Below are 114,624 nucleotides of genomic sequence, written 5' to 3' on the forward strand. Positions count from 1 at the left end.
TGCCCTTAAGTTCTAATAGTATAACAATTGATTTTCCATCTAATGTGAAGCCTTGGGGCAGAGCATTTTGGCATCGCCATAAGGCAGATAGAGAAAGTTTTAGGAAGAGGGCTTACAAGATGTCAGTCATTTAGGCTGACCCGTTTCTTGGACCTTGCTCACCTGAGCCTTCTGATTGCAGAGCTTCTTGTCAAATCTCCAGGGACTTGACCAGATTTCCCTGAAGATCCCCAAAGCCTTAAAAATTCCTTGTCCAAGTCTTGGGGGTAAGGATGTGGAGGCTGGTTGAAAATGATGGGGTGATATGGGGTGGTGTGGGGGGAGATACCTGGCCTGTTTCTGAGCATTCAGCAGAGATGCATGTAATTGGCTAATCAGAGTCCAAATTGAGTCAAAAGGTAGCTTGCCCATCAAGTGTCAACTCCAGTGCATTGTGTTCTTTTCGGAGCAGTTACTCATTTCACAACCTAACTATTGCAATACTGATGAGGAAGGCCCATGGCTGAATGCAGATGGTCTCAGGTTCAATCTTTAGCAACTCCAGGTGAGATTGGGGGCATCCACTGACTGAAACTGTGGAGAACTGATGCTAGTCGGGGCAGACAATAGCGACCCAGATGGGGCAACGGTTTTATTTGGTATAAGGCACCTTCCTATGTACTCTTGCCCCAGGGGCATGGTGCAGTTTTAGGGACTGTACATTTCTTTGGAATGAGATGTCAAAACTTTAGACATTGTGGTCCAATTTGCAGAAATTGTGGTATTCATTGGAAGGGCCTGCTGAAATGCATTATTAGACCAGAGACCCACAGCCAAGAGTTGGATGTTTTGTTCAAATCAATAAGTGAAATTCAAATTATTTTCCCTCTCTCTCCCCAGTACGTGTCCCTATTTATGAAAGGCAGTCTCTACCTGTGGGTCTGGGTACAGGGGAGCCACATGCAGTGGGGTGGAGGCAGGGGGTAGGAAGGGGTGTGTGGAGGTGTGGTCTACCCTGGGTGTCATCCCTGAGGGGGTAACAAAATGGCACAACGCAGGGGACAGCACTTGCTGTGGGGCCTGGCCTGCAGCGCACCTGAGCCATGTGCCTCTCCTGGGAGTGACGCGGTGGCTCAGGGCCCCGCTCTTCCCGAAATGACAGCGTGGGGCTTGCATCCACCAGGCAGACTCCGAGTGCTGGATCAGTTAGCTATGCCCCTGGGTGAAGGCATGATAAAGATGCCATAGCCACAGGGCAACTAGACAGGATTTCAACAGGTCACAGCTTTGTTGATTAAAGATGTTAGCAGGCTTCAGCATAGGCATTGGGTGTGTATCCTGAATCGACCAGCCCCTCTGGAATCCAGCAACAACTGAGGCCTGGGCTTGTATAACCAGAGAGTGGATCTTGTTTCCTTCTGGTCTTCTTCCAAAACTCTGCCCTCTGGCTCACCTGCAATGAGCCACAACCACGGACAAGCACCAGCAGCCAGCATGGCTGGTAGAGGAGTCTGTGCTGAAGTCAAGAAGCCACCCTGACTCGCTGCTGCCGTGTCGGACCGCAACACCACTCCCTTAGGCAACTTGGGCTAAGCTGTAATTTCTGCTCCTGTTTTTCATTAAGCGAGAGAGCTGTAGCTGTTTGCCAGTCCAGCCTGTTCCGCCTCCAGAGCCTTCATCTGCATCGCAGACCCTCCAAATGTCCCTGTTTTCCAGGGTGGTTCCTGATTTAGAGAAGCCGTCCTGATTTCTGATTTGATCCTTTTCCTTAGGATGTTCCTATTTTCATTGGAGAGATGCTGGAGGTTATGGAGTTATCCAACCCCTGAGCCAACTGAAGGCAATCCTGTATAGGGAAGAGGGGTTTTCTGTTTTTTGTTTTTTTTTAAAGTTTGATGTTTTATTATGTTTTTATATATGTTGGAAGCTGCCCAGAGTGTCTGGGGCAACCCAGTCAGATGCGTGGGGTATAAACAGGAAAATTATCATTGTGGAATGGGACGTCCCTATTTTCATCACAGAAATGTTGGAGAGTATGGCATTGGCCTCTGCCCACTGAGGAGATGACGGGTGCCCAGTCCAATTCTCAGCCAGCATGGCCACCCCCTCCATTGCCTGGGGCATGGAAATGCCAGTCGTCATGAACTCAACCCCAACCCCCATGTGGGTTTTCATTTTCTTGCTCAATCCAAATCTGCCTCCCTGCTAAAGCCCCATTTGCCCCACTCATTTATAACAGGAATGCAGGGGGCATGTCATCTGTTGGATCAGTGCCTCCACTCACATAGCCATGTCCTGCACCTGCTGCACCAGTGCTCCTTGCTTTGTCTGTGCATCCTATGGATATGAGTGATATTACTGGCTAGCAGGGGGTTGGACTAGATGACCCTTGGTGTCTCTTCCAACTCTACAGTTCTACGATTCTGTAAAGCTTTTAGTAGAAAATGAGATCTGGATCCGAGTCCTTTGTCCATCAAGAGCCAGGAAAATTTAAATGAACTAATAGGGATTTCTGCAGTCTAATAGGATTTCCAATACCGGGGTTAACCCTAGGTCATTGCGCTTAATATAGCATTTCCATTTTAATGAGAAACTACTTATTTCAGCACAGAGCCTCTGCAATTGTTTCTTCTTTTTTCTTTTTAAATGTTTGATACCATTTTAGGGAATAGCTAAAGGATATGAGGCAAGTTTAAGAGGAATTCATCCAGGATGTGGTAATGATTTCAGAAAGCTGCTGTTATATTGTTGTTGTTGTTTAGTCATTTGGTCGTGTCTGACTCTTCATGACCCCATGGACCAGAGCACACCAGGCACTCCTGTCTTCCACTGCCTCCCGCAGTTTGGTCAAACTCATGCTGGTAGCTTCGAGAACACTGTCCAACCATCTCTCCCTCTGTCGTCCCCTTCTCCTTGTGCCCTCCATCTTTCCCAACATCAGGGTCTTTTCCAGGGAGTCTTCTCTTCTCATGAGGTGGCCAAAGTATTGGAGCCTCAGCTTCACAATCTGTCTGTGCTGTTATATTAAGAAAATGCAATTTATCATGAAGAGATTAAAGACCAGCAGCCAGGGATCTGGGCGGATCCTTTAAATTTATATAAACCTTTAAATTCATACAAACCTCAGCTCTACCAGAATCCTGGTAAGGTGGGGTGGGGGTGGGGCAGAAGAATAGATGCCAGTGATTTTTGCTTCCCCCCCACCTCTGCCCAGTCAGGTGATTCCAGAAAGGGATGGAGCTCAGAGTCTGAGAATGGGGAGCAGGTCCAACTCATCTCAGCCACATTTCTAGTTGTGTTGAGTGAGGATCCCTCACGTTGCTGCCCCTGAAGGCCAAAGCTGTGGTTAAGCATAACATCAAGCTGGTACCCTCAAGATGTTGCAGAATTACAAGCCCTTTACAAGCTTGCAGTTGGAAGCAGTAAGAAAAAAGCTCGACAACTTTTGTGTCCGGAATTTCATTTTTTTGAACTCTAAACTCTTCTCACCCTTGGCCATTGGCCATGCTTTGCTAGGGCTGCTGGCTGTAGGGGTTGAGCTCTCTGAAATTTTATAATTCGATGGCTTTCAAGATCACCTTGTCCAAAATCGGCTTGCAAAATCATTCAGTTTGCCAAACACCTTACGACCAATCCCCAACTGTTTTATTGTGAAATTATTTCAATGGACCTTGACCTTTATTCGTCCCATTGAAAGTGATTGAAAGTGCAACTTAAGTTCGACTAATGTTAATCATTCTTTCTTGGCTGCCAGCTCCATAGGTGGTATTTCTCTGTGCCCAGAGTCTTGCGTTGTCATTGTTCTCAGAAAAACAAAGTACTCACCTTACACTTCCCCCAGTATTCACACCTTCCTGCAGTCTTTCTCCTCCTCTAAAGACTGATTGCTCCACTCAACTTGAAAGGACCACACATTCCTGGTGTCTTTTGATAGCTAAAATGTTCTGGGATGTTCTTTTTTGTTATTGTTACTGTTATTTTTTAATAAAAAAGAATTGGGATGTGTGTGTTGTGTTGTTCACATTGTTAAATTATCTTTTATACTTTTGTCCTACCTATTGTCTTCCTTAGTTATTTTGTTTGGCCTTCCCATTTCTTTATATTACTTTCATGTCTCATTTTATTCACCAGCCATATCATCACTGACCCCACCTCACTCTACCAGCCCCTGCCTGCCGTCCCCAAAATTTTATCCTGAGGCCACAGACTAGCTCACATCATTGTTACGGCTTGGTCTCTCCCACAAACGCAAGACAACTCTGGCTGTTAATTATTTCAGATTTATTGCTAAAACAACAAACTAAGATGGAGTTACAGATAGGTAGCCGTGTTGCTCTGCCATAGTCAAAACAAAAAAAATTCCTTCCAGTAGCACCTTAAAGACCAACTAAGTTAGTTCTTGGTATGAGCTTTCGTGTGCATGCACACTTCTTCAGATACACTGAAACAGACATAAATCGCACATCAGGAATCACAAAACAGAGAAACCAGTAGGAGAACACTTCAATCTCCCAGGACATTCTATACAAGATCTCAAAGTAGCTGTTTTACTACAAAGGAATTTCAGAAATAGACTGGAAAGAGAAGCTGCTGAATTGCAACTTATCACCAAACTTAAAACCATGGAGAAACCTGGCCTGAACAAAGACATTGGATTCTTATCTCATTATACATGACAAAGCCACTTTTCACCTTCTCACCCCTTGCTTTTTCCTGTAATACCTATTCAGTCGTTAAGAGTCGTCAACAGGCTCATCACAGCTATCTGCCCATCACCCATTCCCACCACCCTTCTGAGTAATACCCCTCCCCACCTTCTCATTATATAGAAGGGTCTGGAAACTTCTGTTTCAGTGTATCTGATGAAGTGTGCATGCACACGAAAGCTCATACCAAGAACTAACTTAGTTGGTCTTTAAGGTGCTACTGGAAGGATTTTTTTTTGTTTAAACTAAGATGGAGCTCCTCTACTCATCTATCCTCCCCAGAAGATGGAGTTGTCCGGACTGAGCTCCTTCCCCAGCATGGAAGCCCCCACCTTCTCTTCCGGTATCTTTTGCACGTCTCTGCCACTTTTGAAATCCTACGAGATTTGGCAGAGCGTATTTCCTGCATTCCAACGTCTTGCCCACTATCGTAGTTCTAACACATCTGTTGGTCAGAGCTCAGATTACAGCTGCTCTCCCCCTCCTCTCTGCTTTCTGCTGTTAAATGTCCTCTCCCTGTGCCTGCGTCTTCTCCTCCTGTCAGCATCTGAGCTTCTCTGATACTGTCCCATTGTTCCTAACCAGCATGGCCAGTAGGCAGAGATGTTTGCAATTGTAACTGAGCAGTTCAGAGTGTTAAACTGGCTGGTCTAGGCCAATATTCCATTTTTAACAAAGGACCACTCCGTAGCTAGTTGCAAAACATCTGCAAATCATTTGGAGGAGGAAATCGCTCAGATCAATGCTGATTTTGATGCCACAGTTGAATCAGGCTGGGTGGAGCTTCCTGAAGCAATATTGAACTACACCTTGGCATCAGTTTCAGGATACCCTCCAACACTTTGAAGCCAAAATCTGGGATGCCACCTTCCTGTTTTTTTATTGTGAGAGCTCAACAAACATTTTGGTGGCCGCAATTTTCTGCCACAGACACCCCCTTTTTTTGGGCACGGTGCCCAAAAGCGTATGTTTGGGTGTGCCATGCAAGATTGCGGCTCCAAAAAACCCTGCATTTTTTGGGGGGGGAGAGACTTGAGCTATGAAATTACACGAGGTCACAGCACCCAAAATGATCACCATCCTCTTGTAATAAAAAGTGGGGTGTCCCCATTTTTCTAGGACACTTGGAGGGTATGGATTAAATTGCTGCATCCCAGGAATGGACACTTGTAGTGGCCAGGCCATCAACAGGCCCTCTTAATCGCTTTCTGTCATGGCTGGTAAAATATAGTGGGAAAGGATTGACAGGATGGGCCCAGAGAGTGGTCAATGACCATTGTCTTGAAAGAGGAGACATGGCTCCTCTTATAAAGGCCTTTCCCGAAGCCAGAGATTTAGCAAACTAACATCCTGTCTCTTATATTCCCTTCCTTGGCAAAGTGATTGAGAGGGTGCTGGCTATCGAGGTGCAAGGTCTTGGAGGAAGCAGATAGTCTGGAACCACTCCAGTCTGGTTTGGAAGTGAAACAACCTTGACTATCCTGATTAATGACCTTTATCAAGATTAATGATCCAGTGAGGTGTAGTGGTTAAGAGTGGTAGTCTTGTAATCTGGTGAACCGGGTTCGCGTCTCCATTCCTCCACATGCAGCTGCTGGGTGACCTTGGGCCAATCACACTTCTCTGAAGTCTCTCAGCCCCACTCACCTCACAGAGTGTTTGTTGTGGGGGAGGAAGGGAAAGGAGAATGTTAGCCGCTTTGAGACTCCTTCAGGTAGTGATAAAGCAGGATATCAAATCCAAACTACTACTACTACTACTACTACTCTTCTTCTTCTTCTTCTTCTTCTTCTTCTTATCACTGCTGCTGGGTAAGCCCACCAGTGCCCACCCATGGAGGATGGGAACCCACTAGAGTGTAGTTGGGACAGATTGTTGCTTTGTAGCCAGGCCAGTACATGTTACACACCCGACAACCCATATGTCAGCAAGTGTGGGGCAGGTGGGCATGGTTTGTGAGAAATGGACTCATGGGCCAAACTGGGACTCCTGCTAGGCCAAATTTGGTGCATGGGCCAGAGGTTACCCATCCCTGGAGTAGACAATACTGATTTAGATGGACCAAATTGTCTGATTCACTATAATGCAGCTTTGCTGCGGGACACACACAGTAAAAGAAATATATTTAATTTACTCAGAAGAGGATGGATTGACATAGGAACTCATCTTGGACTATCAATCTAACTGGAACTTAATCTTGGCACCTGGCTCCGGAATTTACACTGCTGTTAAGACACTATGTAAGTTTACATTGCAACTATTTACATTACATTAAGCAGGAACTTATTCTGTGTTAGCTGATTGTGTTAGACAATAAAACATTTGTCTGTCTACACATGTATTTATTTATTTTAATAAGAGAAAATAAACATTTAGCAAATCCATCATTTGCTGTATACCCTAGGGACTTTCCTTTTGTTGTCTGATATCGTTGTATGTCTTCCTCCCATTTCTGATGCTGATTTACACTTCCCTCATTTCATATTTCCCAAGTGAAGATCAGCATCAGGAAGAAGGGAGGAGTGAGGATCAGCATCTGGGTTGGGGGCACGTGATGAGCCTCAACAGTATGTATATAAGCACCCTTAACAAACTACAATAGGGGTGGTGTGCCAAAATGTCTGAGGACCTCTAATACCAGGTGGCAGCCCAGCCAACCCAGGAGGATGACAATGTGTCTCCTAAAGCCAGTTGTCTTGCTCCTGTTTGCTGCTTCTGTGGAATAAATCAAAGAAGGACGCTTTGAAATCTGGCTGTGTCACACATAATATGAACCTTAATTTATATAATCCTCACAAATCTATGATGCAAATGTGCCTCTGAATACCAGAAGAACTAGTAGAAGAAAGCTACTGCCCTCATGATCATCTACTTAGCAATTGTAAGAACAGAATGCAGACTAGATTACTTTGGTCTGGTCCAACAGAGCTGTTCTTAGATGAGAATGAGCACCAAATCCATACCTTTAGTACTCTGATGCTGAGCTCAATTTGGAGTCTAGAAGGAAATTCAGCATTCTTTGCCCCCAGATAGTCTTGAGTGACAACACCCACCATCCTCAGTTAGCTTAACTCAGTGTTTTTCAACCTTTTTTGGGCAAAGGCACACTTGTTTCATGAAAAAAATCACGAGGCACACCACCATTAGAAAATGTTAAAAAATTTAACTCTGTGCCTATATTGACTATATATAAAGTAATTCTCTTGAATAGGAATCAAATAAACACAAATAAAGTATTTTATAATTACTTTATTATGAAATAGTAAGTAAACAGATATATGAAAATTATAAAATACTTTATTTTTAAATCTTTCGAATTTTTCAATTTTTCCCACAGCACACCAGGCAACATCTCGCGGCACACTAGTGTGCTGCAGAACAGTGGTTGAAAAACACTGGCTTAACTAATGGTCAGGGATGATGCAAACTGTGATCCAACAACATCTGGGGACCCATCAGCTGGATATCACTCTAGACCATATTGTTTCCTTTACTTCTTGCTTGAATATAACAATTGTTAGAGCTTCCCGCACCCCACAGTTATTTTTGCATATCCACAGAGCTAAAATCATGCTGAACAAAGTAATGTCAATCCTGAGAAGTTCCTACACCCAAAGGATTTATTGATTCTTAGGGGAAAGTGTCATCATTTTTTTGGTGTGTAATCAGAGTCATATTGATAGAGGTTTGAGCATTACGAAAATGTTTTGCAGGTGGGATGTTATACACAGAAGAATGTTGCTCAAGAACTTGCATGGAAATAGTTGCCACTGATGACTGAGCAGAAAAGGGAGGGTTCCATTTTGGCTCAGACAGCTTTTAAACATCCCTGTAAAATAAGATAGTGAAGAATGTAATGTGAGCTTGTTTATGACTCTGTGACAATCTTCACAACACTTCCCGCCCCACTGTAGATTTTTTTTTAACACTAGCAGAAAGTGCCCGGCATTGCTCAGGAATCCTAAGAAACCAAAAAAAATACGGAGATATAGAAATGGATAGTGTAATTTGTTCATTTTGAGGGCTGTGCCTGCCCTCCTTCCCCAACTCAACCCTGAACGACTCATGGAATGCCCAACCATGAACAATTTGAGGGATGGGGCTAACACAATTTATAGTTTTTTGAACCCTATATGATTGGGAAAGGGGCAGAGGAAGGAAGTGCTGTGTCGTTGTCCCTCAACCACACTGCAGAAAACAGACAGTCTCAGTCCTGCTGTGCATTGCCTTGCAAGCATGTTCTCTACACAGAGCATGACGGTAAAGCAGATTCTTGCAGCCAGCAGTGTTGCACCATTGGTGGGCTGCTCCTGCACTGCCATAGCATGGACTCGACTGCCATGACATGCCTGCTAACCATACCCTCTTTCCCCTTCCTCCTCCTGCGTCATTGCCCCCGACGTATCTCAGCTCATTGGAGTACAGGTCCCAGCCACCCTTGCCACTTACAACAATGTCCCACTCCAAGCTGATCTCACTTGTTGCAACCACTGCCACCTGCATTTATGGAGAGAAGTTGCCTGAGCCAGCCCCACCTCACTCACTATCACCTCCCAAATTGACTCCTCCATCAGCCATCAGCATCACTGTGGAAACCATAACTGCTGGCAGTGAGAAACCATCCAACCACTAGTGCTGGCACAACACAGGGGCAGTAGCCAGTATCTCTCTCCGCCCCTCTACCCCACTGGTAACAGGGCTAGCTCTCTTCTTTCTACCTTGGGACCTCTGCAGCGCTGGCAACCCCTCTTTCAATACTGCTGGGGGTAAGCTTCCCCAGTGTAGTGCCTGCGGGTAACATGTTTGTGAAGCAGTCCTGGGCAGCCAGCAGGATTTCATCCTCTGCTCACCAGCCAGTAAGTGGAGAATTCAGTCCTGTATAATTTGACTGTGTGGTTGAGTTCTCCTGCTAGGAACAGGCATGTGCAGCCCAAGTGCAATGAAGGGCTGTTTGAAAGCCCTTTTGCAAACAGCCCTATCTTGCTCTTTGCAGAGGCTGCCTGGCTGTCCTTTTTCCTTCCCAGCGCCCCAACCTAATTTGGTCAAGGCCATGTTCTGATCTGGAAAATTGTTTGCTGGTTCCCTGATTTCCTCCTCCAACACGAAGAGTATGCTGTAATGTGCCTGTTTTACCCCATGTCACCTTTAGGCAAGACCTTTCCCAGAATTGCTCACCTGCCAGAGAAGTCCTCAGCTTTCCAGGCATTAATGACCTCAGCCATATTTCCTGCTATCTTCCCGTTGGGCAACATCAGATCATCAGCACCATTTCCATTGAAGTTCCCGCAGGAGGCACAGACTTTTCCTTCCAGGCTTTTACTGATTTGCACTTTCATTTCCCCACTGGGTTCAAGGAGAACTTTTACTACAGAGGCTAATTTAATCACAATCACATCCTGAGAGAGGCTTATAGAGACATCTTCAGAAAACGTCACTGGGAGTGTCCTTTGACGCCCATTTACCTGAAATGCAGAAAAGAGGGTGAAAGGTGCTGAGCTAGAATAGGTGTCCCCCCCCCATTTCCTCAGGGGTTACCTTCTAAGGCCCAATGCACATAAGTGAAATCACACAAAATGGGGAGCAACCTTAAACTGCTCAGGACTGCAATACTTCAAGGACTGCCTCTCTCCATATGATCATCCTCTAAGCCCCTTCTTCATGTGCCTCCTCTACAAGAGGTCCAGGGGGTGGCAACATGAGAATGGGCCTTTTCTGCAGTGGCTCCCCATTTGTGGAATGCTCTCTCCAGCGAGGATCGCCTGGTGCCTTCCTTACACACCTTTAGAAACCAGGAGAAAACATTCCTCTTAAACCAAGCATTTGGGCTGATTGACATCCGATGCCCTTTTAAATGTGTTGTGGAATGGGGGGGGGGGCATTTATTGGTTTGCTTCTGTTCTTATTTCTATCGTGTATTTTGTCTTTTTTATATTGCAATTTTATGTCATGAAGCACCCTGAAATCTACAGGCGTAGGACGGTGTATAGAGATTTAATAAATAAATAAAATAAAAATAAATAAACACCCTTTCAATGCCCTCTCTGCCGTTCTCTCTCCAATCCATACCAAAATAGCTGTATCCAAAAGTATGCACAACTAGTGTTGAAGCTCTGGGGCTGGCAGGAGGCTGGAGGACACGCAGGAAAGTACGCTACCTCACATGTCAGCTGTTAGGCAGGGAGGCTGAACAGCCTAAACAAAGCCCTGTTATGTCTTCGGTCTCTTTGGGGCTTACGTAGCCCTTAGTGAAGTCCTCTTTGGGCTCCAGGGATGGTCTCCCCACAAGTCACAAGGACTCTCCAACTCTCTCCATTTCTGGGTTTGAACTGAGTCACAAAAGTCAGGCTTCTAAACACATAGGACTCTCTCATCCATCCAGGCAACCAGAAGGTATTTTCACACCTCAAGGGGTATGGCCTGGGAAGGGGGAGGTCCAGAGGAGAGTCAGACAGAAAGACTCAGAGGGCCACATTGGCTCTTGGGCTCAGGTTCTCTACTTTTAGATCAGGGGAGCCAACATGGTAATCGCTGAATGTAACTGAGCAACAATTCCCAACAGCACTGACTATTGGCCAGGACAGCAAGTCGCTTTTTAAAAATGAGGAAACCCTTTTGCCCTGTGGGTGAGAGCTTGCATTGGGCCAGCATACAAATGCCGAAAATAAACAAACAGATAAACAAGGGGTTGTGTCCAACTCATGTCTACACAGAGCAGGCGCCTTGAAATTAACGGACATAGTTTAATCATTATGCAAATATGCCATTGGATGAAATCTGAGAACCTGCCCGAGGATCTTACCCGTGTCTCCTTGTTCGTTTTTACAGTGATAAAATACATCCCTTTGAAAAACGCATGTATTGTTGTCACAGCTGGCAAATTTGAACCGCCGTGTTCCTGGACAACTGCTACGATCCGGAACCAAAAGGGGTCGTTGTCGTTGCAGAGGGATGTAACCTCATAGGCTCCTAGGTTGGGAATTTCCCCTGAGGCTCCATCAAAGGAGGTCAGCTGTGCTCCAGGGGTGAGGACGCACTCGCCGTTTTCCCTTATGCAGCCACGCAGACCATTGTGGAGGGCACAAATCTCTCCTTCCTGACAACTGTTTTCTGCACAAACCAGTCGGCCGGATGGGCTACAGGTGCATTTTTTCAAGCAGTCTTCTAAGACAATATTCTCTCCAGCCTGGTTGATTTACAACCCACAAAGGAAGGGAGGGAGGGAGGGAGGGAGGGAGAGAGAGAGGAGAGAGAGAGAGAGAGAGAGAGAGAGAGAGAGAGAGAGAGAGAGAGAGAGAGAGAGAGAGACAGACAGACAGACAGACAGACAGACAGACAGAAGTAGAAAAAGTTAAAATTTAAATGCAAACTTTAATTATTTTTAATAAGATAAAAAAGAAATCATATAGAAACAGACATTCAACATATACAACTGTGTACTTAGAAATACCTCTGTACAACTATATTCTAGTACACCAGTGCTACATAGTTGATAAATCAATAGTAAAATAGGTCACATTTTATACTTTAATATATTCATTCATACTATATTAGTATGACATTTATTCCAAGTCTCTTTATATATATATATATATATTGCACCACCGGCTTCCACCTGTGTCATTTTTCTTCATAATTTCCATATTTCTTTAACACTATTGTCAGTTTGATAAATGCCGCCTTTCCCCATAATCTCCTAGCTAATTCCTTCTTATTCAGTTTATAGCTATCCTTCCAAGCTTTTGAAAATGTTTCTTAATTGTCAGCGAGGTTTATAGCTTCCATGAACATACCCTGCTATATCTAAAGCACAGATAGCCAACATGGTGCCCTCAAGATGTTGTTGGACCCTCCCCCCAAACTCCCATCAGCACCAGCCAGCATGGTCAATAGTCAGAAATGATGGGAATTGTAGTCCAACAATATCTGGAGAGCATCATGTTGCTATTCCTAGACTAAAGGAATAAAAGGAAGGAGGGGGAGACTATGCCAGTACATGTATCAACATATGGGGTTTTGTTTTGTTTTGCTAAACTATTAGTTCACAAAAATATAAAATGAGAGCAGGATCCTGCATGTAATTCTATGATAGTATAGAAGCAATGGCCTTTCTGTCATCCATGAATTTTGTGTGGGGAAAACAGTAAAATGTGCATGAAGGACATATTTAAATATTTTGTGCCAATACAAATAAACAAAATTGGGGACTAATGTAGTAAGGGCATGGAATAGAATTATGAATTATGAATCACTGCATGTGAAACAGATGAGCCAAAAATAGACTAATATAACCAACCCTGTTACCAACACAAACATCAGCAGCAGTATACCACTTCCAACTTTTCTGGCTTTCAGAGTCCAAAATAGAGGGTTTTTTTTAAAAAAAACTAACTCCACCTCTACAAATGTTGTTTGCAGGTCTGGACTCAGTCTAAAACCATCCTATTGCTAATTCACTTGTTCCCAAAAGGAAACTCTGTTCATCAGTGCACAAGTGACTTTCATGAGTCGTCATCCAGTAGAGGATGGCAATATGAGAAGGGTATTTTTTTGTGATGGCTCTCTCCTTGTGGAATCTTTTTTTCTCTTGATGATGCATTGCTTCTTCTGGGGTCTAGTCATGAAAAACATGAGGCCTTGCAGGCTGACTTACAAGAGGCACAAGCGAATGCACAAACATTGCTGTTTTCACAGCTGTTGCAGTTACCTTGATGTAGCGTCCGTCATGCACACAGCCACAGTTCCCCATTGCCACACATCTGTCACCGTCAAACAGGTAGCCGCCGTCACACTGGCAGCCTTCGAAGCAATTTTGGGTGCACCGAGGCAGAGTGGATAAGCTGGTGCAGGTGGAATCGCAGGTCCTTGTACACAACTTGTAATGGCTATTGGGTGGGCAAATGAGAGCTGAAAATGAGAGTGAAGATTAGTGATTGAAGGAGTCAAATGCAGTCCAGGCAGGGATGGTGTATTGGCTAACTATTTTTAATTATAGGAGGGGTTAGGAAAGCATTTCATCCATATTCATTTGGATGCACAGTACGGGGGAAAATTATAATTAAAGTTAATTAAAGTCCTACTCCATGTTTTTAACTGGCATAAACTATTATTATTAATCATGATTCTATAGATTAGGTCCTGGAAGGAAAAAAAGAAGATTAGAAGATGTAACTGCAGGTTCCTGCTGTGCAAACTTACGGCAGAAGTTGTTTTTTCTCCAGGCTCCAATTGTAACTCCTGCAGCCTGACATGCCGCTACGTAGGCCTGGATGCTCCTACAGAGAGTTTCTCCGGCACCATTGGCTGCACACATGTCATACAGACAGTGGTTGAAGTATTCAGCAGGGTCCACCAAGGAGTGACAGTTCCTGAAGGGACCGGATTTGGCTTGGATCATTCCGCAGGAACTCTCGGGTCGGTACGGCGTTGTCTTGGCTGCATCGCAGATGGGGCATTTATCTCCACAGCCATCGGAGCATCTGATACCATCAATGGGAACCTTCCAAGAGGCCCCAAACTCTTCCACATTCTGGGTGCTTTTCCCAGTAGGCAGAATAAAGTCATCAGTCCTGTCCTTATTGAAATTGCCACATAGGCCAGTGACAAGTCCGTGGTAGTTACTGGGGACAGACACTAGGACATAAGAGGAGGTATCGAAAAGGACTTGGAGACCAAAGTCAGACTGGACAATGATATTGTTGCCTTCCTGGTTGGCCCAGAGTTTCCCATCGTTTGTCTTCATGGGCAGTGTATAGAGCTCTCCATCCACCTGCATTAACCACAGAGAAGGTGACAGTTTTAAATAATAATTATTATTAATGTTTCTTTAATGGTGTCTTGGACTCCATTTCAGGTGGAAATTCCTCCCAAAGCAGGTTACAAATGAAAGCTGCCTCTAAATTCCTCCTGTTTTGTGGGAGGAATTCATGCACACACCAGAAATGCAGGTTTATGCAATCAAACAGGATTAAAGCACCCTGTCTCCCCAAGGTGACAAATCTACTTAAAAACAACCAAAATTCTAACTTCTCCAAAACTGCATTGCAGTTGTCCAACCCCAAAAGTGGACAAAAATGCATATATTTGGAGATGTACCCACATGTAGGTGAAAATGACAAATAGAAATGCATTATATTAGAGAAAATTGCTTTCAAAAATGTGTCCATCATTTATTTGTTTCTTTCTTTGTTTGTTTATAGCTTTCATAAACTGCATAATGTTTTAGCAAATCTTTAAGGGGTAAAAAAGGGGGAGGATTGTTAAGAGAAATTTGTACTTAAAAGCAGGAGGGTTAAGGGAGAAAAAAACAATTGCGAATTGCCACAGAAATCTCAAAACCTGAATTCAGTACTGGAAAAAATGTGAAATTGAGAGAAACGAAAACTGTCAGTGATGGGGCACAAGGGACAGTGGGAGATGAAATTCTCCCAAGGACTCCTGCAGTTGTAGGAATCGTGGGTGAACTATGGTGGCATTTCTACTTCAGAGAGACATACCTTGAGCTTCCAGTTTGTTGCCTTCTCAATGACAGCAGTGTATCCATGAAAAGAGACTACAATCATCTTAGTCAGTGACCTTTCATTTTCCACTGACACGGCAAAGTTTGCCAGCTGAGCATCCTCTCCTTGGACTTTAGCTAAAGTATAAGTGCAGGTTCCTTGGAAGTCGTAGGCCCGTCCATCAAAAGTTAGGTAGTGGGAGCCTGTGGCCAAACTGCAAGTACCAGACCCTACAGGATGACAGCCTTGGACACCGTCCTTCACCCTACATTCCTCATGGGGCCCACAAGAGATTTCCTGGCATTTGACAACTCCATTGTCTGTACATTGGCATCGTTCCTGGCAGGAGGAACCGGGGTAGAACTCCTCTCCCTTCTTGTAGTAGTTGCCCCCGTGCTCACAGCCACAATTCCCAACAGGGACACACTGGTCCCCACTGAAGACGAACCCTGGATTGCAATAGCATCCTTCTTTGCAGGTCATTTCACACCCATCAGGAGCCGAGAGACCACGGCAAGTGGCAGGGCAGCCATTTCCACAGAGCTCATAGTGAGAGTTGAGTGGGCAGGCAGGGCCTGGAACAAAGGACAAAAACAGAACGTGGTGAATTTCAAGCTAGTATAGAAGTTTTTTCAGAAGACGTCTGGTTCTTTGGTCACCTGGAGTAGAATAGGTCTGGTGTGCTCTGTTATAAAGTATGTCTATGGAGTGACACCTGCTGGTTAGAGAAGATGTTAGCAAAGGTTGCCATAGGATTAAATTGCATATCGATATACCATAAGCCACCATAAGCCCGCAACATATGGCATGCACATCCTTGGAGCAGAACATTGTAAGGGAAGATGATTAGCTCACTGGTAAACAGGACCTTTTTCATACAAAAGGTCCCAGGTTTAATCCCTGGCATCTCCAAGTATGACTGGGATAATGTCCATAACTGAGAGTCTGGAGAGCCAATGTCAGTGTCAATGTCAACAGTAGATGATCTGAACAGGTGTCAAGTTACTGCTTATGTTCCTCTGCTAAAACAGCTTCAAGAGGCAATACTTACTGCAGAAAGACTCTGTTCTCCATTCTTCAAGCTCAATGTCCAGATCCTGACAGGCTGCCCCATAAAAGCCGATGGCATTGCACAGAATGTTGTGCAGGCCATGATACTGGCAGACATCAAAGATGCAATCATTGAAGTAGGGCGTTGGGTCGATGATCTCGTGGCAGTGCCTGAAAGGCCCATCCCTCTTGATGAGGATCCCACAGTATTGGTTGCTCTTATAAGCTTGTTTCTGTGCCTCTCCACATGGTGGGCAATCGGTGGTGCAACCCTGTGAACAACCTGGGACCTCTGCCACCTTCCAGCTCTCTGCAAAATGGAATATGCTAGGTGCTTGTCTCCCATCCTTCATGGCCAAGTCATCACTGGGGTTCATGTTGTTGTTGCCACAGAGGCCACAAACAGCATTGGCATATGTACTGGGTACAATGACTTTGACATAGCTGTTCCAGTCAAAGGTTACTGTCAGGTCGAAATCAGTCTTGATGAAGACCTCACTCCCACTGATATAAGCCTTTATCTTGTCTTTGTGGTAGAAAGGCAGGTTCACGTAGACTTCATTAACCTGGAATGTGATGCAGTAGGAATTGTTACCATTGCTCTTACCAAGTGGTTGTGTCCAGTATTAGTTTGAGAGAAACAGACTCATTGAAATTAATGAACAAGAAGCATATAACATAAAGACTATAAGGTTTCTCCTGATTCACATGTTCTGGAAAAATAGAGCATAGTACCATCAACAAACAGATGGCACCTTGCCCCCAAACTCCTAATGATCACACTCAGTGGCTTTAGATAGCACTGGAGATAAAATAGTGCCCTGCAGCATCCCATAACATAGTCACTGGAGAGCCAAAAAGCACTGTCCCAATTCAGTCCTGGAGGTAGAATTGGCACCACTGTAACACAGAACCCCCAATTCCCATTCCTTGGAGGCCATGAACTTCAGAGTTGGCCCAACAGCAGCCTCCACATGGATATTGAAATCACCTAGGATTATTCTCCTGGGGTCCTCCAACAATATCACAGAAATGACCCTGGCCAGCCTGATCGGTGGTGTTGCTGGGCAACAGGGTTGTTGGTAGCCAGTACTATCCCCAATATGGGAAGACCAACTCATTCCCTACAGACCCTCTCAGATGCTAAGATTGGCAAAGAGGGCTCCTCTTGGTAGTTTGTGGGTGGATGGGATCTGGGAGCAGGAATTCTCCATGGTAGCCCTTAAGCTGTGAAATTCCCTCCCTGCTGAGCTTCATTTGACATATTCATAAGTTCGATTTTGTCATGTGCTGAAAACACATCTCTTAACCATATATCTACGAAAGCATATATATATGCTTTCGTAGATTTTCACGGGTACAGGAATGCAGGTTTTGGTGTCCTCGGGTGTCTTCCCGTGTAAAAGTTGGGGTGTCTAGGCGACGTTTCGACGAGGTCTCACTCGTCATCTTCAGGCTGGTGCTTTCGGCTTCTTGTTACTGGAACAGAGCAGGATCTCAGTGTTTGAGTTCCTATAAATACTGTTGAGGGGGTGTGGTGTATAGCCTCCAATGTTCTGGGCAGAGAGGAAGTTCCCAGGCTAGTGTGCCTTTTCTTCTTTTGTTCCTTAATTACTTGAGGGATATCTTGAGTGATTTCTTGAGTGATATCCTGAGTACCACTTAGGTGGGTCATTAGGTGTGGATTAGTTGCTAAAGTCTTTGTGTCTTGACCTCTTGAACTTTGTGAAGAGTTTTTCTGAGAAGATGGCTGTACTGCACTTAGTTGTGCTCTGGCTTGGCTTCGTGTATAGGGGCGAGCTGTGGTTTTGTGGCCTGTGTCAGCCAGATCTGTGTAGGGATTGCAGGGGGGTGCAGCATCCGGAGGTGCCACCATGGTTTGGCTACTGGATGGTGTCTGTAATTTATCTGTGGAGAGGGTCTGGGTTTGGGTCTGGTGTGGTTGATTGGTGATGGCGTTCTGTGTGCCTCTGGATCTGGTGTCAGTTTTTGTGGGGAGGGCTAATTTCCAGATGTCTGGCAAGCGGGATGTGTCGTCACGCTTGTTCATGTTGTGAGGGTGTTTCTCTATCTCGATGGCTTCCATGATTATTCTCTTGTGGTGATGTTCCATGTTAAAGAGCAATTTGGAATCTGCAAAATTAATTTCGTGTCCTATTTCTTTCATGTGTTGGAAAAGAGAGGAAGTTTTTTCTTCTTTTTTGACGGCATTCTTGTGTTCTGCGATACGTGCATTTATTCGTCTGTTTGTTTGTCCAATGTACGTGGCTGGGCAGACTTTGCAGGGTATTTCATAGACCCCTTGGTTTTCCAACTGGATTTTATCCTTGGGGTTTCTGAGGATATTGGCTATTTTTTGGTTGGTGCAAAAGGCTGTTTTGATATTGTGTTTATGGAGGATTTTGCTAATTTTATCTGTAGTGCCCTTGATATAAGGAAGGAGGGCCATGCCATTGTTTTCTTCTGTGTCTTGGTTTTTGGGGGGTGTTTCTTTTTGGATTAGCTTCGTAACCAAACCATGGTGGCACCTCCGGATGCTGCACCCCCCTGCAATCCCTACACAGATCTGGCTGACACAGGCCACAAAACCACAGCTCGCCCCTATACACGAAGCCAAGCCAGAGCACAACTAAGTGCAGTACAGCCATCTTCTCAGAAAAACTCTTCACAAAGTTCAAGAGGTCAAGACACAAAGACTTTAGCAACTAATCCACACCTAATGACCCACCTAAGTGGTACTCAGGATATCACTCAAGAAATCACTCAAGATATCCCTCAAGTAATTAAGGAACAAAAGAAGAAAAGGCACACTAGCCTGGGAACTTCCTCTCTGCCCAGAACATTGGAGGCTATACACCACACCCCCTCAACAGTATTTATAGGAACTCAAACACTGAGATCCTGCTCTGTTCCAGTAACAAGAAGCCGAAAGCACCAGCCTGAAGATGACGAGTGAGACCTCGTCGAAACGTCGCCTAGACACCCCAACTTTTACACGGGAAGACACCCGAGGACACCAAAACCTGCATTCCTGTACCCGTGAAAATCTACGAAAGCATATATATATATATATATATATACTGCAATGGATGTATATTTTAAAGATTCATTTTTTTCACCTGACTCTAAATTGTTTTAACTCTTTTTAATATTGTAGTTTTATGTTGTTGTAACCCAACTTATGAAAAAAGGGCCAGTGAAAAATCTAATCATCGTCCTAGGCTCCCATAATAGTTTCTGGATCAGATAAACTCATTGTTGTAGGCAGCTGGGGGCCCTGCCCTCACTGCTCACAAACCATACTTGTCCCATACTTAGGAACTGGATCTGACAACTTTTGTGGCCATCAACAGCAAATATCTAATGCCGAATTTTGCAGCACATCGAGCTTACTTCATGTATACTTTGCATGTCAACAGACCCTGTAGTTCAAGGTACAATGTCCAATGGGGTACGGTGCCATTTGCCACAGATAAACCATCCCCTATGTCTAATGCAGGAATGGCTTCAATGCTTACTTAGAAAACTAGCAAGGTACCATGCCCAAGAGCCACCCTCTGAAACAGCCCTGTAATGACACAAAGGAGAAAAGCAACCATACATTCACCAATTGTCTATACCTGGATCCTGCGTGGATACTCCTGGCTAAGTGTGATTATGACATTGTAGACCTCCAATGTCACCACCTTGGTGTAGGACACATTTTCGTTGCCTCGGTTGTTGTTCTCCACATTGACAGTGAAAGGCCTGAGAGTCGGGTCCTTAGAGCACAGCCCGGCCAGCTGGTAGACACAGGTGCCCATGAAGTCATATTTCTTCCCATCAAAGGTGGTATAATGAGGGTCCCCGGCTGCTGAGCAAGTAGCAGTGCTTATGGGATGACAACCTCGGACCCCATTGACCACAATGCACTGCTCACTGGCTTTGCAGCCAGCTGGTTTGCACACCACAATGCCTAGGGTGGGATCACATGTGCAGCGGGAACCGCAGGTCTCATCAGCCCAGAATTCTTCTCCAGGTTTGTAGTAGAGCCCATTGTAGGTGCAGCCACAGCTCCCGACAGGCACACACTTGTCAATGCTGAGGACGTAGCCATCATTGCACTGGCAGGTTTCCACACATGGCTGTTTGCAGGCAGAGGGAGCATTGCGGTCAGCGCAGCTGGCAGGGCAGGCATTGCCACAGAACTCATAGTGGCTATTCTGAGGGCACGGCAAGGCTGTAAGGAGGAGAAGAACAGCGGGAGTCTAACAACTGATAGAATGTGCTAAAGCTTAAGTTGGCAAGAGCTGATGCTGCTAATATTGTACATGTCATATACAGTGTGTGTGTGTGTGTGTGTGTGTGTTTTAAAGAATGAATTCTTGGGTCACAAGATCAAAGTTTGGAGCAAGTATTCTTTGGTGAGAGAACCCCAGCAGAGATTTAAAATCACAAAACATGCAGCAACGACAAATGTGAAAATATAGGCTATAAACACTTTTAAATGTGCTCCTCCAAGTGAGTTCCAACCCCCCCGAAGTTTATTTCCCTCTTCCACCAGCATAGCAAAAAGACCCCACATTTGAGAAGTTTTAAAAAGAGTTTTCTTGCAAAGCTCAGAGTCATGAGAAAGTTGCACCGGCAGTAAAACTTGGCTTAGTTTCAAAGTGGGGAAGAGCACTCACCACAGCCAGAGGCTGTCCTCCAATCATATATGGTGGCACCCTCTTTCCTACAGGTTTTAGCATAGGCCTCCAAGGCCTGGCAAAGGATGTTCTTGGCTCCTCCATTGAGACACACGTCATAAATGCAGCTGTCAAAGAAGTCATCTGGATTCACTATGGAATGGCATTCTCTGAAGGGCCCCCCCGAGGTTTTGCTGATCAGCCCACAGTACTCTTCCTTTCCATACAGCGCCCTCTTGCCCTCATCACATGTTGGGCAATTCCCTCGGCAGTAATCCCAGCAAAAGGGGTCCCGGTCCTTGACTTTCCAGCTGCTGGCCCAGCTTATGATGGAGGCAGCCTTGGTGCCATTGAGAAAGACCATGTCGTCTGCAGGGTTTTGATTGAAGTTTCCACACAGGCCGCATGTGGCCCCATAGTAGCTGCTCGGGAGAGTGATCACCAGGTGCCATTGCCAGTCGTACGTCACTTGGAGGCCAAAATCTGTTTGCAGGACAGCATTGGTGCCGCTCTGGTACAGCTTGATCTTGCCATCTTCAAGAGTCAGTGGCAGGCTGGTAATAGCGTCATTTAACTAGAGACAGAATGTCAACACACACATAGGAATTATTGTTTTATTTTTCCTTTGTTTCCATGCAGCCATGTGTCTAAGAAACAGGAATAGACAAGCTGATCCTAGCCTTAGACTCTTAGACTGAAATTCTAACCCCACTTATGAAGGAGTAAGCTTCAATGAATTCTTTAGACAAAGACTGGGGAATCAGCAGGCATCTTAGCCACGGCCACAAACCCAGTGACAGGGAATCTATGGGCCATCCAGGTGTTGTTCGACTACAATCCCCATTAGTGCTAGCCAGCATGGTCAATGGTCAAGGATGACAGAAGTTGTAAACCATTCCCAGCCCCTTCCCTAAGCTATTACTGCAGGTGATTCTCAAGGAATTTACACTTTCACCACCTACCTCTGTCCATGGTACTGTTTCACATGAGCAAGCATCACTTTAGATAGGTTAAGTTTTTTAGTGGACCTTGGGAATATTACTTGGCAGCGCAAACAAGTCTGTTGGGCTTAGGTGGCCCAAGTGATCACTTATGTTTGGGCACTGCAGTCACATAGGAGGGTCAAAGTCAACTATAAGGTGTAACCAAGCCAAATCCAGTTGCACTAGCAGCTGCTCATACTCTGGTTTCAAACCATGAGCCCAAGAAAGGGACTCAGATTGTGTTTATCTGTACACCATTCGGTTGCCAACTTGCAGTATTTACGGAATCTTTTTAAAATGCAAACATCACAAAACAAGCTCCTCATTGAATCCTTATTGGGTAGATCTAGAGCACACATTTGCCATGCCGAAGCATCAAGATCAGGTAGATCCTGCTACGGTTTCTTGTGACCAGCTTTGAAAATCAATATTATGCCAAATAGGATTACAGCTTCATCACATCACATTCCCCCATTCCCTATATTCTGCCAGCCACAAAGGAGAAAGAGATCGGATGTCTGGATAATGAGGGTCTTTTAATCATGCGAAGTGGCATGAAGGTCAATAACTTCCATCATTCAGAGTAGTATAGAGATTCAATAATCTCTTGAGAGTGACCTGCAAGCACTAGTATTTCTTCTCCCTCCTGATACAGCTATTCCTTTCATGCTAGTTTAGACTAATATCAGGCTCTCAAAGTGGCTATATATTGGAATGAATTCCAGTACATTCACGAAGGTTATCCCATCCCCTGGCAATCTAACATACCCGGATTCTTCCAGTTTCCTGTTTGTGGATGGAGATCTTGTAGCCATAGACATAGATGTTGGTCAGACGCACGTAGGACACAGCCTGGTTGCCCCTGTTGTCATTCTTCTCATCAATAGTGAAAGGCACCAGCGTAGCATCGTTCCCACAGTACTTGGCAATAGTGTAAGAACAAGTGCCCTGGAAATCAAACTTCTTTTTGTCAAAGGTGTGATAGTGTGGGTCCCCCCAGGCCCAGCAGGTTCCTGTGAACTGTGGTTTGCATTTGGCTTGGCCATTCTCCATCTTGCATGTCTCCTTTTCTCGGCACTTCAGGGCTTTGCATGGATCTAAAATGAAAGGCATGAAACGTGAGCAGGAGCTAGAAGTCATTCCGTAAAAATCTAAAGGTGCAGAGGTGGAGGGAAGTTTTATCCATTAGCAAAAGGGCATAGGTGGGCAACATGGTGCCCTCTAGAAGTTGTTGGAGTCCAATTCTCATCAGCCTCAGCCTGCGTGGTCAAAAGTGATAGGAGCAAGAAGATCTGGACGGTAACATGTTGGATGTCTATGTGACGGGGGAAGCAACACACAACCCTGCCTCATATTTATTAGGCTGGAATGTGCCCTTGATCTCTGATATTGCTTCTTGCTTGTTGGAATGAAAGACAGAGAAGTGCAGGTAAGTTTGTGGAAAATCTGCCTGCTGTACAAAGGAAAAATGTACAATTGCAGCTCTGTCTACTTCTGCCTCTGGCACCACCCAGCATGTGGCTCCAGAAGTCTGCCCAGCAGAGAATGCTGCCCTAGAGCTTTAAAAATTGTACCTTGCCCATTATTTATAGACTCACATACTACATTCCTCATATAAGGTGCTATAATTTCCCAGCATATCTGTGCCAAGACCAGGGGTTAGGCACAATGAGAATCGTAACCCAGCAACATCTGAAGGGCCACAGGGTCCCCACCCTTCGCTTGATTGACTCTCTCCTTACCCTTATTAATGCAACTCATGATTCCATCTTGGACCTTGCAGTTCTCATCGGCAGCGCAGTTGTGGGCCTCACAAATTACTCCCTGGCCTGGGATGCAATGGCAGCTCTCCTGGCACACGTTCAGCAGAACCTTCTCATTGGGCTGTTGGGAGATTTGGGAAACAATAAAATAGAGCAGCAACAGTAATCCCTTCAGTGCCTTTCTGAGGTATAGCTTGAATGGGAAGGGACTGAGCATTGGAGGAGGAGCGAGATTCCTTTTAACAGAAAGGGCTGTTAAGCAAAAATGGTGAAATGGGTGCATGAATGAATCACCACCAACTGCACATAACGATGTGTCCCCCCCCCCCCATCTCAGCTCCCAATGCCACAACTCCTCAAGCCTTTCAGTTGAGATAATTTGCCTATTCCACAGCAAGCAGCCAGGTCAAATAATTTGCATGCATGTACAGATGACTCTCAGGGGACGCGGGTGGCGCTGTGGGTAAAAGCCTCAGTGCCTAGGGCTTGCCGATTGAAAGGTCGGCGGTTTGAATCCCCGTGGCGGGGTGCGCTCCCATTGCTCAGTCCCAGCGCCTGCCAACCTAGCAGTTCGAAAGCACCCCCGGGTGCAAGTAGATAAATAGGGACCGCTTACTGGCGGGAAGGTAAACAGCGTTCCGTGTGCTGCGCTGGCAGATGCAGCTTTGTCATGCTGGCCACATGACCCGGAAGTGTCTCCGGACAGCGCTGGCCCCCGGCCTCTTAAGTGAGATGGGCGCACAACCCTAGAGTCTGTCAAGACTGGCCCGTACGGGCAGGGGTACCTTTACCTTTACTATACAGATGACTCTCAGCTTATGTTGGGTTTATGTTCCTTGAGGTTGCATGTAAAGGCAAAATCACAAGTCAAGATGACCCCTGGAATTGCCCCCACTGTCCAAGATCTCACAGGTTCTTGGATGGCCAGTGATATCTTGTGGGAGCCTCCCAGAGGCCTTGTATGTCTTTCTTAGAGCTGGTAAACAAAGCAGAAGGATTAAAAGCTCTTTCTTCGAAGAGTTTTCCTGCCTTACTGGGTTCTGAGATGGTCACATGAGCGTTCTCAAGGCTCCTGCAAGATCTCACGATAGCCTCCAATGCCCAGTAAGCCAGGTTATCCCACCCCTTTCTAATTATTTTTTGGTGATCTGTGCAAAGGAGTAAGTAAAATCACATTAAGTCAACTGCATAAGCAAGCTGTTAGTAGTTCTGTCCTATTGTTACACTTAAGTTGCACGATTCCGTCACCTGATGTACCAACTTCTACCAATGACAGTTCATTTTGTTTATTCCATATTTCAAAAAACAGCCATTAAAACATTTCAAGACCTGAGAAATTCTGGAGATGATCACAACAGCTTGTGGTTTGGGGTTCAAAGAATGTGCAACTGGGAAAGCATGCTCTGAAAAAAGGGTTCAGAAGATCAGCTACCTTGTAGTAGCGTCCATTCTTTAAGCACCCACAGTCTTTTGCGGCGACACAGCCAAGGCCATCGAAGAAGAAGCCATCATTACACTGGCAGCCCTCAGCACAGGTCTCCGGACAGGCTGCAGGGTCAGTGATCTTGGTACAGGAGGTGGAGCATAGGTTGCTGCAAATCTCATAGTGACTGTTGGCTGGGCAGCGCAGAGCTAAATGAGGAAAGAAAGAAAAAACATCCATGTTAGGTGAAAGGCTCCCTGGTATTATCTGGGATGGCTGGGAAGCTGGCAAGTGAAATGCAGAGAGAGTGGCCATTAAAGGGCAGAAAATGTCTTTGACAGCTGTTGTTTTTGCAAAAGACGAAAACAGAAAGCTGACGCTAGGATGAATTTATGTTCCTTAACCCCACTGTTTTGATCATTTCTTCACTTATCTCATATATTTTTGCTCCAGCCATTGAAAACTTGCCCATTCAAGACAATGGAGGTTTTTTAAATATATAAAATGCTTAGGTTTCCATAGGGAGAAGAAGCAAGGAGAATAGTAAAATGCTTCTGAGATCTTGTAAAAGCAATTTGAGCAGTGGGACAAACCCAATCTCTGAGGAATGTGAGATTCCAGGGTTTACCTAGGGTTTGATTTTCTTGGAATGAGGGTCAGCAGTGACTGTGATGTGTTTATGATATATGGCTTATTTGCACATACAGTTGTACCTTGGTTCTCAAACAGAATGTTTTCCCAGAGACCATCTGACCTCCGGAACTTTTCAAAAACCAATACATGGCTCCCAGTTGACTGCAGGAATGTCCTGCAGCCAATCGGAAGCTGCAAAAGCCACGCCAGATGTTCGGCTTCCAAAAATTGTTAGAAAACCGGAACACTCACTTCCAGTTTTTGATCATTCAGGAGCCAAAACGTATGAGTTCCAAGGCATTCAGCAACCAAGATATGACTGTATGTACAACCCTAGCCTATGATGGGGCTCACAGCATTAACACCCCCAAAATTCTTGCTTATCCCACAGCCACAGTCCTGGATTCAAGCAGAAATCCAGTGTGCCTCTCTTTCTCCAGCTTCTGCCTGCAGCTTGCTCTCTCTCTCTCTCTTACACCTCTGGCCCTTGTCCTTCTCACCAACAGCCAGGGGAGAGGCAGGGGCCACCTATGTGCCTTCTGGCACAAAGCAACTTCCTTTGTTTGTTTGCTGTGTATTCTGAGAAGTGTCTTGCTAGGTACCAATTGGTCTACAAGGCTGCTGACTCTCTCTGGCTCCTTCGGCTGCATTTCATCACTCAGACACAGACTGAGCTCTCAGAGTAATGGTCCTTGCATACCTGCTTGATTTCCTGCTTTCCAGCATACCCTGGTTCAAGGATGGTGAACCTAGGGACCAGGCCCAAATATGGCCCTGTCTATGGCCCCAGAAGGTTGCCAAGAAGGAATCACAACCCTTGTGCTGAACAAGGCCCCCACCCTACCAACTTATACTGCTGGTCCTGGCAGGAACTCATTGAAAACAATTGTCTATATACCTCTGTGATTTGAGCTTGTCAGTAGGTTGCGGAACACATAGTCAAGAGGGTGGTGAGTTCAGTCTCTGCACAGCTTGAGGCAGTTAGAGCCTTACAAATAAACACACACCACTAGATGCGTGCCAAAGTGATGGGGGTCATTTCAGTTTCTGCTCCCATTTCTCTTCTCCCCCTGAATGTTCAGTCCCCAGTACTTACGACAGAAGGAAGGGCTCCTCCAGGGCTTGACAGAGATCCCGGCCTCTTGGCAGACAGAAACGTAGCTCTGGATGCTGTTGCACAAGACCTGGCTGTCCCCGTTGCCCAGGCACACATCGTAGATGCAGTTGCTGAAGTACACACTGGGGTCCACCTTTGCATGGCAAGCACTGAAGGGGCCATCAGGCGCAGTGAGGATCCCACAGTAGTTGTGCTGTTTGAAAACGTCCTTCTTCCTTTCCTCGCAGACTGGGCAGCTGTTCCCAGAGCATCCATCTGAGCAAGATCTATCTGCCCCAGAGACCCGAACCTTCCAGGAAGCACCAAATTTAGCTATGTCAGAGGTTATTATGCCATTGGGTAGCAGGAACTCATCGTCCTTCTTCCCATTGTAGTTCCCACAGAGGCCTTGCATCTGGCCCTGGTAAGTGCTTGGGACTGTGACCGTCACGTGGTAAACCAGGTCATAGCTCACAATGAGACCAAAGTCAGTTTCTATCAGGACTTTTGTGCCATGTTGATAGGCTCTGATCCGCCCAGCAGAAAAGGATATAGGGACGGTGTAGATCAAGCCATTCACCTGGAAGAAGAAAACAGAACATTCACTGGTTGAGTAGGATTGGCCTAAGGGTTGTTTCTTATGTTCCAAACTCATACTCGAAGGATTGGCAGCTGGGGGGCAAAAAAAACAACCCCTATATTAGGAGACATTTGCAATAAAATGTTAACAAGTTTTCATCAGAATTCTTGGGAGAAATGCCAGCTGATACAGAAATGTGGAGAACTGGACTTAGGACAGGAAATATGAGAGAAAGAAGCTGATGGACTTGTTCATCCTTAATTAAATAAATGAGCCAAGACAATGTCTTAATGTGGAAAAAAGATGAATGGCTAAAGATCTAATGATTTGCCTCTCTTTTCTGCATGGACTCACCTTCACTTGACCTTGCTTGCTCTGCAGTAATGTGAGTGTAATGCCATAGACAGTGACCGAGACCATCTTGGTAACAGCAACCTTCCTATTTCCCCAGGGCTCGTTTTCCACATTGACAGTAAAGGCTCTCAAGACCCGGTTGTTTGTGCTGACCTTAGCCAAGGTATAAGTGCAGGTGCCTTGGAAATCAAAGGCCAGTCCATCGAATGAGAGATAGTGAGGGTCACCTGAAGCAGAGCAGGTGGCGCGGCTGGTGGGGTAGCAGTTCTGAATACCCTTCTCTACCTTGCACTGCTCCCCTTTCTTGCAGCTGGCGGGCTGGCATTTTATTTGCTTGCTCTGTGCGTCACAGATGCAGCGTCTCGTGCACGTCTTGTCTCCCCAGAACTGCTCACCGGGCGAGAAGGACTTCCCCTCAAACACGCACCCACAGGCAGCCTTGGAGATGCATTTCCCAGCATCCAACACAAAGCCCTCATTACACTGGCAAGTCTCTACGCAGGGCATTGAGGAACAGTCTTGGGGCTCAGCTTGCTTGTTGCAGGTTGCAGGGCAAGGAGATCCGCAGGCATCATAATGGCTGTTCTCGGGGCAGGGTTTGGCTGTCAAAAGAGACAAGATGATTGTCAACAAGGCACAATTAGAAGACACAGGGAATCTGAGAGTTTGTTAGGATATGTCCGTTCCTCCTTAAAAAGGGAGCAGGCTGTTGTGTGTCACAAGCCTGCGTACTTCCTGCTAACAGGGAGTTTCCATTTTGTATATAGCTTTTGTTTTTTGTCTGTTGCCTCCACACGAAGGCAGGCAGGCATGTTTTCCAGTCCTTTGACTGATACCGTTTCCTCGGGAGACCGGGAGACGTCGTGGAGGCATGATGGCCTCTGATTCCCTGGCAGCATCCCAACAAAGTTAAGCTATATTTTGCTAATGTGGGACAAGGGAAAGTGTACTGAACCATGTTTTTATTTTGATTATGTATTTTGTGGTTTTTATATTTTGATTTTATCCTGAAACCTACGGGTATAGGGTGGTATATAAATTTAATTAACAACAATAGCAATGACCAAGATGCCCTTAGCCTAGCCTGCCTCTCAAAGTATTGTGTGAATCAAATGGATGCACCACCCTAAGCTGCCAGGAAGATGTATTCAGTACAGATGTAACATTAAACTAAGGTTTGCAGAGCAGGCCCTCTTGGTAGTTCTGCTACCCTTGGAAGTTTGGGGTTGTGGTGGCCTGGAGTGGCCATTCTCTGTGGCAGCTGCCAAACTCTGGCATTCCCTTCCCATAGAGGAACTTCTGGCATTTTCATTGTACAGTGGTACCTCGGGTTACAGACTTTTCAGGTTACAGACGCTTCAGGTTACAGACTCTGCTAACCCAGAAATAGTACCTCGGGTTAAGAACTTTGCTTCAGGATGAGAACAGAAATCATGTGGCAGTGGGAGGCTTCATTAGCTAAAGTGGTGCTTCACGTTAAGAATAGTTTCAGGTTAAGAACGGATCTCCAGAACGAATTAAGTTCTTAACCCGAGGTACCACTGCATAGCTTTCATCATATGCTGGAGACTCCTATTTTTACCCTGGCCTTTGGCATATGTGTATGTATGTGTGTGTATATATATATATATATATATATATATATATATATATATATATGCAGGTTTTGGTGTCCTCGGGTGTCTTCCCGTGTAAAAGTTGGGGTGTCTAGGCGACGTTTCGACGAGGTCTCACTCGTCATCTTCAGGCTGGTGCTTTCGGCTTCTTGTTACTGGAACAGAGCAGGATCTCAGTGTTTGAGTTCCTATAAATACTGAGATCCTGCTCTGTTCCAGTAACAAGAAGCCGAAAGCACCAGCCTGAAGATGACGAGTGAGACCTCGTCGAAACGTCGCCTAGACACCCCAACTTTTACACGGGAAGACACCCGAGGACACCAAAACCTGCATTCCTGTACCCGTGAAAATCTACGAAAGCAAATATATATATATATATATATATGAATGAATGAAACCCAGTCTATTCTGGGTCTGGAAACCAAGCCTTATGAGGAACGGTCGAAGGAGCTAGGTATGTTTAGCCTGGAAAAGAGGAGACTGAAAGAAGGTATCATGGACATCTTCATATATCTCAAGAGTTGTCACATGGAAGATAGAGCAAGCTTGTTTTCTTCTGCTCCAGAAGATAGGACTCGAACCAAGGGCTTCAAATTACAAGAAGGCAGATTCTGACACTCACAGCAACCGATGGGGGTTCTCCAGTCCAAGACAGCAACTTGCTTTTCCCGACAAGCTACTGCATAGTTATTCAGTGCCTCACAAAGAAGCTCCTTCAGGCCATCATTCATGCAGAGGTCATAGACACAGTTTTCCAGAAAAGGGTTGGGGTCAATCACAGCATGACACTTGCTGAATGGGCCATCTTCTCCTTTGCTGAGCCAGCCGCAGAATGGCTCGCCTTCATACTTCTTGACCATCTCTGGGGAGCAGCTTTTGCATTCCCCATGGCAGTCATCCCAGCAGAACCTGTCACCATCGTCCACCTTCCAGCTCTTTCCAAACTCAATGGGGTTGGGAGCCAAGGCCCCATTGGGGGTGCTGAAGTCATCAGTGGGGTCTCCATTGTAGTTGCCACAAAGACCACAAACATTTTCAGAAAAGCTGCTGGAGAGCTTTACCACCAGGTAGGTATTCCAGTCATAGGAGATCTTCAGGGAAAAATCTGTCTCAATGAAGACAGAGCTCCCACTCTGGTAGAGACAGAGTTTCCCTTCATTCAGGGAGATGGGCAGGCGGAAACGCTGGTCATTCACCTGAAGAGAGAAATCAGATTCAACCAACAGTGGAACAACACAGTGGATTGCATTCAATGTCAGTCAGACTCAGAATAGACCCGTTGAAATTAATGCACATACGTTGGGTCTACTCAGACTAAAACTTCGATACAACCAACTTTTTTTGTTATTTATTCTACTCAGCAAGGTGGACATAAAATGATGATGATTGTAAAAAGACCAACACACACATGCAATAATAAAGGTAGATTGATTCAACAGGAATGTGCAGAATTTGCAGAGTCCATACTTCAATGGTGGACCATATGTTTTGCAGCACATGAAGTGCATCTCAGTAGCAGAGCACAAGCTTTGCAAAAGGTTCCAGGTTTAATCTCTGGCAGCTCCAGTAAGGGCTGTGAAAGCTTCCTGCCTGAAATCCTTGAGACCCACAGCCAGTCTGTAAAGACAATATTGAGCTGGAATGGACCAATAGTCTAAGCATAAAGCAGCTTTCTATGTTCTTATCTTCCTGAAAAGTTTTGATAAATCTCACCAAAACTTCTCTTGCTTTCGTTTAAAATACCTTTGAAGTTTTTCACAAACAGTAATACCGAAACTCCTTTTTTTAAAAAAAATCTCACTGCCTGTCGTATTTAGGGAGAACTCATTTAAATTAAAAATGGTGAGAAGCCCCCGAAGCCTCAGCTATTTGGGCTGCAGTATCGTTCCCAGTGCCCAATGGCAGGCGGATACAGCCAACCACGAAGTAGGTATGGCATAAAATGAAAACAGCTCCTCCTCAAACATTAAATAAGTGGCGCACTGGCTCGTGGGGGGAAGGGCAGAAGGAGGGAGCAGGGGGAGTGACCAGAGATCAGTCCAGGTTAGCAAATGGGGACAAAGAGACTTTGCCAGATCTCTTGTTCCACTTGCCTACATTACAGCATGCAAGCAAGACAAGATGCAAGCTGAGTAGATTGTGATGTATTCTTGGGGAAAAATAGGTTGCTTTTTTTAAGCCAGAGAGAAATAGAAATATGGTCATCTTTCGTTCTCACCCTCACAAAGCCTTGCTCATTTCTGACCACCTTGATGATGGTGTTATAGACTGTGACTGTCACAGAGCCAACATACGAAACACGAGTATTTCCCCTGTTCTCATTCTTGGCTTCAACACTGAAGGAAGGAAGAGTGGCATCTGAGCCGCAAGTCTTGGCAATAGTGTAGGTACAGGTGCCCATGAAGTCAAAATTCTTCCCATCGAAGGTGTGATAATGAGGATCTCCCTGGGCCCAACAGCTGGATTCAGACTCTGGCACACACACTGGATCACCTCCTATGATTTCACACTTCTCCTTCTTCCTGCACTGGATCAAGCTGCATGGAGACACTGGTTTGTCTGGAATGGAACAATGGTAGTGTCATTGCAAAAGCAAGCATTGTTAGTAACTAGTGGAGGAGGTGGCAGATAGACAAAACAAGGCAAGAAAAACAAACAGGCTTCTGAATAGCCACTTAATCTGGTTGCCTCATGGACATTCCAATTGCTCAGGGAATAAGGCAATCAAGATGGTGGGAAGCTGAATTTCACATACTGATTTGAACCAGTCAGACTGTTACTGCAGTCTAGAACTTTGTAGATCTCATGTCATGTCCCCTTTCCTCTGGAAAATGGGAAACTTGGGTCTCAATAAGATTTTCCGAACTTGGTACAAAAAGTAAAAATTCATCAAATCAGACCATTTTACAGTTCTTTAACCTATATTATGATAAGTATTCCAGGCAGAATGGAATAGTGAGAACTAGGAGATGATTTTAGACCCTAAAATAGTGGCAGCTAAAGTTCCATTCCCATGTCCATTTTGATCTACTGTGGTCCTCCAGTTACCACCCATAAGGGGTCACTTTCTTTGACAATCTACAAATGAGCACACAGTAATGTTAAAACACAGCATCCAGTGCTGGAAAGCAAAAGATGAAAAAACCACTGGGTACTCAATAGGATGTAGCCAACTTTAATTATTTATTCAAAACCCTCATTTGTAGCATAAAAACCTAAAGTATATGCACAGATTCAGATACTTACCGCAAGAGCAAAGAGCCACAGAGCCATAGCCATCAGCATGTACACCTCCAAGGATGAAGAGCCCAAAAGGAGCACTGGGATGCTCTACAGAGAGGGCACTGGCTTCTTTGCCCAAGCTAAGTTGACTGAAAGAATACTCTGTTCCAGGGATGCGTGTCCACTTGGCATCTGTAATGGCTCTCTTCTCTAATGTGATCCCATTTGAATCTAAGGTTTTTGCTACAATGACAGCAAAATTATCAAATGCCTTAATCCCATCAATGTGATATGACATGCAATAGCTTTTTAAAGCAGGAACGTTGATGAGGAAAGGGTCGTATTTCTTGCTGTTACCAGCAAAGAAGAAAAGGACCTGGATTCCTGCATTGGCAGAGAAGAAATAGGACTGAGATGGCTGCATTTGAAACTGGATGACTTCCCCAGCCACCGCGCGGCGGGAGCTTGGAGTGGCCCCAGACTGGTACTGGATCAAAGTGTTATCTTGGGAAGCGACGACATACACAATGTCAGTCTGAGTTTGGAAGGGCACTGGGGGAACTATGAAGGTGGTGCCCCAGCTGGAAACAGGCAAGAGCTGCTCAGCAACATGGTCGCAATATGAGAACTGCTTGACACAGTTGTGCCCACTCAAAACAGCTACGGGCGCAACTGATTCAACCTTGGTGCCAGACAAATCAGCTGAGCTTTGCAGCTGGATTGCTTGGAAGGCTTTCAGGTCAACAACAAGCCTGCTCCCTGCAGCATAAACCTTCCCTTGGAATGTCACAGCCCCTTTCAGGTGAATAGTGACTTGAGTGGGAAACTGATAGGCTACAACTGCAAATTCCTTGAAAGTGTTTGCCGCATTCCCCACTGGTGTTACCACATAATATGATGTGCCCAGCTGCTGAACTGGGTACACAACTGTGGCAGCACTTGTGGAAAGTTTGTCATTGTAAGAAAACACCGATATATCTTTGTCAGCTTGGATCCGCACAGTCTGATCAAAAATGTCGGTCCCCTTCATCTCTGAGGAGGCTGGGACCACAACTGACACGGTCTCCTTCTCATTGACAGAAACCGTTTTCTGAAATGTAGATTTGTTCACTGTGACTGTGATGGTGGTTGCAGGATGATATCCAGTGATAAGCAGATCAAGTTTAGGAGTGCCCTGACTTTTGAATGAGTTCTCCAGGAAGGCTGTGATAAATTCCGTCCCTCGGGAACTTGCTCCACAATACCCTGCAAGGCAGAAGGAATGGATAATTAGTCAACTGCAAGTATCTCAGTGCTGGGCTTTAATCTCTTGATGTGGCAACGGTTAGAGTTTTTGTATAATGATCTGATTAGTTTATCTTACAGCAGTAAGAAAATGATTACTGAAAGGAACCTATTAATATTCCTGTTTGGTTGTATTAAGGAAGTGGTCTCTGAGGAACAAATGATTATTCATCTGTTAATACATCATGAACCCTCCCTTAAAAATATCCAGCTTTTCCTGTGATAGTCTGCATCCCAGAAGGAAGTTTTGATTGTAGCCTGGAGAGGCTTCTAGTGAGACTCTGATACCCAGGCTGTCATGTTCCAAGCAGTTAGAGGTTGGTAGCTGTGTTGGTCTGCCATAGTCGAAACAAAATAAAAAAATTCCTCCCAGTAGCACTTTAGAGACCAACTAAGTTTGTTATTGGTATTAGCTTTCGTGTGCATGCTCCAAGCAAACACTGTTGTTCCAAGCAAACACAGTTGAAAGAGCACCTGGTAATTTTTTTCTCTCTTTGTTCAACTCCTCCTAGAAGTATTGAACCAAGATATGGTCATCTACATGCCACACCTTCTTTTCCCATTCCCTCACAATTACTGATCAGCATTTTGCAGCATGATAACAGAACCACTGGCGGAGGGATAGGGGTGCGGGGGAAGCGCACCGCTCCCGGCAGCACAATCCTGGTAGGGTGCCATCGCAGCTGGGGGGCCCCCCACACTGGGCGTCATGACCCCGGGACATGCACCACACCCCCGGGATGCATGCCAGCCATGCCCCCACCTGCTCTCAGACCCTCCCCCTCCCTGCCAGAGCTTGAAGCTCCACCACTGAACAGAACAAGAGTGTTGGAGTGCAGATGCAGGAATGCAGGTGGTCCAAGTAAATGAGTGGGTGGCCTAGGAAGATGGCTGCGTGTGTGCATGGCTGAAGCTGACAGTGGGGAGCCCAAGCAAACAGAGATGGAGGCAGAGCAGGCAGTCCAGGCAAAACTGCAGAGGAACAATGAGGACAGACTGAGACAGCTCCCTGTGACTGTCTTGCCCACTTCAGCCTCAGCAGCTTCAGAAGCCAAGGAGGAGGGAAATGGATGTGGCCATGTGTGAGGCACTGAGGAACAGGCAGGGCTGGGCAGGCAGCTCACCAGCAACAGTCCTGCCCATGGCTTCCCTCGTCCTCACCCTCTGCAGTTAAGTATGAAATGGCCCTGACAGCTGAGTGGGATGTTTAATGGGAGGGGACATAATTCAGGTGAGCTCTGAGTGGAAGAAGGCACTGTGTTTGGGCAAGCTGTAAGGGGCAGTAGCAAGGTCAGTGAGAGTGCAGAGTTAGAAAGGTGGTGGAGTTGTAAAAGCAGGAGGAGAAGGGCTTGATAAGGTGTATAGGGAGGAGGAATGGGAATGGCTGGGTGTAAAGGAAAGGGAGTTTGACCAGGTGTTAAGGAATGGAATTGGTGAGGGGGTCGGGGATCTGTTAGGGTGAATGAGCAACAGTACAGCCCCTACCCTAGCTATATCGGCAAATTTGACTTATGTACTATATGAACAGATCATGTATTATTTTTTTCAAAAAAAGGAAAAGAATAAATAAAACTTTGAATTAATGAATCAAAGGTATTTCTCAGCTATCCCATAACAAATGTTCTCTAGGTAATTTCCAAATAATAGTTTAAAATATGATGATTAAATAAACAACAACGTAAGGTGCAACACAGCAAATAGGGTATGTAAGCAATAGGGTTAAATACAAACATGCCTTCAAAACTTTTCAAGCCCCAAAGCCATTAAAAGCCAGGTGGAATTTTAAAAAGACAAAGGTGCTGCTGGCTCTAGAAAGAATACAAGGCAGGGGCCAGGCGGGACTCTCTGGGGAAGGTGCTACCGTAGACTGGGGTGCAGTCACTGAGAACAGCAACTGAATCTATGAATAAAGGCTTCAGTGTTTGAGGTCTGAACAGTGTGGAGAGTATGGAGAGAAAGAAGAACTGCTCCTTTGTTCATATATTAAGATTTTAGGTTGTTAGCAGAGTATTAGCTGAGCTGAGAAAAATAGACAGGCTTGCCTTTTGTAAGCTGCATTCTGTAAATCTTTGACTTTAGACATTCAGAATCAGTGCCCTCCAGATGTGGTTGGACTCCAGGTCCCATCATCGCTGACCATTATCTTTGATGTCTGGGGATGATGGGAGATGGAGTCCAACAACATCAGCCATGGGTTCCCCACAATGGTAGGGACTGGGCATGTGTTGACTCAGCCAACAATACATTGGGCTGGGTGCCAGATAGCCATAGACACAAAATGGAATTCTGGGTCAAGGAAAGTTTTGCCAGGCTGTGAGCAAGTGTCTGTTCTGTCAGCATCTGCATTTGCCCCACAGTGACAAATGTGCAAGTAATGTCTCGTTTGTAGGGCCAACCTGCAGGTTACCGATTAGCACCAAACTCACCGAATAGGAGCGCCAGCCAGATCCAAGGCAGCAGCAGTCTCATTGCCATGGCTAAAAAAAAAACAGCAGAAGAAAGTAGTTCAAGTAATCTGCAGATCCAAGGTAAATTCCCATCCTCCGATCTGTTCATTTGTCTCTGGAACATCTACAACATGCCTTCTAGAGTCTGCATGGCAACATATATGAATCGTGGCTCCCACAGCCCCTTTTACCTGGCTCAGCAAACTGTAACCATCTTTCTCAATTTCTTTCAAACTATGGTTGCATGAGACGTCTGATCAGTTTTGCCTTTGTCTCACAACTTTCCCCTGAGAAAACCCATTGTTTAACACTAAATTGGAACATATGTCAATCTGCAAAATACCAGATTGCTGTCGGCTCTGATTCAGTGCTAAACCACAGGTTTTCCCTCAGGGAAAGTGGATGGGTGGCTGAGCCTACAGATGATAATCAGAAATGACAGAAATCATTTTTTTTTTTTAATGGATAAAGTCTTGTTGGCATAAAAGGATATTCAAGACACATCTGAAAACTAACATCAAGAATACCAGACAAATATCTGCTGCAAGAGAATTCCACAGCATGGGAATAAATGTCCAACTTCTAACTGAAGCCAGTCGGGCTTCTGATACATGGGGGGCAACTAACAGTACTTGACAGACCAACAGGATACCGATATCAATAAGGAACAGAAATGTTCTGTCACAGATCTTTAACTCGTCGTCTCCAAATTCTAACAATTCTGTTTTGAGATCCTGAAATTTTGTTGATTTATTTTCATTTGGTGCATATATCCCTACTAGAATTATTTTTTCTCCTTCAACTTTAATTTGTACCATTAATTTTCTCCCTTTCTCATCCTTTTGAATTAGTTGTGGTTCAAGTGCAGGTTTTATGTACAAAACAATTCCAAATTTTTTGGAAACATCTGATGCAATGAAATGGCTCCCTAACCTCTTATTACTCAAAATTTTCTCATGTTTTCTTGCAACATGGGTCTCCTGTAAGCAAATTATATCCAAATTCTGTTTTAAAACTTCATGCCACACCCTGTTCCTTTTTATATTGTTGTTAAGGCCGTTAACATTCCAGGTTAATAATTTAAGATTTGCCATTATCTGATTCGTTTAAAAAAGATTTGCTTTTTTTGCCCTGCTCTTTCAGTCTTTTCCAATTCATCTCTTTGCATTTCATAAGGGGTTCTAGAACCTCTCCCCGAGCTTTGAAACTCTGGGTCTTTACCATGTTTTTCCAAAAATTCCTGTACCTGACTCTCTGAGACTAATCTAAATCTCTTTCTCCTGTAAGTAAAGGAAACTCCCTACTCATCATTTGCCAATCTGGTGTCCTCCAGGTGTTTTGGACTACAGTTTTCCCCAGATGTGCTTACAGTCCAGAACATCTGAAAGGCATCCACAGCTTGTATAGTTTGACTGCTTATATTCCAAATGGCTTTTCTGCAGACCATAGGAAGCTGCCTTATACTAAGTCAGACCATTGGTTCGTCTTGCTCAGTATTGTCTTCACCGACCGACAGCAGCTCTCCAGGGTTTCAGGAAGGAGTCTCCCCCAACCCTACCTGAAGATGCTGGCGATTGAACCTGTGGCCTTCTACTTGCAAGGTAAAATGCTCCATCACTGAGCTACGGCCCTCACCAAGGAGATCCCGGCATGCAGGTTACTTACCTGTCCACATATCAAAGCATCACCAAGTCAACAAAAACAGGCAATGACCATGCTTACTTTCTGAAGGCATCTGGTTAGTTCAGCACTCAAAGTTAGCTGGGCTTATATAGCAGCTTACTCTTTAGTAGCCCAGCCAATGCTTTAAGGGGGCAGGGAGAAGGGCAATATCACTTTCTAAGCAGGAAATACTGATAACACGGTCACATAATCATCAGACCTAGTATGTGAATATGCAAAATCTATATTCTATAGCCCTCATTGTGGTTATAAGCAGGAAATTTGGAGGAAATTTGGCCATTTGTCTGGTCCAGCTGGTTCTTATCTTCAGCAGGCTCTTATCTAAGTTATGCTGTCTGGTCAATATTTGATTTCTCCTAGAACTTAATATTCAAATTGCTACACAAAACTTAGTAGCTTACATAGCTAGGACATGCGAAATAGGTTTTATTGTTTGGCAATTTCTGAAAGGTCAAAAATGATTGGTAGCAATATTAGATTCCCTTTGAGGGACCAAATTTGCAGTATAAGTGTGACCCTGAGCTCAGAGTTAGAGACAATCATAGTCCTAAGGGCTATACTTGTGGTGGTGTTTCAATGTATGTGAAACTAGGTGAAATAGTTGCAGGAACAGACAGGGAGAGTAGCAGGCTTTTAATCTCTGATTAATCTGCTCTTACTGTATTTAGTGTTTGGTGTGAATTACTCTGAATATTATTTATTTGTATGTATAGCCAAAGTCATTACAAAAGATAAAATACATAATAATAAAAACAGGATGAAATACATTACACAGGTAAAATAATGATTAAAACCAGATGATCTATCAGGTAAGAGTTTGCTCCTCTGAATAGTTACAGATAGGTAGCCGTGTTGGTCTGCCATAGTCAAAACAAAAAAAAATCCTTCCAGTAGCACCTTAAAGACCAACTAAGTTAGTTCTTGGTATGAGCTTTCGTGTGCATGCACACTTCTTCAGATACACGGTTGTCTTTCTTTCTTTCTTTCTTTCTTTCTTTCTTTCTTTCGATTTTATATTATTTATTGAATTATGAAGATACAAAAAATAGAAAAGAAGAAATGCATAGACAAACAAAAAATAAACTGCTATTTACACAAACAAAGATCATATCCACCCCCGTGACTACCCACCAACACACCCACGACTTCCCTCCACTCCATCTCGACTTCCATATAAATTTGATACAAAACATTGCAATCTTTTGAGTTATTGTGTTTTAGTTGCTTTATAATATAATTTTTAGTGAGTTCTATTTCACTTTACTCTTAGCATGTTCTTTTTGGAGCAGTGTTTATCCATATATTCTCTGAAACATTGCCATTCCTGTCTAAGCTTTTGATTTGACTGCATTCTTATAAATGCAGTTTTGTTGTTGTTTAGTCGTTTAGTCGTGTCCGACTCTTCGTGACCCGATGGACCAGAGCACCCCAGGCACTCCTGTCTTCCACTGCCTCCCGCAGTTTAGTCAAACTCATGCTGGTAGCTTCAAGAACACTGAACAACCATCTCGTCCTCTGTCATTCCCTTCTCCTTGTGCCCTCCATCTTTCCCAACATCAGGGTCTTTTCCTGGGAGTCTTCTCTTCTCATGAGGTGGCCAAAGTATTGGAGCCTTAGCTTGAGGATCTGTCCTTCCAGTGAACACTCAGGGCTGATTTCCTTCAGAATGGGTAGGTTTGATCTTCTGGCAGTCCATGGGACTCTCAAGAGTCTATAAATGCAGTTAGCTTTTCCACTTTCATAAACTTGCTTAATTTATATAGCCAGTTAGCTTTTGTAGGTATTATCTCACTCTTCCATTTGCTGGCAAATACAATCCTGGCAGCTGCTGTAGCATATAGAAAAAATCATTTCTTATTCTGAGGTATGTCTTTTCCCAAAAGGTCTAATAAATATGCCTCTGGTTTCTTTGGTATAGATGCTTTTAGTACTTTTTTGAGTTCTTCGTGAATCATACCCCAGTATCCCTTTGATTTTTCGCATGTCCATGAAATAATGTTCCTTCTACATGAAATAATGTTCCTTCTACATTTCCAGCATAGGTTGGACTTCTGTTTGTAGATTTTGGCTAACATGGATGGTATTAGGTACCACCTAAAAAACATTTTCTTAATATTCTCTTTTATTTCATAGAATCATAGAATCATAGAGTTGGAAGAGACCACAAGGGCCATCGAGTCCAACCCCCTGCCAAGCAGGAAACACCATCAGAGCACTCCTGACATATGGTTGTCAAGCCTCTGCTTAAAGACCTCCAAAGAAGGAGACTCCACCACACTCCTTGGCAGCAAATTCCACTGTTGAACAGTTCTTACTGTCAGGAAGTTCTTCCTAATGTTTAGGTGGAATCTTCTTTCTTGTAGTTTGGATCCATTGCTCCGTGTCCGCTTCTCTGGAGCAGCAGAAAATAACCTTTCTCCCTCCTCTATGTGACATCATTTTATATATTTGAACATGGCTATCATATCACCCCTTAACCCCCTCTTCTCCAGGCTAAACATGCCAAGCTCCCTTAGCCGTTTCTCATAAGGCATCGTTTCCAGACCTTTGACCATTTTGGTTGCCCTCCTCTGGACACGTTCCAGTTTGTCAGTGTTCTTCTTGAACTGTGGTGCCCAGAACTGGACATAGTACTCCAGGTGAGGTCTGACCAGAGCAGAATACAGTGGCACTATTACTTTCCTTGATCTAGATGCTATACTCCTATTGCTGCAGCCCAGAATTGCATTGGCTTTTTTAGCTGCCGCGTCATACTGTTGGCCCATGTCAAGTTTGTGGTCAACCAAGACTCCTAGATCCTTTTCACATGTACTGCTCTCAAGCCAGGTGTCACCCATCTTGTATTTGTGCCTCTCATTGTTTTTGCCCAAGTGCAATACTTTACATTTCATATCAAGCAGTGAACCTAATGTCTATGTGCCAAAGCCTTTCCGACTGGTCCACACAAACTTTTTCCCTTAACATTGCACTCTAAAGCAGGGGTCAGCAAACTTTTTCAGCAGAGGGCCTGTTCACTGTCCCTCAGACCTTGTGGGGGCCGGACTATATTTTTGGAGGGGAAATGAACAAATTCCTATGCCCCACAAATAACCCAGATATGCATTTTAAATAAAAGCACACATTCTACTCATGTAAAAACACCAGGCAGGCCCCACAAATAACCCAGAGATGCATTTTAAATAAAAGGGCACATTCTACTCTTGTAAAAACATGCTGATTCCTGGACTGTCTGCGGGCTGGATTTAGAAGGTGATTGGGCCGGATCCGGCCCCCAGGCCTTAGTTTGCCTACCCATGCTCTAAAGGGAAAATAGGCCACCTTTTCAGAAGTGTGAGGGACCTGCCCCCTAATAAAAAGTTAATCAAACACCCAATCAATCTTCTAACTGGGAGATTTAAATCTTTGAGCTATGCTGCTCTTCTCATTGATTGGGCAAACCAGTAAGTAGTGGGGTAAATCTTCAGGCACATTACCTCCACATGGGCAAACTCTTTCTACTTAAGGAATCTGCAATAATGATATTCTACTGTGGCAGAGTGTATAGACAGGAACTGAAGTGCTATAAAGGAACTGGGTATGTTTAGCCTGGAAGAAAGGAGACTGAGAGGAAATACAATAGCCATCTTCAAATATCTTCAGGGCTGTCACATCGAGGCGGGAGCATGCTTGTTTTCTCCTGCTCTGGAGCGTAAAATTTGAACCAATGGCTTCGAGTTGCAAGAAAGGTGATTCTGACTAAACATGCGGGAAAACATTCTGACAGTAAGAGCTGTTCAGCAGTGGAACAGACTCCCATGAGAGGTGGTGGACTCTCCTTCCTTGAAGGTTTTTAAATAGAGGTTGGATGGCCATCTCTCATGGATGCTTTAGGTGAGATTCCTGCATTGCAGGGGGTTGGACTAGATGACCGTTGGGGTCCCTTGCAACTCTAAGATTCTATGATTCTATGTGTACGAGAAAATTGCAGTAAAATGCTGCTGAACTTTCACGAGGGTTTTTTGTTTGTTTTTTAATTGCAAACTGTTATAAACTTGAGACTGGAAAAATAAGAAACTCCTTCATTCATTCTCTCCTTGTTTCCAATGTATACTCTTTATACTCCCCTTGTTCCTGATGCAGATCTTCACTCACCCCTTCTTCCCTGGTTGGGTGGGGAAGGTGCCATTTTTGGTTCACTTCAGGTGCCAAATGTCTTGGGCCAGTGCTGGGGAGAAGGCAGCCTTTCGAGAATTTCCCCTCCAACTCCCAGGCCCAGCAGCTCTCTATTCCATGGGTAGCAAACTAAGGCCCAGGGACTGGATCCGGCCCAATCGCCTTCTAAACCCCTCCTGCGGACGGTCCGGGAATCAGTGTGTTCTTACATGAGTAGAATGTGCCCTTTTATTTAAAATGCATCTTGGGGTTATTTGTGGGGCATAGGAATTCGTTCATTCCCCCCCCAAAAAATATAGTCCGGCCCCCCACAAGGTCTGAGGGACAGTGAACCAGCCCTCTGCTGAAAAAGTTTGCTGACCCCTGCTCTATTCCCAGCCCCTTTCAGCAAATACCATTTTAGCTGATCTGGCACAGACTCAAATGCATAGTCAAAAACAGAAAACTTTGTTTGGGTTGCTGGGTGCGGGGAAAGGGAAAGTAAGGTTTATCAGCCTCACAAAAGGCAGCAATGCTTTCCCAGGAACCAGCAATCGACCAGCTGTTAAACGCGTAATGGCACATCCTTCACTGACTCTGAAATAAAAGGTCACACAGTGATTTCATTGGAAGGAATTTATTTTAAGGGGAAATGTTGGGCTTCTGCAGAATTACATGCAGACAGCGTGCATATGCAGGTTGCTTTATGGGTGGTCACAAGTTACGGAGCTCTCCTGTCGAGGGACTGAGCTACAGCCTTGGGATGGATGGCGAAAATCAATAAAAGGCATTGCATGGACAGGCGGAGTCCCCAGTGAGGACTCCAGGTAAGATCCTCCCTCTATTGTGTGGGCAGGTAATCCCTCCCCTACCTGGCCTGGTGTCCTTGGCAACGCTTCCCCCAGGGGGGATTGGACAACTGACTGAGGTAGGCGGACCTCCAGGTATCCCACCTGAGGGAAGGCAAAGCCAAGCCTATGCTGTTGGAGCCGCTCCAGATCTAGGGGCTGCACGCGTCCACGCAAAGGGCGCCCCCCGTTTTAAGTGGGGAGTGGTCATTCTGCACCTGCATCAGAGGGAGCAAATGGGAGAGATACAGAGAGCTGCTATTACCAGGGTCCGGGGTGGAAGCGGGAAGGGGGGAGGGGAGGAGGAGGTGTGGAATGGGCTTTTGGGCACTATTATCATAGAAGAGTAGGGGGTAGGCTCTCAAACCCTACACTTGGTAGGAGAGGTCTTCTTGATCATGCCACCACTAGGGTCTGCCTGATTGGCATTGACTTGTGACGGGGCCTTTTCTGTCATGGTTCCCCATCTGCTCTCTGATGAGCTGATCCTTTATCCATCATTACTGAGTTTCAGGAGGAATTTCACCCACTCTCCTCACCACCATATTGCCCCTCCTTTAGAAGTCCATCCCCCATTTTGACCCAGATGGACTTATGTGCTTCAACCCAATGTGACAGAATCCCAAATCAACTCAAATCAATCCCAATTAGTGAGATAGCACTTTCTCTGAGTGGCTGTGTAGCCCTGAGGGAACTTTCATGTGAGTATTAAGTTGAATCTACCCTTGTTGCATACGAAACCTGTCCTAAAAGAGAAATCCTTTATGTACCTTTCTCCTCAAATTATATATTTTGTCCAGTTTGTTCAGTAAGGTGTTACCAGGATTTATCTCTGGACTCTATCTGCTTTATGTAAGTGGCTTTGCTAACATATGGAACAAAATACTGAGAAGAGTCCTAAGGGCTAAAGAAAGAAACCTTCTTCCTCTGGGTCTGTTTCCCACCCCTTGCCAAGTGGAACAAATGGCACAGCACCTTTATCCTTTTGACATGTATGGAAATGAGAGCTGGAAATGGAAATGGAAGAAGGCTGATCGCTGAAGAATTGATGCTTTTGAATTATGGTGCTAGAGGAGACTCTTGAGAGTCCCATGGACTGCAAGAAGATTAAAACTATCCATTCTGAAGGAAATCAGTCCTGAGTGCTCACTGGAAGGACAGATCCTCAAGCTAAGGCTCCAATACTTTGGCCACCTCATCAGAAGAGAAGACTCCCTTGAAAAGACCCTGATGTTGGGAAAGATTGAAGGCACAAGGAGAAGGGGACAACAGAAGACGAGATGGTTGGACAGTGTTCTCGAAGCTACCAGCATGAGTTTGACCAAAATGCAGGAGGCAGTGGAAGACAGGAGTGCCTAGCATGCTCTGGTCCATGGGGTCACAAAAAGTCGGACACGACTAAACGACTAAACAACAACAACAAAGCACAGACAAAATATCTAGGATGATAGTGGTCAGTCCTGCTCCCCTGTGGGAGAAGAATAGACTTTGAAGGTTAAATCATAGTCTGAGAGCTAGTAGTTCCTTGTATTTTTCTTTCAGAGAGCTAGTGTGGTGTAGTGGTTAAGAGTGGTAGACTTCTAATCTGGTGAACCAGGTTCGCGTCTCATGCAGCTGCTGGGTGACCTTGGGCCAGTCACACTTCTCTGAAGTCTCTCAGCCTCACTCACCTCACAGAGTGTTTATTGTGGGGGAGGAAGGGAAAGGGGAATGTTAGCCGCTTTGAGACTCCTTCGGGTAGCGATAAAGCAGGATATCAAATCCAAACTCTTCTTCTTCAGTTAAAAGGCAATAACAAGGGAAGAAGATTTATTACCAGCTTGATTACTGAAACAGATATTTTGAGACTCCACCCCTACGCCCAGCCCAGGATTCATTCTTCAACCATCATGCAAATATTTGTACAAGTATTTGTGCAAATAAATTATGTCTATATGGAAGGCATTTTGTTTTATGGTGGGTTTTTAAGGGATGTTGACAGTAGCCTTGTAAAATAGGGCAGAACTCATTTTGCAGAAACGGAAATCGATTCAGATATGAAATATTACAAATCCAGAGCAACTCCGGTGATGTTGTTCAGAAGGCAGAGCCTAAAGCAGGCTTCCTCAGACTCAACCCTCCAGATGTTTTTGGCCTACAACTCCCATGATCTCTAGCTAGCAGGACCAGTGGTCAGGGATGATGGGAACTGTAGTCTCAAAACATCTGGAGGGCCGAGTCTGAGGAAGCCTGGCCTAAAGCCTATCCCAACCTTCATTTGCCACCAAGTCTGCCCATTAAGCCATGCAAATCCTACATATCAGATAGGGATGAGCAACTCTTCTTTTCTATTTCTCTCCCTTTCTCATGTTGTTGTTGTTTAGTCGTTTAGTCGTGTCCGACTCTTCATGACCCCATGGACCAGAGCACGCTAGGCACTCCTGTCTTCCACTGCCTCCCGCAGTTTGGTCAGACTCATGTTTGTAGCTTCGAGAACACTGTCCAACCACCTCATCCTCTGTCGTCCCTTTCTTCTTGTGCCTTCAATCTTTCCCAGCATCAGGGTCTTTTCCAGGGAGTCTTCTCTTCTCATCTCCCTTTCTCATGTTTGCAATCTATCTTCAGTTCTCTACATTCCGTCTTCAGTTTGCTTTTTTTTTTTTAATCATGAAAGTTCATCGGCATTTCAGTGCGAATTTCTCCTAATGTACACATTTTGTAAGCAATATATGCTTTTTGGCAAGCATATGCATTTTAATGCACGCTGATATGCCATTTTGTACATTTTACTTGGTTTGAGAACTGCCCTGCAAAATTTGGAGAAGTGGAAATTTTGATGGATGTTTTAGCTTGCATTTTGATTCAGGATGTATGAGTTCGGTAGATTCCCCTTTAAATGTGAACTGAATTTAACACACACACACACTGGGCATGCTATTGTTTTTGAGCCCAGCTTGAGGACAAAATCAATTGTAAGCAGCCAGGGCCCCTTCTCTCACCTGCTGATTTCTCTCTTTCAAGTTTTCCCTATGTTGCAGGAATTTATGTATAGGTTGGGGGGGGGTTGACCCTCCAGCAGATATCATGCACATGCAGCCCACTACCAAAATCAGCACAATCACTTTTGTGACTTTTGTGATTTGTCCCCACAAAACACTTCATCACAGTTTCTTCCTATCTATTCAAAGGGTCTTTGCTGCACAATACCAAATGTAACAATTCACTGATAAATGTATCTATGTACTGGCTCACTGGGAAAACTTGGGAAATTCATATAGAGATGTGAGCTCAGCTACTCAACAGTCCCTCTGCCTGAGTGATAATTCCTGGCATCCTGATACCTGAGTGCCAGACAGATAAGCCATTCCAGAAATAACAAACCCAGATGGAGGCAAAAGGGTGTGATTAACTTGGCTGGGAAACAGGGAAATGTAAATATTCCTTTTGTTACACTTGATGGGTGTTTGGTGAAGGGCAAGAAGAACCATGGGGCAAGGTCCAGGATGCTCAGATTACTGCCACCAGACCTCTGCTTTCATGATGTAACCATGATGTACAGTGGTACCTCTGGTTACGTACTTAATTCGTTCCAGAGGTCCGTTCTTAACCTGAAACTTATTAACCTGAAGCACTACTTTAGCTAATGGGGCCTCCCACTGCCGCCGCACGATTTCTGTTCACATCCTGAAGCAAAGTTCTTAACCCGAGGTACTATTTCTGGGTTAGTGGAGTCTGTAACCTGAAGTGTATGTAACCTGAAGTGCATGTAACCCGAGGTACCACTGTATTAGTGGTGTAGTTGGGGGGGGGGTAACATGGGGATTACCAGCTAATAAAAGTTTGAGTTCTCGTTTGTTCGGGGCTTCCATCTTGTTCCACCTTGTGGCAGGTGGGAGTCCTGTCGCGACAGTCTTCAATAAGCACCAAGCCTTACTGGCTGCTGTTTTGCTCTGGTATTCCTGGCTGCTGTCCTTATTTTTTGTCCAAGGGAGCCCTCAGATTTCTCTGTTAACACCTACCCGCTCCCATAAGAATATGAGGGACTGAGCACTGACTGGAGTCTAGTTCAAAATTCAACACCCTTTGCCTCTTGAACATTGTTTGTCTAGGTTCCCAGATGTGTATGTTGGACTATAACTCCCATAGTCCCCAGCCCTCTTAGCCATTGGTCAGGGATGATAAGAATTGTTGTCAAACATCTGGAGGCTGAAGAAGATGGCTTCCTTGCCTCCTTGCTTGAACACAGCCATCAGAGTTTCCCACCACCCATCCTATTTATTTGCATATCTCCAGAAATAAAATCATGCTGACAAAGTGAAGTCAGTGTAGAAAAGCTTTCCAAAAAAAGAGAGGATTTATTGATTCTCAGGAAAAAGTGTCATCATTTTGTTTGGCAATCGGATAGCAGGTTGAAAAACATGAAGACATGAAGCCATGGAATACTCTATGCAGAACAGTTTTGCTCCGAGCTCAGATGCAAATAGTTGACGCCAACAGTTAAGCAGCAGAGGGAGTTGCTCGCTTTGGATCAGACATCACTGGAATAGAAAATTTTGAAGAAGTCAATATGATCTTGTTTATGTATCAGGGAGAAACTGCCCAATACTTCCCATGCAACTGTAGAATTTTATTGAATAGTAATGGCTCAGTTTATGGGTATTTTACTGTCTGAATGTAACTCATCCTTCTGGTTTTACAATCTGCTGACTGCTGCAGATGCTAGATGCTGTCTATAGGGAACAACTGACTGCCAGCCAGCCAGCTGTCTGAAGGAAGAACTTGTGGCATGAACTGCCTTGTCCTCCTGGCCTGGGCATTGTTTTACTTTTTTTTTCTTTAAAAATAATAACCCTAGTAGCTTGAAACACCTAGCGAGCACAGCAACTAATGTGTGGCTATGAATAGGTCCATTCATTCGTGCTCTGGTCCATGGGGTCACGAAGAGTCGGACATGACTGAACGACTAAACAACAACATGAATAGGCTAGGGCAACTTCCCCTTGGAGGGGCAGTGCATCATGACTGACCAATGACATCCTGCCCTAAGGGACTTTGTATTGGTTGTGGTGGTGGGCAGATGGTGTTCCCCATGTGCTGATGGAGCACACAGATCCCTCCCCCATATCATGCGTAGATTTCCCCACAGCTCTGATGCTGCTGGCTTTTCATCAGTCGGTGAAGATGCAACTCTTCAGCCTGGCCTCTGGGAGGGAGCTGAGAACTCAAAACTGTCACAAGCCACTCAGATAGAAGTTGTTACTCTGTTGCTGAATTTTAAGGATGTTTTCATATATATGAGTATTGTTTAAACAGTTTGCTGTTGTTTTGTTGCTGTATTTCTGCCCTGGGACCAGTTAGTGAAACATTGGGTTATAGCCAACTAAATTCTAGCCAGAGTAGAATTATTGGAATTAATGGTCCTAAAATTATTATTATTAATAATAATAATAATAGGAGGTAATGGTCCTAATAATAATAAATAATAATAATAATAATAATAATAATAATAATAATAATATATTATTATTATTTATACCCCACCCATCTGGCTGGATTTCCCCAGCAACTCTGGGTGGCACCCAACAGAAAATTTAAAACACAATAAAACATCAAACATTAAAAATTTCCCAAAACAGGGCTGCCTTCAGATTTCTTCTAAAAGTCAGATAGTTGTTTATTTCCTTGAAATCTGATGGGAAGGTGTTCCACAGGGTGGGCGCCACTACCGAGAAGGCCCTCTGCCTGGTTCCCTCACAGTGAGGAAACTGCCAGAAGGCTCTCAGAGCTGGATGAAGCTGGATTTTAGTGAGTCTGCTTTGGAAATGTCTAATGTTAGATGCAACTCAGAACAAAGAGACAAGTAGCAGACCACTTCAGGAGATTTGTCTGGGAGACAGGTTCCAGGGCAGGCCATGTTCCAACTTGCAATATGGGTTGGGGGCTTCAGAGCAGACTATGTTTAGTCCATGATGTGGACTCCTTGAACAACTCCTCAGTCCCTAAGAGGATCAAACAACAAAGTACTTCTTTTATCCTCTTTAGGCAAAAACCTCCCCCAGAGCCACTCACCAGCTAGTGAAGTCCTTTGCCTTCCAGGATTCAATGACCTCAGCAATATTTCCTGCTACGTTCCCATTGGGCAGCTTCAGGTCATCAATACCATTTCCATTGAAGTTGCCACAGGAGGCACAGAGTTTTCCTTCCAGGCTTTCGCTGACTTCCACTGTCATTTCCCCGCAGGCTCTGAGGAGAACTTTTACATCGGAGGCCAAATTAATCACGATGCCATCCTGAGAGACGCTTATGGAGACACCTGCAGATACCATTGCCGGGAGTGGCACTTGGTGCCCATTGACCTGAAATTCAGAAAAGGAGGGTGAAAGGTGTTGCGTTAATGGTTAGAGTAAGGGAGGGACCCTTTTTCAGCTCAAGGGCTGCATTCCCTGATGGGCAACTTTCTGGGGTCCACATGCCAGTGGTGGGTGAGACCAGAAGCCAAAGTGGATGGAGTAATGGGTGGACTGTTACTGTTGTACAGTAGGTGACCTTCCAGCCTCACAAAACCCAAAGGTTTCTGCACAGACATGGACAAACAACATTCCACCCTCCATCCATCCAGGCAAGCCAAAACATTATCACAGTTCAATAACTGGCAAAAGCATGTGACGAGATATGGAGCAGGACTGGTAAGAGGTGTGCCCTAGGGGAAAGTCCCAAGGGCCAAAGGGAGAGGCCTGGAGGACTGCATTTGGCTCCTGGACTCGAGATTCCCCACCCTTGGTCAAGAGGAATTAGTATGCAGAGACAGCTTGCATATTCCTACTGATTCATCATATCCAAAATTACTCCAAATTCAGAAGCTATGTAACTGATTATCACACACTGAGCACAAACAACATGAAAGGCAAGCCTGTGTGTGAGTGTGTGTGTTTGGTGGACTAGAGAACCAATCCAAGAGCACAGCCTATTTTCTTATCTGGTCTTTTTTCGTTCCTGCAACAGATTCAAGTCTGACCAATTTGGGAATTTGGTGTGAGCCTCCATACTTGAACCCCTCAGGGACAATTTTCCTCCACGGAACACAGTACCCTTTTCAGTCTTTGCTTTTACTGCTGTACGACTTTGGTTTGTTCCGCCACCGTTTACTTCTCGATAGCTGGGCCCTGAACCACCTTCCTCTTTCTGTCCTCATATTGTCCATTATTCATAATCCTTTAGAGTGAGGAATGCTTTTCTAGAGCCATATTCTTTCATGGCAGCATTCTGGGAGCTACATGGCAGCCAGTGCCATAGGAATAAAGTGGGCAGATCAATGCATGCAATTCTTACCTTTGTACGGTAGGATACATAGCAGCCACACAAAAGTAAGTCCTTTAAACATGCAAACCTTTTTACCACTCGCCCAGGTGAGCAAGAGGTACCAAGCAAACTAATGGGAATGGAATGGAGCAGACCAGTGAGGGGTGTGGCCTGGCTATGGAAGTAGCCTGAAGCAAGTACTAAGGGCCATACCAAGAGGCCTGGATGAGATATTGTCTCTGGGCCCCAGATTTTCCACTTCTGTTTTAGACCAGGGCCAGAGGCATACCTATTGTAGGCTTGACAAAGAGCTGCATTGCCACCTCCAAAGCCAGGAGAGACTATGGGTGAGGTAATTACAATGAAAGGTAATTTAGGCTTACTTTTGTTTTTTTGCTGTCTTACGTAGTTATTGGTGTTATGTTTTCTTTTTCTTTTATTTGTTTTCTTTACCTCTATATTGTAAGCTACCTGGAGAATTTTAATGAAATTTCACTACATAAATGCAGAAAATAAACAAACAATTACATAATGGATTGTCTCCAACTAGCATCTTCTCTGAGCAGACCCACTGAAATCAATGAGCTGATGTCAGTAATGTTTATTCTGTATGACCTACACAGGAGATGACCCCAGAGCCTGCCTTCGGAACTTACCCATGCCTCCTTGTTTGTTTTTACAGTGATAAGCATCCTTTGGAAAAATACGTGTATTATCGACACTGATGGCAAATCCATTTCGTTGCATTTCTTGACCACTGCTATGATCCTGAACCAAAAGAGGTCATTTTCATTGCAAAGGGAAGCCACCTCATAAGCTCCTTCATAAAGGATTCCCCCAGAGACACCATCAAAGGAGGTCAACCGTGCTCCAGGGACGATGATGCACTCGCCTTCCTGCCCCCTGCAACCACGCACACCATTGTGGAGGCGACAAATCTCTCCCAACTGGCAGCTAGTTCCCTCACAGACCAGTTGGCCTGTTGGGCGACAAGTGCAGCTGGTTGAACAACCTTCAAAAACAATAGTCTCGCCAGCCTGGAAGATTTATAACACACAAAAGGGAGAGGGAGATAAGAAAAGTGTAGTTAAATTAAAATTTTAAATGCACAATTATATATGATTGATACTAGAATTCCATTTGCAAGCAAACATTCAAAATGTATATTTACAGAACCAAAGTATTTAAAACATGCAGCTATACAACTAATCCACCTTGCTGACAAAGATCTGTATAGTTAAAGCTATGGTTTTCCCAGTAGTGAGGTATGGAAGTGAGAGCTGGACCATAAAGAAGGCTGATCACCAAAGAATGGATGTTTTTGAATTATGGTGCTGGAGGAGACTCTTGAGAGCCCCATGGACTGCAAGAAGATCAAGCCTATCCATTCTGAAGGAAATCAGCCCTGGGTGCTCACTGGAAAGACAGATCCTGAAGATTAGGCTCCAATACTTTGGCCACCTCATGAGAAGAGAAGACTCCCTGGAAAAGACCCTGATGTTGGGAAAGATGGAGGGCACAAGGAGAAGGGGACCACAGAAGATGAGATGGTTGGAGAGTGTTCTTGAAGCTACCAGCATGAGTTTGACCAAACTGTGGGAGGCAGTGGAAGACAGGATTGTCTGGTGTGCTCTGGTCCATGGGGTCACAAAGAGTCGGACATGACTAAACGACTAAACAACAACAACATACAACTATACAACTATATCCATAAGGGTATGTCAATGCAACATAAATGATAAACAGATAATAAAATAGATACTAAAAGAGGTCACATTTACTTGAATTAGCATTAAATCAATTTCAACCCTGACTATGCTATGTTCTCTCTTCATATATTGCACTTCTTTCCCTATGTCCCTTCCTGCTCTGCTCCATCAGCTTTGCTTGTCCAGAGGTTCTCCCCAACTTGTCTCATTCTCTCTCCATCACTCTGAAGGCTTGGCCTTTCTCAGCAACCCTTTCTCCTCATCTACTCTATGTGACCCTAGGGTGAGAATGAGAAGGTGCCACAGACATGTCTTCTTTTTCTGGTGGCCAATGCATGAGCGGCCATCTTAAGGAGGTAAGACAAATTAGCTCTTTGGGTTTGCTTAGAGTGTTATTCATGGACACCACCACTTTCACTGTACTTACCTTTATGTAGCGCCCATCATGCGAACAGCCGCAGTTCCCCACTGCCACACACTTGTCTCCGTCAAACAGGTAGCCATAATCACACTGGCAACCTTCAAAGCATTGTTTTGTGCACCGGCCTGGAGTGGATAAGCTGGTGCAAGTGAAATCACAGGTCTTTGTACACAACTCGTAGTGGCTGTTGGATGGGCAAGTGAGAGCTGAAAAAGAAGGGAGAGGAGACAAGTGATGAAAGGAGACGGCGATGGTTCAGACACATATAGAACGTTAGCTAAGCATTCTTAAGTTAGGGGGCAGGGGAGAGATCACCTATATTCATTGGGGTGTATGATAAATAGAAGTTCAATAAAACACCATTTTTAAAATTTGTGGAAACCTGCCCACCCATACATGCAGAAGCCCCACCTATGCCTGCCCCACACCTGATTTTGTATATGTAGAGTAGGCAAAGGTGGCTTGAACACAATGGCCTCACGGGCCAAATGGGAAGGGTGTTGGTGGACTTCATTTGACCTGCAGGCCGGAGGTTCTCCACCCTGATCTAAATGCTGAAGGTGGAACCATTTTCTATAGGCAACACATCTTCACAAACAGAGGCTGAAGAAATTAGCTTTTTATTTATTTAATTTTAAAGAAATAGCTTATTTTCTATGGGATCCAAATACAGATACCATTGAAGTATCTGTTGGCCAATATAACAAGATGGATGGGTGTGAGAGAGAGCCTTTTAAACTGTGGGGGACGGTATTGTCGTTATTGGTTACTATGTTACATATTCTTGTGTTTTTATATTGTAAACCACCCTGTGATCCTCGGCTGAAGGGTAGCATAGAAATTTAATAAATAATAATAAATAACAATAACGGCAGATTCCTGCTGTGCAAACTTACGGCAGAAGTTGTTTGTTCTCCAGGCTCCAATTGTAACTCCTGCAGCCTGACATGCCGCTACGTAGGCCTGGATGCTCCTACAGAGAGTTTCTCCAGCACCATTGGCTGCACACATGTCATACAGACAGTGGTTGAAGTATTCAGCAGGGTCCACCACGGAGTGACAGTTCTTGAAGGGGCCGGATTGGGCTTGGATCATTCCGCAGGAACTCTCCGGTCGGTACGGTGCTGTCTTAGCTGCATCACAGACAGGGCATTTATCTCCACAACCATCAGAGCATCTGATACCATCAATGGGAATCTTCCAAGAGGCCCCAAACTCGATCACATTCTGGGTTCTTTCCCCCGTGGGTAGAGTAAAGTCATCAGTCTTGTCTTTATTGAAATTGCCACATAGGCCATTGACAAGCCCCTGATAGTTACTGGGGACAGACACCAGAACATACGAGGAGGTGTCAAAAAGGACTTGAAGACCCAAGTTGGACTGGACAATGATATTGTTGCCTTCCTGGTTGGCCCAGAGTTTCCCATCATTTGTCTTCATGGGCAGTGTATAGAGCTCTCCATTCACCTGCATTAACCACAGAGAAGGTGACCATGGACACAGTTTAAAATTGTCAGAATTTAATGGATTTAGATACCACTTTTCAGGTAAAGAATGTATTTTGTGGTTTTATATTCTGATTTTATTCTGTGAAAATAAAATCTATGTGTATAGGGTGGTATATAAATAATAATAATAATAATAATAATAATAATAATAATAATAATAATAATAATAATAATAATAATAGAATGCCTCCCCAAGCAGTTTACAAATTAAGGGTTCGTCTAGACTCCCACTATCCTGGAAGGATTCAAACATACAGCAGAAATTTAGGTTTGTGCCATTCAAGTGGATTCAAGCACCCTGTCTCCCTAGGGCAACAAATTCACAGGCATTTTTTGCAGAGTAAATAGAAATGTATTAGGATATACACTGTAAAATATAATATTAAAACCATTTTAAATATCAATTTCCTTCAAAAAGACAAAAGCAAGCATAAAACGTACAATAAATACCAGCCCAACTAGTATCTCAGAGCCAGACCACACAATAACATTACTACAGGGCAATTCATAATTTGTTAGTCCCTTTACCTTTACCTTAAAGATCTAAAGACCATATTCAAAAGGGATCAAGGGTTTGCAACAGAACAGCCCTGCAGTGTTGCCAGTGGGTCTTACTCTCTGGTAGTTGCTGTCCAGTTGGGAGGGGACTTGGGATGCCCCAAAATGAATGCTTCCAAAGGATTCTGAGCCGGTACCTAGCACTCATCAGTTCAACCTAAACATGATTGGGTGGAGAAATCAAGACTAGCTTCCAGCAGCGTCATCCTAGTCTAAGATCCAAGCAGCTTGCTTGTTTCTCTAGTGGACCCCCCTAAACACCCTAAAACCCTAAAAAAATGAAATCAACACACCCTACATTTCCTATACAGTTCCCTTATCACTTGCATGTTTTTATTTCAAAATCATGTTTTATTGTTTAAAGCATTTACCGTATTTTTCGCTCTATAACACGCACCCGACCATAACACGCACGTAGTTTTTAGAGGAGGAAAATCTGTAGGCATGCCACCCGTAGGCATTCCCTCTATAACACGCACAGACATTTCCCCTTACTTTTTAGGAGGAAAAAAGTGAGTGTTATGGTGCAAAAAATACGGTATATAACAGGTTGCTGCAGGAAAAAAAATGGAGAATTGAATTTAATATTGGAAAAAATGAGAAACTGAGACAAACCCAGATTGTAAGATGGGGTGCAATGTACATTGGGATATGACGTTCTCCCAGGGACTCCTGCAATTGTAGAAAGTGCTAGTGAACTTTGCTGGCATTTTTACTACAAAGCCCTTTCCGAGCCTCGAGAGGAGAGGGTGTTGCGGGCAGGACCCTCCCACACTCGCGGGGGCTTCCCTCGCCCCCGCGAGAATTGGGGAATCCCTGGGCGTGCCTGCAACCCAGCCCGCCAATCGGCGGGCGAGGGGAGGCGCGGCCTGGGCTACTTAAGGCCAGGCACGCCCAGGGACCGCCCTCTTTTCCCCTCGCCCCAGCAGCGGAGCGGTTTTCCCATCCCACCCACCCTTAGGTTTAGCTAGAATTGGCCTTGCTATGGACTTCGGTTGGTTGCCGCAAGGGGCCTGGTAGGAATTTTTCCAAATTGGCGCACTTCCTGCCTTTTGGTTTTTTCGCCTACCTCGTAGCAATCGTCACAACTTTCACGGTATTGGCGGTTAGGCATTGGCATGGGGCAAATTATAGGAAAAAGGAGGGGGGAAGGGAGCGCCATCACCTTCCCCCAATGAGAAGGGGTAGTCCGGTAGAGGACTCCCAGAGGGGGCGTGGCCTTGTCTGAAGCCTGGAGAGGTAGGGCCTCCGGCACGCCCCCGAGCGGTGACACCTGTGGGATCCTAGTTGGCGTACTTCAACAGGACTCCTGCGGTTTGTGTTCAACCCTTCCCGGTCTCCATGCCGGGTAGTCGATAGAAGCCAATGCCTAAGGCCAATACCTTCAATTCCGTAATCAATAAAGTTGTGGCCTTTCACGCCCATTAACCTTAAAACAATGTGTCTGTGTCTTCCTTTCATCTGGGGGAGGAAACTTGCCACGCAAAGAAGCTAAACCCAGAACAGAACTTACCTTGACTTTCCACTTTATTGCCCTCTCAATGACAACGGTATATCCATGACAAGAGACCACAACCATCTTGGTAAAAGACTTTTCATTCTCCACCATCACTGAGAAGTTTGCCAGCTGAGAACCCACACCGACAACTTTAGCTAAAGTATAAGTGCAGGTTCCTTGGAAGTCGTAGGCCCGTCCATCAAAAGTTAGGTAGTGGGAGCCTGCGGCCAAACTGCATGTGCCAGACCCTACAGGATGACAGCCGTGGACACCATCCTTTATCCTACATTCCTCATGGGGCCCACAGGAGAAGTCCACGCATTGGACAACTCCATTGTCTGCACATTGGCATCGTTTCTGGCAAGAGGAACCAGGATAGAAAACCTCTCCCTTCTTGTAGTAGTTGCCCTGGTGCTCACAGCCACAATCGCCAATGGAGACACATTGGTCCCCACTCAAGATAAACCCTGGATTGCAATAGCATCCTTCTTTGCAGGACATCTCACAGCAATCAGGAGCTGAGAGACCATGACAAGTGGCAGGGCAGCCGTTTCCGCAGAGCTCGTAGTAAGAGTTGGGTGGGCAGGCAGGGCCTGGAAGAAAGGACAAAAACAGACTGTGGTGAATTTCAAGCTAGTATAGAGGTTGTTTCAGAGACATCGACAGGAAGAGGTCTGCAGGACTCTTTTGCCTGTTCTGTTTATGCAGTGCCATCTACTGGTTAGTTTTTAGTGAAGGCTGCCATCTGAATTCATATTTAAATCCATTAATGGAATAGTTAGAGAATATAGAAGTATCTCATTGATCATCATCATCATCATATCGCTTTGCCCTGCAGCACTTGAAATTGCTGAATAAATTCAAAATGAAGCCTGTTAAAAGATGTTACAGCATTTTAAATGCCTGGATGGTTTAGACTAAGAATCAGTTACAGATAGGTAGCCGTGTTGGTCTGCCATAGTCAAAACAAAAAAAATTCCTTCCAGTAGCACCTTAAAGACCAACTAAGTTAGTTCTTGGTATGAGCTGGAAGGAATTTTTTTTTGTTTAGGCTAAGAATGATACTGCTTCCCTGCCCCTCTCCAGGATCAACATTTAAAATTGGATAGATGTGAAACCCTGCTACTTGAATTATCAAGGTTGAAATGAATTTGACACTTAAATGTTCAATCTGAATATGGAGATCAGTAAATGCAAAATGCTTCACATCTAATGTCAAAATTGTTATATGCAGATTGGATTCCGACTGAATTTTTCAGGAGAATCTTAGCTCTGATGTGACCTGTATGTATCAAGTCATAGATGTTGCTGACAAATCAAGAGGCTTAAACAAAAAGATTCCAACTGGTCTTTCAAAATCCAAGGGTATTTTTAAAATAATAATCTTAAGCATTATGGGCTGTATCCAACTAAGTTTTACTCATTATAGAGCCATTGAAATTAATAAAGCTAAGGTAGTCATGTTCATTCATTTCAACTGGTGTACTCTGAGCATGACTAACATTGAATAACAGACCATAAGAGTTAAGACCTTGTCTCTGCTGAGGAAGAGAGAGGATCCTGTTACTATTTGCCTTTATATGATGATCTGGTACCTATTCAAATACTCTGATGAATGCTGAAATACATTTAGGGAGAAAAGAATCTAATTGCAAACCTCACATTTCAAAATTTGATGAATGTCAAGTTTATGCAGCACTTCCCTTCAACTCATGCACATCCCTAAAATTGAACTAGGGGAGGGGGTGCAGCTCAGTGGTGGATCATGTGCTTTTCGTGCAAATAACAGCTGGTTCAACCACCAGCAGCCCCAGGTATGACTGGGGAAAGTCCCTGGCTGAGATCCAGTGTCAACAATAGATGACGTGACTTATGGAAGCTTCGAGAGGCAACACTTACTGCAGAAAGAGTTTGATCTCCATTCTTCAATCTCAACATCCAGAGCCTGACATGCTGCCACGTAGACGCTGATGGCATCACACATAATTTTATGCTGACCATGATACTGGCAGGTGTCAAAGACGCAATCTGTGAAGTAGGGTGTTGGGTCAAGGACATCATGGCATCGCCAGAATGGCCCATCCTTTTTGATGAGGATGCCACAGTACTGGTCGCCCTTGTAGGTTTCTTTCTGCGCATCTCCACATGGCGGGCAATCAGTGGTGCAACCCGGTGTGCACCCAGGGGCCTCTCCAACTTTCCAGCTCTCTGCAAATTGGGAGATGCTGGATGCATGACTCCCATCCTTCATGGTCAAGTCATCATTGGGGTTCAAGTTGTTGTTGCCACAGAGGCCACAAACGGCATTGGCGTACGTACTGGGTACAGTGACTTTGGCATTGGTGTTCCAGTCAAAGGCTACCGTCAGGCCAAAATCAGTCTTGATGATGCCCTCATTCCCACTGATGTAAGCTTTTATCTTGTCTTCATGGTAGAAAGGCAGGTTCACAAAGACGCCATTAACCTGGAATGTGATGCAACAGGAATTGTTACTGTAAAGCCATATCTAATGGAAAGCTACATTCACACCATGCATTTCAAGCAGTATGATAGCACATTAAACAATTGTGGCTTCTCCAATAGGATCCTGGAAGCCAGAGTTTGCAAAGTGTGCTGAAAGTTGTTGGGGAACCGCTATACTCAGAGTTCTCTGTGAAGAAGGATTGCCTGTTAAAGCACTCTTTCAGAGTAAAAGCAGGTTAACTCACCGTTGCTGAGCAGCTGGGGATCCTGCTCTCACTGACTACAAACCACCTTTGCCTAGAACTTACTAGTTCCATCTTCAGGAGCTGCAATTGACAGCCCTCAGTGGGCCACCAGCTGCATATAATCCACAATGAATTATGATTGTAACTATGCAACATCTCTACGTGACGTAGCCTATACTCTGCATAAGAACAGCCCAGGTAGTTAAAGCTACAATGTCCAAAGATACAGAAACTATTCCAAGAGCCTCAGCCACCCTCCCTAGGGGTCCTGAAAGGACGCAAAGAACCTTCACATACATACATACATACATTTCCTGTGTCAATACCTGGATCCTGCGCGGATGCTCCTGGCTCATAATCACGGTTACATCGTAGACCTTCAATGTCACCACTTTGGTGTAAGACACCTTTGGGTTGCCTCGGTTGTTGTTCTCCACATTGACACTGAAAGGCCTGAGAGTCGGGTCCTTAGAGCAGAGCCCAACCAGCTGGTAGACACAGGTGCCCATGAAGTCATATTTCTTCCCATCAAAGGTCGTATAGTGAGGGTCCCCAGTTGCTGAGCAAGTAGCAGTGCTTACGGGATAACAGCCCCGGACTCCGTTGACCACAGTGCACTGCTCACTGGCTTTGCAGCCAGCTGGCTTGCACACCGCAAAGCCCAGGGTGGGATCACATGTGCAGCGGAAGCCACAGGTTTCATCAGCCCAGAACTCCTCTCCGGGTTTGTAGTAGAGCCCATTGTAGGTGCAGCCACAGCTCCCAACAGGCACACACTTGTCGACGCTGAGGACGTAGCCATCGTTGCACTGGCAGGTTTCCACGCATGGCTGCGTGCAGAAAGAGGGAGCCGTGCGGTCAGAGCAGCTGGCGGGGCAGGCATTGCCACAGAACTCATAGTGGCTATTCTGAGGGCACGGCAAGGCTGTAAGTAGGAGAACATCAGGAATTTAAAATGTGCTGAAGTCTCAACTTCGCAAGAGCTCTTGTTGCTGATATTGTATGTGGAAGCAGGAACACTGGGAGTTTAAATGTGCACTTACATGAAAGATACTATCCCTTCCCCAGGATAACATAAGGTCCAGCAGCCACACGGTCAGATGGATTAAACAATAATAGGATTAAACAAATTCATGGTGAATAGGTTGCTATGTTCTACCTTCACTGTGGGAGACAGAATGCCTCTGAATACCCTTTGCTGGGACTCTGAAGTAGGGAGAGTGCTGTTGCACTCATGGGTTGCTTGTGAATTTTTTTGGGCATCTGATTGGCTGCTGCGAAAACAGGATGCTAGACCTTGTGTTCTTATGACTCAGGTAGCAAAATGTCTTGGTCCAGCCATGCTTCTATTCATTCCAATAGCCAAAGAGATTCACGAAGCTCTGCTGCTAGAGGAGTGATGTAGTTCATGGATTTGTTTGCTTCAGATACAGCTATTCTCAACCACAAACTGATATACAAAGCAAACAGGGTATCTCATTCGAGGTTTTCCTCTTGTTTATGCTTTTAGCAATGAAAAAGCATGCACTTAGTGGGCTATCTTGTGCACTGTGGCTTTCTTTCCCTGCCTCTTTGTGTGGCGTCAGATATTTGTGGAGGGTTGGAAGTTGAAGGCCTGTGGACTATTAATAATCACTGCTGCTCTAAGCCATAGGTGTCATTACATACATTGTGTGTCTAAAGGAAAAGTACTCACCACAGCCAGAGGCTGTCCTCCAATCATATATGGTGGCACCCTCTTTCCTACAGGTTTTAGCATAGGCCTCCAAGGCCTGGCAAAGGATGTTCTTGGCTCCTCCATTGAGACACACGTCATAAATGCAGCTGTCAAAGAAGTCATCTGGATTCACTATGGAATGGCATTCCCTGAAGGGGCCTCCCGAGGTTTTGCTGATCAGCCCACAGTACTCTTCCTTTCCATACAGCGCCCTCTTGCCCTCATCACATGTTGGGCAATTCCCTCGGCAGTAATCCCAGCAAAAGGGGTCCCGGTCCTTGACTTTCCAGCTGCTGGCCCAGCTTATGATGGAGGCAGCCTTGGTGCCATTGGGAAAGACCATGTCGTCTGCAGGGTTTTGGTTGAAGTTTCCACACAGCCCACAGATGGTCCCATAGTAACTGCTGGGGAGAGTGATCACCAGGTGCCATTTCCAATCGTACGTCACTTGCAGGCCGAAATCTGTTTGCAGGGCAGCATTGGTGCCGCTTTGGTACAGCCTGATCTTGCCATATTCAAGAGTCAGTGGCAGGCTGACAATGTTGTCATTCAGCTAGAGGCAGAAAGGCAAGACAACACACATGCAGGAATAATTCCTTTGGTTTTCTTAGACTTTTTGGAGATTGTGCCACACAATCCCATGTAGTCACAACTGCAGGAAACAGGGACAGCCAGGTTGATCCTAGCCTTATAATCCCACTTACTTGACAGCAAGTCCCACTGGATTCAATCAGACTTGTAACTCAGCAGACATGGTTAGGAATTGTGTTGTTACCATTTAAGGAGTCGTGGCTCCCATCACCATCATTGTTATGGCTTTTCAAAAGGGGGAGAGGCAAGGCAGCAGTGAAGATGTAGTGAGGCAAACACACCAGCAGAGCCAATTCTGCTGATGCATTTGCACTGCACCAACCCTGCCACTATCTTGCCCCTCACCACAGTGACACAAGCTCAGGAAAATGAGGAAATGCTGGCAGCATTAAGATAAATTCAACTGTGTAAATAAGTTTTGTTGGATGCAATAATGGAATACTGAATGGTATAGTTTTTTGTAAAGTATGCAGGGATTTATGATATGTAAAATTAACCATGGAACGAGAAGGAGGGAAGTCAATGATATCTTAAGGATGTGAAATGAGTATTTTAAATTGTAAAACAGAAAATTTAACAAAAATTATAAAGGAAAAAAGGGAAAATGAGATAGGACTCCTGGATAATGAGGGCCTTTTAGTTATGTAATAGCATGATGGTCATTACCTCAGTTATTCAGAGTGGTATAGCAATCTGATCTGCAATCATTTGTTTCTCTTCTCCATCTTGACATACATATATACTCTTTAATGCTATTTTAAACTTTTGGGCTCTGGCTATATATCAGAATGAATTCCATTACACTCAGTGGGGTCAACCAACCCTGACTATTTGACATACCCGGATTCTTCCAGTTTCCTGTTTGTGGATGGAGATCTTGTAGCCATAGACATAGATGTTGGTCAGACGCACGTAGGACACAGCTTGGTTGCCCCTGTTGTCGTTCTTCTCATCGATAGTGAAAGGCACCAGCGTAGCATCGTTCCCACAGTACTTGGCAATAGTGTAAGAGCAAGTGCCCTGGAAATCAAACTTCTTTTTGTCAAAGGTTTGGTAGTGTGGGTCCCCCCAGGCCCAGCAAATTCCTGAGAAGTTAGGGATGCATTTGGCCTGGCCGTTCACAATCCTGCATGTTTCCTTTTCTCGGCACTTCAGGGATTTACATGGATCTGGAATGAAAGGGGCGAAATGTGAGTGATTGCTAGATGCAATTCGGGGGGATTATCTAATTGTGTGCAGCCAGTACGGTGCCCTTCAGATGCTGTTGCCCTCCAGTTCCCATCAGCCTCAGCCAATATGGCAGATGGTCAGGACTGATGGGAGCTGTAGTCCAAGAACACATGGATAGTACCATGATAGCCTCACGGCAATAGGGGAAAACAAAAAAGGCAAGAGTAACACATAACCTTCACTTCCTGTCCCAGTTTTATTGGGCTGGAATATCTCCCTGAACTCTGATAATGCTTCTTGATTGTCTGGGTAGAGGACAGAGATGTGTGAGTGTGGATAAGTCAAAGAATCACAGAGTTGGAAGAGACCATAATGATCATCTAGTCCAACCCCTTGCAATGCAGGAATATGCAGCTGTCCCATACGGGGATAGAACCTGCAACCTTGGCATTATAAGCACCATGCTCTAACCAACTGAGCTATCCATATCTTTCAAAAGCCACTACTTGTGCAGCAGGGCCATATTAAAGACAAAGGGAATCATATTACAAGCACCTCTGTGCCCTAGTCAATGGTCAGGGACAATGACGTCACCTTGAAGGGTCACAGTTTCCTCATCTCGTCCTTTAATTAATCTCTCCTTACCCTTATTAATACAACCCATGACTCCATCTTGGATCTTGCACATCTCATCAGCAGCGCAGTTGTGGGCCTCACAAATCACTCCCAGGCCTGGGATGCAGTGGCAGATCTCCTGGCATGCATTCAGCAGAACCTTCTCATTGGGCTGATGGGAAATTTGGAAAACAATAAGATATAGCAACAACAGAATTAGGGCAGAATCAGATCTACACTAAAGGTGTAGGTGAAGATGGCAAATAGCATCCAGCCAAGAGTTCTGAATGTGGTTCTCTGTTGCAACTGGACCTGAAGTCCATAACATTATTTACGAATACATGTCAGCTTCTAAATGCTCTGAAGCAACAAATGATGGCATGAAAACATTAACAGGTATCACATTTCAAGGAGAAACCCATTAATTGGTCGAGTCACCAGGGCTGGTAGGGAAAGCGAGCTTCAGTTTAAGAATGGTTTCGGTTTGGGAACGGATTTCCGGAACAGATTAAGTTCATAATCAAGGTACCACTGTAATAATAATGATAATGATAATGATAATGATGGTGATGATGATATGTTATTATTTATACCCCGCCCATCTGACTGGGTTTCCCCAGCCACTCCGCAACTAAGGAAGAGGGCTATTGAGCTCATGCCCTGCCCTGCTTCCAAGCACCCCATAAACAGTTATGTGTGTTGGAAGCTGCCCAGAGTGGCTAGGGCAACCCAGCCAGATGGGTGGGGTATAAATAATAATGTTGTTATATTATTATTATTATTATTATTATTATTATTATTATTAGCCTCTGTACTGAGAACAGAATGTTGGATTAGATAGGCTTTAGGCCTGGGCTCTTCTGTTTCATATATAAACATGGCCTTAGTAATTCTGTCATATCCTTACATTTAAAAATGCATTATTATGTCATTTGCTGCACCTCCTCATAACAAGGTCAGTTCATTTGTTAGGACTTTGTTACTTCCAGATTATCAAAGAAAACCACACCTCAAGACACACACACACACACACAACTTGACTCAGTTATTCAAAGGTTGTGGAATTCCCTAAGTCCTAGAAATTATCACAACAGCTTGTGACATGTGATTCGAAAGAATGTGAAACTGAGCAAGCACAGAGGTAAAAGCAGATAAAAACAACTTGATCCGTAATGATTGGGGACAGTAAAAATTAAAAAAATGTAGTTTAATTTTAAAAAGAGGGGAGGAAAATCAGGCTCAGAAGACCACCTACCTTGTAGTAGCGTCCATTCTTTGTGCACCCACAGTCTTTTGCAGGGACACAGCCAACACCATCAAAGAAGAAACCATCGTTACACTGGCAGCCTTCAGCACAAGTCTTCGGACAGGGTGCAGGGTCTGTTATCTTGGCACAGGAGGTGGGGCAGAGCTGGGCGCAGATCTCATAGTGACTGTTGGCAGGGCAGCGCATAGCTAAATTGGAAAAGAAAAAAAGATATTAGACCAAAAGGATCCCGGTGCTTCTTAAAATGGTTGTGAAAGACAGCATGTGAAATCCAAAAGAGGGACTAGTTCTTTTTTCTGGCTAGAATGTATCTTTGAACTCTGATCATGCCAGTACGTTTCCGAGCACAATTCAAAGTGTTGGTGCTGACCTTTAAAGCCCTAAACGGCCTCGGTCCAGTATATCTGAAGGAGCATCTCCTCCCCCATCGTTCTGCCCGGACACTGAGGTCCAGCTCCGAGGGCCTTCTGGCAGTTCCCTTGGTGTGAGAGGCCAAGTTACAGGGAACCAGGCAGAGGGCCTTCTCGGTAGTGGCGCCCGCCCTGTGGAACGCCCACCCATCAGATGTCAAAGCGATAAACATCTACCTGACATTCAGAAGACATCTGAAGGCAGCCCTGTTCGGGGAAGTTTTTAATATGTGACATTTTAGTGTATCTTTCATCTTTGTTGGAGGCCGCCCAGAGTGGCTGGGGAAGCCCAACCAGATGGGCGGGGTACAAATAATAAATTATTATTATTATTATTATTATTATTATTATTATTATTATTATTATTAATTTCCTGGATAGAGGATAGAGAGGGGTATAAAAGATTGGGGGTAGATACTGGCCCACTGTACAAAAATAACAAATAACATCAATTGCTCCACCCATTTTTGCTCTGGCTTTGCTCACTATTGCCATATGGACCCAAAAAGGTTACCAAGAAGGAAACATGGTCCCAGGACTGAAAAATGGCTCCCCACCTCTACCTTAGACTTCTGGCTCTTGCAGGAACTCATTGCAAACAATTTTGTAGCTGGTGTGTCAGAAATAGTCAAGAGGGTGATCGTGTGTAATTGGAAAGGTCAAATGAATTCAGCCTTTGCAGAGCCTGAGACATTTTAGGGCTTTGCAAATGAGCACATCCCTCTAGTTTAGCCCCAAAGTGACAAGGAACCAGTTCAGATACTTCTCCCATTTCTCTTCTCCCATTTCACATCCCCATGAACGTTCAATCCCCAGTACTTACGACAGAAGCAAGGGCTCCTCCAAGGCTCGACAGAGACCCCAGTTGCTTGGCAGGCAGATACGTAGCTCTGAATGCTGTTGCACAAGACCTGGCTGTCCCCGTTGCCCATGCACAGGTCATAGATGCAGTCGTTGAAGTATACATTGGCATCGACCTTTCCATGGCAAGCCCTGAAGGGTCCATCAGACGCAGTGAGGATCCCGCAGTAGTGGCGCTGTTTGAAGATCTCCTTCTTCCTTTCATCGCAGACTGGGCAGCTGTTCCCAGAGCATCCATCTGAGCAAGATCCAGCTGCCCCATGGACTGGAACCTTCCAGGAAGCACCAAAGTCACCTGCATTGGAAGTTGTGCTCCCATCGGGTAGCAGGAAGTCGTCATCCTTCTGCCCATTGTAGTTCCCACAAAGGCCTCGCATCTCACTCTGGTAAGTACTTGGGACTGTGACTGTCACACGGTAAACCAGGTCGTAGCTCACAATGAGACCAAAGTCAGTTTCTATCAGGATTTTTGTGCCATGTTGATAGGCTCTGATTCGCCCAGCAGACAAGGATATAGGGACGGTATAAATCAAGCCATTCACCTGCAAGAAGGATTTCCTCTTTGAGAAAGGTTGGTTTTTTGAGGTCGCAGTGGAAAGATAACCATAAAAGCTCCTAGGAGGAACATATTTTATCCTAGCCCTCTCAGTGATGATAACCTGAAACAGGTGTGCTGAAAAGGGCATGTGAGGAAGAGTGTGTGTGCTTGAGGATGCTAGCTCTGCCCTCACCCCACCCTCATTGCTGTCACCCTTCTCAATCTCTAGATAGGAATGGGGGAGAAACTTGATGCGGTTTGCATTTAAAAGTGAATTTACATTTTCTGAAACCATATGAGAACCAAAACACCACTATCCTTGAAATTTTCTGAATTTTGCAATGCAGTTCTCTGGCCAAGTACAAAAATTGCATATACAGTAGCAAAGTAATGTTTGTATAAAATGCATATATTAGTGAAAATGACATATAGCAAGGGTAGGCAACCTGAGGCCCATGGGCCACAAGCAGCCCACAGGGGTCATTTAACCGGCCCACAAGCCGCCCCCGAACCAAGCCGCCGCATGTTGCACTAAACCAGCGCGGCGTGGCACGGTGACTCACTTCCAAGGCACCGGAAATCATGTCTGTGCATGCTGGAAATCATGTCTGCGCAGATGCAGACACGGGAAATCGTGGCCGTGCACACTCATGCGTGCACGCTCCGACCCACGGAGGGATCTCCGCTGGAGTGAACCGGCCCAGGCGAGGTAAACCTTGCTGACCCTTGACATATAAGAATGCACTGAAGTAGGAAATATTACTTGCCACAGTATGTACATTAGGCAAAGCTGCATGCAAAACTCAGTAGATTAGGATAAATTTGCAATAACAATTGCACTAAAATGTAGACAAATTTCCAGGACTCTCTTTTTTTAAAAAAAAAATGTGGAAATAGGGGAAAACTGAAATTAGGGCTGGAAGAAAGAGAAACCAAACAAAAATTATCAGATTCATTTAGGACAAATTGAATGACTGAGCAAAGACAATGTCTTAAGGAGAGAGAAAAAAAGATGAATGGCTAAAAATCATAGAATCACAGAGTTGCAAGGGACCCTGAGTGTCATCTAGTCCAACCCCCTGCAATGCAGGAATCTTAACTAAAGCATCCATGACATATGGCCATCCAATTGCCCATTCCTTATAGCTTGGACTCACCATCACTTGACCTTGCTTGTTCTGCAGTAATGTAAGTGTAATGCCGTAGACTGAGACAGAAACCATCTTGGTAACGGACACCTTCCCATTCCCCCAGGCCTCGTTTTCCACATTGACAGTAAAGGATCTCAAGAGCCGGTTGCCTGTGTTAACCGTAGCCAAGGTATAGGTGCAGGTGCCTTGGAAGTCAAAGGCCCGTCCATCGAAGGAGAGATAGTGAGGGTCACCCGAACCAGAACAGGTGGCATTGCCTACAGGGTAGCATTTCCGGACGCCATCTGACAACCGGCATTCCTGATTGGGGCCACAGGAGAATGAGACACACCCAATACTCCCCCCAGCGTGGCACATGCAACGCTCCTGACAGGTTGGGTAGAAAGTCTCTCCTGCCGGGTAGTAGTGGCCTTGGTAGTGACAGCCGCACCGGGACGTGGGCACGCATTGATCGCCGCTCAGCAAAAAGCCCTCGTCACACACACAGTCTTCGTGGCACGTAGCCGAGCAAGGGACTGAAGCATAAAAGCTGCCGCAGGTCTGAGTACAGCCTCTCGCACAGAGCTCGTAGTGGCTATTCGGAGCGCAGGAAAGACCTGTCGATTGGAACCAGTAGAAAGAAACATTGAGAGGGAGGAAAGGGCCAGGATGTTCTAGGATGGCATGCTGAAAGGGGTTATTATAAGCATAAGGAAAGTTCTCCTGGATCGCATGAAAGGCCTATGTAGTCCAGCATTCTGCTCTCAACCAGATACCTACATAAAGTCCACAAGTAGGACATGAACACAACAGCACTCTTCCACTGCTGATTCCCAAATATGACATGGACAGCTTTCCAACCGAGAGCTGGTCTTTGACCTATTCCTACACCTGTTTGGAATCCCCACTTTGCAATGGTAGCCTGGTGTGTGTGTGTGTGTTTACACTGCACACCCCCCACCTGGTTTACAGAAGTCCCATCTTTCTTTGCCTCTGATCATACAAGAACTGAATGCCTAGACTGGAAGAAAATAGGGGTGTGGGAGAAATACAATTCGGCTCTCATTTAAAGGTGAAACTGCTTAATTCATAATTTCCAAAATCGCAATGCAATTCTCCAACCAACTAGTATTTACAAAAATTGCCTAAATTTGGTGGGAAATTGCCATTAAAATGAATATTTTAGTGAAAATAGCATACCAAAGCTATGGGGAAATTACTTGCAAAAATGTGTTCATTAGTAGAAATTGGTACTAAAATGCTGACAAATTTTAATGGGGATTTCTCCCCCGCTTTCAAAAATTGCAGATTCCTTCTGAAATGTGGAGAGCTGAATTTCAAATTAGAAAAACTAAGAAACTGAGAGAGTGGGCAGGTCTGTCCATCACTTGGGGGGGGGGGGCAATGAGACTTTCTCAGCTGGGAAAAGTTTTACATGAAGTTTTACCTGAAATGGTACAGAGACAAAATTTGAATATATACTTTAAGAAGAAAAATAAGCATTGATATATTTGCATGTCATTTTAGATAGGTTACCGTGTTCTCTGTAACTCTGAAAATCTGAGGAATTTCAGAAAACAGCTCACAGCATTAGCACTTACTGCAGAAGTTGTCCGATCTCCAAGGATAGATGGTCACCCCAGCTTCCTGGCACGCTGCAGCATAGCTGGCAATGACCTGGCAGATCACAGCTTGTTGGCCATCAAAGAAACAATAATCGTACACACAATCTTGGAAGTATCCTTCTGGATCCACTTTGCTGTGACATTCTCTGAAGGGGCCACTCTTGGCTAGGATGAGCCCACACTCCTTGTTGAGGTTCCGTTGATTCTTCTCAATGGCTGACAGAGCAGGGCATTCTTCCGTGCCCCCTTTGCTGCAGCCTGGCACCTCCCGCACTTTCCAGCTCTGACCAAAGTCTGATGTGTGTGGAGCCACTGTGCCATCTTTCATGGTCAGATCGTCCTGCTTGTTGCCATTGAAGTTCCCACAGAGACCACACAGGGCGCCACGATAGCTGCTGGGCACAGACACAGTGACCCGGCTGATCCCATCAAAGATGACAGTCAGTTGGAAGTCTGTCTGGACCACTGCCCCTTGCCCTCTCCTGAATACGGAGATTCTGTTGATGTCGATGCTGTAGGGCAGGTTGGTCAGCAAGTCGTTCACCTAGAGCCCATTCAAAAAAGGGGGCATTTCAGAAGTACCTTTGTAATCCATGATGTTTCCCCAACCTGGTGCTCTCCAGGTACTTTGGACTACAACTCCCAGCATCCCTGTCCCTTGACTGTGCTGGCCAGGACTAATGGGAGTTGGGAGACCAGTAACCCTTGGTATGCATAAGACTAAGCAAGGCTACTCCAGAGCACGGAGATCAGCAGCAAAACCTACCATTTGTGGGGAGGAGGGGAAATTTAACTCTTTTTAAATTCTCTGTTAGGTATCAAGTATCTCCCCACTAATAATTCACTTGCCAATCTTAGCTTTCTGTCTGGGGTGAAACTTCTGGTAACACACAATCTGGGAAATTTGCCCCTGCCTGTTTTGTTATTTTGTTACTCTCACATCTGCAACCAAAAAAAGGATAACCCTCTGTACTAGATTAGTGAAGTAAAGTCTCCCTTAAAATAATAATAATAATAATACTGGAAAATAGATTCAAAAACTATTGAAAATAGGCACAAGGCTGCCCACTTCATCTTTCTTCTGGGCACTAGCCATGGAGAGGAAAGGAACCATGCCAGGTACCTTCATTATCAGAATAATCCCCTCCCCAATTCTCAATAGTTTCCATCTGTGGTGTTTCAGATGAGAAGTGGGGGACTTCATTCAGGCTGAGAGCCACATTCCCTTCCGGGCAACTTTCTGGGGCCACATGCCACAGGTGGGAGGGGTCAGAAGCAAAAGTGGGCAGAGCAATGAATGTTAATTTTACCTATGTACAGTAGGCTAGTTTCACACATACTCATATATGCCTCTCTATCTTTCTTCCAGGCAAGCATGATCAGGGTTCAAAGGACACATTCAAGGAGGGTACAAAACAAGTCCAGGGTAGGAGATGCCTGGGGAGAAGAATAGCAGGGCAGGGAGTGCAGTGTTGGGAGAGTCCTGAGGGCCAGGAAGGCTTGGTGGGCTGCATTGGGTCAGCAATGGGGAAGCTGCTTGGGCACCTGGGGCGGCATGTCCAGGGGCAGGGCGAGCCACCCATAGGGGTGGCATGCACCGTGGGGCCTCTGGAGTCTGCCTGCCTCCTCCCACTCAGCTGCCCTACAGCTGGGGGGGAAGCAGCGGGCGGACCGTTTTGGCAGGAGAGACGCATGGCTCAGGTGTGCTGCAAGCCTCGTGATGAGTGCCGCCCAGCATTTTGTCACCCCTCCCAGTGGTGACACCTGGGGTGGTCTGCACCTACCGCACCCCCTTCCTCCTCCCCTGCTTTTGGTTCCCCACTTCTATGATAAACTCACCGTGACTTTTGCGGGGTTCCCTCTGCTCATCACAATGGATGCCCCATAAACTTTCACCTCTACAGTCCGGGTATAGGAAACAGACTGGCCGCCTCGCTGGTCATTTTCGACGAGGACCTGGAAATCGACCAGGTCTTCCCTCTTCTCACACAGCCCAGTGAACTGATACACGCAGGTGCCCTGGAAGTCAAACTTCCGGCCATCAAAGCTAATGTAGTGCGGGTCGCCAGAGGCAGAGCAGTTGCCAAAATCGGTTGGGTAGCAGTTCTGGATGCCACCCTCGACCCTACACTCTGTTCCCTTTCCGCAGCTCACTGCCTGACAGCTCACTTGTCTTGTCTGTGGGTCGCAGAAGCACCTTTTCGTACATGTCTTGTCTCCCCAGAAGTGCTCGCCAGGAAGCAAGTGCTTCCCCTCAAACACACAGCCACAGGCAGACTTGGGGATGCATTTCCCAGCATCCAACACAAAGCCCTCGTTACACTGGCAGCCTTCCACGCAACACATTGAGGAGCAATTCTTGGGCCCAGCTTGGTCATTGCAGGTGGCAGGACATGGAGACCCACAGAGCTCATAATGGCTGTTCTCGGGGCAGGATGCACCTGTCAAAAGAGACAAGATCCTTATCAATAGCACAAGATTAAAAGCTTAGAAGACAGTGTGGGCCAGAAGCAAGGTGTTCTAGATTCTGCTAGCCTAAAATCCCTGCTAGAGCACTGCAGAAATAAAACAGGATAACCTCATATGCAATTCTCACCTCAATACAAGTGAAATAATACACCCACTATTTGCCTTCCTAGCCCATCCCTATCCAGCTGTTACATGGAACTGATTTTTTAATTAAAAAAAAACCTATAGAGATTCTGCTTCTGCTGTCACACTCTATTCCTAGAGTCCCTTCAAACCATCTCTCTCTGTCATAGTGGGGACAAGAATCTTCCTTAATAATGAATGCTAGGCTCAGTGAAAAAGTCTTCGTGCAGAGATCTGCAGAACATGAAATGCCCTGGCTTGACAGTATGTACCTCATGACATAAGGGAGAACATAATTTTTAAGCCATATAATGAAAATAAAATCTGCTGTGCTCTACTAAGCACCCAGAGACACTTACCGCAACCAGTGCGGGTCCTCCAGTCAGATATAGCAACTCCCTTTTCCTGGCAAGCAACTGCGTAGGTATTCAGCGCATCACAAAGAAGCTCCTTCAGCCCATCATTCAAGCAGAGGTCATAGACACAGTTCCCCAGATAGGGGTTGGGGTCGATCACAGCATGACACTTGCTGAATGGGCCATCTTCTCCTTTGATGAGCCAGCCACAGAATGGTTCACCTTCATACTTCTTGGCCATTTCTGGGGTGCAGGTTTTGCATTCCCCGTGGCAGTCATCCCAACACAACCTGTCGCCATCGTCTACTTTCCAGCTCTTTCCAAATTCATTGGGGTTGGGAGCCAAGGCCCCACTGGGGGTGCTGAAGTCATCAGCGGGGTCTCCATTGTAGTTGCCACAAAGTCCGCAGACATTTTCATAAAAGCTGCTAGAGAGCTTCACCACCAGGTAGGTGTTCCAGTCATAGGAAACCTTCAGGGAGAAATCTGTCTCAATGAAAACAGAGCTCCCACTCTGGTAGAGACGGAGTTTTCCTTCATGGAGGGAAATGGGCAGGCGGAACCGCAGGTTATCCACCTGCAAGAGAAAACTCAGATGCAACCAACAGCAGAACAAGACTGTAGATTGTATCCAATGCCAGTCAGACTCAGAGGAGCCTGTTGAAATTAATGCACTAACTTGTGTCCATTAATTTCAGTGGGTGTGCCCAGAGTAGAACTTGGTTGGATACAACCTATTGGGTTTGTTACATCCTATAGCCTGATGAATGAGATGGATGTAAAATAGGAACGTATATGAAAAACACCAACACACACACTTTCTTTGGGGAAACCCACATTTTACTGCCGAATCAGAGCAAATGAAAAGCAAGTTTCCTGTCAATTGCTTTTTGATTCAGTGATAAAACACAGGTTTTCCCAGGGAAAGTTCCAGGGCAAAAGAAAAAGAAAAAATAACACTTGGACACACTTGGAATAATTGAAAATGCATTGCTAAGGAAACCATTACAGAGTTGGGGGACTTCTGTGGTCCTACAGATGTCGTTGGACTCTTCATTGGCCATGCTGGTTGGGCCTGATAAGGGCTGGGGTTTAGTAACATCTGGGGGGCCACAGGTTTTCCACCAGTGCTGTCACAAGAGTGGATTGCCAGGGAAATATCTGGAACCCTGTAATCCAGATCCCTCCCCCCTCCCCTGCAAAAAAAGATCTCATGAGCTAAGTGACAGAACAGGACCAAGCAGAGGTAGGTGTTGCTCCTGGGCACTCACTGGATCATTGATCCCAAAGATGGCATCTCACCAGATCAGTTTACTGAGCCATCTAGGCTTGTAGCTAATTCTGTCTCACTAGCGCTCTTATTTTGGGAGAACTTGTTTAAATTAAAAATGGTGAGAAGCCCCCGAAGCCTCAGCTATTTGGGCTGTACTATCGTTCCCAGTGCCCAATGGCAGGCAGATACAGCCAACCACAAAGTAGGCATGGCATAAAAGGAAAACAGCTCCTCCTCAAACATTAAATAAGTGGCGCACTGGCTGGTGGGGGGGGTGCAGAATGAGGGAGCAGGGGTGGTGGCCAGAGATCAGTCCAGGTTAGCAAACTGGGGCAGGGAGACTTTGCCAGATCTTCTGTTCCACATGCCTGCATTACAAGACAAGACAAGAAGCAAGCAGAGTAGATTCTGATGGACTCTTGGAGAAAATAGGTTGCTTTTTTAAAGAAATAGAAATATTTCTTTCGTCCTCACCCTCACAAAGCCTTTCTCATTTCTGACCACCTTGATGATGGTGTTATAGACTGTGACTGTCACGGAGCCAATGTACGAAACACGAGTATTTCCTCCCCTGTTCTCATTCTTGGCTTCAACACTGAAGGAAGGAAGAGTGGCATCTGAGCCGCAAGTCTTGGCAATAGTGTAGGTACAGGTGCCCATGAAGTCAAATTTCTTCCCATCAAAGGTGTGATAATGAGGATCTCCCTGGGCCCAGCAGTTGGATTCAGACTCTGGCACACACACTGGATCACCTCCTATGATTTCACACTTCTCTTTCTTCCTGCACTGGATCAAGCTGCATGGAGACACTGGTTTGTCTGGAACAGAACAATGGTGGTGTCATTGCAAAAGCAAGCATCATTAGTAACTAGGGGAGGATGCTGCAGACAGACAAAACAAGGGAAACAGGCTTCTGAATAGCCACTTATCTGGTTGCCTTATGGACATTCTGATTGCTCAGGCAATAAGGCAATCAATATGGTTTAAATTTGCCTTCTCAGGAAGAAAGGAAAGCTGTGAGTACACTGGAATTAAGATCCAAGTGGAGAGTAGGTTTCTCAGAGAGCCTGAGGGGCAGAAGGAGGCCATGGGAGACAGTGAAACATGAGGAGCAGGGAAATACAAGATGGCTGCAGGGATGGTACAGATTAGGTGACGGAGTTAGAAAGAGGAGACAAATGAAGAAGAGGCTGGAGGACACAGGCAAGGAGATGGAACCTGTGACAAAAGGGGGCAGATTTGAGAGTGGGAGGCAGAAAATCAAAATTCATCAAATTAGATCATTTTACAGTCCTTTATTCTATATATGGAAAGTATACTGGAAACTAGGACACTGAAATAGTGGCAGCTAAAGTTCCATTCCAATGTCCATTGAGATTTACTGTGGTCCTCCAGTTACCGCTCATAAGGGGCCACTTTCTTTCACAATCTACAAATGAGCAGACAGTAATGTTAAAACACAGCATCCAATGCTGGAAGGCAAAAAGATGAAAATATTGGAAGTGGAAGAAACCACAAATAAGGATGGGGATATTCATTAAGATGTAACAAATTATAATTATATAGTCTAATGTCTCATTTGTAGCAAAAAAACAACAACCCTTAAACCATATGCACAGATCTGGATACTTACCACAAGAGCAAATGGCCATGGAGCCATAACCATTGCTTTTGGCACCTCCAAGGATGAAGAGCCCAAAAGGAGTGGTGGGATGTTCTACAGAGAGGGCACTGGTTTCTTTGCCCAAGCTGAGTAGAGCAAATGAATATTCTGTTCCAGGGACTGGTGCCCATTCAACATTGGTAATGGCTTTTTTCTCCAATGTGATCCCACCAGAAACTGAGGTTTTGGCCATGATGACAGCAAAATTATCAAAGTCCCTAATCCCATCAATGTGATATGACGTGCAATAGCTTGTTAAGGCTGGAACATTGATGAGGAATGGATCGTACTGGCAATTTCCATTATTGGTACCAGTGTAGAAAAAAAGGACCTGGATTCCTACATCAGCAGAGAAGGAAAGGACCTGAGAGGGCTGCTTCTCAAACCGCATGATTTCTCCAGCCACTGCACGACGGGAGCCTTGGTTGACCCCAGACTGGTATTGGATCAAAGTATTTTGGGAAGCGATGACATACACAATGTCTATTCTAGGTTGAAAAGACAGTGGAGGAACTATGAAGGTGGTGCCCCAGCTGGAAACAGGCAAGAGCTGCTCAACGACATGGTCACATTCTGAGAACTGTATGGCACAGCTGTGCCCACTCAAAACAGCCACGGGCGAATCTGATTCAACCTTGCTGCCAGACAAATCAACTGAGCTTTGCAGCTGGATTGCTTGGAAGGCTTTCAGGTCAACAACAAGCCTGCTCCCTGCAGCATAAACCTTCCCTTGGAATGTCACAGCCCCTTTCAGGTGAATAGTGACTTGAGTGGGAAACTGATAGGCTACAACTGCAAATTCCTTGAAAGTGTTTGAGAGATGCCCTTCTGGGGTTACCACATAATATTGTGTGCCCAGCTGATGAACTGGGTACACGACTGTGGCACCACTTGATGTAAGCTTGTAGTTGTAGGAAAAGACTAAGATATCTTTGTCAGCTTGGATCCTGACAACCCCATCAAAGATATTGTTCCCCGTCAACTCCAAAGAGGCCGGGACCACAACAGACACTGTCTCTTTCTCATAGACTAAAACCGTTTTCTGAAATGAAGATTTGTTCACTGTGACTTTGACGGTGGTTGCGGGATGATATCCGGTGATAAGCAGCTCAAGCCTAGGACTTTGTTGGCTTGCCAAGTAGTTCTGCAGGTAGCATGTTACAAATTCCTTCCCACGGTAATCTGCTCCACAGAACCCTGAAAGGCAGAAGGAACAGATAATTAGTAAAGTGCAAGTATCTCGATGCTGTGCCCTAATCATACGATGTGGCAGCAATTAGAGTTTTGTGTACTTTATTATCCTATCTTGCAACAGACAGAAAATTAAAGGAAGCCATTAATAATTCTACTTGGTTATATCAAGGAGGTGGCATCTGAGAAAGCTCAAGAAATGATTATTCATCTATGCTATGACATGCTATGAAGCATCCCTAAGAATATCCAGTTTTTCCTGTGATAGCCTGCATCCCAGAAGGAAGTTTCTCAATGCAAGGATCTCAATGCTGTGCTATAACTTGATGTGATAGCTCTATACTGATCTGACATTTGCATCTTCTTCCCCAAAAAAATCTCTCTCGATAATCAACAGAAAATTATCAGAGGGACTTTTTAAGAACTCTATTTGGTCATATCAAGGAAAATGTATCTCAGGAAGATCAGGAATATTCATCTGTGGGAGAGGCTCACATGAGTTTGCCAAATACAGGGGAAAATGAGAACCACCTAAATCAGAAATCTGACTGATTAAAGTTTAGGATATAGTACAGGTGAGGAGGACCTGTGGCCTGTGTTAGCGCAGACTCAGCCAACAATGCATTGGGCTGTGTGTCTGATAGCCACAGTGTGGGATTTTTGGTCAAAGAGAAATTTGCCAGGCTCTGAGTGAGTCCCTGTTCTGTCAGCATCTTTACTTGCTCCATAGAGACAAAATTCAAGAAGTGTCTCCCTTGTGGGGCCAACCTGCAGGTTAATTAAGTACCAAACTCACCAGATAGGAGCGCCAGTCCGGTCAAAAGCAGCAGCAGCCTCTTGGCCATGGCTACAAAACAGTAAAAGAAAGAAGTTCAGGTCATCTGCAGATTCTGTGTGAATGTGTGCATGAGTTTTCTTTTCTTTTGTTTAACTTTTCTGCTCTGATCATTTGTCTCACCTGGGTAGGGATGGGGAGAAAATTGATTTTCACAAGGAACTGTGGAAGTCACACAATTCAAACCAATACACAATATGGAATGCAGCTGTTATTCAAAATTCACATTTCTCCAGATCTTTCAACGTAGTTTCGCAACCCAACAATGCGTACATTAGGTGAAAATGTGTGAAACAATGGGAAAATTTGTGAAAATAACACACCAGAAGCATTGTATTTGCAAAAATGTGCAAATTATTGAAAACAGGGCTTTTTTGCAGCTGGAACTTACTGGAATTGAGTTCTTGCACCTCTTTGGTGCATTCCTGCTGTGCAACGAAGTCAGAAGAGGTGTGCCCCCTAAAAAAGGTCAGCAAGTTCTGGCACCTCTTTTTCTAGAAAAAAAAGACCTCCAAAAATCTTGTGAAGCAGTTCCACTTCTTGTGGTGGGGAAAGCCACACCTCCAGTGGGGAAGAGGGGAAGGACCAGAGGATGCTGCTGGGAGCCTCAACACTGCTCCTGGCCAAGCCGGCCAAGAGGGAAGCACGCTTCTTCCATTGCCCACCCTGCGCAGAGGTGTAAAACAAAAAGAAGGAAGGAAGAGGCTGGGAGTGACTAAGCTCTTATATTGAGGGAGGACCCGGAAATGACCACTCCCGGATTCTGATAGCGATTGTGGCTCTACACTGTAAATAGTTTTGCACCAAAATAAAACCTGTAAAAGACAAGTCGGAGTCCTGACTGGTTACTCACGAGCAACCACCATTGCCATCTGACATATACCATTGCAGGAAGCTGGAGGAAGCAAGTCAGGGCAAGTTAAGCCAAGATAAAGTTGCACCAGATCCAAACCCTGTCCACACCACAAAAACAACAGTTTTAAGGGGGGGGGGGTGTACAAGCAATAAAAATATTCATTAAAAAATGGCAGGCTCGCCTTAAGACAATTTGGGTCCTGTTGGCATGAAAAGGTCTTCAAGAAGCCCAAAAATGGAAGCAAGAAGAATTACCGACGAAAGGAGAATGGAGGATGAAATTAATGGATTATGCAGAACTGGATAAACTAACAGGAAGGATTCGAAATCGGCGGGACCAGAAATTCACAGAAGACTGGAGTAAATTTACGGATTATTTGAAAAGTATTTGTGAAGATCAGACGATGTTTGTAGGTTTGCAAGAAGTTTTGTGAGGAGTACTATTGGAATTATTGCAAAAATGGGTAAGGGGAGAGGATGATTAGTTAAGATATTTAAAAGTAATATAAATTTAAGAAATGCATAAGAGGTGGTTAAAATGGTGGATCATCAGATGTGCTGATGGAAGTCCAAAATGATTGTATAAGTGACAAAGTTTTGTGGTACGTATTATAACTTATATGTTAAAATTAATAAAAATTGTTATAAAAAAGAAAAGAAAAGGTCTTCAAGAAACATATGAAAACTAACAGCAAGGAGGCTTGCAGAATCTCTGCTGAAAGAGTTCTGCATTCCATAGCATGGGACTGGTGCCACTAAATGCCTGATTTCTGGTTGAAGGCAGCTGGACTTCTGAAACACAAGGGCTACCTAACAGCATTTGATAAGACCAGCATTGGGTCAGGAATAGAATTTTCATGCTAAAAAACATGCCCACCCCTTTCTGCAGCCATTGCATGCCCTCCAACATTTCTCTGATGAAAATAAGGAAAAGTGAGACATCCCAGGATCAAATTAGAAACAGGAATGCCTTCTATAAATCCGGGACTGTCCCTGGAAAATAGGGACTTACTGGAGTGTCTGCAATTGCTAACCAGGTATGCTTCCCAGCCGCACACAAGGGCTATATGGTTAAGCTTGCTTTCATTCCCAGTGGCTTTTCTGCAAGCCTGGGCTTTTCTGCTGATATACAGGTTACTTATCTCTCCCCATATAAAAGCATTGCTCACTCGGCAAAGAATAGAAAAAGGATCTCGCTTACCTGCTGAAGGCACCAGACTAGTTCAGCTCACCAAGTAGCTGGGCTTATATAAGCAGCTTACTCTCTAGTGGCTTTCTGTGCCCTAAAAGTGGGCAGGGGAAAGGGCAGCATTTTGCCTGATCTTTCTTGGCAGCAAGCACTGATAACACTATTTATCAAAGAACTGACAGCCCTGGTATGATGATAATTAAAATCTATAATATATAACCTACATTGTGGAAGTGGAATGAGGGCAGAGGTCAGGGAGGAGGGAAGCTTTAAGAAACCAGGCAAGTCTGAGGTTTTGGTGGGTTTTTGGTGAGGCAGAGATGGAGAAATGTGTCAATTTCAACTTCTCTCTTAAATCTTAAATGCAGTTAGTTCCATTTTGAAATTTTAGGGTTTTTCTTTTCAAGAACAAACAAACCACCTGCATGGTAATTCTTATTCATTGTCATGCACACCTCTCATAACATATGCAATTTTCAAAACAGAATTTTGCCTAATATATGCATTTCTGCAAGTTCCTTTCTCTAAAGTGTTGCGTTTTTGTGCGTTGTTTTCCTGAATGTATGTACATGTGTGTTTTTAGGTAGTGAACTGCATCTCAAATCCTGGTAAAACTTTTGATACCATCCTCTTGCTTTGCTTTGGGAAAGGAGAGATGCCGGACCACCCCTGGAGGACCCTGGACCCACCCACCACTGATTTGCAACAGCTGGCCTTGACATCTGGTGAAAAGATAAATTCCCAGGCAGGTACGCCTCTGCTCTGCACCCCCACCAGCTGCAGGAGAGGAGCAATTATTGTTTTTGTTGTTGTTGTTGTTAATACCCCACCCATCTGGCTGGGTTTCCCCAACCACTCTGGGCAGCTTCCAACAGAATATTAAAATACAGTAATGCATTAAACATTAAAAGCTTCCCTAAACAGGGCTGCCTTCAGATGTCTTCTAAAAGTCTGGTAGTTGTTTTTCTCTTTGACATCTGGTGGGAGGGCGTTCCACAGGGTGGATGCCACTACCAACAAGGCCCTCTGCCTATTTTTTTTTACTGTAACTCACTTGGAGACCAAGAGAAAGGTAAATGTCAAAGCTGTGTTTCACTTTGAGTATTTGGTTTGCGTTTTGCGAAGGTGGGCTCCCAAAGGAGCCCAAGGCAGTAAACATACAAGTGATTCAACCATTAAATGCAGAGTGAATTTGCTGACTGGGAATATAAGGGTTGAGTCTATCTTTTAGGTAGGCCCCCTAATTAAGCTAGATGTGTTGTTAATTGCATTATGCAGTTGAGGTTTTTTGTTATATAAATGCCTGGTGGAGCCAGGCCTTGAGCAGCCTTGAAACTATGAGGAGGTTTTTTCTTTTTTCTTTTTTGTCTCCCTGCCATTTTTCTGACAAAAACCACTTTTTTGAAGCTGTTATCTGCATTTCAACAGAAGCCTCCACTGGGACTGCCTCCTGAAATCATCATAATTTAAATTGCTATAGCTATCAGCCAACAAACTGGGCAGTTTGAGAGTTCCTTGTGTTATCTCAGATACAATTAAAAGGTGAATCAGAGGTAATCAGAGGTTTATTACCTACTTGATTAGTATCTGGTCAAACATTTAGAGGCTCCACCCCTCATCCCAACTCAGGGAATGCCCATTTAAATCATTGTGCAAATATTTGTGCAAATAAACAATCTCCATATGGAAGGCACTTGGACTCGTAAGGGATATTGACAGAAGCCTTGTAAAACAGGGCAGAACTTGTTGTACAGAGATAGAAATGGGCTCAGCTGTGCAAAAGTGCAAATCCAGAGAAACTAAGATGTTCAATGGGCAGAACTTAGAAGGTTATCCAAAATCTGCATTTGTCAAGGTAAAGGAAATGCAGGCATAGGGGCGAGGCCAGTGGCGTAGCGTGGGTTGTCAGCACCCGGGGCAAGGCAAGTGATTTGCGCCCCCTAACCCGTGGAGCCAGGTAGCGGCAGAGAGCTGCGAGTGAGAGCACACACACCCCGATGTTGCACCCAGTGCGGCCGGGGCCCCCCCTGCACCCCCCATGCTATGCCACTGGGTGAGGCCCAGGGAAAAATTGATGCAACAACCGCCAATTCTGCCAGGCAAATCCTTCCTCTCATATGATCCCCCCCACATACATGTGCTTGTCTCTGGCTTGCCCACGTGTAGAGACACGCACATGTAGAAACCTTTGACCTTTGCTGCTATGCAAAGATAAGAACAACATTCATTCAGTGGTAGCTGATGCTCACTGGAACTTATGGAGCAGAAGGCAAGAAGCCCAGCAATGGGGGAACCAGAGCCTGTGCCCGGGGAAGCCAACTAATTCTTGTTTTGTCCTCTTCTTCTCAGCAGAGTTCTGCAAGGGGCAACACTGAGACTAAGGGGGAGAAAGCTGGTAGGCAGGGCCACTCCCCGGCAAGCGGGGCTGGCTGAGCGGAGACTGAGTGTGGTAGGGTAGGGCTCCATTTCGTAGAAACATGGAATTGTAGAGTTGGAAGGCACCTTCAGAGTTATGTAGTCCACCACCACCCCACAATGCAGGAATCTCAACTAAAGGATCCATGACAGGTGGCCATCCAACCTCTGCTCAAAAACCTCCGAGGAAGGAGAGTCAAATGGACTCTCCTTCAAATGCCCTAATGGACTGGCCTCCACAGATAACAGAATGGGGTCTTTATACTGATAAATGTATACTCTGCCCTTGGTTGGCTTCATTCAGCAGATGTGGCTGACAATGAGGAACCCCAGGGAAGTCTCTTACCTTCAGCGCTTTAGTCGACCTGTCACGGCCCAAGAGAGGAGAGCAAAGGTGGGTTCTGCCCACCCACCTCACTGCTTCTCTGCTGTCCTTTCCCTTTTTATAGGGTCAATGAGTCTTATGCAAATCAAGTTCCACCAAACCGTCCAGGAAATGTCCACTCTTTAGAAATGGTAGTTGGGCACGGTGGAAGTCAGATAACACAAGATTAGAGAGCGTGAACACAGAGTGACATGTTTCTCAACTGAATTGCAAAATATAGGTGATCCTTGTCACCCCCCCCCCCAAAAAAAATGTTCTCTTCCTCTCCTTTCCACTACCACCCCCAGCTTCTAATTTCAGTAGCTTGGTTATGTTCTTTTGCACAACTTGCTATTTTTCATAGATTGTTTATTTTAGGCTTTTGCTTCTTAGCTGCCTTGGCAGGACCTGGGACACAAAGCTTCAAATCTCCACTCAGAAATAAAGTAACAATCGCTTGAACAGAGAATGACTAATATGTAATTGGGGGGGGGGGATTCCTAAGAATGCATACCCAGTTCGTATATGGTGTGCACTTTGTCGAAGGGAAACTCCCCACCAGAGTAGAAATCATATATCAAACAAATGGAAAGCTCTTTAATCTGAGCAGGCTGAAAGCAAAGATTAAGGTTACCGTAACTTCCGTCATAGAGCTTCAGTATGCTGATGACAGCGTAGTGTGTGCACACTCAGAGAATGACCTCCAAACAATTCTAAATGTCTTCGCAGAAGCTTACGAAAAGTTTGGCCTATCGCTCAACATCTAAAAAACCAAACTGCTGCACCAACAAGTAAAAAATAAGCCCTCTGCAGCACCACAAATCCAACTCAGTGGTGTAACGTTGGAAAATGTTGGTCACTTCTCCTACCTGGGCAGTTCTCTTTCCACAAGGGCCAACACTGATGCCAAAATCCAGCATTGCCTGAGCTCTGCGAGTGCTGCTTTCTCCCAATTGAAATGCAGAGTGTTTGAGGACCGGGACATTCGCAGGGAAACCAAAATGCTTGTTTACAAAGCTATTGTACTACCAACCTTACTGTATGCTTGTGAAACATGGACCATTTATAAACGCCATCTCCAACTCCTCGAAAGATTCCATCAACGGTGTCTCCAAAAAAAATTACACTTCACTTGGGAAGACAGGTGAACTAATACCAGTGTACTGGAAGAAGCAGAAATCACCAGTGTTGAAGCAATGATTCTTCAACATCAACTTCGTTGGACTGGTCATGTTGTGTGGATGTCTGATTATCATCTTCCAAAGCAACTACTCTATTCCAAACTTAAAAATGGAAACATCATGCTGGTGGTCAACAAAAGAGGTTTAAAGACTATCTCAAGGCAAATCTTTAAAAAATGTAGTATAAACACAAACAATTGGGAAACACTGGCCTGTGGGTGCTCCAATTGGAGAACAGCCTTTACCAAAGGTGTCATGGGCTTTGAAGACCCTCAGCTTCGGGATCTGTCCTTCCAGTGAGCACTCAGGGCTGATTTCCTTCAGAATGGAAAGGTTGGATCTTCTTGCAGTCCATGAGACTCTCAAGAATCTCCTCCAGCACCATAATTCAAAAGCATCAATTCTTTGGTGATCAGCCTTCTTTATAGTCCAGCTCTCACTTCCATACATCACCACTGGGAAAACCATAGCTTTAAATATGCAGACCTTTGTTGGCAAGGTGATGTCTCTGCTTTTTAAGATGCTGTCTAGGTTTGTCATTGCTTTTCTCCCAAGAAGCAGGCGTCTTTTAATTTCGTGACTGCTGTCACCATCTGCAGTGATCATGGAGCCCAAGAAAGCAAAATCTCTCTCTGCCTCCATTTCTTCCCCTTCTATTTGCCAGGAGGTGATGGGCCCAGTGGCCATGATCTTAGTTTTTTTTTTATGTTGAGCTTCAGACCATATTTTGCACTCTCCTCTTTCACCCTCATTAAAAGGTTCTTTAATACCTCCTCACTTTCTGTCATCAAAGTTGTGTCATCTGCATATCTGAGGTTGTTGATATTGTAGCCATCAGTGCCCTTTAATGAGGAGCTTTAGGCTTTGTGGTATTATTATTATTATTATTATTATTATTATTATTATTATTACTATTATTATTATTATTACTATTATATATTCCAAGTGTTGTCTGATGAGGGCAGAATAGTGTGGCACTGTTACTTCCCTTGATCTGGACACTATACTTCTGTTGATGCAGCCTAGAATAGCATTAGCTTTTTTTGCTGCTGCATCACACTGTTGACTCGTGTGATGCTTGTGGTCCACCAAGACCCCTAGATCCTTTTCACATGAACTGCTAGTAAGCCAGGTGTCCCCCATCCTATATTTGTGCATCTGGTTCTTCCTGCCTAAGTGCAAAACCTTACATTTGTCCCTATTGAAATTCATTTTGTTAGCTTGCGCCCAGTTCTCCAATCTGTTAAGATCATTTTGAATTCTTATACTGTCTTCTGTGGCATTAGCTACCCCTCCCAGTTGAGTATCATCCTTTATAACAGCCAGTGGCGTAGCGTGGGTTGTCAGCACCTGGGACAAGGCAAGTAATTTGCGCCCCCTAACCCATGGATTTGTGCCCCCTAACCCTAACCCCCAGATGTTGCGCCCGGTGCGGCCGGGCCCCCCTGCACCCCCCACGCTACGCCACTGATAACAGCTGGAACATCTGAAGTATGCAGCTCGGAAATGTTTACACACCTTTGCTCCTCCCTAGCAACTATTGTCTATTTTGTTGCATTTTAACTTTGTTGAGTTGGTAAGGCGCTAATATTCCAGATAAATGAACACATAAATTTAGTTTGCAATCAAAAGTCGTTGCATTTTTGTTTCATTCACTGTCATAATTTAAGAGGGATTTCTGCAGTTTAGAGTAACATGCCCAATTCCATGGCTCTGTTGCAGCACTGAAGTTTGTACTTTTTCCTCTTTCCTTTCAAAAGGCGATGTGGCACTTTGGGGGAAGGTTGGAGATGACTCAACTTTAAGTGCAATTCGTTTAGGATGTGGCCATCATTTCAGGTATTTGCTGTCATAACAGGAAACTGCAATTGATCACGAGGAAATGAGAGGCGTGCAGCTTGAGATTTGGATGGCTATTAATTCTAAATAATGTGAATTCCACCCCTGCTGGTGCCTGGTTAAGTGGTGGTGCTGAGGAAATAATAAACGCTATTGATTTTTATCCTCCCTGTCCCCTGCCAGCTGACATCAGGAAGGTCTGGAGTTCTTTTTCCTTCTTTTTTTGCCAGCAGTACAGTGGTACCTCGGGTTACAAACACCTCAGGTTACAAACACTTTGGGTTACAAACTCCATTAACCTGGAAGTAGTACCTTGGGTCACAAAATTTGCCCCAGGATGAGAATGGAAATTGCGCGATGGTGGCGCAGCATCAACAAGAGGCCCCATTAGCGAAAGTGCGCCTCAGGTTAAGAATGGTTTTGGGTTAAGAACAGACCTCCAGAACGAATTAAGTTCATAACCTGAGGTACCACTGTAGTCGGTTCTGTGGCAGCACCTTGGCTATGTTAATCTGCTGCCATCTTTGCTTCACTGCAGGTGTGGCTGCAGTTGGCTCAGCAAACACTTTGCTGAGTATGGGAGGCAGAGACAAAATTTGATTTTGTTTTCATTTCAATGAGAAGCTACCTAATTTTCACTTCTTGAACCATTATGCAAGTTGAAACACAGCTGTATTTCAAAACTGGCACTTCTCCAAACAGGGCAATGCAGTTCTCCAGTCAACTGATGTGTAGAAAGATTCATATGTTAGAGGAAAGTATACCCTCCCCCCAAGAATCCAGATATTTGGGGAAACAACATACAAATAAGCATTAGGGGAAACTGCTTGCAAAATGTGTATATTAGTCAAAACTGCATGTACATTAGGATAAATTAGTATTCTAATTAGTTAAATTAGTTAAATACTAATTAAATTAGTATTAGTATTCTTAAAAGGACAGTTCTCAAACCATTGTAGAAAAGTGGAGAACTGAATTTCAGACTGGGAAAATGAGAAACCAGAATCGAAGGATTCAGCCACCACTAGTAGAAAGCACCACTTACCGCTGAAGAAAAGTGATCTCCATGGACCAACCTGCATGCCCTGAACTTGACAGGTGACCACATCGGCTCTGATGGCCCTGCACAGAATGTCATGGTGACCTTTGTAGTGACAGGTGTCAAGAACACAGGCATCCAAGTAGAAAGTTGGGTCCATGGCCTCATGACACTGCCTGCATGGCCCATCTTTTCTGATGAAGGTGCCACAATACTGGTCCCCCTCTGTTTCTCTGTCTCACTGTATCCTGCAGAGCATCCTGGGACCTCCTCCAATTTCCAGCTGCCTGCAAATGGGATTTATTCCTTGCCTGAGTTTCATCCTTCATAGCGAAGCCATCACTGTTATTCTGATTGGCATTGCCGCAAGGTCAACAGACAGCATTGGCACAAGTGTTGGAAATAATGACCCTGGCATAGCTGCACCAGTCAAAGCAGACTCTCAGATCAAAATCTGTTTTGAGGAAGCTGTGGAATCCGCTGATGTAAACCTTCAGTTTATTTTCAATAGGAGAGAGGCAGATGCACGAAGATTCTGTTGACATGGAAAGCATGTGAAAGGGACTACCAAGGGTTTTCAGTGAATTCAGTAAGGGATGTGTGTTGGTTAGAATAAACTGGTGAACTAGTTATGCCATATGGAATGCACTTCCAAAAACCATCCACTTCGTTATGCTCTTCCTTATGAAATTGTGTGGATTTATAAATGCAGCTCATGTCATTAATATGATAAACTTATCAGGGTTGAGCTTTTTTGCCTGCTCTTTGCATAAAGTGAAAACACTGCATTCAAAGCAGCAGCCCTCTGGTGGACGTTTTTAAAACCAGACTTTCACATGCTATGTTGCAGTCATCAAACACATGCAAAACTTGTAAATCAGGCTGAAATTAAGTGGTACTGTTTTTACAGGAATCCAGAGGAGCAGGGAAGGTTCTTAGAACGCAGCCAAATCCTTCTGAAAATTAGGTGAACATTCGATCTAACTGGGTTAAAAACAGAACTTTATTTAACTTTTAAAAAATAATAGAAGAGAATAAAGAGGTTTGATACATATTTTTAAACATCATTATTTATGACTATATCATAAGCATCAATGCTTCTAACAAAGATTAACTTACTAGGGACTCAGCTACACAGCTGCAAATAAAACATTTAAAATGTGCTGCAATAGACAAATGAGACACTAGATGGTGACAGTGAGCTATGCAAAATTCAATGTATTTTTCAAAACTTTTAAAACACACACACACAAAAAACCCACAGCATTTTTTATATGTGTGTTGATTCCAACTAGGCTCCCAGATACTCAGGTTAACCCATTGCTTCTGTTTATTAGGGATGCCAGCTTACTAAAACCATGTTCAAAGATACAAAATGCATTTTAATTGTGACACCATCTCCCACTATCTTTTCCCCCTTAATATGAGCAGGGCTGGCATGTGACAAGGGCTAAATGGCAATACTGAGAACTAGACTTTAAAGAATTAATGAAATGGAGAAGGATAGCGGCTCTGAAGTGTCCTCCTCTTAGCAAGGCATGTTGGAAACAGACTGGGAAAGGCTGAATCTGTCTATTGTCATTTCTCTAATTTTCCAGTTGCTAGTTCAGTTCTCCCCATTTCCAAATCAGTTTGTGATTTTCTTAAAAATCAAAGTCTCGTGGAAATTCATCGGCCTCTTAGTGCGATTTTTCTCCTAATATACACGTTGGCGTGCTGTTATGCCCAATATTCACATTTTTGAAAAGCAGTTGTATTTGCAGTTAGTTTCACAACTTGTTTTTGTTCCAGGTAAAAATTTCGTTTGTCTCATTTTGTGAACATCGGTCTCTCTCAGGAGAAGACAAACTGTTGGAAGGTGTCAGCACCTGCTGTGGCTATAGAGACCAATGCAAGAGAGACATGCTTTGTTGCAGCTGGGACAGATGGAGGCGCCTGAGGAGATTTCACCCCTCCCATACCCAAGAATCTCGTGAGGTCTCTGCTGACTCTACAGAGAGGAGGAGCAATGTACTGCTCTCTACTTAATTAGTCAAGTGAGTGAGTCTCTGTGTGAGAGATAGAGTCAGTCAGTGTGTCGGAGAGTGAGTGCAAGAGATAGTATTTAGAGATAAGATTGCTGCTAAGAGCAGCTGCAGGCACTCAGAGTAGCATTGATGTATGCTCAGAATATTTAGCTCTGTATATAGTTTGTATTATAGCTGTAGTTATAGAATAAAAGAAGATACTTTACAGAGCTGCTCTCCGAGTGGTTTATACTCTGCAAGACTCTGCAAAACGCTGCTGTGCAACGACTGCATTATTGAGACAGTGAATCCGGTGCTCTCAGCTCCAAGCTGTGAGTCCACAGCACTGTGACCAGTTCCTGTGGGAAAGGAGGTCTCTGGCAGTGCTACCCAGCTCGCCTAGCCCAGTCGGGGCTGTAGTGCATGAGTCCAGTTGGTACACTGGCTCAAGGGCGATGCTGACAGCGCCTGGTTGTGCAGATGCAAGTGCATCATGGTGTTTCTTCTCTCTGTACTCCTCCCAGCGGACATTCCTCCTCTGTCCACTTCTATGGATACCCAACCTCACTGCCTGTCTCCAGGCACTCATCTCATTTTGTACTTTTCCATTTAAGTACAATAGTACACAATGGTATACACCTTCACCTGCCACATACTACAGTGGAACCTCGGTTGTCGAACGTAATCCGTTCCGGAAGACTGTTCAACTTCTGAAATGTTCAACAACTGAGGTGCAATTGCCAATCGGCAAAATTCATTGAAGAAATTGAGAAACACGCCTCGGAAGCCATTTGACTTCTGAGGCATGTTAAAAAATGAAAGCATTTACTTCTGGGTTGTCGGTGTTCAGGTTCTGAATTGTTCAGCTTCCAAAGCGTTCAACAACCGAGGTTCCACTGTATTGCCCTTTTTATTTATATATTGTTTTTATTCTTACATTTCAGTTCCTTCTGCGTTGATATGATTTTATTATTTTCTGCAGTGATTTAAATAATTTTTTATGACATATCATTCTTACTTTTGTTCTGACAGGTCCTTTCTTGTTACCACTGCTAACTCACCCAAGGCCGAGGCAGAAATTTGATTCAGTCACATTTAAAGCTGAATTTATCAAATCCACACTTTCTGAAACAATATGAGAACCAAAATACAACTGTCCTTCAAAATTCACACTTAACCAAATTTGGCAAATGCAGTTCATACACAATGTTAATAAAAATGCATATATTAGGGCAAATTGTGCATAAAAATGAATATATTTGTGAAAATAACGTACAAAATGCATTATATTATGGGGAAATGCTTGCAAAAATGCACACACCAGTCAAAAGTGTATATTAAAATCTGTTTTTAGGAGAAATTCACACTAAAATGCTGAAGCAAGCTCAATAGAGCTAAATATAGGGTTTCTAAAAAAATAATAATAAATATATGAATGGTTTAAAATGGAGGTGCTCCTTTGTAGACCAAAGCGCCACACAGAAAAACATGATCTTTGTGACGCTTGTGTGCAATAACATACTTGTGTACACACCGCTTTAGTCTTTAAGGTACCACAAAACTGTTTCCCCACACTGCCACGGATAACAATTTTATATCTGACGTTCATTGCTTGACTATTTTTCAGTTGATAATAATACAGTGTTCATCACAAACAATGCAGTTAAGTATTAATGTAACTAATGGGTCACTGAAGAGTCAGCCTTGTTATTGTCAGCTCAGGATTTTTTCTGCACAATATAATTCGACAAAATCCATTTTTGTGTTTTTTGTTGTTGTTTTCCAAAGGAGAAACTATGGTGTAGTTGCCTACATCTTTGCTCAGAAATAAGTTGAAAATAAGCAGATCTGCAGTCCTTGTGTATTAAGAAAGACCAGCCGCCCACAGAGAAATATGCTCCTTTTAGAAGTCTCTGGCCTTCCAGGCATGTAGGACCTCAGCAATGTTTGTTTCCACCTTCCCGCTGGGCATCTTCAGATCATCAGAGCTGTCATCATTGAAGTTTCCACATGGGGCACACAGCTTCCCTGCGAGGGACTTCCTGACTTTCACTCTCACCTCTCCACTGGGATGAAGGAGAACCTGCACCTGAGAGGCCTGGTCAATCTGCATCCCATCATGAACTTTGCTCACAGACACCTCTTTAGAGACCTTGTATGGCAGGCTTACTGGACGCCCATTTACCTGGAACACATAAAGATTGGGGCATGAGATCTTGTTTTGATGAAGGCCAAGAAGCCAGCAAGAACCTCAGAATTCACACTGACTAATAAAGGCAAAAGCCAATTAACATGTAGAATACACCAGAGGCTAACTTTGCATTAAGCATCTAAAGCCAACAAAACATTGGAACCAACTCTAAATAAACTTAAGCTACATCTACTAAATAACAACACCAAGTCAACTTCACCATTCACTTATTAGTAACTCCCTAGATATTCACAACCAGAGTTAAATAATGGTAAAGGGCTCCATGATCACTGCAGATGGTGACAGCAGTCACGACATTAAAAGACGTCTGCTTCTTGGGAGAAAAGCAATGACAAACCTAGACAGCATCTTAAAAAGAGACACCACCTTGCTGACAAAGGTCCATATAGTTAAAGCTATGGTTTTTCCAGTAGTGATGTATGGAAGTGAGAGCTGGACCATAAAGAAGTCTGATGGCCAAAGAATTGATGCTTTTGAATTATGGCGCTGGAGGCGACTCTTGAGAGTCCCATGGACTGCAAGAAGATCAAACCTATCCATTCTTAAGGAAATCAGCCCTGAGTGCTCACTGGAAGGACAGATCCTGAAGCTGAGGCTCTAATACTTTGGCCACCTCATGAGAAGAGAAGACTCCCTGGAAAAGACCCTGATGTTGGGAAAGATTGAGGGCACAAGGAGAAGGAGACGATGGAGGACGAGATGGTTGGACAGTGTTCTCGCAGCTATGAACATGAGTTTGACCAAGCTGCGGGAGGTAGTGGAAGACAGGAGTGCCTGGCGTGCTCTGGTCCATGGGGTCACAAAGAGTCAGACACTATTAAATGACTAAACAACAACAAAAGGATAGATTGCCCCAACTCTTTGACTGGCAGGAGTGCAGGTATTCTTATAGTGAATGAGAGCACAGAACTGGGGACAAGTAGTTATTCTGCAGTCGTCCATTAATCTCGATTAAAGGAGCACAAAGGTATATGTGGAGAAGCCGAATTTCATCCACCGTTGAAGAGCAAAGGGATCAGCAAAGAAATCATCATAACCCTATGGCCTTTCAGATGCTGGCCTTCAACTTCCATCAGCCCAAGCCAGCATGGCCAATGAATCATGAGAGCTGCAGTACAAGAACATCTGGAAGCTATCTCTGCTTTAGCCTTCCACTGTTGAATGAGATGGAAGATTTCTTGAGAAATACGCCCTTTTGGTTGAATTAGGCCCTGTGCCTTAACAGCTGCTAAGCAAGCAAAAATGGATGAAAAATGTAATCTTCCATCAAGGAGGTGCAGTGATGGAAAACCTCCGGCTATCCAAAAATGATGGTTTCCTGTCATAAACCATGAGATTGCCCCCATTACTCTTCAGTATCATATTATTAAAAATGAGCAGGCATTTCATTTTTCGCGTTGGCAGGGGACTCTGTCTTGTGAGTGCCTCTATAAACAGTCTTGGAAGGATCAGAGGCAATTATTTAAGAGGACCTACCTTAATCTTCCAGCTAGTCAGACTGCGCAACTTTAAATTATTTCCATGGATTAATTACTGTATATTTCCCCAACCAAGCAAATGCCAATTAGTATATAAAAAGTCCAGAGAATCTATTTTATGATAGGAAGCAGCCAATCCACTTGGTAACGTAGGAAGTTGACTTAGACCAAGTCAGGCCATTGGGTACATCTAGTTCATTATTGTCCACAATGAGTAGCAGAAGCTCTCCAGGGTTTCAGGCAGGGAATATTCCCAGTTCTAGCTGGGACTGGACCTGGGATATTTTGCATGCAAAGCAAATGCTCTGCCACTGTCACTGAAGAGGAGGGGAAATGGTGGAGATCTCTGCCCCCCCTTCTCCTGTAACTTCCAGGGAGGAGGAAGGCAGCCTTGAATTACAGCAGGGCTTTGAGGAAGATAGCAGCTCAGAGACAGAGTTATGTTGTGTTAGGAGAAGGAGGGATGGAGGCAGAGAAACTAGCTGGCTCGTCACTGGACAGCATACCCAAAGCCCACTTCTCCCAAAATGCAGCTTTTGTTAAGAGCGCTAGAACAAAGAGCACATAGACAATTGTCCATGGACAGACATCGTAGAAGCAGGTGTTGTTGCTAGAGAGGGAAGGGGGAGGAGCTCAGTGTGAGCAGCTCCATTATGGCCGAAATTCTTTGCTTCTATCGTGATGACTGAATAAATCATACGTAAGAACTTTATTTCCTGCCTCTTGGTGCCATCGGGGGGAGGGGAGGATTCCTCAAGCCTGACAGCCACTGAGCTGTGGTCCTGCACTTTATTGTGAAGGAAGCCTTAAGTAGGATTATTGTAAACAAGGACTACTTTGAATAATCTATGGCTATTTCAGGGGTTGTGGCTTCACAGGTATACCACGTGACAATTGGCTCAGGTCATTTTGAAAATACTGTGAATTTCCTGTAAGTTCTAAACTCCCCAATATAGTCAAACTATTGTGGATATGTCCCAGGGGTGGGGACCCTGTGAACAACCCATCAACCCCAACTAACAAAGCCAATGGTCAGGGGTGATGCGAGTTGTCATCCCATAACATCTGGAGGGCCACAGAACTACCATCCCTGATGTATACTTTCAGACTTCACAAACAATCAGAGTTGAACACCTGACTTTTAAAAACTAAGACATTTAGGGGGGTCCAAGTTATTTGGGGGCTTCTTTCCTCTCTGTTCATTTAAAAGCCCTGGGATGTGGGTGGCACTGTGGGTTAAACCACAGAGCCTAGGACTTGCCGATCAGAAGGTTGGTGGTTCAAATCCCCGCAACGGGGTGAGCTCCCATTGCTCGATCCCTGCTCCTGCCAACTTAGCAGTTCGAAAGCACGTCAAAGTGCAAGTAGATAAATAGGTACCACTGTGGCGGGAAGGTAAATGGTGTTTCTGTGCATTGCTCTGGTTTGCCAGAAGCTGCTTAGTCATGCTGGCCACATGACCCGGAAGCTGTACGCCGGCTCCCTCGGCCAATAAAGCGAGATGAGCGCTGCAACCCCAGAGTCAGCCACGACTGGACCTAATGGTCAGGAGTCCCTTTACCTTTTATGATAAGCCCACACATCACGTAAGCAAATAATAAGCTGCAATGACTAGTGATGAAATCATAGACAAGTCATAAGAAGATATATATATTATTAGGAACTAGATATATTTTCCCCCATGACATACTCCATCCTGAACTCTACTTACCCATGTCCTGTTGTTCTTTTTGACAGTGATGGATGCGTCTGGGAAGAAAACATAGACTGCTCTCCCAGCTACCAAGCCATCCTCATTGTCCTTTCCAATGCTGACGGACACCCTGAACCAGAAGAGGGCACTTTCGTCACAAACAGAGGCCAAGTCATAAACTCCATCGCAGAAGTACTTCCCTGAGGCACCATCAAATGAACTGAGCTGGGCTCCAGGGGTGAGTTTGCACTCGCCCTCCAGTCGTTCCATGCTCTCACAGGCACGATGACCATCCTTAAGTGCGCAGGTGTCTATTTGGCAGCTGCTGTTAACGCAAGTAAGTTTGCCCAAGTCACCGCAGGTGCATTTCTCCATGCAATTGCTTGAGAAGATGCTCTCTCCAGCCTGTTGGGAAATTCCCGGATGAAGAAAGAAAGTTAGGGGAGTTGGAAAATAATGCAAACATTCCAACATCAATTTCTTTTTATTTAATGGTGTTAGCTTATTTATAATGTTCACATGCTGATTCCCCATGTAAAAGATGCACAAGTTTATTTCTGACCTAAGGAAAACTAACCCAGTGTAAAGGTAAAGGTAAAGGTACCCCTGCCCGTAAGGGCCTGTCTTGACAGACTCTGGGGTTGTGCGCCCATCTCACTTAAGAGGCCAGGGGCCAGCGCTGTCCGGAGACACTTCCGGGTCACGTGGCCAGCGTGACATTGCTGCTCTGGCGAGCCAGAGCCACACACGGAAACGCCGTTTACCTTCCCGCTGGTAAGCGGTCCCTATTTATCTACTTGCACCCAGAGGTGCTTTTGAACTGCTAGGTTGGCAGGCGCTGGGACCGAGCAGCGGGAGCACACCCCACCGCAGGGATTCGAACCGCCGACCTTTCGATCGGCAAGTCCTAGGCGCTGAGGCTTTACGTTACCCCTATTCCAAACTCCACTCAGTAGCAAGGCTACTGATGGCTGAGCTGGCCTGAGACTGGCAGAGAGAAAACAAGACTTGAAGACTTTGAGTTTCATTTACACCACCCTTTTTGTCAACGTTAAGTTGCACAGGGTTACACTAGTCATGTGACTGACCAAGTGGCGCTGGGAAGTTTTATCTCAAGCAGCAAAATGTCCTAGCCAGTCCTGGGCTTAGCTGAGGCTCAGCTGGAGATCTGCCTATTCCAAATTCATTCATCCAAATGGATCCTGGGTTTAGATTGTGCCTTGAAGAGGGTTTTCAGCATTGGATCCACAGCTACCTCCTTCAGACCAGTAACAACTACTTCATCTTATAAAAATGTGTTTTATTTATTTAAGAATGTAAGATCACTACTAGATTAAAGAACTATCTCGTCTAGTATTCTGTTCTCACAGTGGCCAACCAAATGCCCACAGGAAGGCCATAAACATGACATGAGCGCAGTCGCATTATCCCTTCCATTAGAGGTATGTGTGTTATTTGTAAAATCATATCCTTCATTGCTGATCAATCTGTTTTGGTTTCTCTCCATTTCCCTATCAGTTCTCCACATTTCCACATCACTTTGTGAATGTTTATTATAAAAGGCCTTGTGAAAATTCATCAGTGTTTTAGTGAAAATTTCTCCTTATACATTTTTAACACAGTTTTGCCTAATATATACAACTTTGCAAAGCACACATCTTGCATGTTGTTTTCAAAAATATATGCATTTCTATACACACATTACTTGGCTGGAGAACTACATTGCAAAATTCAGAGAAGTGCGAAATTCAAAAGATGGCAATGTTTCAGTTCTCGCATTGTCTTGGAAAGTAGGTTCACCTTTATATGTGAACTGAATCAAATTTCTCTCCCATCCTTATAAACCACTTGTGCTGGCCCCTCTATATGGGAACCCCAATAACTGGGATACAAAGACTTACTTTGAGGTAGAGACCATCATGCACGCAGCCACATTTGTTTGTAGGCACACATGTATCTCCGTCAAATAAGTAGCCATCATCACATTGACAACCTTCAAAGCATTTTCTGGTGCACTGGAGTGGAGTGGACAAGCTGGCACAGCTGAAATCGCAAACTGGTTTTGTGCATGTCTCATAGTGACTATTGGCTGGGCAGGTGAGGGCTACAGAGAGAGAGAGCAGAAAAAGTAATGTTTGACAAGCATGGAATAGGGAGGCTTTCCAAAATGAAAACAATTATTTTCAACCATTTTGCTTCATCAGTATTATGGCACAGAAGCTTCTGACACAATAGTTGACTTGGAAGTGTTCGCAAACATTCCAACCTTTCAGGGAATAAATATGTAAATCATAAATATTGGTAATATTAGGTAATTGTTGTTTTGAGGTATCCTATGTTGGCTTGAGATATCCCATGCCAGACAGAGTGGCAATGTGCATTACTTAACAATGTAAACCAGATCTGCTGCATTCATAGGCCCTCTTACAAGGAACTTAGAGTCAAGAAAGATTGCAAAATAAGGCAGTGGGTTGAAAAACAGGAACCCCGTAAAAAGATAAGAGGGAGAAAAAAGTTGAGGAAAAAGGGTGAGAGAACAAGTGATTGCATAGCACTGAAACTTACATAACTCAACCAGTAGCTCAGATTACTTTGGGTTTGGGGGAGGCTCACTACTGAAAAGGTAGAGATGAAGAAACCTTTTCATCCAACTTACGACAGAAGGACTTTGTTCTCCAGGCTCCAATCTTGACTCCAGCAGACTGGCATGCAGCTGCATAGGCTTGAAGGCTTCGGCAGAGATACTCCTGCTCCCCTTTGGCCGCAGTCAAGTCATACAGGCATTGCTCAAGATAATCCGAGGGGCTTACTAATGAGGAGCAGTCTTTGAATGGTCCTGTCTCAGACGTGATCATTCCACAGAAGTCATCGTTCTCATACGGTGCTGTCTGGGCTGTATGATAAGTGGGACATTCCTCACCGCAGCCATTGGAACAGATGGTACCATCCAGAGGGACCTGCCAGGAGGCCCCAAACTCATCCACCGTTTGTGCAGACTCCCCACTAGGCAGCATGAAATCATCCCTCTCGTCACCATTGAAATTGCCACCCAAACCACACATGTGTCCCTGGTAAGTACTGGGGACAGTCACACGGACATAGGAAGAGGTATCATAAAGAACTGTGAGGCCAAAGGATGCATGGACAATTATATTGATTCCCTCCTGAGTGATCCAGAGTTTCCCCTCATCTCTATTCACTGGCAAAGTGCAGAATTCTCCATCCACCTTCGTCAGCAAAGAAGAAAGAAGCAAATTCATGGGGTCAGCTCTGAGCACACACAAATTCTCAAGCACACACATATACAAAAGACACACACATATCCTTTTGCACATGCTGTTTTTCATTCCAGTGATCTAAAGAAATGTCACCATTTAAAAAAACAACAACCACCAATTTAATTATTACACCAAATGGGTTTCCTGTAATTTTATGACTGCAAGCTGCCCTGGACTCTCTTTGCATAAGAAGGACATGTTATTAATTTGAAATAATAGGTAAAGGTAAAGGATCCCTAGACGGTTGAGTGCAGTCAAAGGTGACTATGGGGTGTGGCGCTCATCTTGCTTTCAGTCCAAGGGAGCCGGCGTTTGTCCACGGACAGCTTTCTGGGTCATGTGGCCAGCATGACTAAACTGCTTCTGGCACAACCGGAAACTGTGACAGAAACCAGAGCACACAGAAACGCCGTTTACCTATTTGCACTGCGTACTTTCGAACTGTTAGGTTGGCAGGAGTTGGGACAGAGCAACGGAAGCCCACTCCACCAAGCAGATTCAAACCGCTGCCCTTCCAATCGGCCAGCCCAAGAGCCTCAGTGGTTTAGACCTCAGCGCCACCCGCATCCCTTTTATTTGAAATAATATGATATTTGTAGTCCATACATACCATAGCTATCCATTTCCTTCCCCTTTCAAGGACAATAGTGTGCTGTTGAACAGAGACCACAACCTTCTTTATCTGAGCAAGGTGTCCATTTCCAAGCTTTTCATTCTCCACCAAAATGGAGAAATTCTGTAGCCGAGGGTCTGTGCTGCAGACTTTGGCTAAGGTGTAAGTGCAGGAGCCATGGAAGTGAAAACTTTGTCCATCAAAGGAAATATAAAGGGGGTCACCAAGTGCTATAGCTGTACCATATCCCACAGGGTGACAGCCTTGGATGCCATTCTCCACCCTGCACTCCTCATGTGCTCCACAAGAGAACGGCTGGCACTTGGTGGCTCCATTGTCTAGGCAGCGGCACTTCTCCTGGCAGGAGCTACTGGGATAAAACTCCTCTCCCTTTTTGTAGTATCTGCCCTGGTGCACACAGCCACACTCTGCAAGACGCACGCACTGATCCCCACTGAGCATGAATCCAGGATCACAAAAGCATCCTTCAGTACATGGTGCATCGCATGGTGCGCCACACTTTATGGTGGAGGAACGGTTCTGGCATGTGCTGGGACAACCGCTTCCACAGAGCTCATAGTGGGAATTGGGTTGACAGGGAAGTCCTGGAAGTAAAGAATAAAGACAATTATACCAGCCTTTGGAATATAACTAAGACTCAGCAAAAGCACCACCAAAGTGTTATTATGTGAAGACTTTTGGGCACCATGTGATTCAAAATGTCCTCTTAACACACACACCACAAAAAAATATGTGTGGTTTGCTTATTCCAGTCCTTAATCTGTTGCATCTCCCCCATCGTTCAGCCCAGACACTGAGATCCAGCACCAAGGGCCTTCTGGCGGTTCCCTCATTGCAAGAAGTGAAGTTACAGGGAACCAGACAGAGGGCCTTCTCGGTAGTGGTCCCCACCTTGTGGAATGCCCTCCCTTTAGATGTCAAGGAAATAAGCAGCTATCTTCTATTTAAAGGACATCTGAAGGCAACCCTGTTTAGGGAAGTTTTTAATATTTAATGCTGTATTGTTTTTAACACTTGACTGGAAGCAGCCCAGAGTGGCTGGGGAAACTTAGACAGATGGGTGGGATATAAATTTATTATTATTATTATTATTATTATTATTATTATTATTATTATTATTATTATTATTATCTGAGTCAGGAGGGGCTGTGACTGTTCTGAACTGGTGCCTAGATTCAGTGGTGGGCTGGATGAGGGACAAAAAACTTAGGTTTGTCATGCAGTAGTGATCCTGTGAGCAAGTATCGCTGGGTAGGGCCCCTCAGGCAGGTGGTAACTTTTAGTTCCCAAAGTGGGAGCATTTGAAGGGGCTGGCTTCTTGCCAGCATTCCCCAACCCCTATAAATCTTCGAGCTAACCTTCTGGCTAAGGGAGAGAACATGCCATGTTTTCAACTTGCTGTTTGATGTTCTGTGGCTGGTGCCAGAGAAGAAGTCAATAAAGCTTGGCAACCTGTTCAGTGCCTGTGTGTGATTGATTAGTAGCTTGGAGGGAGGACTTGGGAAAGTGACCCCCCTCCTTGACACTCATTTCTGGAGATGAGTGAAAATGAAGCACCCCTATCTATTTGGGGGAATGGTAACTGCTAATTTAACAATGCAATACCTTCTTTGTGCTCATGCAGCAGGTCAAGAGATCTTTCATTTAAAAAACAACAACCATACTCCCATTCGATTTGGCGTTGGAAAATAATGTGCACAAACTGAGCATCTTGGGATATGCAGAACTAAATCTTTGTGCTAGTGCAATGCCTGCTAGGACAATGGGACTTTTCTCCATTCTCCTCCCCCTGCATGCCACCACACTCCCCCCAAATATTTTCTAGGGAGTTGGGAGAACCCTGGGGCAAAGAAGGGAGATCATTCCATCAGGCTCACGGGATGGTATCCTTAATGCTATGTGGAATACAGTGGTACCTTGGGTTACAGACACTTCAGGTTACAGACGCTTCAGGTTACAGACTCCGCTAACCCAGAAATAGTACCTCAGGTTAAGAACTTTGCCTCAGGATGAGAACAGAAATCGTGCTCCGGCGATGCGGAAGCAGGAGGAGGCCCCATTAGCTAAAGTGGTGCTTCAGGTTAAGAACAGTTTCAGGTTAAGAACGGACCTCCGGAATGAATTAAGTTCTTAACCCGAGGTACCACTGTACAGCCCCAGGTCTGTGAGGCACTACAGCAAAAAACCAAAGCACAGGGAGTCATTCCACCTAGTATTCCTGCAGAGCTGCAACTCTCTAAGCAATCCTTGATACAATGTTGTCTTTTACACAGTACCCTGAAATTCTTATCAAATGATTCATGGGTTTGTTTTTTTCCAAATGCTAAGACCGCATTGCAGCCATCAACACCCAATATTTAACTGAACTCAGATCCAGATTCAGAAAGTAATACTTACTGCAGAAAGAGGCTGATCTCCATTTCCCAACCTCAATGTCCAAAGATTGGCAGGCTGTCACATAGGCACTGATGGCACTGCAGAGAGTGTCATGATGACCCTTGTATTGGCAGGTGTCAAAAACACAATCATCAAAGTAGGGTGTTGGGTCAATGGCCTCATGGCACTGCCTGAACGGCCCATCCCTTCTCTTGAGGATCCCACAGAACTGGTCCCCCTTGTAGGTCTGCTTCTCTGCCTCACTGCATACTGGGCAGTCACTGCATCCTGCAGAGCATCCTGGGACCTCCTTCAACTTCCAGCTGTCTGCAAACTGGATTTCATCTGTTGTCTGAGCTCCATCCTTCATAGCAAAGTCATCACTGGGGTCCTGGTTGGCATTGCCACACAGTCCGCACACAGCATTGGCATAAGTGCTGGGAATAATGACCCTGGCATAACTGTACCAGTCAAAGCTGACTCTCAGATCAAAGTCTGTTTTTATGAAGCCATGCACTCCACTGATGTAGACCTTCAGTTTCTTTCCATAGGAGAAGGGCAGGTCCACAAAGACTCCATTCACCTGGAAAATATATGGAAGTGACCGTCACACTGGGAGTTCAGCAAATTCGGGGGGGGGGGCAACTTGCACATGTTTTCACTGGTGAGAGGCACAATCTGTGCTGTATGCCAGGGTGGGGAGCATGGGGCCTCAGCCAGCATTGCCAGTGGTAAGGAATAATGGGGGATGTAGTTCAGCAACACTTGGCAGGCTACTTATTTTCCACCCTTGCTATATGTTGTATAATCTATGAGTTTTATTCACTTTTGCTGGCCCGACAATGAGAAAGAAATGACTTGCCCCCGTATGACATCATCAGAACCCTGAGGCTAAGAAAGAAAACTGCTACTACTATGGAATGTTCAAACAGGAATTTGTCATTTAGAGATACAGTGGTACCTCAAGTTAAGAACTTAATTCGTTCTGGAGGTCCGTTCTTAACCTGAAACTGTTCTTAACCTGAGGTACCACTTTAGCTAATGGGGCCTCCCGCTGCCACCACATGATTTCTGTTCTCATCCTGAGGTAAAGTTCTTAACCCGAGGTACTATTTCTGGGTTTGCAGAGTCTGTAACCTGAAGCGTCTATGACCTGAAGTGTCTGCAACCCAAGGTACCACTGTAAACCCTCTGTGTTCTATTGTACTGTGTTGGTTCCAGGCTCTACAGGCTCTTAGGCAAAATGGCCTCCTCATACCCCTCTCCCTCAGTGTGTCCTCCTTCAATGAGTCTTCGACCTGATCTCCATTGTTGCCAACTGCTGCTCCTCTCCCTTGCTTGTCTGACAGAGAGCTAGTGAGCAATCAGGCAGTGGTGTCTACTGCTTCTCTTAATCATCACCACTATTGTCTCGGCCAGATACACAGTGAGGAGGGTGTACAAGCAGGTAGCTGTTGTGAGGAGGTGGAGCAGGTCCAGGAGGCTACTGTCAGTGGACCCAGGCTGGGTTGTGGGTCATCAGCAGACGCCAGACCCTTGTTGCTGGTATCACTTTGGCACTGACTTTTAGAAAGCTTGAACTCCCCTAACCCAAGATTATCTACTGCTCTTCTCTAGTACCTCTAGGCTCTTGGAAAAACCATCCCACTTAAGACAGATTTACTGGGCAAAATTTGTCATATGACAATTTCAAGAAGCCATGGAATGGCCTACTTATAAGAACATGCACCAGAAAACAGATTTTATGTATAATGCCTTTTCAGCTTGTGAAAGTAGCATGCATGCTTGAGGCAGAAAGCCGATATGTCTCTCACATTATAATCACCATATGAAGGAGTCATTTAAAGTCAGCAATTTCTACAAGAGATGGGACAGCAACCAGAGGTGCCGATTTGCATGTCTGAGCTGAACTTGAGACCAGCAGCTTATAAATTTCTTTGTTAGATCTGGGGTAGTTCAGTCGGTTCAAGCTGCACATTTGGCAAAAGATTCCAGCACTGCAAGGGGGTTAGGCCAGATGACCTTGGTGGTTCCTTCCAACTATATCATCCTATGAATCTATGAATCACATCAGTGAAATGATATTAATCATAGTTCCCTCCTCACACAACTTTTTGGCCCTCATTACATCTGCAGGGTTAGCATGCCAAGTTCTCTACATTTCTGCAGCAACTTGTGGTCTTTAAAGAAAAAGCTAATTTTAGTGCCAACTTCTCCCAATAAACACATTTTTGTTTGCAGTTTTGAATAATGTACACAGTTTCAAGTAATTTTCCCTAATATGATGTGTTTCCATATCTTATTTTCAATACTATCTGCATTTACATTCCCCTACTAAATGCATTTTTAAAGACATTATATGGTTGGAGAAGTGTGAATTCTGAAGGATGGCTGTGCTTCAGTTTGCATATTGTTTCGTAAACTGCTAATTTGGTAAGGTAAAGGTAAAGGGACCCCTGACCATTAGGTCCAGTCGTGACTGACTCTAGGGTTGCGGCACTCATCTCACTTTATTGGCCGAGGGAGCCGGCGTACAGCTTCTGGGACATATGGCCAGCATGACTAAGCCACTTCTGGCGAACCAGAGCAGCGCACGGAAATGCTGTTTACCTTCCCGCCAGAGCGGTACCTATTTATCTACTTGCGCTTTGAAGTGCTTTCAAACTGCTAGGTTGACAGGAGCAGGACCAAGCAACGGGAGCTCACCCCGTCACGGGGATTCGAACCACTGACCTTCTGATCGGCAAGTCCTAGGCTCTGTGGTTTAACCCACAGCGCCACCCGCGTCCCTAATTTAGTATTCACCTTTAAATGTGAACTAATTCAAAACATTTCTGCATCCCTAGGTGCTACTGCCTTGTATCTTTCTTCTTTGTTGCTGGTATCCAGTATAACACAATACAGAACACAATTTCCTCATTCAGCACATTTTCCTGTCCTAGCCTCACATCCTTTAGCCTTGTAAACCACAACAGAAAGACTGTTGGCATTCTAACATTAAGAATCAGATACAATGGCCCTGCCTGAGGACTTCATTGCACATTGAAGAGTTGGTTGAACCAAAAATCAAATGCTGAATTTAAATCTTCCCCAATCTTCCTTATCACCCGGCATATGTACCTTAATCTTCTGTGGATGTTCTTGGCTCAGACTGATGGTCATGTTGTAGACCTCTAGTGTCACCACTTTGGTGAAGGACACCGCCTTGCTGCCTCGGTTGTTGTTCTCCACTGTGACCAAAAACAGGGTGAGAGTGGGGTCCTTGGAGCAGACTCCGGCCATTTGATAAATGCAGGTTCCCATGAAGTCAAATTTCTTTCCATCAAAGGTGGTGTAGTGAGGGTCTCCAGTTCCTATGCAGGTGGAATAGCTGATGGGATGACAGCCCCAAATGCCATTCACCAGGGCACATTTCTCGTTGGCCTTACAGGAGGACTTGGTGCACGTAACCTTTCCTAATTTGGAGTCACACTTGCAGCGAGTACGACAGCCTTCATCAGCCCAGAACTCCTCTCCTGCGCTGTAGCTCACCCCTTTGTAAATGCAAGGGCACTTCTCCACTGGGATGCAGGCTTCAGCACTAAGGACGTAGCCCTCATCACACTGACAGGCCGCCACACAGGTATCATTGCACGTTTCGGGAGCAGTTTTGTCGGAACAGGTAGCTGGGCATGGAGTTCCACAGGACACAAAGTGGCTGTTTTCAGGGCAGGGTACTGGGGCTGAGGTGGAAACTGGAGGAATAAGAACGATCAAAGCTGGTCAGGTGTGATTTTAAAAAGTTAAGGGAAAACAAAGCTTATTCAAGGCTGCAGTCAGGAATGAAATGGTTCTGGGGCACACACTCTCTGCAGCAAATTTCCAAGTCAAACCTTTTATTATACAGTCGTACCTTGGATCCCGAATGCCTTGTGAGTTGAACTTTTTGGCTCCTGAATGCTGAAAACCCAGAATTGAGTGTTCCGGTTTGCAAATGTTATTTGTGACCTGAATGTCAGATGCGGCTTCCACAGTTTCCGAGTGTGTGCAGAAAGCTCCTGCAGCCAATCAGAAGCTGCACCTCGGTTGTCGAACATTTTCAGAAGTCGAACAGACTTCTGGAATGGATTCTGTTCCACAACCAAGGTACAACTGTACTATAATCATCTAGGGCCTTCTTCAAAGTCCCTTAAAGCTCTATTAGTAGGGTCTTTTTTGTTGTGGCACCTACCTTATCAAATGGCTTGTCGAGGAAGTTCCATTAGGTCCCATCGCTCTACTGTGTCAGGCAAGAGGTAAGAACCTGGCTTTTATATTAGGCCATTGAGAATACTACGTAAAATTTCCTAGCACCATTGTACATTGTTTTGGGGTTATTGAGATTTGTTAAAAGGGTTGCTAATTTATTAACTGGAATGAATTTTAGGAATTTTGTTCTGCTCTGTTTCTTGTATTGTTTATTAGGCTTCTTGGGTCTCTTTGGAGAAATAGGTGGGATAGATTTTTAATGCATAATAGTGTTCTAGTTGCCGTGTCACATAAGGGCCATCCTGCAGCAAGGAAAAGGGCAAAAAGCGGCAGCTGAAACGGTTGAACTGTCAGAAGTACAGTGGTACCTGGGGTAAGTACTTAATTCGTTCCGGAGGTCCGTTCTTAACCTGAAACTGTTCTTAACCTGAAGCACCACTTTAGCTAATGGGGCCTCCTGCTGCCGCCGCGCCGCCGGAGCACGATATCTGTTCTCATCCTGAAGCAAAGTTCTTAACCCGAGGTACTATTTTTGGGTTAGCGGAGTCTGTAACCTGAAGCATATGTAACCTGAGGTACCACTGGACCTTGCATATGAGAACATAATATATTTGGTATTTTTAAAATGCAGGGAAAGTGGGGAGAAAAAAATATCTCCCATGTTAGTGAAACTAGGCCTTCTCAATGAAATTGATTTGCATGTGGCTCAGAACTGTAAAAAAACCACAATTAGATTTAGGCAGGGATGGTGGAATGCCTATTGCTTTATTCCCCTGTGGTCACAGAACACCACAATCTCCATGCATCAGACAGATGTTCATACCTTACTCATGGAGGTTGGGGACAGGGGAAGCCATGTGACCTCAGGGACAGGGGCATGAGTTGACATCTTCCCAAAATGAAGCCTGTTGACCTTGGAAGGAGATGGGATTTGCAAGAAAAGGTTGCATCTTCACCCACAGAATGACCTCAAAGTTGATTCCTTTTTGCCACCCACAAAACCCTTGCATGCAGTTGCTGCTCTAATTAAGGATGGCAGGGTGAAAAAGTCTTTTGTGTCTTGGTCCGCGAGGCAGCAACTGAGTTGAAAACGTGAGAGCCACTGGTATCAAGCTAAATTGCAGGCTAGGCTTGACACCCGCAAGGGCTCAAATTGGCCTCACTTGATTCTCTGAACACATCAATCCACGCCTCTCCTAACCCAGCTCTGGCAGCAGAGCTACTTCTGAATGCTCACAGCGTCCATCCCTACAGTGCCTGAGGCTTTTCTTCTTGGCCTCACAAAAAGTCTTTCTGCACACAACTGTCCCTAATTTGAGGTAGTAATTGCAAATAATGTGACAGTCTTCATCAGCCCAGAACTCTTGCCCTGCATTGCAGTCCATACCTATCAAAGTGCTGGGGCAGCTCTCAATTGGGATGCATTTCTCATCATTAAGGATGTATCCCTCATCGCACTGGCAGATTTCCACACAGGCATCTGTGCATTCATCGGGAGCAGTTCTGTCTGAACATGTGGCTGGGCAGGGATTCCCACAGGTCTCGAAGTGGCTGTTCTCAGGACAGTCTATTGGGGGGTCAGTGGGACCTGAAGGAACACAATGTTCAAAAGTAGTCAGGTGTGATTACATATTTTAAAAATCAAGAAAAGCAAAGTAATTCAAGGCTCCAGTAAGGACGGAAAAGTTTGAGGGAGTAAAAGTCCCTCTTTCCTTCCAGTCAATAATTGTTGTTGTTGTTGTTGTTGTTTATACACCCCACCCATCTGAGTGGGTTGCCCCAGCCACTCTGGGCAGCTTCCAGCATATATAAAAACATAGTTAAACATTAAACCTTAAAAAGCCAGAAGGCCCTCGGAGCTGGACCTCAGTGTCTGGGCTGAACTATGGGGGAGAAGACACTCCTTCAGGTATACAAGGCTAAGGCTGCTTAGGGCTTTAAAAGTCAGCACCAACACTTTGAATTGTGCTAGGAAATGAAAGCCAATGTAGGTCTTTCAAAGACTGGTGTTATATGGTCAGTAGTCAAATATTATACTCCCTATGTAATTTGGCGTAACGCTTGGAGAGAGTCTGGCTGTCTTCATGAGCCCAGGACTCCTGCCCTGCATTGCAGTTCATACCCATAGAAGTGTTGGCGCAGCTCTCCACTGGGATGCACTTCTCATCACTGAGGACGTAGCCTCTATTGCACTGGCAGATTTCCACACAGGTCTCTGTGCACTCAGAGGGAGCAGTTCTGTGAGAGCAGGTGGCTGGGCAGGCACTTCCACAGGCCTCAAAGTGGCTGTTCTCAGGGCAGGATAATGGAGCCATGGTTGTGTCTGGATCAAACACTGATAAAAAAAAAGGTCAGGTGTGTTCTCAGGTCAATTAATGATTCAAAATTCCTTCACTTCTGAGGAACATTTTTCTATTGACATATTGGCTTGTACAGTGGTACCTCGGGATGCGAACAGGATCCGTTCTGGAGCCCCGTTCGCATCCAGAAGCAAACGTAACTAGTGACGGTACGTCTGCGCATGTGTGTGTTGCTTTTCGCCACTTCTGCGCATGCGCGTGATGTCATTTTGAGTGTCATTTGTGCTTTTGTGGCATGGGAATATTTGTGGCAACTGTTTGGACAGCTCACTGTACATTTTTCACCCTTAGTATTATTTTGTAAATTTGGTCACATTTTCCACAGAACCTAGCTACAAACGAAGGTTTCGGGAATGATACTGTATCACCAAAAGCATGTGTACACTTCTGTGTACAGTTAACCCTATGCATTTTTGTAAACATGTGTTGGTTGGGGGACTGCAATGCAAAATCTGAAGAAGTGTGAATTTCAATGGGTAGTTGTGTTTTGGTTCATGTATTGTTCCGGAAAGTGTAAATTATGTGGGTTCATCTTTGAGTGTGATCAAATTGAATTTCTCCCCCCATCCCTAGTTCAAATGTGGCAATAATTTCATCTGTGGGATTCCAAAGTGAAGGAGCCACATACAGATTACAGTCAAGAATAGGGCAGGAAAAGAAAAGAGTTGCAGTAGAAGGGAGAAGCAGTGGCTGTGGGGGGCATTTCTGAGGCAGAAAAACAATGCAGAATTTTTTACAAGTCCACCTATCCAAGAGTCATGACCAGGCTTCCTCAACCTCAGCCCTCCAGATGTTTTGAGACTACAATCCCCATCATCCCTGTCCACTGGTCCTGCTAGCTAGGAATCATGGGAGTTGTAGGCCAAAACATCTGAAGGGCCAAGGTTGAAGAAGCCTGGTCAAGACTATTGTCAACTATTTGTTCATTCCCTAGTGGCCTATTCAATACTTACCAGATGAGCAAAGGGCTATGGAGCCATAGCCATCGCGGAATGAGCCTCCAAAAATGAAGAGTCCAAAAGGAGTGCTGGGGTGCTCCAGGGAGAGGGAACTAGCTTTTCTGCCCAAGCTGAGCTGAGCAGAGGAGTATTCTGTGGCCGGGATTGGTCTCCACTGGATGTTTTCAATAGCCCTCTTCTCTAATGTGATCTCGCCGGTTTCTGAGGTTTTGGCTATAATAACTGCATAATTATCAAATGCGGCAATTCCCTCAATGCGGTATGACCTACAGTAGCTTGTCAGTGGAGGAATATTGATGAGGAATGGGTCATAGATCGTGCTTCCTCTTGATGCACCAGCAAAGAAGAAAAGGACTTGGATTCCTCTGTCAGCTGAGATGTAAAGTGCCCGAGAGGGCTGGACGCTCAACTGAATAGCTTCTCCAGCTCTCATATTATAGTTTCCTGCTGTGGGTCCGGATTGATATGTGACTGAAGTGTTTTGGGATGCAACGATATACGCCATATCGTATCTGCTCTGGAAGGACACTGGGGGCACAAGGAAGGTGGCACCCCAGCGTGAAACAGGCAGGAGCTGCTCGACAACATGGTCACAGTGTGTGTGGTTCTTGGCACAGCTGTGCCCACTCAAGACAGCCACAGGTCCACTTGATTCAACCTTGGTGCCAGATAGATCCTGCAAGCTTTGCAGCTGGATTGCTTGGAAGGCCTTGAGGTTAACAACCAGAATGCTCCCGGCGGGATAAACATGTCCTTTGAATGTCACAGACCCCGTCAAATGGATGTCGACCCTAGTGGCTGCTTGATAGGCCACAACTGCAAACTCCTTGAAAGTGTCTGCCATTTCACCCACTGGGGTTACCACATAATACAACATGCCCAGCTGCTTTACTGGGTACACTACCATGGCACCAGTTGAATAGTCCTTGTGGCTGCGGGAAAAGACAGAGATGTCATGGTTTGCTCGGATCGTCACAGCCCTGTCAAAGGTGTCTGTCCCCACCATCTCTGTGGAAGCTGGAAGCTCAATGGACACAGTTTCCCCTTCATTGACAGGAACGGTGTTTTGGAATGTAGCTTTGTTTGATGTGACTGTGACGGTGGTTGCAGGATGGTACCCAGTGATGAGCAACTCAAGCTTAGTATTGCGTCGATTCTGTTTGATGTTGAGCATGAAGGCTGTGACAAATTCCTTTCCTTGGGAACTTGCTGTACACAGCCCTGAGAGGAGGAAAATAGAAATGGATTGAAAATAGTATTGCAAGTCTCGTTCACAAATATATACGGAATGGTGTGGCCACATTTGGAATAATATATACTGGGGAAGAACCCCATACAGCTATGAGCATCTGAATAATCACATGGAGAAAGTGGATAGTGCAATTTACTTCCCTCTCTCATGAAACTAGGACCTAGGCTTGTCGTGAGAGATAGCTCACTTGGTAGAGTGTGAGATTCCTACTATCAGGCCCATGGGTTTGAACCCCATGTTGGCAGCCTGTATTCCCCTCATGGTGCAACAAATTAGTATAAACAATAAGAGGGGGCAGTTCATGCAAATGTCTTTCAATGATGACTGTGTAGCTCTATATAAGAAATATTTTTTTAAAAAAATAAATAACTTTTAAGGAAGTGGCTCATACTGAACAAATACCAGCATCCCCTTTTCACATCCATTTGTTTAGTAAATTCTCACCGTGCCAGGTCATATGAAAGTGCATGCTCCCTTACTGGCCATCCCCAAAATGAGGAGGTGGCCTTTGGTCCAGTTTACTTACCACTCAATAGTGACAGACCAGTTAAGAGGAACAATAACCTCATTGCCATAGCTGCAAAAGAATATAGGAAAGAAGTAAGACAGATTGTTTTATGCAACTCTAAATACAAATCCGACCACGTTGCCTTTCCTACAACACGAAACGCAGGGCAGTTTCCAAAGCACTTCCTCCGTCGCCACACGGATTTATTTTTGTGCAACCAAACTCTCCCCTCCTCCCCACAAATCTGCCCTAGAGGTTTGGATGAATGCCTAAAACAGATTTGTGAGGGATGGGGCAGGGGCAGGAGAGGGGGAGAATGTTCCATTGCACAAGCAGAAATCCTTGCACTGATAGGATATTCACATAACACTGCTTCGAATTCTACTGGGAACTCCCAACTATGCAGTCGCAACAATAACTTTTCAGAAACTTGACAAGGGTGTGAACTGTCCTTTAACAGTCCTTTTTCAGAACACTATGCGTCAGGCATTCATTCGGTGGCAAACTTTGGGCTCTCAAATTTCAGCGGCGCCCTTTGTAGTGCTAAGATTCGGTGCCCCCCACCTCTCATGCTCAATTTGACATCCTTGTTGTGGATCCATGCCCGCCCCCCCACCCCCGTGGCACCTGCAACCCAGTGCATCCAAACTGGTTGTACTGCCCTAAAACTGCCTCTGATTCATTAACCTACTGAATCAGATTGCATGAAGGGAACTGGAGTTGGTTCAAAATTAAGCCACCATGCTCAGCAGATGGCAACGTTTTGTGGCTGTGTGTAAACAATCACTGTGGCTCCCAGTCTGGTTTGTGGCACAATTCCAGTAGTGAAGCTTGCCTTTAAAGCACCAAGCAGTTTGGAACCTAGAGGCATTCCTGAAGGACTACTTTGCCCAACTTTGTTCTGCCTCTTCACAGATAAAGTCTTCTAAGCCCTCACTATCTGTGCTAAAGCAAATGGTGACTAGAGAAAAGTTTTCTTGGTGGTTCACCCCAGAGAAGCTTGCACCCAGACATCATTTAAAATAAAATTAGAAGCAGAAAGCTTGGTTTAAGAGAGAAACCAATCAGGAGAAAATCAAAGGGATGAGATCACATGAATAGCAAAGCAGAAGATACAGCAATCAGAGCTGGCAGATCTTATTTCCCCTAAAGCAGCTTTTTACAGGCCCGTCCACCCACTGCAGCCCCTCTTCAGTTAAATGTCTTTTGGACTAACTAGTACCAGTGCAGGAATGGGGGAGAAGTTCGATTCAGTTTGCATTTATGGGTGACTAAATTGTCACTCTCCAAAACAATACATGAACCAAAGCACAACCATTCTTTGAATTTTTCACTTCTCTAGCTAAGGGGCATGTACAAAAAAATGCATATACTTGGATAAAGTGTGCATAAGAATAGCATATATTAGTGAAAATAAGATACAAAGGTGCACTGCATTAAGGGAAATGTATATGAGGCAGAACTGCATTCAAGCACATGTATATTCGAGGGACATTGCATTAAAATAAAACCTTTCATGAAGATTTTTTAAAAAAGAAAGGAAAGAGAAACAAAAATTGAGAAATTCATCCAACACTATACTAGCGGCACCAAACACACAAAAGGCAAGAAGGATCCTTGTTTATCTCAGACAGATCCTTCCCTTGATCAGCAGCTGATTAGAATCACACAGTACTGTTCAAAACAATATCTTACCTTTTGCCCCTAAGTAAGCTTGTCTTGGCTGGATGAAGAATAACCTGGTCCTCTCTCCTTTTCTCTCAGCTGCTCTTTCCCTTTTTATAGGCTGAAGGAGTCAAAGCCCATCTCCTGATTAACTATTAGGAAAGCAGCAGCAGTCCATAAGGGCTGGGCTTTCGGAAAATGCAAGAGTCAAATAAAAAAACAGAGAACCTTTGCCTATCCTCTCAGCCCCAGAAAAAAATTGCAACTGACTGGATTGGGCAATGTGCCTTATAGGTTAGCATTTAACAAATGTTTCTAAAATGTATTTGAATATTGAAATAGGTGAAGCCAAACTTTTCCTCCTGTTTGCTGCTGTTGTTCTTAATAATTAGCAGGACATCAATGAGAGAGGCAGCTTTATCTAGACATTATTCTGTAAGAATTATGGTACTTGCTATCAACAAAATCTGGCAAGCTAGACAGCAAGCTTTTTTCTGTTTGTGCAGTTCTGCTGCTCAGGGGTAGAAGACCGAAGTGTCCTTGACCTGACTTGTTGTTTGGATAGGAAACTAACATGTTGTGGATCTTACTGCCAGGCAGATGTACTAGCAAGTTCCAGAGAAGTAGTTTGACCTCTGGGAATTTTCTTCATAATCTGAAAAAAGAAAGTGAAACTGACCTTGGAATGCTCTTCTCGGCCAAAATCCAGAGAGCTAGTTCAGGGAACAGTTCAATGGGACATTTTAGTTTCCCGCTTTGAACAGCTTATCACCGTATCCGAGACTGCTTTCGAAACTTCCCTGAGTTGGGAACTCAAGACTGCTGTTTGCAAAAGAGGAAGGCCAATGCACCACTGGGCATGTGGAGTTAACTGCATGTTCTCTGGGCCATGCCCAGTTCAGTTTAAGGCTGTCCGGGAAGCCTGGGTTAAAATCAGTGCTATTTACTAGCAGGGATATTTTGCATGACGCAGAATGAAGCATGCTGCTTCAGTGGCAGATCTAGACCCCCTGCGAGTGGCGGCGGATCCACCCATTGCTGCCTCTGCCATAGCTGCCTCTTCCTCTGTCTGTGAGCTCTCCTGTGCACATCCTTTACTGCTTGCCTACTCCCTGCCTGTCAGCTGCCTCTCTTGTTGCTCAGGGGAGAGAAGCAGCTCATGGAGAGGGTGCCTTCGCTTGCACATTTTCCCCCTTATCAATAATCATGTGGCCTAGGTTAGGCTGAGGCTGCAATTGGCTCAAGGCGACCATGTGAGCTTTACAAGCTGGGATTTGAACCTGATATCTGAGCGTGTTATTGGGTGCATTGGGTAGGTGGGGTGGGTCTGAAAATTGGAATGCTAAAAGCAGGTGACTTCTTGAAAGTTCCTGAGGGCACGAAACACTACAGCTTGACTTTTGTGTGCTTCATTGTGTGCTGGCTACAGAGTGGTGTGCACTGGAGTTGTGCTCAGAAGTCTGGCTTTGTACTTTTTTCAGATAAAGCAAATTTCTTCCACACCATCACCTGCATCTCACCCTAACATACTTGTCAATATTTCCCTTTTTTAAAGGGAAATTCCCTTGTTCCAAATAGAATTCCTCGCAAGAAAAGGGAAAAGTTGACAACTATGCATCCTAAACTGAGGGGTGGGAGAGGCATGATTCTGTAGTTCGCCTCAGGTGCCAAAATGTATTGGGCCTGCCTGTTGGAGAAATCTGACAAAAATTGAAATGGCAGTTGAAATTGCTAATTTTCAGCTATTCATCCTATATCCATCAACCATCCTAGCTGTGAGTCCTGGAAGATCTGTTCCCTGCCTTGCTAGCCTTTTCTCACCTGGTCTGGGAGGACAGGGCATTGACTGAATGCAGCTACAAAAGCTGAGGTTGCTCAACACACTCTTGGGCTGGGGTATTACTGAGGGAGTTATTGATATATTGTTGTTATTTATATATATTCTTTTATTTTTAAGTGTTGTTATGATTTATATGGAAATGGTTTGATTTTGTTGTGTACTTTTTGATGTGTCTTATTTATTTTATGGCTACTTTTGTAATTATGTAAATCTTTTTCTGCTGTAAGCCACCTTCAACATAGCTTTGTTGTTGTTGTTGTTTAGTCATTTAGTCGTGTCCAACTCTTTGTGACCCCATGGACCAGAACATGCTAGGCACTCCTGTCTTCCACTGCCTCCCGCAGTTTGGTCAAACTCATGCTGGTAGCTTCGAGAACACTGTCCAACCATCTCGTCTTCTGTTGTCCCCTTCTCCTTGTGCCTTCAATCTTTCACAACATCAGGGTCCTTTCAAGGGAGTCTTCTCTTCTGATGAGGTGGCCAAAGTATTGGAGCCTTAGCTTGAGGATCTGTCCTTCCAGTGAGCACTCAGGGCTGATTTCCTTCAGAATGGATAGTTTTGATCTTCTTGCAGTCCATGGGACTCTCAAGAGTCTCCTCCAGCACCATAATTCAAAAGCATCAATTCTTCAGCCATCAGCCTTCTTTATGGTCCAGCTCTCACTTCCGTACATCACTACTGGGAAAACAATGGCTTTAACTATACGGACCTTTGTTGGCAAGGTGATGTCTCTGCTTTTTAAGATGCTGTCTAGGTTTGCCATCGCCTTTCTCCCAAGGTGCAGGCGTCTTTTAATTTTGTGACTGCTGTCACCATCTGCAGTGATCATGGAGCCCAAAAAAGTAAGATCTCTCACTGCCTTCATTTCTTCCCCTTCTATTTGCCAGGAGGTGATGGGACCAGTGGCCATGATCTTCGTTTTTTTGATGTTGAGCTTCAGACCATATTTTGCGCTCTCCTCTTTCACCCTCATTAAAAGGTTCTTTAATTCCTCCTCACTTTCTGCCATCAAGGTTGTGTCATCTGCATATCTGAGGTTGTTGATATTTCTTCTGGCAATCTTAATTCCGGCTTGGGATTCATCCAGTCCAGCCTTTCGCATGATGTTTTCTGCATATAAGTTAAATAAGCAGGGAGACAATATACAGCCTTGCCGTACTCCTTTCCCAATTTTGAACCAATCAGTTGTTCCATATCCAGTTCTAATTGTAGCTTCTTGTCCCACATAGAGGTTTTTTAGGAGACAGATGAGGTGATCAGGCACTCCCATTTCTTTAAGAACTTGCCATAGTTTGCTGTGGTCGACACAGTCAAAGGCTTTTGCATAGTCAATGAAGCAGAAGTAGATGTCTTTCTGGAACTCTCTAGCTTTAGCAATGGAAAAGCAGCTTATAAAGAAAACAATGGTGATAGCTGGAAGAGAAATCAATCCAGCAAACATGACTGGTATTTGCTGCTGCTGTTGCTTTGAGTCTGAGAGTGATATATAATTGATTGTGTATTTTTCCCCATTTGCATTGCCTTTCTTTTCATTGAATGGACTTTGATAAGGTAATTACAAAGTAACTTCCATAATTATGTAAGACAAATAACAGGGCTTTTGTGCAGGGCTTTTTTCCAGTCTGAACTCAAGTTCTGGCACCTCTCGGGTGGGCACCTTTGCCATTATAAGAGAACAAAGGAGGACTTCTGGCGCAGCCGCCATGGCAAACTGCCAATCCCATGGTAGCGGATGCCAGCCATGCAGTTAATTAAGGATAATTTGGGAGTAATTATCCTTGCAAGCCCCCCCTCCCAGTTCAGGGGAGGAGGGCTTTCTCTTGCAGATCATCCAACTGCCTCTCGCTCTGATGGAATGTGGGGGCAGGAATGCAGAGTGAATGCACATATTGGAAGCTCCCCAATGTGGTCGCCATGAGCAGACGTATCTGTTTCTTCTAAGATATATCTGAATTTGGACTTCAGAAACAGACCTGTTTTGGAAGAAAGAGAAAGAGAACCTGCAAAATGAATCAGCCACTGAGTGCCAAGGTTTTGATCTGGAGAGCACTCTTGTCATTGTAATTGGAATGCTATGTAAGTGCTATGTTGTTCTGTCTTTACATTATTTTTTGCTGTGCTATGAATCGGCAAGCCTTCACTGAAAAAGAATCAATTATTAATGGAGTGAAATTATTAATGGATTACAGCTATGTATGAAATGCAGAGGGATTCAACAAGATCTTATGGTTTTCTTTACGGAATGCTTGAAAGAACAGACTGTGTGAAATTCTGTGATGACTTGTAACATTGCCAACTAAAGAGAGCTCTAAAAGGTAAAGGAGCCCCTGACCGTTAGGTCCAGTCATGGACGACTCTGGGGTTGTGGCGCTCATCTTGCTTTATTGGCTGAGGGAGGCGGTGTACAGCTTCCAGGTCATGTGGCCAGCATGACTAAGCCGCTTCTAGCGAACCAGAGCAGTGCATGGAAATGCCGTTTACCTTCCCGCCAGAGCGGTACCTATTTATCTACCGTACTTGCACTTTGATGTGCTTTCGAATTGCTAGGTTGGCAGGATCAGGGACCGAGCAGCGGGAGCTCACCCCATCGCAGGGATTCGAACCGCCGACCTTCTGATCGGCAAGCCCTAGACTCTGTGGTTTAGACCACAGCGCCACCCAAAGAGAGCTCTAGTTCTGATTTATTACAGTTTTGGTGAGATGCCAGCTTGTTAGAAGATACAAGGAGATAAACACTGGAAGTGGTCCAGAAGTCTTGGCTGGGCCCTGGATTGCTTT

At 44.8% G+C, this 114,624-nt stretch overlaps 3 protein-coding genes across 3 annotated transcripts; all 3 read right to left on the bottom strand.

Moving 5' to 3' along the window:
* Positions 1-8,345: 8,345 nt before the first annotated feature.
* On the bottom strand, positions 8,346-33,598 carry LOC309375812 (IgGFc-binding protein-like; the record flags this gene model as incomplete). Its single annotated transcript, XM_081921735.1, has 17 exons — positions 8,346-8,514; positions 9,861-10,147; positions 11,485-11,868; positions 13,390-13,589; positions 13,881-14,451; positions 15,179-15,756; positions 16,233-16,797; positions 19,852-20,450; positions 20,899-21,472; positions 22,650-22,978; positions 23,624-23,765; positions 25,077-25,276; positions 26,797-27,376; positions 27,731-28,332; positions 29,969-30,542; positions 31,565-31,905; positions 32,593-33,598. The coding sequence occupies 17 exons, from the start codon at positions 33,596-33,598 to the stop codon at positions 8,505-8,507; spliced, it is 7,542 nt and encodes a 2,513-aa protein (XP_081777861.1). The 3' UTR covers positions 8,346-8,504.
* A 13,685-nt stretch (positions 33,599-47,283) lies between these two features.
* LOC309375087 (IgGFc-binding protein-like) lies at positions 47,284-78,550 on the bottom strand. The gene is made up of 21 exons (XM_081920469.1): positions 78,532-78,550; positions 76,437-76,487; positions 74,420-75,646; positions 73,261-73,604; positions 71,517-72,090; positions 70,405-71,006; positions 68,542-69,109; positions 66,968-67,557; positions 65,235-65,814; positions 63,990-64,189; positions 62,765-62,906; positions 61,790-62,118; positions 60,338-60,911; positions 58,968-59,566; positions 57,833-58,397; positions 55,949-56,526; positions 53,266-53,836; positions 52,376-52,575; positions 50,896-51,276; positions 49,010-49,296; positions 47,284-47,478 (listed from the first exon to the last, which is right to left on the bottom strand). Exons 2-21 carry the CDS (start codon positions 76,483-76,485, stop codon positions 47,469-47,471), a joined length of 8,970 nt encoding a protein of 2,989 aa, XP_081776595.1. The 5' UTR covers positions 76,486-76,487; positions 78,532-78,550; the 3' UTR covers positions 47,284-47,468.
* A 10,020-nt stretch (positions 78,551-88,570) lies between these two features.
* Positions 88,571-110,431, bottom strand: LOC309375098 (IgGFc-binding protein-like). Its single transcript, XM_081920492.1, has 12 exons — positions 110,036-110,431; positions 108,359-108,409; positions 106,575-107,801; positions 105,384-105,596; positions 104,649-104,849; positions 102,155-102,768; positions 99,056-99,617; positions 96,635-97,242; positions 95,403-95,973; positions 94,648-94,850; positions 92,765-93,151; positions 88,571-89,548 (listed from the first exon to the last, which is right to left on the bottom strand). Exons 2-12 carry the CDS (start codon positions 108,405-108,407, stop codon positions 89,267-89,269), a joined length of 4,917 nt encoding a protein of 1,638 aa, XP_081776618.1. The 5' UTR covers positions 108,408-108,409; positions 110,036-110,431; the 3' UTR covers positions 88,571-89,266.
* Positions 110,432-114,624: the final 4,193 nt, after the last annotated feature.

Source organism: Podarcis melisellensis, assembly GCF_964234715.1.
Source record: "Podarcis melisellensis genome assembly, chromosome: 8".
NCBI classification, from domain to species: domain Eukaryota; kingdom Metazoa; phylum Chordata; class Lepidosauria; order Squamata; family Lacertidae; genus Podarcis; species Podarcis melisellensis.

Excerpts from the sequence above, each read along its gene's own strand:
- LOC309375098 (XM_081920492.1), bottom strand. The coding sequence starts at position 108,407 with ATGGCAATGAGGTTATTGTTCCTCTTAACTGGTCTGTCACTATTGAGT. Across the intron at positions 97,243-99,055 it reads GAGATCAGCCTCTTTCTGCA|GACTTCCCTGTCAACCCAAT; the intron begins GTAAGTATTACT and ends CTTTACTTCCAG. Across the intron at positions 93,152-94,647 it reads ATGATGGTCTCTACCTCAAA|GCTGGAGAGAGCATCTTCTC; the intron begins GTAAGTCTTTGT and ends ATTTCCCAACAG.
- LOC309375087 (XM_081920469.1), bottom strand. The coding sequence starts at position 76,485 with ATGGCCAAGAGGCTGCTGCTGCTTTTGACCGGACTGGCGCTCCTATCT. Across the intron at positions 53,837-55,948 it reads CAATAAAGTGGAAAGTCAAG|GTGAATGGAGAGCTCTATAC; the intron begins GTAAGTTCTGTT and ends TGGTTAATGCAG. Across the intron at positions 49,297-50,895 it reads AAACAAACAAGGAGGCATGG|GTCAATGGGCACCAAGTGCC; the intron begins GTAAGTTCCGAA and ends TCTGAATTTCAG.